Genomic DNA, 133359 nt, shown 5'->3' with positions numbered 1-133359 from the left:
AATGTATGTGACCCTAACCATTCATGATATACAATGAATGTGACCCTTACAATTCCTGATATACAATGTATGTGACCCTAACAATTCTGATATACAATGTATGTGACCCTAACCATTCATGATATACAATGTATGTGACCTTAACAATTCATGATATACAATATATGTGACCCTAACCATTCATGATATACAATGAATGTGACCCTTACAATTCCTGATATACAATGTATGTGACACTAACCGTTCCTGATATACAATGTATGTGACCCTAACCATTCTGATATACAATGTATGTGACCCTAACCATTCGGATATACAATGTATGTGACCCTAACAATTCTGATATACAATGTATGTGACCCTAACCATTCCTGATATACAATGTATGTGACCCTAACCATTTCTGATATACAATGTATGTGACCCTAACCGTTCCTGATATACAATGTATGTGACCCTAACAATACTGATATATAATGTATGTGACCCTAACCATTCCTGATATACAACGTATGTGACTCTTACAATTCCTGCTTGGTTGTAATGTAACAAATCCATCACACCTGGAACGTTAACCCTAACAGCTCCTGGTATTCCCAACCATTACATCCTTGATACATGTATCTCACATACCCCTGCAACCTTTCATATCTTGAACCCTACCTACCTGCCACATCTAAAACTTAAAAATTATAAGGAGAAGGAAAATTTTAAGGAGAAGAAAACCCATCATTTTGGAAGGGTTAGTGTCTTCTGTTTTCATCTATAACATCCACCTTGTTGGTAAACTCCCAGGTAATTTCTTAATTGAAAACCAGTTGAACTGACAACAGAACCATGCACATTGACTTTAATATATAAATATAACGTGTGTATGTTGTCTGAGGAAGTAGAATATTTACAGTAAAGTCGTATTTGCAGCCATAAGCGTTGTGTATCTTCCTCATTACCCTACCTCTTAACTTATCTTTTCTTTTACGTTCGTACGTACATGTACACACAGACATGTACACACAGACATCTACACACAGACATGTACACACAGACACGTACACACAGACACGCACACACAGACATGTACACACAGACATGTACACACAGACATGCACAAACAGACATGTACACTCAGACACCTATAGACACACAGACATGTACACACAGACATGTACACTCAGACATGTACATACACAGACATGCACACACTGACATGTACACACACAGACATGTACACACAGACATGTACACACAGACATGTACACACAGACACGCACACACAGACATGTACACACAGACACGCACACACTGACATGTACCTCAGACACACACAGACATGTACACACAGACACGTACCTCAGACACACACAGACATGTACCTCAGACACACACAGACATGTACACACAGACATACACAGACATGTACACACAGACACACACAGACATGTACACACAGACATACACAGACATGCACACACACAGACACACACACACAGACATGCACACACAGACACACACACACAGACATGTACACAAAGACATGTACACACAGATATGTACACACACAGACATGTACACACACAGACATGTACACACAGACATGTACACACAGACACAGACACACAGACATGTACATACACAGACATGTACACACAGACACACACACACAGACACGCACACACAGAAGACATGTACACAAAGACATGTACACACACAGACATGTACCTCAGACACACACACACAGACACACACACACAGACATGTACACAAAGACATGTACACACACAGACATGTCCCTCAGACACAGACACACACACACAGACACACACACACAGACACGCACACACAGACACGTACACGCACACACAAACCTGTTAAATATAAATGCATGTGTTATTGTGTATTTATCTGGGTTTTTTTTCAGGAACTGGATTGTTATTCTGGCGAATTCAAGTTTTGTAGTGAAGGCAAAAGCAAGATATTATTGAAGTTCCACAACGCTGACTCGTTGACCGCTTCCAATGTTACACTCAAGGTGTATGGAATAAGCGATGATGATGACGACGATGATGGTAAGTTACAGAGACTTCATGACCGTATCGATGACTTCATTTGATTATATCAATGAACAGTGGTTATCAATGTCTCCCAATGTTTAATGAGCAAGGTTCCCATTTACCACTATGAAAGCTTCAGTTTTAAATCAGGGTTTTATTTGGATTCAGACAAAATTTTGGCACGAAATTTAAAGAATGGTAAGATTAAAAGCAAGACCCTTAAATAAGTACAAAGAAAATGAGATTAGGTGTGTCAAAAGGGAAGCGTCTTCTGCTTCATTTCGTCACTATGTAACTTTAGTAGACTCTGCCATGCATTGATATGGATGAGCCCATTATGGTTTACAGTGGTGAAAGGGTTAAAGAAAAGCAGTGCAAGTACAAAAAGTACAAAAAATCAATAATCAACTGATGCAAACTTCACCTATTCTGGAATCCTTTCATTAACATGAAACCATACATTGTAAATATATAATTACCGGGGGAGTTTTATGTTTACTATACTGAATCGTTTACTGTTTGTTTTGGTACAGATTACTATTATCTGATCAGGCCTATTGCGACTGGAGCAGGGGTCGTGTTGGTTCTCATCGGCATTGCGATTGGTTGGTGCGTCTTCCTGAAAATATCCAGGAGAAAGGAACGTCAACGTAAAGAGATGTTGGCAACTAATCCACCCAAAACTTGGGCTCAACAGGCACAGGAGCAGCAGGCACAGGGCTACACATACAACACACAGCAGAATGCCATGTATCCAGTAGCTCAGCCGAGTGCACCCCCTCCATCTTATGGGAAGCCCTACTAACAGGTTCACAACAACGTGTGGTAAGTGTAATACCGGGTTTAAATCATATGGAGATTTTAGACCGGTCGAATCTTACATACATGTGCAGCGAAAATGTATTGTTATATATCTTATATCATTTCTGAACATAATATTATCGAAAAACACCGTTTCAGTTAAAACCAATAATTTGATAGATCAATCACATAATGTAATGCTTCGTGTACTTCGTACTTAAGTTGACGAAGTCATATAACATGATTTTAATCAGATCGCATAAAATGAAATAAACTCTTTTCAAACGAACCTAAGTGTTTGTGATGTCTGCTTTAATTTGTGGTAATTGACATTAATTATATAAACTAGCGTGAGTGCAAACAAGGATAATGCTTCAAAACATGTATGTGTCCTATTCATGTTTTTTTTTATCGTTTTACAGGTTAGGTGTTTGAGACGCAGATCCTTGTTCCTACATCTGCCATCGCTTCCTTCGTATCCCATGTCAATCTAAAGACATTAGCTTTATCAAGCCATCTCATCAATAATGCCGACCTCACTATTACCTTGCATTGTACATAGTTTTATCAATTTCAAGTGCTTCAAATTACATGCAGCTGTGATATCTCAATTTTAACCAGAACTATATATCGCTGTTTGGCTCATAGTGTGGAAACAAACATCACCAGTGGTTGTTGGATAGGAACGATGGGTGTTGGTAATGTTTATGTAATATCGCCCTGAAAGATTTTATTAAAAGTTAATTGATTTAATGAGACCAAGATGCATGGCTTGGTATAAGTTTCTGACATGATAAATGTCATGCCGGATCCATTGTATACATATCTGTTTGGTTGAACTCAGGGAGGATTGTTTATTTTTAATTAGAATATTTACTCGCTTTACTGTTGGTGGTGCTGCATATACATCATAAGTAATAACGGCAGTGTGATCGGATATTGACACATGTTGACACTGGATCCGAACCAACAAATTGTTTCATTCCTTGTACTTAAATGGATACATGACCAGAGAAGTTATAGCGTAGACAAATAATTTGTCAAATTGTTAAGACAATCCGCCTTTTTTTCAAGAGAGTCATAATGCTTAAACAACGGAAAGCTTGATCATAGTACTTAGATATTGGAAAGCTTGATCATAATACTTAAATAATGGAAAGCTTGATCATAATACTTAAATAATGGAAAGCTTGATCATGATACTAAAATATTTAAAAGCCTGATCATGATACTTAAATAATGGAAAGCTTGATCATGATATTTAAATAATGGAAAGCTTTATCATGATATTTAAATAATGGAAAGCTTGATCATGATATTTAAATAATGGAAAGCTTGATCATGATACTTAAATAATGGAAAGCTTGATCATGATATTTAAATAATGGAAAGCTTGATCATGATATTTTAATAATGGAAAGCTTGATTTTAAGTCCAGGAACCTTAGTTAAAGGTATATGGGGAACAATAGAAAAAAAATGTATCTCTTAAATGACTTGTTACCAATTAGTTATCAAAATTGTTTATTTATTGTGTTTGTTTGCCATAGATTGTTTGTTTCCTGTTTATAATCGTTAAGGCTTTTCATTGTCTTTCCTAGCAAATAATCGGTCATTCATTTAGATTGAAGAAATTGCAACTTTTTAAACCTGTAAACGTGCTCTTTATATTACAACTAATAAAATCTATTTTAATTATTTCATTCTTTTGTTTTGTGTTTCGCAGCTAGTTACTAGAATAAACCGCTCACAAACTAGTGGTGTTATCGAATTGGTAACAAAACAATAATTCGAGCTCAAAATCTATAAAACTGGGACAAAACAAAATAAAGAACATTTTTGCATGAAAACTTGAAAAAATATGTTTTAAAAGATTAAACGGCTTCTGGTTCATCATGTCAATTTATGTCAAATCCATGTAAAATCACGTCATGACAGCGAGAATGAGTGTAGTGACAATGAAACAACAGGGGATACCAATGAGCATTAAAAAACATCAACCTCCATGGCACACACGGAGATTGCAGCCACAAAGCTTGTCCATAGTCTTCAACAACCTACGTCTTGTGTTTGTAAGTTTGTTTACCAGCAGTCAACATCTATCCCAGCAATCCTGATAGTCAGAGAGAGCCCTTGAATACTTATTTAACTGCACATGTAAAACATATATTGGGAAATAAGGCGGTGTTACAATCAAGAAAGAGAAAGTTGACGATTTGAATTCGAAATCGTCCCGCAAGTCGTATAGCTTAGTAGCACATGTAAGCCATCATGTTGAAGATTTCAAGCGTAGGAGGGTGCATGTATATGCACATCGTAAATATATCTGAAAGTAAAATTAAAGGACTACATGATTTTTCTTGCTTTTCTATAAATTAAGGCTCATATGAAAACAAAATCAGAAGGGTCAGAGGTTCATTCCATTATGAATGCATTCAGTCTGCTGGAAAGAAATCTTAACACGTTGCACGGACCGGTTTGTAAACGGGAGCGATGTGAAGATATAATTTTAATTAGATTGGTAAATATCCAATGTGTGCATTCAGATATTCCAATGCTAACATCTACTTTCTGTTCATTATATGACATTGACATCACTACCCGGCTGAACTTACTCTATGCCAGAAATCCCGTTCGGATATGATCTACTACAAATGCTATTGGTAATGAAGATTAAACATGCATAATTTGTGTAAACTTTATACAGTATGTATGAACAACAGTAACGGTTTATACTTTGAAAAATAATTTCGAAAATGAATGATCTATCTAGACCAGATAAAACTAAGTTTTGATTATTTTCTGAATACAGTCATATTGACGTTTACAAAAAGAATCTATATCCACGAGGCCTGGCGTCTACATCGGAAACAATATTAACGAACCTCGTATGAATATCTGTGTCAACAAGACTCACGAGTACATCATAATCCATGTTAACTAGACTCATGTGTACATCATAATCCATGTCAACTAGACTTACGTGTACATCATAATCCATGTCAACTAGACTTACGTGTACATCATAATCCATGTCAACAAGACTCGCGTGTACATCCTAATCCATATCAACAAGACTCACGTGTACATCCTAATCCATATCAACAAGACTCATGTGTACATCATAATCCATATCAACAAGACTCATGTGTACATCCTAATCCATATCAACAAGACTCACGTGTACATCCTAATCCATATCAACAAGACTTATGTGTACATCATAATCCATATCAACAAGACTCACGTGTACATCCTAATCCATATCAACAAGACTCACGTGTACATCATAATCCATATCAACAAGACTCACGGTACATCATAATCCATGTTAACTAGACTCATGTGTACATCATAATCCATGTCAACAAGACTCACGTGTACATCATAATCCATATCAACAAGACTCACGTGTACATCATAATCCATATTAATAAGACTCACGTGTACATCATAATCCATATTAACTAGACTTAAGAGTTCGTACTTACAGTACAAGACTCACACAACCAGGAGTATATCAGAAAGCGTATTAAGGAGACTGGCTAATGTTATATCTTTACATCTTCTCATCAATATACATAGTTAGTGTTCTTTGATCTTGTGGGTAGATGTTTATGCGTATCGTGATGTGTACCACCTGCTCTCCCTCTGTGTAGGGGCTGTACTGTTCATTACCTCGTAGGAATGCTAGGCTAGCTTAGACATACGACGGTGGCTATGTTGGTCGTCTCTCTCTTTGTTTATATTTAATACAACATAGCTGGTAGAACAGCTTTACTCACAGGGTCCTAGATATAGAAACACAGATACTAGAAATAGATTTATGTAAACAGATTGTAAATCTATTTCGCGTTAACGAGAATAAAAAGCAACATACCAACAATCACATATCGTTCATATATCCGGAACAGTAACATTCTTTCATACTGGAAATCCCACATCCCTTCAAAGTTGGAGACCTAACACCCCTCTGTATTAGAAATAAACTTTTCCTCGTATAAAGTGAAAGTAGATCTAGGCTTCCTCTCTTCAAAACAACCATTAATAAAAACTCAATCACGCGTTGTCGTTAGTTTTGCTGTCACTAATACAGGCAAAGGAGCGACTATTATACAAATTTGTAGTTTTGTTTTGCACATATGAGTCACGTGGTTTTGACTGGTTTCGCTCTAGTCTTTCTGACCCCTCTCTCTCGTCATTTTGTAATGTCCATGTAGTTTTCATCATTGATGGCATTGCGTTTGTGTTATGGTTTTCTCATAGTATAGTCATTCAGAAGTTAACCCTTTTTTCTGTTTCATTTACTTTTTCAGATTTGCAAATTTTATTAACAAGGTTAGCAAAATTGAAAACAGTAAAACCGAGTATTGAAGACGGTTCACTTTCTTGTAATATTTAGTATCTGAACTGTTCGCTATAGCTAGTACTGGTTAATGTAATAACTAGCCGTTATAGATGGATCCCACTTGTAGTAACAGCTATGCCTTGTACAATATTGTAGTGTCACGTTTTTAATATCTCATTAAAACCTTGTACTATATTCCTAAGTATCAATGTGACATATATTTACATCATGGTCATGATCAGAACATTCTCTATCATCACCTCTGTATTACCGCCGTGTTTACATATTACATATGCTACTGTGGATAAATATATGTATACTCAATCAAATATTTCAATTTGTACACACAACTAAATAATACACAGTATGAAAATTGCTTTCATTTTATGCAGTATCAATTCAGACATTTGATAAAAAAAGCACTGCGTAACAATTACAGGACAGTACCGCATGAAAATACAAGAGGTGTACCGCATGTAATGTAACGTAAACATAGAGGTGTACCGTGTGTTCACAGGTCACGTTCACATGTTATTGTTGTAACTTAGCGAGCAGTAGGTCTAGATCTAGAGTGGCATAAGAACCAGTACTAAACGTGCAGATCTACAACGACTTACCTGTGTCTAAATATATTTGAGGATGTGCTGATTATTAATCAACGGTAAGTGTAAACAATGTACAGGTGTGCGGTAGATTTATGTAAGTTTTGTTATAATTACGTATACAGTACAGGTACATGTAGGTTCACCATGACTAAGTGATTCTCATACGCATGTAAGTGCTACTGTATATAATATACTGCAATGTAAATGTATCCATGGAATATCAGCCTGTATAACAGACGGAACCAAAAAATACTAATTAAAACACCTCTCTACTTCACAGGGCAGTCGCGGTTATATAGCTAGCTTTTCACAAGGATAGGGAACATCTGTGTCAATATATAGAACATTCAACTATTAATAGATTAAAATTATAGTAAGAATGTAATAAGGCTGATCACCTAAGTCACGGATGAATGATTTTAGTATATAACACTATAGAAAAACCCTACTATCGGTGAGATAGGTACACAGTACATGTTTACCGTACTATGGACACAGTTAGCAGAGTCCACCGTTGGTATCAAAACTAGTTATTGATAATTAAAGGTAGATGAGCCTTTCTATATTGTCGTGAAATATTGATTTCTTTACAACTTGGTTGATTGTCATCGTGTGGCTTAATCAATCTACCTCCTCGGTCTCTATGGCTACAAATAACCTAGCAATTGACTATATTTTTTATTGATTTATAGACATTATAACGGAGAAAAAAATGTTTTAGTCATCCTGACTTTATAATGTAACTTTTATACGACTTGTATTAACGAAGGTAATGTATATAAGACTAACGTGGTTAGAAAAGTAAAACCATCCAACTGTTTCATATATGAGTATCAACAAAATTTATATGTACAATATCGTATATAGTGGAGTCCAAATTTCATGTTCTTATATTGAAGAAGATATTTTAACCAACTGAGTAAAATATCATTCTTTCGTTAAAGGTCTTCAAATCTTCGACGCATTACAATGTATGATGAATCATCAATACCAATTAGCCTTGGTTAAGTTGATAGACATAAAGATTTTCATTTTTCAGCCTGCAACTTCCTGGCCGAGTCGATTGGCCGGGCATGCGGGTGTGATAGTGATGAGGAGGAGCAAGTTCCGGTCAAGGAGCGGAAGTGTGTGCTAGCAGGTACAGTAGTGCTAAATAGTCGGTCATTGTTTTTCTATGTGTGCATGTGTTTCGGAAAATGCATCAACTTCTCCTTACAAGTTAAAATGGGGCCGTGACCAGGATCTGCATGGCATATGATATTACAAGTAGGCCTATGTGTTAGACGCTTCATATAAATGTCGAATATTATAGCATCGATATTTGGCATGATCCGGTTTCGTAAGTTAGGAGTCAAATAAATATATGCATGTAGTAACAGGTTTACAAGTTTTGCAAGAAAACACTTTTCTTTTCAGTGTCGCCAACTAATGATGACTTTGTTAAGCAGCCACTTCCCTCCGACCAGGAGATAGAGCACAGGACAGGGGGACAATACCAGGGATGAGCGTAGTGATGACGCCGTCTGTCACGTAACGCCTAGCGTCATGTCAATGTGACATTGTTACGGGTGTAATTTTATTTTCGTCATAAATCCTTTCACTTGAGTTACATCATATGTTATGTTTAATCTCAATTTCGATATGAAATAAAGACAGTAATTTCTGCATCAGTCACTCTCGATCCAAAAAAGTGATATTTATATCAGAAACGAACATCATCGGATTACCCTACCATTTGTAAATGGAAAATATCGCCTTTTTTCAATATTGAATAAAAAAAATATTTGGGAAAATTCAGAATTATAGATAAACATGGAAAAAGAAAATATGCAGATGTCTAACATTTTACAAAATAGTATAAAATTAATATACGTAATATTTGATAATTAACAAAAGACCTATCAATTACCACTCATGAAAACTTATCACAATCTATTAGGCGTATTCCTGCTATTTTTTTATCCGGCAAAATTTACAAATTGGTCATTATCTCGTAAGAAGACAATGAAAGGCTTCCGCTTAATATATACTTTTAGAAAAGAAAAAAGTAATGTCATATCTAAAAGATATGCATTGAATTTATGATCAGCGTATTCACCAATACCGTTTAAGCTGAGAAAATATTACATGGACAACCATTTTATTTACCACGCACGGAAATCAGGAGTAAGACTACAAATACGCCCCTCATATCGAACAACCGTAAAACCTCAAATAGTGTTAGCACTTTATAAAATGTATAAATCGGAAAAAATACTTTGCTAATATATTTTTCTATTTTTTGATAAGATAATGATAATAATTATTATACTCCCTATCTTTTAGGAGTTGCTATATTTTGTCCGTATGACGTCACTGTCCAAAACGTGTCACCTGACACCGGGTCAGTATCTGAGGGTTGACAATTATATGACATGCGTGTAAATCATGGGAGAGCATATGTTTTATTATTATTTGTGTATGTTTTAGTATGCGTGTGTGTTTCTGTAAAACTCTTCGACGTCATAAACGTGTGTATTTTTGTCTTACAATTTCTTTTTCTTTTAATGTAACAACCGAGTTGACACAAATGTATTTAATTTTTGTGTTGAATCTTAATGTGCAATTTAAACTATTTCAGTGTCAAACTCTCATTACAGAATATATCTGTAAAATAATAAAAAGTGGTATATTTCCATACATGTGTATTGCTATCATGAAGATTTTACACGTTTAATTGTTTTTCTTCTCAGAACCACGAAAACGTTAAAAGTGAACCAGAATGAAATAAAACAGTAAAATAACAAATTGAAGGATAAATATACAGTTATTATCATTATCAAATCTGGTTACATCTTAAACTATTTCAGGGTAATTAACTGTTATTGTATACATGTATGTGTTATATACCATATTGTTATTAACATACAAAAGATAAACGGACAGTTTATCCTATTTTAGAAATTTATATCATACATCAATGTTTTCAAAAAGAACGAGATGGTTAGATGTAATTAAGCTTGGAGTTTATCAATGTATATACTCACTAATCAAAACAAGACGACTATTTTGATGTTTGACTATTAAGATTTTATGTTATGTTCTGTTTTTATCATTTACTAATAAAAATGTTTAAGACAATAAGAAATCGTCGTTGTTTGTTGATTTAAATGTTCATCGAAAAATTTAAAGGGTCTTATTGAATCGGCATTGGTAGAGAAACTACCTTCACGAAGGGGTCGTTTGAACCGTTACTTTTAACTTTTTTCTGAATCATTAAGCATGCACAAAAATGAAACTGCACACCTATAGTGAAGGAGATATTTACGTTTACAATTCTACACGAGTTGTCGCCCATTACTTATTCAAAAAAGACTCTTCAGCAATTTTATACAACTGGTTTTTGTGTCCAATGTAGAATCTTGTGATTTAAAGCGAGATGAAATCAGGAGTGTTTATACACGATCATAGTACCATTATCAGACTAGTCAGTTATTTTACACAACCTTCGGGATAAGAGGATTAAGATCACAAAGAGAAATTAGTATTTCAGTGGATTCGAGAAAAGTTCAAGTGGTAAGCACATTTACGCGTCTACATGTCGAGCACTTACAAAGCTTAGATCCATTTGTTATACTATCAGATTACATTGTAATCAGAGAAAAATACATAAAATGTATAATATATATTAACTTAGAATTCGTGTATACTAATATAGATATATACATATTTATCAAAGTAAGATATGATATACCTCGGAAGAGACTGTGAGTGACGAACTTGATTTAATTATAGATATTGAGTTGTCTCTAATCAGCGACCCAAATGAATGCTACGAAATGATATAGTGCTGTATCTTAGATATCTGAGGCTCATTCAGTTATTTTGGTCATGCGGAGCTTAATTCCTCTTAAGCAAGGTGTGGAAAGGTATACCGGCTGAAATTAGGATGGATGTGCCCTAGCAAAACCACTTATGTCATAGGAAAATGCTTGGGTAATATGTTTTACTGGTATATTAATGTAAAACCAAGGGCCTTGTGACCATGATGAATGAATCAATTTAAATTGGGACCCTTAATATAACTTAGCAGAGGATTGGACATTTTGGCGACTGTAAAAGATAGATCAGGTTCTGTTCAAATATCTCCATTTTGCATTCACTTGCTTTGATCATCTTGCATCTGAGTTAATGTTACTCTCTCCTTCAACTTAATATCTCGGTCTTTACCTACTGACCTAACAGTATGACATTATTGGCCGCACTCCATATGACACTCCGTCTGTTGACATGTTTTCTGTTTTAAACTGGTTGCCAATAGCTGATTTTTATCTACTTAGAAGAGGTACAATGTGTACAAATGTGTAAATCATCTTGTTCCGGGATATCTGTGCAATGCTTTTGAATTATTGTCTGATGTTCATACCTGACATACAAGATCAAGCCAAAACCATCTTTTACAGATACCAGGTCACCGTTCCAAATTTTATGCAAATAATTTTGTTGTATCAGCAACCAAATTTGGAACAGAATACCTAACATAATAAGGACATCTACCAATCTAACTTCTTTTAAACACTCCTTCTGTAGCAACCTTAGGGACTCTATGTGATTCCTTTTATTTTAATCATGTGGGTTTTAGTGAAACACAACTTTTATGTTTCCTGTGATAAACCTGTTTACTCCCACTCTGTTTTAGCATAGTAATTGTGATCATTTTTTTAATGACTACCTATATGTTATCATAATTAAAAATGTTTAATGTTCAAGCCTTGATTTTTATAAGCTGTTACATGTACTCTATTTTTAAGATACACTATAAATATACCAATATCCACATGTCTGGCAAACAATTTATTAATATAAGATGTTTTACTATTATTTCTGTGATAATGATGAAATTGTAATTTTACTAACTGATATTTTACTAACAAGAGGACCCTGTGGAAGATAAGCTTTGTTTAACAGGATTTATCCTCAGAAAATAAAGTTTATTATTATTAATATTCCTACAAGCTAACCTGTAATAAGATTTATATATATATATATTCAATGCCGCCGTGACTATTCTCCATAATTATGTTTATTGAAGATTTAAAAGAAACTGTGGTTACGTATACATGTAGCAAACACTAGTGAAAGCACGTGTTTTCTTTTATAAAAGCACTGGATAAAGTCTTGAGCGTAATCAGCCCAACAGAACTCAAAATATAAGTAGTGCATTTTATAAACTGATTTTCTATTCGTATTGTAACAGTGATAGAGACCTAACCCCCGGGCCTGGGAAGTTATCCCAAGCAGGCACTTTCTTTGAGGAAGCACTGTATAAAGTCAAGAGTGTAATCAGCCCAAGAGAAATCAAGATATTGTGCATTAATGCATTAAACAGATTTTCTATTTATAGTGACACATTGACCTTTGACCACTGGTCCTGAAAAGTTATCCCAAGCAGGCACTTTCTTCCAGGAAGGACTCGATAAAATCTGAGTGTAATCAGTCAAACAGAATTCAAAATACAGTGCACAAACTGATGTTCTATTTATAGTAAGTGACCTTGACCTTTGATATCAAAGGCTGAAAAGCTATCCAAAAGCTCAAGCAAACATTTTACTACACTGGATAAAGTCTGAGTGCATACGGCCCAAAAGAGCTCCAAATATTGTGCATGAAATGTTTTTCTATTTATAGTAACATTAACCTTGAACTTTCACATCGATGCCTCAAAAGTTACAATTTGTATCCTAAGCAAATACTTTCTAAAGTAACAATGACCTTAACCTTTCACCACCAAAGCACCAAAGCAGGCACTTTCTCTGAGGTAGCACTTGATAAAGCCTGAGTGTAATCATCCCAACAGAATTGGAAATATTGTGCCTAAACTAATGTATTCATGGTTACAGTGACCTTGACCTTTGACTGCCGGGCTTGAAAAGCTATTCAAAGCAAGCACTTTCTTCAAAAAAGCACAGGATAAAGTCTGAAAGCAATCCAACCAACATTACTGAAGATATTGTGCAGAAATTAAACAAGAAGCCCAATGGCCTGTGTCGCTCATTTGCTTCTAATGCAACATTGAAGCTGATCTAGGTCATTTATGCGGATGCTAAGCTCAATACCACTTTATTCAAATATAGCACATTTGACCCATGTGACCTTGAATCAAGATCAAGGTCATACATTTGAACAAACTTAGTAGCCCTTCATCCCAGCATGTTACAGGCCTAATGTCAGGTCTCTGGGCCTATTGGTTATTGAGAAGAAGTTATTTAAAGACGTTAGCACATTTGACCCCAGTGACCTTGAAAGTCGGTCAATGTCATTCATTTGAACACATTTCGTAGCCTCTCATCCAGGCAAGCTATAGGCTCAATATTAGTTATTGAGAAGTTGTTTTAAGATGTTAGCACATTTGACCTCTGTGACCTTGAAAGGCAGACAAGATAATTCATTTGAACAAACTTGGTAGTCCTTTATCAAAGCATGCTACAGGCACAATATCAGGTCTCTGGGCCCCTTGGTTATTGAAAAGAAGTTGTTTAAACATTTTACCTCATTTAACCACTGTGACCTGTAAAAGTCGGGCAAGAACACTCATTTGAACAAACTTGATAGCCCTTCATTCCAGCACGCTACAGGCCCAGTACCAGGTCTCTGGGCCTCTAGGTTATTGAGAAGAGGATTTTTAAAGAGACTAGAATATGTCTGTAAGACATAAATGCCCTCGCTGCCATGTGAAATTAGTTTCAGTATTCTATAAAAGGTTACAACCACTTTGATCTTGATAACCTGAGTGTTTAAATTGAATCAGTTGATGATTTTCTATATCTAGCAACAGTGACCTTGGCTTTTACCTTGGAACGCTGAAACACACCAATGTTTGAAGTATACTCACACTTGACCTTTGCATAAAGTTTGACCAAAATCCATGAACAAATGAAGTTGCTAAGTGTTTAAATTAAATCAGTTGTTGTTTTTCTATATATAGCAACAGTGACCTTATCCTTGACCTTGGAACCCTTAAACACCCTTGACCAAAATCCGTGTAACAACAACAAATTGGGTAATTGAATTGGAGAATCCCCCTTTGGGAACCCACTCCTCCCCCTAGGGAGCCAGAGTATTATGAGAGAGACCCTCTGTTAAACGGCATTCAGTCTTCTTAACCAAGTAATGCTACAGACCATTGGTTTGAAAACATCATCAAGCCATACAGAAGTACTTCAAAGGATGTACTGTATTAGGTGATTTATGTCCTCGCAATAGTCAGGGTCATATGAGGACGGGTGTCAAGGAGACACTTATAGAAGAAAACTGCAATTCGTAGGAAGTGCATATGTTGACGGAAAAAATACAGTTACTTCTAAGAATTTCCTATGTGCAAAGGGCAATAACTCCAGAAAAAATAGAACATTGACACTGGATTTTAACTCCAACTGTAATCCGTTAAACATGTATACTAAGTTAAAATAATATGGAAAACAATTAATTATGAGAATTTCCTATGTGCAAATGGGCCATAACTCCAGTTAAAATAGGGAATATTAATACATGGTTCAAACTCTGTAATATATTATGATAAAGCCACAAACAAAGTTTCAAATTGATATGGCAAGCAGTAGCGAAATAAGTCAAAAAAAGGTTTATTTTGATAATTTACTATGTGCGTAGGGCCATAACTCCAGCAAAAAAAGGAATATTAACACGAGGTTTGAACTCAAACTGTAATCCACTATGACAAAGCCACATATTAGGTAACAAATTGATGTTGCAAGTGGTAGCAAAAAAAAGTCCCGGAAAAACATTAATTATGAGATTTCTTATGTGCGAAGGGCCATAACTCCAGCAACAAATGAAATATTGACACAGGAGTTGGACTCTAACTGTAATCCATGATAAAGCCACATACTAAGTGGCAAGCGGTAACGAACAAAGTATGGCAAACAGTTAATTATGAGAACTTCCAATGTGTGAAGGGAAATACATGTAACTCCAGCAAAAAAAAATAATATTGGCAAGTGGTTCGAACTTGATCTGTAATCTATTATGATTAAGCCACATACAAATTTACAAATTGATAAGGTAAATGGTGGCAAAAAAAGTCCGGAAAACTTATATGTGAGTGACTGCCAAGGCAAACGACAACGTGTGATGACGGACAGACTGAGCCATGCTTCTCATGCGGCACGACAAAGAAAAGCAGAACAGTGAAGAAAGAAAGGAAAGATTTAAGATCCCAAGTGTGTTGCAATGCGGGCAGAAGATCTATTTTGGTCTGTTCAATGTCCCCCAAGTAGTAGACATGAACGAAAATTCCCGATTCTTTAGGGGGCCAGTTTTTTTAAACACAGTATTCTAAAAGATATGATTAAGGTTTCAGACCCTTTTTTTTCGATTATCAGCATCTTTTGAGGAAACTCCATTTATTGTAGCAGAAAAATGTCAACAAATAATATGAAGTGTAGTGCAGTTGGTATAGAAAGCTCAATTCCTGCTATATGTTTGTAGTAAAGTTGTCAAAGAATCAGATATTTGGCAGACCTTTCTTATATATATGACTTAAAAGAGGTTGCGAGGATTTATAAAACCCAAAAGACAAACTGATTCCTATCCCTTATACAGAGAACAGTGTGGAAATATAGATGAACTGAAGGTATTGAAAATAACGTCAGGCAATTCGTGTAAAATGGACTTCCATCATAATTTTACATATTCATAATGTGTTTATACAGCCTCTCTTAAGAAAAACACATTCCATTCATGTTTTCAGCCTGTTTTTGTTGTCATTATCTGTCCAGCCTGTAACATCCCATCTTTGCTAGCCAAGCGTTCATTTTGTATTCACATATTCATGTATTCAAACTTAGCGGATTTAGCCTTGTTCTCTAAGCTTTCAAATTATTGAACCTGGCACAGGGACTTGGCACGAATTACCATCCTATGGTCCACACATTTTTTTCATATCATACATTACATAATACACATATGTGAACTGAGGGTTAGAAATTAATACCATGTCCCTGTGCATGTAAATAATAATAGCGGCGCCAAGTACCAAGTTGCCTTGTCGACTATGTCATGATTTATGTCCAAAAACAAAGGAGGACAATACTCAAAGAAACATTTTCTGTATTTGATCAGTTGGTAGAGATAATTGACCATATTCTAACTGTAAATGATAACCAAGGGAAATACATAGGCGACCAGTGCTGAAATAATCTTGAAAGTTTAAAGTTTTGCTAGTAGAGTGCCTCTGCAAGGTGGCAGGGGATGGAAATTAAACACAAGGCTAAATCTGCCAAGGTTGAATAGTACAAATTTAAATTATGAACCCTTGGCTATTGAAGATGGTGAGATAACGAGGTTCGATCATAAAATAAGATGTGTCTTCAGCAGTATGCTCCAGTGAAATTACACTATAAAGTCAGCATCAGTCCAGCGCTATCTTAAGGAGACAAACATGAACATACCACAGACTCCCAAAACACTAATTAATTATGCACAAACTCACCACACGCATGCATCTAGCAAAAGGGGAAGGCTGTCCTTAAATGACCATGATAGGACGTACATTAAACAATACTAAATTAAACCTTAAGTATATTTTGACATAAAGATCTTATTTATTGTAATTTGGATAATTTCATGGACATCATGACTAGTAATTTTAAACAAATGATTTGTAAATTTCAGTTTGCATGCACTGTATGAATGTTATTTTAATAACATTGTACCCATATGAATCCATGATTGTCGTGAAGTGGTGCTATATTTGAATTTAATACATTTGATGCTCTATTACCTGACCTGGAACGCATTCGTAGCCATACCGAGACAATACAATACTGGGGTATAACTGTATATATATTGTGTACATAGTTTTAGCGTCTGCGAGACCAGCTGTTCTAACTTACAAACGTCCAGGTGACGAGAAAGAACATGAGAGGAATGTTTTTGACTTTTGACGGAAGCTGTAGGCAATTCACACTTTTCAAATCGTACTATTCTTCTTTTAGGATAACAACGCTTTAACGTGTAAGCGAAAAATACATCACTGGCGTCACGAGCTTCATCAATACTAAAAACGTCTTTTAATATTAACGGCTACCAAACCCATGCTCCAGGTTACAAATAAATGCTATATCCCAATCACATGCCCTCTGGACTGGTTTTTGAGTAAGTTGTTTTAGTGCCAAATTTTATACAGCATGATTATTTAACCTCTTTATCTTAATCCTTGCAACGTAGGTATCTTGTGATAAAATTTGTTGTTTGCTTTTACACTGTTACAATGTTTTACCACAGAATTAGATTAGTCATCTAAGTCCGTGGTTTTACCATTTATATATATTTATATATGTATGTGTGTTGTCGAAATAAAAGCTCCTGAGAGCTTATGACATATATTCAACGTAAAATAATGATTCTTGTATCTTGTATTTTGTAGTAGCAAGCCACTATGCTTTTATCCGATAATTTTAAGATTAAAAAATCCCACACACACAAGGTTTTCATAACGAACTTTTCCTCGAATGCCCCTATGTATAATCTCCGGCACGATGAAAGACACAAGTTAAGGTATACTGTTGATGCCGACATGTATAAATGTATGTAAACTGTAAAACGAAACTAGGTATGCGCGATCGAAAACATTTAATGCTGATATTTTCGCATAAATGTCAGTTAGTACTTGATGTGATAGCAATGGATTAAACGAGTGTTACCTTGTGTTGTATTCTTGCACATCAGTGTCTCAATACATACGGTATTAATCTTTTAATGTTCGATAAACGTCTGTTTATTATTACTGTCCTGATTATGTTGTGAGGTATTTCCGGGTCACGTTCTCGTATCAAGTGCGCTTCCGGTTACGTCATAAAAGGCAATTTCTCAATTCACAAAATCTTGATATTTATTAATTAAAGATAGTTTAAAGAATAAACGAGTTTATAAAAACAATATCAATACATTGTAAATATTATTTTCTTGAATGTTTGCGAAGCAGACGACGTTTGATCATAATCTCGAAACTAGAACATTTTTTCAAAGAAAATGTGTTTTAACATTTGAAAGAAAAAAAATTGAAGTGGACAAATCAATGAAAGTGATACAGAAAAGAAATATTGTAAATAATCGATAGTATTTTTTTTAAAAACATCATCCTTAGAGAGTATGTTCTTGGCATGATCGTTTAGAAGCTTTGCAATTCTTCAAACTCTTTCAAACGCGCATCAGTTCGAGATTATGCCCTGTTTACAAAACGGCGACTGGAAGTAGCAAGGCGGATTAGATTGGAATTTAAATTGCGTATATTTCGGCAAGTAAACATTGTTCACAAAGCCCATGTGGTCTGTTCATCTAATTTAGTCAAGATGTACTCAGACCAGTCGTTGTTTAGTCGCTAGGGTCATTCACAAAACAATTAGTATTATTATGTAAACTTATTGTAATTATATAACAAATTCTATCACAAAAGTGACGACTTTGGTTGTACAATTGTTAACGTTCCTTTCCACAATATGACATAAATAACTTCTCCGTCTGTGTAGTATACATGTCATGGTTGTTAGCTAATCGAGAGCCCCAATATGACATAAATAACTTCTCCGTCTGTGGAGTATACATGTCATGGTTGTTAGCAAATCGAGGTCCACAATATGACATAAATAACCTCTCCGTATGTGTAGTATACATGTCATGGTTGTTAGCCAATCGGGAGCCACAATATGACATAACTAACTTCTCTTTCTGTGTAGTATACATGTCATGGCTGTTAGCTAATCGAGGTCCACAATATGACATAAATAACCTCTCCGTATGTGTAGTATACATGTCATGGTTGATAGCTAATCGGGGACCACAATATGACATAAATAACTTCACCGTCTGTGTAGTATACATGTCATGGCTGTTAGCTAATCGAGGTCCACAATATGACATAAATAACCTCTCCGTATGTGTAGTATACATGTCATGGTTGTTAGCCAATCGGGAGCCACAATATGACATAAACAACTTCTCCGTCTGTGTAGTATACATGTCATGGTTGATAGCTAATCGGGGACCACAATATGACATAAATAACTTCTCTGTCTGTGTAGTATACCTGTCATGGTTGTTAGCTAATCGAGGTCCACAATATGACATAACCATGTCATAGTTGTTAGCTAATCGAGAGCCACAATATGACATAAATAACTCCACCGTCTGTGTAGTATACATGTCACGGTTGTTAGCTAATCGAGAGCCACAATATGACATAAACAACTTCTCCGTCTGTGTAGTATACATGTCATTGTTGTTAGCTAATCGAGAGCCACAATATGACATAAACAACTTCTCCGTCTGTGTAGTATACATGTCATTGTTGTTAGCTAATCGAGAGCCACAATATGACTTAAATATCTTCTCCGTCTGTGTAGTATACATGTCACGGTTGTTAGTTAATCGAGAGCCACAATATGACATAAATAACTTATCTGTCTGTGTAGTATACATGTCATGGTTGTTAGATATGACATAAATAACCTCTCCGTATGTGTAGTATACATGTCATGGTTGATAGCTAATCGGGAGCCACAATATGACATAAACAACTTCTCCGTCTGTGTAGTATACATATCACGGTTGTTAGCTAATCGTGAGCCACAATATGACATAAATAACTTCTCTGACTGTGTAGTATACATGTCATGGTTGTTAGCTAATCGGGAGGCACAATATGACATAAACAACTTCTCCGTCTGTGTAGTATACATATCACGGTTGTTAGCTAATCGTGAGCCACAATATGACACAAATAACTTCTCTGTCTGTGTAGTATACATGTCATGGTTGCTAGCTAATCGAGAGCCACAATATGACATAAATAACTTATCTGTCTGTGTAGTATACATGTCATGGTTGTTAGTAAATCGAGAGCCACAATATGACATAAATAACTTATCTGTCTGTGTAGTATACATGTCATGGTTGTTAGCTAATCGAGAGCCAGAATATGACATAAATAACTTCTCCGTCTGTGTAGTATACATGTCATTGTTGTTAGCTAATCGAGAGCCACAATATGACATAAACAACTTTTCCGTCTGTGTAGTATACATGTCATGGTTGTTAGATATGACATAAATAACCTCTCCGTATGTGTAGTATACATGTCATGGTTGATAGCTAATCGGGAGCCACAATATGACATAAACAACTTCTCCGTCTGTGTAGTATACATGTCACGGTTGTTAGCTAATCGAGGTCCACAATATGACATAACCAACTTCTCTGTCTGTGGAGTATACATGTCATGGTTGTTAGCTAATCGAGAGCCAGAATATGACATAAATAACTTCTCCGTCTGTGTAGTATACATGTCATAGTTGTTAGCTAATCGAGAGCCACAATATGACGTAAATAACTCCACCGTCTGTGTAGTATACATGTCATGGTTGTTAGATATGACATAAATAACCTCTCCGTATGTGTAGTATACATGTCATGGTTGATAGCTAATCGGGATCCACAATATGACATAAATAACTTCTCCGTCTGTGGAGTATACATGTCATGGTTGTTAGCTAATCGAGGTCCACAATATGACATAAATAACTTCTCCGTCTGTGGAGTATACATGTCATGGTTGTTAGCTAATCGAGAGCCAAAATATGACATAAATAACTTCTCCGTCTGTGTAGTATACATGTCGCGGTTGTTAGCTAATCGAGAGTCACAATATGACATAAATAACTTCTCCGTCTGTGGAGTATACATGTCATGGTTGTTAGCTAATCGAGAGCCAGAATATGACATAAATAACTTCTCCGTCTGTGTAGTATACATGTCATTGTTGTTAGCTAATCGAGAGCCACAATATGACATAAACAACTTCTCCGTCTGTGTAGTATACATGTCATTGTTGTTAGCTAATCGAGAGCCACAATATGACTTAAATATCTTCTCCGTCTGTGTAGTATACATGTCACGGTTGTTAGCTAATCGAGTAGTATACATGTCACGGTTGTTAGCTAATCGAGTAGTATACATGTCACGGTTGTTAGCTAATCGAGAGCCACAATATGACACAAATAACTTCTCTGTCTGTGTAGTATACATGTAATGGTTGTTAGCTAATCGAGAGCCACAATATGACATAAATAACTTCTCTGACTGTGTAGTATACATGTCATGGTTGTTAGCTAATCGAGGTCCACAATATGACATAAATAACCTCTCCGAATGTGTAGTATACATGTCATGGTTGTTAGCTAATCGAGGTCCACAATATGACATAAATAACCTCTCCGTATGTGTAGTATACATGTCATGGTTGTTAGCTATTCGAGAGCCACAATATGACATAAATAACTTCTCTGACTGTGTAGTATACATGTCATGGTTGTTAGCTAATCGAGGTCCACAATATGACATAAATAACCTCTCCGAATGTGTAGTATACATGTCATGGTTGTTAGCTAATCGAGGTCCACAATATGACATAAATAACCTCTCCGTATGTGTAGTATACATGTCATGGTTGTTAGCTAATCGAGGTCCACAATATGACATAAATAACCTCTCCGAATGTGTAGTATACATGTCATGGTTGTTAGCTAATCGGGAGCCACAATATGACATAAATAACTTCTCCGTCTGTGTAGTATACATGTCACGGTTGTTAGTTAATCGAGAGCCACAATATGACATAAATAACTCCACCGTCTGTGTAGTATACATGTCATGGTTGTTAGCTAATCGAGAGCCACAATATGACATAAATAACTTCTCCGTCTGTGTAGTATACATGTCATGGTTGTTAGCTAATCGAGAGCCACAATATGACATAAATAACTTCTCCGTCTGTGTAGTATACATGTCATGGTTGTTAGCTAATCGAGAGCCACAATATGACATAAATAACTTCTCCGTCTGTGTAGTATACATGTCATGGTTGTTAGCTAATCGAGAGCCACAATATGACATAAATAACTTCTCCGTCTGTGTAGTATACATGTCATGGTTGTTAGCTAATCGAGAGCCACAATATGACATAAATAACTTCTCCGTCTGTGTAGTATACATGTCATGGTTGTTAGCTAATCGAGAGCCACAATATGACATAAATAACTTCTCCGTCTGTGTAGTATACATGTCATGGTTGTTAGCTAATCGAGAGCCACAATATGACATAAATAACTTCTCCGTCTGTGTAGTATACATGTCATGGTTGTTAGCTAATCGAGAGCCACAATATGACATAAATAACTTCTCCGTCTGTGTAGTATACATGTCATGGTTGTTAGCTAATCGAGAGCCACAATATGACATAAATAACTTCTCCGTCTGTGTAGTATACATGTCATGGTTGTTAGCTATTTGAGAGCTTGTTTTAGCATTATGATTTTCTGGATAGATTGGTTCTGTTGATCAATCAACTTTTAACCCAGTGTGTTCTACCAGACGGTCTTTGTCTCTACCAGACAAGGTCTCTACCACGACTAGGACTTATCTGCTGTGCATTAGACCGTTGGTCACCAAATCCCATTTACTGATGTGACCGTATGTAGAGGCGGACCCACTTCCTATTACGGACTACCTGTTTACTCTCCCAGTCTGTAATGAGGGTTCCTTTTTAAAGATTTTCTATCATCATGCTGTACTTTTTTTATTAGTACACTTGATGAAAAACGTGATGTATCAATGAAATGTAATTTATATCAAGGTTCTGTATATATTTAGTGCATTTGACAAGAAAATGCAGCAAAGCTGCTGGACACCAGATGTGGTTTTGGTAATGACTTGATGACATTCCAACAATCATGAGGGAACGAATCCTGCATACTTGATCTTATTCTTTGACTAAGTTTGTTAACGGCATTAATTTGTAGTTCAGAATATTCCGTTCACGCTCAATATCCTTACATGTTTAACCTTTGTCACTCTATATTTGTCCCACAGCACGCACATGTACAAGAAACAGTACACGACTTAATAAAATATCATTTATACCTGCAGGGAATTTTACAAATATTTCTTTTGACAATGTACCTTTTGATAAAATATCACTCTTCTTCAGGGTTAGAGCGTCAATCGTAGCCACTCTTTGAATAATATGTAAAATATTAAGATCTGGTTGAGGATTCTTGTCAAAGAAGTTATTATCTCACGAGTCTGCTACGAAGAAACATTTTGACACAGCGTTGGTATCTGTAATTAATATCAACATGCATTTTCTGTAATGTATATCAAAGTACTGTATCTGTAATTTATATCAAGGTATTGTATCTGTTATTTATATCAAAGTGATATATCTTAAACTTACAACAACCTGCAGCTGCGCATGCTGTACCTGTAATTTACATTAACGTACCGTACCACATCTGTAATTTATAACAAAGTGATGAATCTGTAGTTTATAACAACGTACTGTTTCTGTAATTTATAACAACATGTTGTATCTGTAAACAGTATTGTAAATCAACGTTCTATATCTATATAACGTACTTCATATCAACTTACTGTCTATATACTGTTCTCTTCCTATTACCGTTTTGAACTTCTAATGTTCATAATATCCGATTTGCAAATCTCAAATACAAACTGATAATCAACTACATATCGAAAAGCAGCACAGCGTAACATACTTTCGTTATATGCATTTGAAGCTTTCTGTATATAGTTATAACTATTTAGGTGTTATATACTAGATGGACGTATGTGTAAGGCCGACCTACCTACAATCCCAAACAACCTCGTGATACTGAACCACGGACGGTAGCGAGAATTACAGATTATCTTATTTAACAGAGGTTGTGTAGAAATCACACACCACAGAAAACAACTATTTCCTCGTCACTTTCTTTTGAATCGTTGCCAAAATACTGAGAACTTGATACATTAAGATACGTACTATCCATGTACAGGGCTGATCTGCAATTCGGAATACGTGATGCATGTTAGAACTTTAATGTAATAACTTTAACATATACATTCGGAATACTGCAGGATGGTGTAAGTGTGTCCTGAAATGTTCACGTAGCGTTTTACTACAAGCTCACTCCCACCAAAGTAAATCCGGAAACATCTGAAGAGGAACTTCCGGACGTATCCCTATTTTTGTCAACAAAGGACATTAAGTATACCTCGTTCCTATACTAAGCGGACATCATTACATATCATTTTCACACTCTGACTTGCACTGTACGTATAGATCAACCGACCATGGAAAGTACGGCCACTAGGTGCCAAAAATGGGTTCTTGCCAAAAAGATGACAGGAACTGCAACTTTGTCCCACTTCGGGTTAGAAGAGGAGGACGTTGCGACAGACTTACAAGATGGAGGTAGGTATTCCTATAATAGCAGGAGTATAACATCTAATCAATTTTCAAATTTAACCAAAACAGAATCATTAGAGTATCGTGAAAAAATTCATTAGCATCTCTGGTTTAAAATAGCTTTACCATTGAACTGCCATAGACATCTATATTGATTTAAGGGAAGTTGGAAACCACTTTAATTAATTAATATACAATCAATACTTGTTATACTCTTGCCAGTGATCTGTAACATTTCAGCTTCCTCATACTTCCATTGAATCGATATTTAATGATAATAATGATATATACAACATTTGATATAGCGCCTTATCTTGCTAGAATAAAGCCACTCTAAAGCGCTTTACAGTGCATAGATATACATTTATACAATAAATACAATTAGCATATACATTAATCAATATTAAGGAATTCGCAGCAGCTGCCTTTTTAGGCGCTAACTACTGGTCCTATGCCACTTGGCTAATGTCTCCCTTTGAGTGTATGCATGCGTGTGTGCTCGAGATGTAATGTTTTCTGTTTGTAGTGGGACCGTTGTCAAAACAAAACACATGCCTAAGTAAACGGAATTGCAATATACTATAAATATTGGAAATATTCTTGGTGTTGAAATTCAGCTCAAAAATCTGTTCGCCTGAAATCATTTACACTCCAAAAAAGTAAGTAACACTTAACACGCAAAACATGTAACCTTACGTATAGTTTAAAAAGTCAAACGGATAGATTTTCTCACACTAAAATTTTATTTATACGGTAGATTAATTTATATAAAAAGTTCCCTCCAGATAATGTATAAAAAAAACCTTTTCTTCATCAATATATATGATATTCTGGCAGGCACTCGATGTAAGTCTCTGTTCTGTAATTGCCGTAAGTTATTTCAGTTGCCATCCCTTCACAGTGGCAACATGACATGTATCTTAAAATATTTTATGTAAAAATTATCATTTTCATTTGTATTTTTTGTTGTTATGTAAATTATTCTTTTGCCTTATCATAAAAAGATAACCCTTCTCTGTGCAGGTGTGGAAATCCCGCTGTGAATTACTTGTTATGCTGTATGTATGCCAAGCGCATGTTGTGTTATATCTCTCGGATAAATCGTTATCTCATAGACTTTGGTTTTACTTAAACTTTACAGGACTCGACACATTCAGTGCAATCTACAGAAGCTATCTTAAATAGAGAAACAATTACATAAACGTGGCTTGCCCCTGTTGTACCACAAAATGTAACGGATTTCTTTTTCTTTCTCAGTATTCATAGGAATATGTTTTTTACTTAGAGTTAAGTTTAATTGGTAGTTCAGATGTTCCGTGAGAAGGGGTTTCTTCGTGCTAAACCTCCTGTATGTAAGATGTTCCAATGAAATGTATCATCACAACTTTGTTTATCATTCAAAGCCAGACATTCATGAAAAGGAACAATAAAGCTTTAGACATGTTACTGCTGATTTTCGGTATTTGACATATTGGTACAAGTGTGTGTTGTCTGATTAAAAAATATACGGAAATAACCATACATCAGAACATGGCTTGGATGTAAGCTGTACCAAGACTTTGCGATTAATATGCTTGTATACAGGACTGTTAAAAACTGTAACAAATTGAAATATAGTCTGAATGGATGAGAAGCAATGTGTGTTATATTGTTTCTGCTGAACATATTGGTGTACAAGTGTGTGTTGTCTGATTAAGTAATATACGAAAATAACGATACATCAGAAAGGCTGTACCAAGACTTTACCATTAATATGTTTGTAAATAGGCCTGGCCGTAACGACAACTTTTACAAACTCTAACAAAATTAAAATATAGCCTGAATGGATGAGAAGCTGTGTGCGTTAAATTGTTCATATATTTGTGAGCTCGTGCTGTCTCACGTTATATTTTCCCGGTTGTTGTTGTTGTTGATTATTTTATCAATGTTTTGATGTTGGGTTTAATGTTTTGACGCCATTGAGTAAAGATCTTTATTTTGTCACACTTTCAGTAATTCTTTTGTTTAAATTGTTTATATATTATAAATGGAAAATGGTTTGAATATAAACTCTCTGCCAATTTATCTGTCGTGTTACCAGTATGTAAGGATAAATACACAACGTCACAAAGCTCTCCGCCTGTTGTATTTACATACTTATTTATTGATTTCAATTCAACAGACCCAAGGGTGCAATTACAGAATTGATAACAATGATAACAAAGGTATAATAAAATATCACAGATAATTTTTTACAAGCAATATTAAGAAAAGTGTAGCATGCATACAGAAGTATAATAATCATCTAAAACATACTGCCTTTAGACTTCAGACTTAAAAGAAGGCAAGGTACAATCAGACTTAAAAGAAGGCAAGGTACAACCAGACTTAAAAGACGGCAAGGTACAATCAGACTTAAAAGAAGACAAGGTACAATCAGACTTAAAAGAAGACAAGGTACAACCAGAGTTAAAAGAAGACAAGGTACAACCAGAGTTAAAAGAAGACAAGGTACAACCAGAGTTAAAAGAAGACAAGGTACAACCCGACTTAAAAGAAGACAAGGTACAACCAGAGTTAAAAGAAGACAAGGTACAACCCGACTTAAAAGAAGACAAGGTACAACCAGACTTAGAAGAAGACAAGGTACAATCAGACTTAAAAGAAGGCAAGGTACAATCAAACTTAAAAGAAGGCAAGGTACAATCAAATATACAGTCAAGCTCACGGGCATTTCTGTTAAAAGTTCTTACTGCACGTTGAGTACTGCTAAATGTTCGGACATTAATACTACTAGGTAGCTAACTAGGTAACTAACTGTCATCAGCATACTTGTCATACGTTCCGTCATTCATTATTTAGCATCTAATTTAACAATTAAAGACTTTGATTTTAGTGAATATGATAACATATAGACCTGAGAAAGTTATATTTACGTCTTTGTTAATATTACTTTCACAGGTCCATATTCAAAAAATTATCAATACTCGCCTCAACAAATGTCTATAATTGATAAATGTGCTGTGCGTTTTATGTTTAGATAAATAAATAAATACATTTAGATACAATCCAGAAGGTCAGTAAGGTACTAATATGACATATATAGTGAAGTGTTGTTCAGATACAGCCCATCAGGTCTGCAAGTCTTCAAACGATTTTTTTGTGTCAGCCTCGATAACGAACATAATAAATAATGAAGTCGTCGGTAAAAATCCAATTATATTCCAATCCCTTATAAATAAAACAAGTAATCTTTTTATCTTACAGTTTAAGCAGTTTTCACAACATGTAAAAATTGCAATAACCGACTCTTATCCATATTTGTTTCCATTACTTGATATATCAAATAGTCTAAAAACACTCATGTCCTGATGTATATGTATAATATGATGTGTACCGTTTTATAGACTGATGACATTATTAAATGTATATTTACTTTGATATATTGTAACAGTTTAAAGATAACTCGTCTTCAGTAGACCTTAACACATTTCTGAACATGTTTTGATTGACGTTTATTGTTTTGTACACATGACGATTTTTTTCCTCTAATTTTGTAGAAGTCCTTTGCGAGGCTCTGTATATCAGCGTTGACCCGTATATGAGGTACGTTGAAATATTCTGTAAAAGTGAAAACTTTCGCGTTTTGGAAATGTAAGTAAATTTGCGCGAACATGTCTTAACGCGAACATTTATTAAAAGATTATATAGATTATAACTATATAGAAAATTTAGATTTCAAAACCACTGCCAATGCGAAAAAATCCACACTGCGATCAATCTAAATAGTCACGACGCGAACATTTTCCTGAAGCGAAAATTTCCGGTTTTCCAGTATTTCATTTCTTTAGTGTTGTTTATCACATAATTACCACGTTTAATGTATTTCCGGGGTTGTGAAATCACTTTATTTACTTCAGTAAAATCAGTAATTGGAAAAGGTTTATCAGGTTAACTGAGTATTCCTCTTGGGAAGGATGGATGCGCGTAGAGGGTTAAATGTGTGAGGAAACTGGAGTACTCGGTGAAACCCACGTGACGTGGTTCAGTAAGTGATCGTATACCTTTTCACGTCCGATCGGATTACACAAAGTCGGACGTTTTACTGTCATTCTGACTCTCTAATATATGACGCGTCCTTGCTCCTATATCCCTTTTGGTATACGCATTCTTCGACGTTTTCTTATCCTTAGGACATACTAGGATGTTCAGTTCTCTTGACAGGTTTTGTGGTCAGTTCAGTGCTCTTATCCCGCGAAATATCTCGTAGATTGTTTCAGACAGTTCCTTTACGTAAGAGATAATCACCAGGTTTATATCTTAGTCCAAGTCTTCTTGATGGCCATTTTCTTATACATTTCAATCATATTGTATTGTTTGTTTTCCCTTTTTAAGCGCAAGTTTAAGATATCTTCATGCTTTCATCGCCGCTTTGATCACATCAGTTGAGTATCATGGTTATGCCGCCTTACTTCTGTTTTGAAGTTGTGAAAGTATTGGACTTAAACTATCTGCCAGAAACAATTACTTGGATACTTTGTTTTTACCAATTACACATGTATAGTCCACAGTCGGTGTGGTTCTCTACATTACTGTATTTCTGCTACAGACCGTATGCTGAGCGCTCCCTATCAGAAGGATCTATGATGATGGCGGAACAGATAGCAAGGTGATAGCATAACATCGATATTCACTGCATCAGGCATCAAGCCATTCCGCACGAACTTCTTATATATAATAATGTATCACGGAGGAGTGTTGCGTAGTATTTTGACGTTCGTACCCTGAGGAAACAGGTTGTGAAAATAGATAAAATATCACATCAGTGTACTCATTTTCCGGACCGTTATTTTTTAATGCTTCTTTCAACTTTATATGATATTTCACATATATATGTAAAAATGTGTGTATCGTATTTGATACAGTAACAGTAAACTACACTGAACGCCAATGTCCTTAATGAGTACATTGATCATTGATCATTAATAATAGATAATTCATTTCAACTTCATTTCAACAGATTTTAATGACTTTATATATGTCAATTGGATTGGACATAAGACTATGCCTATTTGAGTCCTTTCCAAACTTATTTACAAACATTACAAAATAGTGCAGGGGAGATAACTCCAATTTAGCTTGTGAAATGAACATTTTACAACTTTTCTTGAATCATTTTTTGTTTATGTTGTGGATATTTATTGACAACCCATCCTACATAAATCCGAGGGATACAGGCCCAAAACTCCCTGTGTATAAACACATTTGCCATCCACCCACTGGATTTAAAGGATAAGTTACCAAGAATTAAACATTTTGTAAAAACTTTGGAAAATGACATGGATTCATTTAGGAAAATGTAGTTATTATTATCTATTATTGGAGGTGATTCTCTTAAAATTTATTCAACAAAACATTATAGAATATTCATGTAACTATGAAATAGTTAGAACAGGTTATATAATAGTACACTCATAAATTCCATCCAGTCCAGCCGAACACCAGAGATGTTGTGAAGATAGATATACACCAGTATCAATACTTATTAGCAGAGTGATCATGACACTATAAATAATAGCATCACTTGTAATGTAAAGTTTAGCTGTGAGTGAAATTACATATCAGGCCTATTAGTTTGACATGATCAATGTTGTGTTTTGAATTTTAAACATTTACAACTTTATCTGAACAATTGAACTCATATTTTCCATCTTATTGTTTAGGGTTCTTCACAGTAAAAATCCACAATTCCCTGAAAAGTCATTGGTATTGGCGAATGTGGGATGGCGCACACTCTCCCGGGTATCTGATATGACGTCACTTCGACAACTTCCGGTCATGGGAGATCTCCCAGTTTCTCATGCACTTGGCATGCTTGGACTTACAGGGTATGTTCGCTTCGGATGATTTTGACTGAATCATTAATCAAGTTGAAACTTGAGGTGAATCTAATTAATACATTTGCATCAAATTTAAGTACCTAAAGAAATCTGCAATAGCTGATGTACAATAAGCGATAATTCATTTCATTTTATTTAAATACATTTGATTGAAAAATTAAAAGGATTAGACCACAGGCTTTGCGTATATTAGTCCTCTCCTAATCAGAATTACAAACACACATAAACTATATAGGACACGAAAGAGCACTGTTACACAGTAGAAGTAGTTACAGAAATAGTGATGCCTTAATACGAGAGGAGTAACTCCAACAGACGACTTAGTTTTAGAGCCCATCATTCCCCACAGTATTACACAGCAAAAGGCAAACAAAGTCCTTGGTCATACATATACACTGGCATAGAGACAATTTGCACACACGACATGTTTATTTACAAAATTAGTTTAATACGCCTATTAACTCTCTGAACTGTCATTTTAAGTATCATTTTTACGATGTTGTAGCCTGACAGCCTACTACGGTATGACAGAAGTATGTAAGCCTAAGACAGGAGATGTTGTTGTGGTCACGTCGGCAGGAGGAGCAGTGGGTAGCGTGGCCGCTCAGATAGCGAAGGCAGCGGTACATCATAACTTTTGTTTTCTGAGTCGCCCACATATCAGCCGACTCTTTTAAATTCTAAAGCATGCATTTCAAGATATCACGTTAATTAATTCTGCGAAGGCTGAAACAAATCAACAGGTACAGACATTTGTTCACAAAGCGAAAGGTCACCACAGCCTTTAACAATTCTGGAATAAATAGACAAACATATGACGCCATGTCGAAGGTAACATTAAATCTGTTAAAATTATCATAGGATTCCGTTCTAAAATTAATAAGCAGCTGATTATCGGGAATTAAGTTTTTTTCTTTGCGATGTGTTTAATGTTTACTCTATGATTGCTCGTTTAAATTTAGGGCTGCAAAGTGATTGGAATTTGCGGAAGTGACGACAAATGTCGCTGGATTACAGAGGAGCTAGGGATGGACGTCGCTATCAATTACAAAACTGATAACGTCAGTGCTAAATTGCAGGAGGAAGCTCCAACAGGGGTGAATTGTCTCTTCGACAATGTAAGTTTTGTTTGTACGCGAAATGAAAATACAGAATTGGTCATTGGCATCGATTTTCTCATTGAACATTTTCACTGCATTACATCAACGTCTACAGAAGTAACGATGATAAGTCTGCACACTCTAGAAACATTAGGTATATAATAATATTAAGTCTAACATTTACCATTCTGTATTTGAACGTTTATGGCAGACGTGTATGGGTAATTTGTTTTCAGTTTTTGTATGCAGGGTAGATAGAAACTATTTCCATAAGTCTACTCCGTGCTCAGTCTTCCGGTATCTTGTAAGGAAATATAAAGTTGATTGATGATAACCCAATCCTTTTTATCCCTAGTATTAAGTTTAGGAAGGTTTAATCGTTGTTGGATTACTACCATGAAAATGATCGACGTGTATCTATTCTAGCTTTCTTATATACAATGCGGGACTTGATTGACTCCTTAGACTGGAGAAGATTGGTAATATTCTTGATTTCCTGGTGAATAACTAATATGTTTCGTTAATGAAGTATTTTATATTGGGCAGAAGTAAAAATATTCCAACTATGAGCAAAAGGTGTGTTTCTTCAACATACCACAAAAGGTGCATAATTTGTTCTTCATAAATACACGCGATCCCGAAGACGGTTGGTTCATTGGTAAAAAAAATGTTATATTGAGACTTCATACAAAGGAAACACCGCGGCCATCTTCTGATGACACATTTGACAATGCCCATTGTTTTTTTGTTATTTTCACTCTAAATCATTATCTCTGCTGATAAATCGGTTTAGTTAAAAATATAAGAAAAGAGTCAATTGTCACTATAGAGAAAGTATCAACTTTAGTTATACCATACAACTTTTATTTCAGCAGTACAAACCGTATACTTTTTAGTATAAGGATATACATGTATGATCAGCGACAGCCTACAGATAAATGAGCTTGTATCTTTTTCTGTTATTTGTTGATGTTCGTCACAATTCCAACTCTTACGTAACTCTGTAGGTCGGCGGTGACCTGGCCAGTGCTGTAATATGTCACATGTCTTTGGGTGGACGTGCTGCCTTGTGTGGATCGATATCACTGTATAGTGATGATATACATCACCCATCTCAAGGTCAGTAGTTCACCTACTGTAGCATATGGTACTAATGCTTTACTAAACGATATCCTTTTTGGCAGATATTATGCGTTTGAGGTGGTATTATGCTTGAAGACCTTTTTGTATTTGCATACCAGCTTCATAATCACTTATATGATCTACTATTATTTCTCTTACAAAACTTTTAATTTCAACTGATATTACTGTTTTCATTTTTCGGGTCGATAACTTCTACATTGTATTTTTCTTACTAAATGAAAGTTGCTTGGCTTTCGTTACTTTGTTAGATTTTCCAAACAATGTGATATATTTATAACTACAGGACTGTCTATATACCGGGCGATAGTTGCAAAACAACTAACAGTACAAGGATTCAACGTCATTCACTGGTTCAGCAGCTGGGACGTAGCATACCGGGCTCTCTATAACCTAGTACAAGAGGTAACGACCCTAAATCATTCTTATGTACACATGAACATGTTGAAAGACTTGGTCATAGAAAAGATTTTCCGCAATTTTTCTTAAATATTCGAATACATTCGAGATCCTATAAAAAGTGAGTACTCCACTCTGTTCCAAATTAGAGTGTTAAAACTCGTTGCATGGTTGATCGGCAGTGCCTCTGGCTTTTCAACAAAAAACACGTGACACGTTGCATCATTATGATATGAAGAGAAATCGCATATAATGTGTTCCAATATTTGACATCGTGAATATATTAATTACAGTACAATTTATCGTTTATAAATGTTTGTTTCCTTTACAGGGAAAACTTCGAAGCAAGGAATTAATATATGATGGATTTGACAAATTACCTGAAGCATTTTTGAAACTGTTCAAGGGAGGCAACCTAGGTAAAATAGTTGTCAAAATCCAAGACTGAATGTGTGGTGGAGAATTTTAATACCTGTGTAAAAACGGTACAGACGAAGCGCTGGGACATAATGTATGTTATGGAATTAAAAGTATTATACTTCAAGTACCACATATCATTCACTTTTCATAGGCTGTTTTTGCTTTAATGCGTGGAAAAAGTCTTGTTCACCAAAACATCAACAAGGGATTTACATATAAACAAGGTGGAAACGGTTCTACAAAGGGGATGGATACACTTACAATCTTTGTAGTTACGTAAGGATGCTCCTAACGTCAGCTCAATCCAGCACAATGATGATGACGTCATATCTAAAATAGTGTAGGTGTGCTACAATTCCCATCCCGAAAAACAAATACCGTTATTTTTCAATACATAAAAACGGACGTGTAAATGATTAGTTCCAAACATATATTCACTTTCACCTGAACAAGGGAAATAGCACACCTATTGATATATATGGAGTACATGTATAAAATAGGGTGACATTGTGATCGTTGATACTTTGGTAGATGAAACTCGGAATTCTTAACTCGATTTAAGCCGATGCATGAAACATTTCGAATGAGTAGGTAAATGAAAAAGTAACCTGCTCTCGTAAGAACGTGTCTTTTATAAGCCTTCGCAAATAAGTGCTTTTATTTCTGATTTGATGAGAATCATTAACTTCACCAAATAATTTTAATGTTTTCCTGTGTTATCTGGTCTATTGGTGTCATGCTATCTCTGTGACGTAAGATCATCTTGTTTTTTGACGTCACGGTAAATCTATGACGTAGAATCGTAGTCACATTAGGCTGTGACTATCGCTTTCCCGGTATTAGCACCATCGAACAGTCCGATGAAGGCATTCGGCATATTTCTGAAACCCTTAGTAATTGTTTCTTTGTACTTGATTTTTCCCTGGAAAAGAAATTAGACAATGCACAATCTGTAGCATAAATGAACAATTGTGCGTGGGTCAATTGCATTACGATGTAATATTGTGAAAGTATTCCACCGATTCTGACAAAGAAATTTCTGTTCACACGCTGAATAAGAACTACAAAATCGTCGACGTTTTAAATTAGCTAAATTTCGAATGGCATTTCAAATTCACCACGGAATTTGATTAGACATCAATTAAGAGATAAACAGCAATTTTACATAATTCAAAAATCGCAGCGACAAGCCAAATAAACAGAGAACCACAAATATTACATAGATATAAGTACATCAAGAAGAATATCTCGTCCATCATACAACACGTTATAAAACGTTAGATAAAAAAGTACCATGAGGATTATCTCGCATCATTCGAGACAAACATTAGCAAAAGTTTGTTACACTCACCTCTTTGATCCATTGTGCCATAACCTTTTCTCCCTCCGCCCACCTCGGATACCACCGCATCACGTTAAATCCCTCAACCTTAAGCTGTTTCCCGAGGATGAGCATGAATGGATATTCAGCTGGGGAGTGCCAAAACAGAGTAGACTAGACATATGTTATTTGAACCAAACCTTAAAGTGAATCATTGATTACTTTTCTTCGGGATTGAAATAATCAACAAGACAAGTTACAAGTTTGGTTTTAGTTTCCTTTGCTATTTACTAATATTTTAAACCACACAGACGTGTATTCAGGCTTAAAGCCCCTCCCATAATGCAACAAACATTTAATATCGATCTATTGCACAGTTAGATGATGCCGAATTATGGAGTCATATGCTAGTTTGAAAAAACCACCTATATTTGAGCCAAACCCAAACAGTATCATCACAAACACTATCATACTTATTTCGCATATACCGTCCATCTATTTCCTGAAATATTTTTGTATTTAAAAGATTTTATTGCCAAGTTAGTTTTAATCTTATGCTTTATCTATTTTGAAGTAAAAGCTTCAAATATTTATGTATATGTGTAGATATATGTTGACACACATATTTAGAATTGTCAACCAAATTCCAACTGAAACAGTTGGAAAGCAATGATTGAGGATGTTGATCTTTCTAAATTGTAGTTGCAGGTATCTTCTTATTTTCGACTGGTACTATGCATTCTGAATATCAATAGCGATTTGTAAAGGACTAAAATGTACGTTCTGTAATTCAATTGTGGGCAGAGAATAGGTAGCAGAGTACATTAGCGTACAGTCGCCATGGGTGATATTTTTATACAATGAATAACCTATGCTAAAACGTGAGTATTTCTGTTACCGAGTAGGCGATATTTAATTTCAGACAGGTTTTAAGAAAAACAATTCTACTTGCGGGGGTCAAATTCTGGGTTAAAAATCATGATTTTGTGCATATTTTGGTGTTTTTGATGTGGTAACCATGGTTTTCACAAGTCCCAAATCTGGGGAAATCAGTTTTTGAAAAAGAAATTGTTCTTCTAAAAAAAATGTATTCAAAATGTAGTTTATAAATATATATATATATGTAGGTGTGTTGTGCAGGATGAATCCACTTTCCATGTTTATCCGAGACATGCCCTTTATTTTTAGGGTCAAGCCATTTCTACTGTACTCTGCCACCATAATGAATTTGAAGTTTGGACTATTTAAATACATATTTATCAAGCAAACTATACATTATTTAAGCACAGAAAGCACAATAATTGGTCCTATGTTACGCTTAGCATGGTTTCCAGTACATAGTTTCCATAGTTTCCAGTACATAGTTTCCTGTACATAGTTTCCAGTACATAGTTTCCTGTACATGGTTTCCATAGTTTCCAGTACATAGTTTCCTGTACATAGTTTCGCAGAAATTTATTTTGTTAACAATGAAGTAATGTAAGTGAAGAGATTACTAAGGCACGAAACAGGTATTCATACAACTCATTGTAAAAAGGGAGATAACTTTTGAACCAAGTAAAGTATGACATTCATTAAGAAAAAAAAAATGCTTGGTATTACCTCTTGGGAGTTCCTTGTTGTTGTAGACAGACATCTGTCCACAAATGGAAACACGGCCAAACTGCTTCATGTGTTTCAGTGCAGTAGCAGTAAAATCTGCTCCAATCTACAACACGTTTAGAACAACATTGTATCACAATATCCTACACTACCACAAACGTGAGATCTGCTCCTAGTCACAACACGTTTAGAACAACATTGTATCACAATATCCTACACTACCACAAACGTGAGATCTGCTCCTAGTCACAACACGTTTAGAACAACATTGTATCATAATATCCTACACTACCACAAACGTGAGATCTGCTCCAATCTACAGCACGTTTAGAACAACATTGTATCACAATATCCTACACTACCACAAACGTGAGATCTGCTCCTAGTCACAACACGTTAAGAACAACATTGTATCATATTATCCCACACTACCACAAAAGTGAGATCTGCTCGAATCTACAACACGTTTAGAACAACATTGTATCATATTATCCCACACTACCACAAAAGTTGGATCTGCTCGAATCTACAGCACGTTTAGAAGAACATTGTATCACAATATCATACACTACCACAAACATGAGATCTGCTACTAGTCACAACACGTTTCGAACAACATTGTATCAGAATATCCTACACTACTACAAACGTGAGATCTGCTCTTAGTCACAACACGTTTCGAACAACATTGTATCATGATATCCTACACTACCTCAAAAGTGAGATCTGCTCGAATTTACAGCACGTTTAGAAGAACATTGTATCACAAAATCCTACACTACCACAACCGTGAGATCTGCTCCAAGCCACAACACGTTTAGATCAACATTGTATCATAATATTATACACTACCACAAACATGAGATCTGCTACTAGTCACAACACGTTTCGAACAACATTGTATCATGATATCCTACACTACCGCAAACGGGAGATCTGCTCCTAGTCACAACACGGTAAGAACAACATTGTATCAGAATATCCTACACTACTACAAACGTGAGATCTGCTCTTAGTCACAACACGTTTCGAACAACATTGTATCATGATATCCTACACTACCGCAAACGGGAGATCTGCTCCTAGTCGCAACACGTTAAGAACATCATTGTATCATATTATCCTACACTACCACAACCGTGAGATCTGCTCCTAGTCACAACACAAGAAACAATCACTAGAACAACATTGTAGCATAATATGCTACACTACAGCAAACGTGAGATCTGCTCTTAGTCACAACACGTTTCGAACAACATTGTATCATATTATCCTACACTACCACAACCGTGAGATCTGCTCCAAGCCACAACACGTTTAGAAAAACATTGTATCATATTATCCTACACTACCACAAACGTGAGATCTGCTACTAGTCACAACACGTTTAGAACAACATTGTATCATAATATGCTACACTACAACAAACGTGAGATCTGCTCCAATCTACAACACGTTTAGAACAACATTGTATCATACTATCCTACACTACCACAAACGTGATATCTGCTCCTAGTCACAACACAATAAACAATCACTAGAACAAGAATGTATTGCTAGCACCAACTCCAACAACACCACAGTAAAATCTGCTCCAATCTACAACACGTTTAGAACGACATTGTATCACAATATCCTACACTACCACAAACATGAGATCTGCTCCAATCTACAGCACGTTTAGAACAACATTGTATCACAATATCCTACACTACCACAAGCGTGAGATCTGCTCCAATCTACAACACGCTTAGCACAACATTGTATCATATTATCCTACACTACTACAAACGTGAGATCTGCTCCAATCTACAACACGTTTAAAACAACATTGTATCACAATATCCTACACTACCACAAGGGGGAGATCTGCTCCAATCTACAACACGTTTACAACAACATAGTATCATACTATCCTACACTACCACAAACGTGAGATCCGCTCCAATCTACAACACGTTTACAACAACATTGTATCATCCTATCCTACACTACCACAAACGTGAGATCTGCTCCTAGTAACAACACGATTAGAACAACATTGTATCATAATATTATACACTACCACAAACGTGAGATCTACTCCAATCTACAACACGTTTAGAACAACATTGGATCACAATATCCTACACTACCACAAACGTGGGATCTGCTCCAATCTACAACACGCTTAGAACAACATTGAATCATAATATCCTACAATAACACAAACGTGAGATCTGCTCCAATCTACCACACGTTTAGAACAACATTGTATCACAATATCCTACACTACCACAAGGGGGAGATCTGCTCCAATCTACAACACGTTTAAAACAACATTGTATCACAATATCCTACACTACCACAAGGGGGAGATCTGCTCCAATCTACAACACGTTTACAACAACATTGAATCATACTATCCTACACTACCACAAACGTGATATCTGCTCCTAGTCACAACACAATAAACAATCACTAGAACAAGAATGTATTGCTAGCACCAACTCCAACAACACCACAGTAAAATCTGCTCCAATCTACAACACGTTTAGAGCAACATATATCATAATATCCTACACTACCTCAAAAGTGAGATCTGCTCCTAGTCACAACACAATAAACAATCACTAGAAATCACAATATCCTACACTACCACAAACGTGGGATCTGCTCCAATCTACAACACGCTTAGAACAACATTGTATCATATTATCCTACACTACTACAAACGTGAGATCTGCTCCAATCTACAACGCGTTTAGAACAACATTGTATCATAATATTATACACTACCACAAACGTGAGATCTACTCCAATCTAAAACACGTTTAGAACAACATTGTATCATAATATTATACACTACCACAAACGTGAGATCTGCTCCAATCTACAACGCGTTTAGAACAACATTGTATCATAATATTATACACTACCACAAACGTGAGATCTACTCCAATCTAAAACACGTTTAGAACAACATTGTATCATAATATGCTACACTGCAACAAACGTGAGATCTGCTCCAATCTACAACGCGTTTAGAACAACATTGTATCATAATATGCTACACTACAACAAACGTGAGATCTGCTACAATCTACAACACGTTTAGAACAACATATATCATAATATCCTACACTACCTCAAAAGTGAGATCTGCTCCTAGTCACAACACAATAAACAATCACTAGAAATCACAATATCCTACACTACCACAAACATGAGATCTGCTACTAGTCACAACACGTTTAGAACAACATTGTATCATAATATGCTACACTACAACAAACGTGAGATCTGCTACAATCTACAACACGTTTAGAACAACATATATCATAATATCCTACACTACCTCAAAAGTGAGATCTGCTCCTAGTCACAACACAATAAACAATCACTAGAAATCACAATATCCTACACTACCACAAACGTGGGATCTGCTCCAATCTACAACACGCTTAGAACAACATGGTATCATATTATCCTACAATACCACAAACGTGAGATCTGCTCCAATCTACAACACGTTTACAACAACATTGTATCATACTATCCTACACTACCACAAACGTGAGATCTGCTCCTAGTCACAACACAATAAACAACCATTATAACACGAATGTTTGCTAGCACCAACACCACAGTAAAATCTGCTCATTTCTTCAGCATGATTAACATTGCAACTTTTAAAAGAACAGAGCGATATTTTCCCGATTGTATCTCTTAATGTTCGTTTTATATTAAAGTGTTAACAACAGACGCCGTTCGACATAAACAATATCTATACAAATATAAAATAATCCTGTGTAGATACCCGCCACAAGTTGTCTGAGACTCCGGAAGTGGAACCCATGACTACAAACGCTGTGAGGTCTACATTCTCGCGGCCGACATGGACTGGTAGTATATGTTCATATTTGTTAGTTAAGGGATTTGTTTTATATATCATCAAAAAGTACGCAGTCTGTACCTCTCACACCTATCAACGTTTAAAATAAAACAGGATGGAAGTGATTAATACACGATGAACGTCCAAAGTCTTAAATTTAAAACTTACATTATCGAAGAAACAATCAAACCCATCTGGGGCGGCTGCTTTCAAAGCCTCGGATAGATCAACCTTCTTGTAGTTAAAGACCTCATCAAAACCTAACTCCTTCAGCCACTTGCATTTGTCGTCAGTACCAGCACATCCAACCACCTTGCACCCCTGTTAAATAAAGCCTCTTTCAGACACCTATATCTTGCCATTTTCTACCTTTGTTAAACAAGAGAAATCAAGATATATTCATGCAGGTAGTATCCCATCATTTTGCAAAACAGTTAAACAAAACTTTTTTCAGTCAATTAGTCAGGACTCCATCACCTCGTATCTTTACTGAGCAACTTTTCTAACAGTGAGGCAACTTCTATAAAAGCAGATCTTTGCACTATTTGTTTCTAGATAGCTCCAGATATTAAGAAAATGCGTAGAATCATACTACATACGGTTATTAGGAATGGTCTACCTTTATTTTGGCGATTTGTCCGACCAGACTGCCCACTGCTCCAGCAGCACCGTTAACAAGTACAGTGTCTCCTTCCTTTGGCTGGCAAAGCTCCAGGAAACCAAAGTAAGCTGTCATCCTGTAGACAATGACGTTAACAGGGTAGCGAAATAAAACAGCGAAGCAAATATAATTCGTTAAATTAGATTGCTTGGTGCTGATATATAATTTCAGAATTACTGTCTTACCTTTCTGAAATCAAAGAACGTCAAGGTGTAGGATTCACTCCACGAATAGACATATAATGCGGATGACAACCCTGAAGGAAACTATTTTGATTACGTATGTTTTATAAACATCAATTTTCACTGGTACCATGACAAAACTAATATAACTATTTTTTATATAGGTCTGCCTCAGCTGTTACAAGGACGTGAAACCCCAAACAAACATTACAAACAAACAAAAGACTACAGATACATTTGATATATTAATATCACAAGTACTTATCTAATCGTTGGGGTGGATAAAACAACTTGACCTCTTTCATGGAATATAATGATGTAAAATCAAAAGAATAAAGACAATATATAATAAAGTAAATACCCTGTCATTCCCATGGTGCCAAGGGCCAATGACAGAGGGAGATCACTCATTTCCGGTATGCGTCCAATTCCCTGAGCTTGCTCGTTTGAAACAAGTGTGTGCGTGCGCCATCCCGAGAACGCCCGTACGACGCTTCCCACAGGATGAGAGGGGCTCTTACTGGCGATGACCCTGTAACATAGCGCCACGAGTTCCACATGTTTATTTGCTGGCTTGTGTTAACATAACGAGGTTATAAAGGACCATATTGGTCATGAAAATGAACAGGGAAACAAACATTGCGAGTTGATATAAAATAAATGATTTAATTTACAATATCAGATCAGTGCGAAAGTATACTAATTTTGAGTTGGATTAACATCAAACATACCATTGAAGAAAGTACGCCAAACATAATATATGCCAGTCCAAGCAGAGTGAACTTAGCATAAATTAAATACAAAACATATCGATCAACGTAAAACGCGAATCAACACGTTCCTGATCCTGTACAATAAGTACGCTTTGCGTGATCTATAAGGCGAATCAACACGTTCCTGATCCTGTACAGTAAGTACGCTTTGCGTGATCTATAAGGCGAATCAACACGTTCCTGATCCTGTACAATAAGTACGCTTTGCGTGAGCTATAAGGCGAATCATCACGTTCCTGATCCTGTACAATAAGTACGATTTGCGTGAGCTATAAGGCGAATCAACACGTTCCTGATCCTGTACAATAAGTACGCTTTGCGTGAGCTATAAGGCGAATCATCACGTTCCTGATCCTGTACAATAAGTACGCTTTGCGTGAGCTATAAGGCGAATCATCACGTTCCTGATCCTGTACAATAAGTACGCTTTGCGTGAGCTATAAGGCGAATCAACACGTTCCTGATCCTGTACAATAAGTACGCTTTGCGTGAGCTATAAGGCGAATCATCACGTTCCTGATCCTGTACAATAAGTACGCTTTGCGTGAGCTATAAGGCGAATCATCACGTTCCTGATCCTGTACAATAAGTACGCTTTGCGTGAGCTATAAGGCGAATCATCACGTTCCTGATCCTGTACAATAAGTACGCTTTGCGTGAGCTATAAGGCGAATCATCACGTTCCTGATCCTGTACAATAAGTACGCTTTGCGTGAGCTATAAGGCGAATCATCACGTTCCTGATCCTGTACAATAAGTACGCTTTGCGTGAGCTATAAGGCGAATCAACACGTTCCTGATCCTGTACAATAAGTACGCTTTGCGTGATCTATAAGGCGAATCAACACGTTCCTGATCCTGTACAATAAGTACGCTTTGCGTGATCTATAAGAAGAGCTAGGTTTACCCATTTGTCAAAGATACATTTTATATCGCCTACATGGGATAGATAGAAAAGGGTGGTACTGTGAAGGGTGTGTCAGGTTTAATGTTGAATCTTCAAACGTCGTTACCATTTTACGTTACCAAATGGGACAAAAGCCAAAGATTTGTAAGTCATGTACAAATCAACTCTGGTACCGAACACCTACATACATTTGTATGTACATACATTTGTATGTACATACATTGTATTTCAATATTTTACTGAAGCAGTTTATAATTTATATAGTTCTATACATATTAATAACATCCATTGCTCCTATCAAATATGTAAATGCAATATATTGAATATTAAACATCTGATAATAATAAATCCGTGAGTTCGGGTACCTAATCATTGTTAGGGCTTCTAACTTTTAAGACATTGTTTACAAGATCAACGGATTCAAACTCATTTCGTCTTATAGCAAGAACATAGATACAGATAAAACAATGGTCCCACACAAACCTTCCTTTCCTTTCTATTTATAAAGTGCGAGATGTAAATCTGTATCACGGATCATATCAGTAAACAAAGATATAAATATTAGTACCGGAAAATTCAGTTTAAATAAGATAAAGCGAATTACTTTTTGAACGAATATCCAAATATGGTATAGAAATGTTAGGTTACAAGCAAATGGAATCATTTCCTTTAGGCCCAGTACTAGTACATTGAATGTACATTTTCTAATAATAAGATCAAAACAAGTCGAAGCATAAAAAACATGTTTCCATCTTGCAATCACTACTCGAACAACCAAATCGGAGTAGTATATGGTCTTGCCTGGGTTTTACGGTATCTTTGCTGTAGCATTAAAGTTAGGTTGCACTAAGAAAAGAAAGACGCGGTTGGAAGCACAGTCCCATCGGAACCCATGTACATCAAATGCACGCAGACACTAACATGGATATATTAGCTGGTGGTATAGCGCTAGTAATTATCACCCGATAACGCAAAGCCTGCAAATTCTGAAACCGTTGTATTGGTTGATCTCTTGTATAATTGTAGGACATTTTTATCACATCCTCGATAGTCCAGGGGATTCGCTCTCTGCACCCCTGGTTCACTGTCATCCTCGATAGTCCAGGGGATTCGCTCTCTGCACCCCTGGTTCACTGTCATCCTCGATATCCAGGGGATACGCACACATTCGCTCTCTGCACCCCTGGAATATGCAAAATCGAAGGCGCAGTGTGTGCCACTTTTTGGATGAGACAAGAAGACTATTTTGAAGACTATTTGAGACCAATCAATAGCTGGCCACGTGCCTTCAATTTTACTATGACTTTTACTAAGTGAACCTAACCACTGGAGTATCGAGGGTGTATTATCAGTGTAATGTAAACTACTTTTGAGTATTTTATCATAGCAAGATTTAGTTGATCTATTTCTTTATATTTTATCTATTTCATGATGTGCCTTTCATTTCCTTACTGCTGTAAAGCATTGTTTGATATTTTACGGGGATAGAATCCTTAACCTGAGTAAACAAGCTGGTTACGTTATAGGACCTTACTTGGAGATCTGCTCGCCTGGCATACATTGTCTTCGCTGCTTTCTTCTAAGTTCTAAGTTTTTATTTATTCACTCCGACACACTTACGTGTGTAACAAGAGGTCACATACATATAGTAAGTATGATACATGGCGTGTGATGTACACAATTACAACATTGTACATAGCATAGATACATATAGAAGTACACAAATAGTACAGAAATTAAGTTAATATTTTTTCAAGCTTTTCTATGAATTTACAAAGTTTTGTGTGAATTTTTACATTAAATATATTAAACAATCCTTGCATTTTTAATTGACTTGGATAAGTGAAATAATATTTTGGTATATATTTCTCTCTTAGACATTTAACTAAAACACTTTCACATATAAATAAGTAATGAAATTCATCTCCAATGTACAAATTACATAATGTACAGGTTCTTTCTTGACGAGGAATACCTAACCATCTTCCTTTTTCTATGGGTAAATGCATATTGCAAGAACGGAATTTACACATTATTTTCCTATCATTTGTATTAAGTTTAATTAAATATTTTTCTTGTTCAAACTTTGTCTTTAATATTGAATATGTTTGTCCTCTAGAGGAGTTAAGAATATTATCAAACCATTTCTGTATAAATTGATCCTTCAGTCTACTTTTCACAAGCCTCTTAATTTCGTCTTTTGAAAAAGAACATGTAGATTGATAGTACCACACATAGTTCAGGCCAGTTTGAGAAAAAATATCTTTAACATATGCGAGCCATTTAAATAACATAGTTCCATTTTCATGTAATGTATACATAAGCTTATAAATAGTACTTGATAACTTACTAGAGGTAATCAACTTATGCCAGAATACTATTATTCTACATTTAATTTCGATGTCTAGTGGGTATCTTCCAAGCTCACCATAAACAATGAAATTTGGTGTACTTTTTCTTACATTTAGTATATATTTACAAAATTGAAGATGGATTTTTTCTATAATATTTGTGTTTTCAAAACCCCATATTTCTGATGAATACAGAAGAACTGGCATAATTAATGAATCAAATATCTTCAATTGTAGATCAACTGGTAAAGATATGTTTCTCAATTTCTTATAGACAGCAAACACTGATTTCTGTGCTTGTTCAACAATTTTTTTCCTTGCTTTAAAGAAGCTACAACTAAAATTAAAGAATAATCCTAGATAGGTATACCCTTCCAGTATTTCTAATTCTACGTTACATAATGTAAAATGGGGAGTTCTTGCACATTTTCTTTTTGAAAAGATGACAATTTTAGTTTTTCCTGAATTGATAGTTAACTTCCAAGTATTACAGTATTGTTCAAATTCATTTAAAGCTAACTGTAAACCATCTGGTGTTTCTGAAAACAGGACAGTATCATCGGCATATAAGATAATGAATAGTTTGAGATACACTCCAATGTTATCAATACATAATTTGTCTATTGTTTGAAGACAATTTACATTTTTTTCAACAAGATAAGTTTCTAAATCATTTAAATAAATTGCAAACAAAAATGGCGATAAATTTTCGCCCTGTTTTAAACCGATCTCACAATTGAACAAATCCGACTGTTCACATCCATTTTTAACACATGATTTGGTTTTATCATATAGCTTATAAATAATATTGAAAATTTTTCCAGTAATGTTGCTTTTTTGGAGCTTTTTCCACAGACCAACTCTCCATACAGAATCGAACGCCTTACTAAAATCGATGAACGTACAATAAAGTTTTTTTCCTAATGAAAAATATATTGAGATTAAAGAATACAATACAAACATGTTATCGGTTGTAGAATGACCCTTTCTAAACCCAGCTTGTGCACTGCTTATCAGGTCAAATTCGTCAGAAATTTTATTTAAACGATTATTAATAACCGAAGTGAAAACTTTGCCAAGGCACGAGACTAAAGTGATCGCTCTATAATTATCCGGATCTTTTGGATCGCCTTTGTTTTTATATACTGGTTTTATAATACCGATCTTCCACACATCTGGTATAGACGCAGTATTCAGAATAAGGTTAAATATTTTTTGATAAATTGGTAAAAATACATCCATTGTACTTTTTAGATATTCATTTAGGATTTGATCTATACCAGAGGCTTTACTATTCTTCAAATTGATTAAAGAAAATTTAATTTCATCAGTGGTAATTTCACCATTCAGATAATCATCAAAAATACTATTATCAGGATTTTCCAGCTCAAAATCGTCATCATCATAAACAGACTTGTTCAGATCCTTAAAGTATTCATATAATTCAGTAATACATATATCAGCATTACCTTTCTTTACAGATCCGTCACATTTATTCAAAATATTCCAGAATTTTTTTGAATCCATTCTAGCAGTATTTCTTAACTCGCTTGACAATTTCTCCTGATAATTTCTGTAATTTTTATTCAATGTTTTTCTATAAACTTTACTAGCTCTATTGAGATTAGTTTTATTTATAGGATTATTTACTTTGTGAAATAAGGCCTTGGCTTTATTAAATTCAACTCTGTTTAAGTGGCATTCCCTATTAAACCAAGGTTTATTATCACATCTCAACCTCCGTTTCCTGTAAGCATTGTTACTACCAAAAACCTGCTTAGCAGAGCCTTTGAACAATTCACTAATTGAGTTTACAATGTCATTAATTTCGTTATTGGTTACATTGTCGTGTTGTTTATTTAATAATTCATTTAATTTATCATTAATTCTATGGAGATTACCTCTTTCATCATCTAGTATATGTTTTACAAAATCTTGTTCTTTACAGGATTTCCACTTTGTATATCGATTTTCATGACATTCGGTATTATATATACATTCATCAGTTAATTTACAAAGGCTAAATACAAGTCTACAGTGGACATCTGATATGAGTGGGTCAAAAACTTTGATTTCAAAATCTGTTGTATACCGAAACATATCTGACGACAGCAATAGATAATCTATAACGCTGACATCACTACATGTAGTTTTACCTATTTGTGCATCATTTCCAATCCGACCATTGGCAATATACATATTATTTTGCTTGCAGAAGTCAAGCAATTTATTGCCATAATTATTAACTTTAGCTTTACATTGACTAGCCCTTCGCAGAGGAACATTATATAATTTCAACTTTTCAATATCATAGAGATATGAGTATAGCTCATCATTTTCATCTAAGTTTAATGAACGAATGAAGTTATCATCTGGTTCTACAAAATCATCTCTAACTTGGGTTTTAGCATTAAAATCTCCGACTATGGCGACTTTGTTACCATGATGGGATAATTCTATCATCTCCCTTTCAATTTCATTGAACGCTTCCGGGGATGCATACTTAGTATTTTCGGGAGGTATATAAACACATCCCAGTAGAAAATCTAGATCAGAGTTCACAACGTGTTTTGAAAAATTTACCCACAATACATATTCTGATAAAGTTTTAGGAAAAGTCAACATCGACTTGAGAGTTTTCTTAAAAATAATTACTATACCACCTGATTTTTTATATGCATTAGTTCTACATTGTCCCGGTACTAGTAATCCCGTCTCACTCGACCTGTGGAGATCAAAGTGTAATCGTCTTAAAAATAGACCATGCGTGTAACAAAAGATCATATTTTAAGTTGAGTAAACATTCATACATCATCGTATTTACACATGCAATTTAAAACGTGTGGTGAAATGATATTAGTAATATTTACTTACCTTAACAGTATGGTGTTTCAATCAGCATCTCACAGTATTTAGTAAATTCTAGATACACGGATTGATTTATGATTTATATGATTCCCTTGAGCCATATCTCCAAGTCTTATCAATTAAAATCACCTGGTTGGTTGGGGGAGGGGGGGATAGAAGAGAATAGCTAATCGATATCGATGTGGTTGGGGGAGGTGGGGATAGAAGAGAATAGCAAATCGATATCGATAAAAAGTAACTGTCTGGTTACCTCATGTATGGATCGACAGTCCAGTGCAGCGCTTCGGTCAGGAACTCTGTAACAGTAAAGAATGTAACCCCCCTGTAAGGCAATATCAATGAGGAACCGCCCTTATGTCACCATGATCACTACACAACGGAGTCAACATGTCAACAATCAATTTTATATTAATTAATCAAGTAATTATTCAAGTAATTTTATATTGCTTCATATTAAAATATTGATTAAAGGATTTATGAATGTTTATTTTACTTCATATAGATTCCCCTGTTACACACATGCTTATGTAAATGTTGAAGCTAAAAGTAATCAAAACAACTAAAACACCTGGCTAAACCATTTCCATTAGCACAAAACAACTAAAACACCTGGCTAAACCATTTCCATTAGCACAAAACAACTAAAACACCTGGCTAAACCATTTCCAATAGCACAAAACAACTAAAACACCTTGCTAAACCATTTCCATTAGCACAAAACAACTAAAACACCTGGCTAAACCATTTCCATTAGCACAAAACAACTAAAACACCTGGCTAAACCATTTCCATTAGCACAAAACAACTAAAACACCTGACTAAACCATTTCCATTAGCACAAAACAACTAAAACACCTGGCTAAACTATTTCCATTAGCACAAAACAACTAAAACACCTGGCTAAACCATTTCCATTAGCACAAAAAAGACAAATGTCATTAACCACTTTTAAGTTATTGCAATATAGTAAATATTTACCTGAACATCTGTAACTCGTTATTTATTCATTTTTATTTTTAAACGTACCATGACACCGGAGATTTTTGCTGTACACTTTAGTATATGGTGCAAGGAAACTCACAAATATTGATAGAGTTGTAATTAATTATTTATTATTTATTATCGTCTGTATGAAAGCAAGATTTTCTAATTTCAGGACGGGGTAAGAGTTTTTATTTTTGTTTTCACGCTCAAAAATAAAAAATAAATCTATTTCCCATAAGGACAATATATTTGTAATTCTACTTAATACAACTGATATTTTCTCCCACCTTTGACTAAATTATCTCCCGTCTTACCCTGTTCAGGATTCTTCCGTTACTAGGCATGATTTCTCTGTCACCCCCTAGTATACGACAGATAGCACGTTCATGGACACAATCAGATATGACGTCACAATTACCTCTCGATTGAAGAGGTCATGTGCACATCAAGATAAAAAATGATTACAAAACAGAACTTATTGTTCTCAAACAAAGGTATTGGAATGATGGTCGAAAAATAATCACCGCCTACCTTAAGGTGTAACGGAGAAAAAATAATCATCCCCTACCTTAAGGTGTAACAGAGACATCTCCGACCCTCGGGGTGATTATTGGGTAGTTTAACCCACGGAAGAACCCCAGGTTATTTATTTGGAGATAATGAACTTGAAGAACAGGATCATTTTACATTTCATATTCCGTGTGAGCATTCCTGCTATGTTGAGATAAGGATTTGACATTATTGATTGGTGGTCACATACACTAGTATTGATTGGTGGTCACATACACTAGTAGTTTCACTGTGGGTGTTCGTATCAAGGCATAATTTTGTAGTGTAACACATAGTAATGTTGAGTGTAAATAAAACCTTGGAAAATCAGCCGATCACTGAGAAGGGCGGACTAGAATTCAAACTAAGGCAGACACAGGGCTGTCACTCTGTGTATATAGTCGACCCTTGTTTACATGTTAGCTTAAGTAGTGTACTGATCATGGTGATATAAAGGCGGTTCCTCAATGGTAGTCAGACTTTTCTCACACTGGTTTGAAATCCATACCTGGACTGCCTATTGCCATCCACAACTTCCTCATTAATAGCGTTCGCTCGCTATGGCAACTCGATTCTCCCCTCCACTGTACGACAAGAAAAAACAAAAAACGCAAAATCGCCAATCTCCTGTACTAGCCTGAGTGAATTTCGAGAATAAAAAACTTCCTCATTGGTAGCGTTCGTGCACTATGGCAACTCATAATTTCGAATGTTGTGATAGAGATGCAGTCATCTCGGCAGTTAAACATGATAACTAAGTAACAGCTACACAATGTATATGGACTGTACCAAACTACCCACTGTACGTACATACCTCATCCCACTATCCAAACGGATTGTAAGTAGTGAATACACCAGTCTTACATACACCTGTGGTGATAGACTGCTGGATACATCCGATCTCCAGTCTTACATACACCTGTGGTGATAGACTGCTGGATACGTCCTAACTCCAGTCTTACATACACCTGTGGTGATAGACTGCTGGATACGTCCTCTCTCCAGTCTTACATACACCTGTGGTGATAGACTGTTGGATCCATCCGATCCCCAGTCTTACATACACCTGTGGTGATAGACTGCTGGATACGTCCTAACTCCAGTCTTACATACACCTGTGGTGATAGACTGTTGGATCCATCCGATCCCCAGTCTTACATACACCTGTGGTGATAGACTGCTGGATACGTCCTAACTCCAGTCTTACATACACCTGTGGTGATAGACTGCTGTATACATCCGATCTCCAGTCTTACATACACCTGTGGTGATAAACTGCTAGATACATCCGATCTCCAGTCTTACATACACCTGTGGGGATAGACTGCTAGATACATCCTATCTCCAGTCTTACATACACCTGTGGTGATAGACTGTTGGATTCATCCTATCTCCAGTCTTTCATACACCTGTAGTGATAGACTGCTGGATAAATCCGAGTCTCCAGTCTTACATTCACCTGTGGTGGTAGACTGCTGGATACATCCAATCTCCAGTCTTACATACACCTGTGGCGATAGACTGTTGGATAAATCCGATCCCCAGCCTTACATACACCTGTGGTGATAGACTGCGGGATACGTCCGATCTCCAGTCTATCACCACAGGTGTATGAAAGACTGCTGGATACATCCGATCTCCATTTTTACATGCACCTGTGGTGGTAGACTGCTGGATACATACGATCTCCAGTCTTACATACACCTGTAGTGATAGACTGCAGGATAAATCCGATCTCCAGTCTTACATGATCTCCAGTCTTACATACACCTGTGGGGATAGACTGTTGGATAAATCCGATCTCCAGTCCTACATACACCTGTGGTGATAGAGTGCTGATTACATCCGATCTCCAGTCTTACATACGCCTGTGGTGATAGACTGCTAGATACATCCGATATCCAGTCTTACATACACCTGTGGGGATAGACTGTTGGATAAATCCGATCTCCCGTCTTACATACACCTGTGGTGATAGACTGTTTGATAAATCCGATCTCCAGTCTTACATGATCTCCAGTCTTACATACACCTGTAGTGATAGACTGCTGGATAAATCCGATCTCCAGTCTTACATACACCGGTGGTGATAGACTGCTGGATACATCCAGCAGTCTACCACCACAGGTGAATGTAAGACTGGAGATCGGATGTATCTAGCAGTTTATCACTACAGGTGCATGTAAGACTGGAGATCGGATGTATCCAGCAGTCTACCACCACAGGTGAATGTAAGACTGGAGACTCGGATTTATCCAGCAGTCTATCACCACAGGTGTATGAAAGACTGGAGTGTATGTAAGACTGGAGATAGGATGTATCTAGCGGTCTATCCCCACAGGTGTATGTAAGACTGGAGGTAGGACGTATCCAGCAGGTATGTAAGACTGGAGATAGGATGTATTGTAAGACTGGAGATAGGATGTATCTAGCAGTCTATCCCCCCAGGAGTATGTAAGAATGGAGATCGGATGTATCTAGCAGTTTATCACTACAGGTGCATGTAAGACTGGAGATCGGATGTATCCAACAGTCCACCACAGGTGTATGTAAGACTGGCGATCGGATGTATCCAGCAGTCTTACATACACCTGTGGTGATAGACTGCGGGATACGTCCGATCTCCAGTCTATCACCACAGGTGTATGAAAGACTGGAGTGTATGTAAGACTGGAGATAGGATGTATCTAGCAGTCGATCCCCACAGGTGTATGTAAGACTGGAGATAGTATTATCCAGCAGTCTATCACCACAGGTGCATGTAAGACTGGAGATCGGATGTATCTAGCAGTTTATCACTACAGGTGCATGTAAGACTGGAGATCGGATGTATCCACCAGTTTATCACCACAGGTGAATGTAAGACTGGAGACTCGGATTTATCCAGCAGTCTATCACTACAGGTGTATGTAAGACTGGAGATCGTATGTATCCAGCAGTCTACCACCACAGGTGAATGTAAGACTGGAGATAGGATGTATCCAGGATGTATCCTACAGTATATCACCACAGGTGTATGTAAGACTGCTGGATACATCCGATCTCCATTTTTACATGCACCTGTGGTGGTAGACTGCTGGATACATCCAATCTCTAGTCTTACATACACCTGTGGTGATAGACTGTTAGATACATCCGATCTCCAGTCTTACATTCACCTGTGGTGGTAGACTGCTGGATACATCCAATCTCTAGTCTTACATACACCTGTGGTGATAAACTGCTAGATACATCCGATCTCCATTCTTACATACACCTGTGAGGATAAACTTCTATATACATCCGATCTCCAGTCTTACATACGCCTGTGGTGATAGACTGCTAGATACATCCGATCTCCAGTCTTAAATACACCTGTGGTGATAGACTGTTGGATACATCCGCTCTCCAGTCTTACATACACCTGTGGCGATAGACTGCTGGATACATCCGATCTCCATTTTTACATACACCTCTGGTGGTAGACTGCTGGATACATCCAATCTCCAGTCTTACATAAACCTGTGGTGATAGACTGTTGGATAGATACATCCAATCTCCAGTCTTACATACCCCTGTGGTGATAGACTGTTGGATACATCCGCTCTCCAGTCTTACATACACCTGTGGGGATAGACTGTTGGATAAATCCGATCCCCAGTCTTACATACACCTGTGGCGATAGACTGTTGGATAAATCCGATCTCCAGTCTTACATACACCTGTGGTGATAGAGTGTTGGATACATCCTATCTCCAGTCTTTCATACACCTGTGGTGATAGACTGCTGGATACATCCGATCTCCATTTTTACATACACCTGTGGTGGTAGACTGCTGGATACATCCAATCCCCAGTCTTACATACACCTGTGGGGATAGAGTGTTGGATACATCCTGATAGACTGTTGGATACATCCGATCTCCAGTCTGACATACACCTGTGGTGATAGAACATACACCTGTGGTGATAGACACCTGTGGTGATAGACTGCTGGAGACATCCGATCTCCATTTTTACATACGCCTGTGGTGGTAGACTGCTGGACACATCCTATCTCCAGTCTTACATAAACCTGTGGAGATAGACTGCTGGATACATCCGATCTCCATTTTTACATACACCTGTGGTGGCAGACTGCTGGATACATCCAATCTCCAGTCCTACATACACCTGTGGTGATAGACTGCTGGATACGTCCTATCTCCAGCCTTACATACACCTGTGGTGATAGACTGCTGGATATATCCGATCTCCAGTCTTACATACACCTGTGGTGGTAGACTGCTGGATACATCCAATTACCAGTCTTACATACACCTGGGGTGATAGACTGCTGGATATTCTCCAGTCTTACATACTCCGGTGGTGATAGACAGCTGGATACGTCCTATCTCAAGCCTTACATACACCTGTGGTGATTCGATTTCCAGGTAGTTACAAGGTTCTGCAGCGACATTGCCCTGCTTCGCTATTATTGAACTATCAAAGCGTCCCCCTTGGTACAATTCGTACTTCATATATTCAATATACATAAAATTGTAGATACCCCTGTTGAATAGAAGTACACATGGATACATCCGATCTCCAGTCTTTCATACACCTGTGGGGATAGACTGCTGGATACGTCCGATCTCCCGTCTTACATACACCTGTGGGGATTCGATTTCCAGGTAGTTACAAGGTTCTGCAGCGACATTGACCTGCTTCGCTATTATTGAACTATCAAAGCGTCCCCCTTGGTACAATTCGTACTTCATATATTCAATATACATAAAATTTTAGATACCCCTGTTGAATAGAAGTACACATGATGCACAACAGTATAGGTATTCTGTTAATACATGAAATAACGATCCTCGCCACTGACCCATATGTAAAAGAAATTATAGCTGTTGTGATAGACTGGTGGATAAATCCGATTCTCCAGTCTTACATACTCCTGTGGTGGTAGACTGCTGGAAACATCCGATCTCCAGTCTTTCATACACCTGTGGTGGTAGACTGTTGGATACATCCTATCTCCAGTCTCACATACGCCTGTGGTGATAGACAGCTGGATACATCCTATCTCGAGTCTTACATACACCTGTGTTGGTAGACTGCTGGATACAGCCTATCTCCAGTCTTACATAAACCTGTGGAGATAGACTGCTGGATACGTCCGATCTCCAGTCTTACACACACCTCTGGTGATAGACTGCTGGATATATCCGATCTCCAGTCTTACACACACCTGTGGTGATAGACTTCTGGATACATCCGATCTCCATTTTTACATACACCTGTGGTGAGAGACTGCTGGATACGTCCTATCTCCAGCCTTACATACACCTGTGGTGCTGCTGGATATATCCGATCTCCAGTCTTACACACACCTCTGGTGATAGACTGCTGGATTCATCCGATCTCCAGTCTTACACACACCTCTGGTGATAGACTGCTGGATACGTCCGATCTCCAGTCTTACACACACCTCTGGTGATAGACTGCTGGATATTCTCCAGTCTTACATACTCCGGTGGTGATAGACAGCTGGATACATCCTATCTCGAGTCTTACATACACCTGTGTGTATAGACTGTTGGATACATCCGATCTCCATTTTTACATACACCTGTGGTGATAGCCTGCTGGATATATCCGATCTCCAGCCTTACATACACCTGGGGTGATAGACTGCTGGATATTCTCCAGTCTTACATACTCCTGTGGTGAGAGACTGCTGGATACGTCCTATCTCCAGCTTACATACACCTGTGGTGGTAGACTGTTGGATACACCTGTGGTGGTAGACTATTGGATACATCCTATCTCCAGTCTCACATACGCCTGTGGTGATAGACTGCTAGATACATCCTATCTAGCAGTCTATCACCACAGGTGAATGTAAGACTGGAGATAGGATTTATCCAGCTGTCTATCACCACAGTTGTATGTAAGACTGGAGATTGTATGTATCCAACAGTCTATCACCTCAGGTGTATGTAAGACTGGATACATCCTATCTCCAGCCTTACATACCCCTGTGGTGATAGACTGCTGGATTCGTCCTATCTCCAGCCTTACTTACACCTGTGGTGATAGACTACTGGATAAATCCGATCTCCAGTCTTACATACACCTGTGGTGATTCGATTTCCAGGTAGTTACAAGGTTCTGCAGCGACATTGACCTGCTTCGCTATTATTGAACTATCAAAGCGTCCCCCTTGGTACAATTCGTACTTCATATATTCAATATACATAAAATTGTAGATACCCCTGTTGAATAGAAGTACACATGATGCCCAACAGTATAGGTATTCTGTTAATACATGAAATAACGATCCTCGCCACTGACCCATATGTAAAAGAAATTATAGTATACGTGTATCAGTTACAAATTTCGACATACCACCATCTTTAAGCTTGTCAGAGACCTCCTCTTCCACAAGTTCAAAGTTGGACGTTTGCACTTTTCCATCAAACATGGTTTTAAGGGTCCATATTTTGCCTTTCACCATTTTTGTTTAGTACAGACGTGTAGTACAGTGTAGTTGACAGGGGTCCTAAAGTGTGCCGACGTGTAGTGGTTGGTGTAGATTCGATCTTACATGTATAACTGTGTTGCTACCCGAGAGACACCTACAGCGGGGAAGTCGCGTGATTTCAGGTAAATACTGCCTCGTGTGTGTTATCTAGGCTTCTGTTATTCTGAATTGAAGACTCGCACAACTAAATCATTTACTTTATGTTATAACTAAGCTTTTGAGCTAAGAGCGTTTCTATTTGAAGTTCAACACTAGTGACAACTATCTAGATTCACAGATACTTACCTGACAAAGGCTTCAAAATGCATTCTTGACGGGTTAAGTGGCATATAAGAGCGTTAAATGCGTCTGCTTTTGACAACAGGAAGTTCACAAGCCAAACCGGTGGGACGGGAACACCCCCTAACATTTGACACTATATCAATCCGCCATTACATACTAAAATCTACTTAAACGATATAATTTTTTAAAGTTCAATATAATAATAATAATAATATACAGCATTTATATAGCGCCCTATATAATTTGTAAAATTACTCTAAGGCGCTTTACAACATATGGATAATAGTAATAGTTATGATTATGAAAACAAACAACAAAGGCTTGCAATCACTTTCATACATTTAACAAGCAATGTGCACATAATTGAACAAATAAAAGGGTGGTATTTACATGACGTCTTTGCAAAAATTCTAAAATGCAGACGTGAAGAGGTGAGTTTTTATGTTCCTCTTGAACTTGGCCAGGGTATTTGACTTCCTAATAGCAGATGGTAAGCTATTCCACAACGTAGCCGAAACCCTCCCAAAGCATCTGTTTCCGTAGGTCACAGTACGAGATTTTGGGACACACAACAAAGATTCTGATTCTGAAAAATATATGTCAAGAATTGCCTATTTAAATTACTCAGAGGCACTGTATTTGACAGGAGTAAATTTTAGGTAGGTATTACAATCTTATGAAACACTTGCGAATTGGCTGATTTAGTTTACAGCCTACATAATATACGGAAAGCACGCCCAGAACAATAAATGTTTCACCCCATAAATGATCATTTCTAATTACAGTAGTATTAGTCATCTAAGGCAGAAATATAATAGGCCGCCGACAACAAATGATATTGTACAAATTTTACTCATTTCATTGATGCCATAGATTGCTTAAATATGCTGCAATTTAAAACATAGTTTCATATGTGATACTGCTGTTTCCAGTTGAATTGACTTCAAATATCTGCATTCACTCTTGGTAAAGTTCGCCCATACAATATTCGCATATTCCAAAATTAGGCATATAATCGTGTTAAATATTACCTCAGGACATTGTCTGTCGCTTCTGTATTACAACAAACTAAGTACAGTATTTGAATCTCGTGCACTTTTTTCGTAAACATTATGATTATTGTTTACCAATTAGCGTGGTTATTTAAATAAAAAAACTATGCATTTATGATTAGCAACTTTAGAAATAGCTGACTCATCGAAAAAAATAATTAGAGCATGACATATCAGAGGAGAGATTCTGTTTCGTTTGGATTTCTGAAATAATACATTTCTTAATAACAGTATTTAACATATCGGCTGCTTATTGTTGTTTTGCAAATAACACAAAATAAAGGTTTATCGCTTGCAAACAGTTTGGTGTAAGAAATGTATTCTTCATTAATAAAATTTTAAATAGTAGCATAAGTCTTACCCTAAGTCTGACCCTTGGGCTATCCCTACCTTTAATAATTTCAAAAAAGATTCATATATTTTATGGCTTCAATGTCGCCATTGAAGGTAAGATGTAATCCGTTCCAACATATCATTACAAATACTTGGTACCATACTTCTTTACCTAATTAATTAAACCATAATTCCATACTTCCTCAAACACTTTGCTGGTAACACAAATGTCTGCAGTCTTCATTTCATACTATTCACGAAATTTGTTCATTGCATCAAATACAATGTATAATCAAATGGAAAACTTTTGTATTTTTACAATATACGGATGCAATACGTAGAGATACAATGATTTCCATTATTAAGTGTATGCGTAAAATGACTAAAGTGCATCTCCTTGCTCAACGACAAATATGTTCTTACAATACCAGTCTACATGTCTTAGCCTCTCTTAGCATGTCCAAAGCATGAACTGTCTAGCTTTTGTCAGCCTAGTATGTCATAAGCACCTCTGCCTACTATAAACACGCTACTGAGCCTGTTTAATCTACATACATTCAGTTTAAACATTCAGTTTAAATATTCATATAGACTGATGTTGTAAGGAAAAATTTGGTGTTGAGCAAGGAGATGCACTTTTGTCCTTGTATTCCAAAACGCAAGAAAACGTGTTTAATAAGTAAAAAGGCATTGTGGGGTGAGTAAGAAACTTACACAAATCATATATCATCATAAAACTAATATCTGTGCCAAGTTGCATGCGTATCCAAAAATGCCTTTTATGTACAATCAGCGCATAAACATTGGAAATAGGCAGAACAATTGATAAAACATCAATATGGGTTAACTTCTACGATTTAAACAGATACTTGTTTTGAGGCTAGGAGATTTAAAATTACCAGCAAATCAAACTTTATATATTAAATTTATCATTTTACTGTAGTAGTGGTGGCAATTGCTATTTTTTATTTGTACAGTAAATAAACTTTGCTAGGTAAGAAAACAAATCAGGACCTGGAACTCACTTCAGCCACAGGTGATGAGCACGTATTATATGATATATATATAATACAATATTAATTATTAATATCTTATTCTTAAAGCATATAAAGGGTGTCCTGCACCTTTTACTTCACTTAAGATGGAGAGGTATTTGAAATTGGCAAGTTTGCGATGTGTCGCGAAACCATAACTCAGTATAAAACAAAAGGGTATGTGTAGTGTATATACATTTTATGTAAGTGTACTCAAATGAGTAAAGTTGTAAATTTCAACTCAAAATGTAAATTAGAAAGGAAATTATTGAGAAAAAAACCCAAAAACTTTTCATTTCAAAATTACCTAATAAAACAGAAATGGTATTATTTTGGTTGTTTTAGCTCATTTTTTTTTGTACCCCAAAACCCCATATTCGGTCAAACTTTTGTCTTAGTTTCTTTGAGCAAATTAAGGAGGTGAAAATCCGGATATACTAGGGCCCAAAAAGGGCCTTATAGACACTCATCCTTTTTTACTACATTTGTCATCGGCTTCTGATGTCTATGAAGATTATTTTTTTATTGGCATTTTACTACAATGATTTTTGTTGTAACAAAACAACTTATGAAGTAAAACGAGTCGTATGCGCGGGTCAGGGTTAGAGTTAAGGCATTATTAGAGTCGTAAAAGGATACAGGAAGGAGATTAAATATACATGCTACACACGATTACAAAAAACGTAACCTTTCTTGATGTTAACCTATAAACCGCATAAAAAACCGAACATAAAATTTGTCGCACCTAGGACAAAAATGCAGATAATTCATCTGACAATGGTTGGGTATCTCAACTGTTTCCAAGCTGTGACTAAGAAACTAGGTCCCGAGGGGTTAGGTCAGACCCCAGGGTCTATTCTAATATCATGACTACAATCAGTATACATAATTTATTTTACAGAAAAAAACCTGCTTCAAATATAAATGAATTGTTAACAGAATACGAAAGTTCACAGAAAGGGGATAATGTATCCAAAAAGGGTTAAAAAATGTCTTGAATGGTTTTATTTGATAAAAGTTTCTTTCATTGTTTAAAGGTGGTCAATTGTCATGTTTACGTCATTAAAGGATGACAACTGCAGTGGCTTTGTTTCGACTTTAATCTGTTATCTCCATAACTTCTCCTCGTATGTTCCTGTACACACGCACAGATAATTATTAAAACTTTAAATACAATAATCAATGAATGATGGAATTAAACAGCTAAATGAGATTCAGCTGAAATCTTGTATTCATAAATACAGCAATATTTTCCATTACATTTACATCCAGTCCACTATACTTCGCCATTTCCTCCCCAATTTAAACCCCTTTTTTTCTACACAAGGACCGACTGATCAACAGTTTAGATCACATAATGACCTAGCCCTACACTATATTTCTGAGTGAATATATTGACAAATGCTTTTTCCATCCATATCTGTCATGGCGGAAATACTATTTTAATATTGTGTATTTTCCACAATATTACTAAACACATCTTTAAAACACTTTCAAATCTTTAAAAGATATTATTCGAAACTGGCGTATTTAGTCTAAGTTTGTTGTAAATACATGTAATGATCTTCTAATTAAGTTCGGAAGTGTCATTGAAATCACTAAAATAGGGCAATGCAAAATAAAAATTGACGATAACAAAAAGTGGAACTTTATGTCTGGTTTGTGTAATGTTATCTTAATAAAATGTTTCCAAAAGAATTCTTTTGTGTGCCATCTTGCGGTAAGTTGTTTAATAACGTTTGGAATCGGTCTGTTCGCAATCAGTTGTAGTATATCTAGCTGGTGTCACTGAATCCTCGTGTGATCGTCACACGTGTTCTTCTTTCTCTTATCTCTTGGGTGTAGTCACTGTTAGTGTCTTCGACAGTTTCCTTACTATTATCTCTTGGGTGTAGTCACTGTTAGTGTCTTCGACAGTTTCCTTACTCTTATCTCTTGGGTGTAGTCACTGTTAGTGTCTTCGACAGTTTCCTTACTCTTATCTCTTGGGTGTAGTCACTGTTAGTGTCTTCGACAGTTTCCTTACTCTTATCTCTTGGGTGTAGTCACTGTTAGTGTCTTCGACAGTTTCCTTACTCTTATCTCTTGGGTGTAGTCACTGTTAGTGTCTTCGACAGTTTCCTTACTCTTATCTCTTGGGTGTAGTCACTGTTAGTGTCTTCGACAGTTTCCTTACTCTTATCTCTTGGGTGTAGTCACTGTTAGTGTCTTCGACAGTTTCCTTACTCTTATCTCTTGGGTGTAGTCACTGTTAGTGTCTTCGACAGTTTCCTTACTCTTATCTCTTGGGTGTAGTCACTGTTAGTGTCTTCGACAGTTTCCTTACTCTTATCTCTTGGGTGTAGTCACTGTTAGTGTCTTCGACAGTTTCCTTACTCTTATCTCTTGGGTGTAGTCACTGTTAGTGTCTTCGACAGTTTCCTTACTCTTATCTCTTGGGTGTAGTCACTGTTAGTGTCTTCGACAGTTTCCTTACTCTTATCTCTTGGGTGTAGTCACTGTTAGTGTCTTCGACAGTTTCCTTACTCTTATCTCTTGGGTGTAGTCACTGTTAGTGTCTTCGACAGTTTCCTTACTCTTATCTCTTGGGTGTAGTCACTGTTAGTGTCTTCGACAGTTTCCTTACTCTTATCTCTTGGGTGTAGTCACTGTTAGTGTCTTCGACAGTTTCCTTACTCTTATCTCTTGGGTGTAGTCACTGTTAGTGTCTTCGACAGTTTCCTTACTCTTATCTCTTGGGTGTAGTCACTGTTAGTGTCTTCGACAGTTTCCTTACTCTTATCTCTTGGGTGTAGTCACTGTTAGTGTCTTCGACAGTTTCCTTACTCTTATCTCTTGGGTGTAGTCACTGTTAGTGTCTTCGACAGTTTCCTTACTCTTATCTCTTGGGTGTAGTCACTGTTAGTGTCTTCGACAGTTTCCTTACTCTTATCTCTTGGGTGTAGTCACTGTTAGTGTCTTCGACAGTTTCCTTACTCTTATCTCTTGGGTGTAGTCACTGTTAGTGTCTTCGACAGTTTCCTTACTCTTATCTCTTGGGTGTAGTCACTGTTAGTGTCTTCGACAGTTTCCTTACTCTTATCTCTTGGGTGTAGTCACTGTTAGTGTCTTCGACAGTTTCCTTACTCTTATCTCTTGGGTGTAGTCACTGTTAGTGTCTTCGACAGTTTCCTTACTCTTATCTCTTGGGTGTAGTCACTGTTAGTGTCTTCGACAGTTTCCTTACTCTTATCTCTTGGGTGTAGTCACTGTTAGTGTCTTCGACAGTTTCCTTACTCTTATCTCTTGGGTGTAGTCACTGTTAGTGTCTTCGACAGTTTCCTTACTCTTATCTCTTGGGTGTAGTCACTGTTAGTGTCTTCGACAGTTTCCTTACTCTTATCTCTTGGGTGTAGTCACTGTTAGTGTCTTCGACAGTTTCCTTACTCTTATCTCTTGGGTGTAGTCACTGTTAGTGTCTTCGACAGTTTCCTTACTCTTATCTCTTGGGTGTAGTCACTGTTAGTGTCTTCGACAGTTTCCTTACTCTTATCTCTTGGGTGTAGTCACTGTTAGTGTCTTCGACAGTTTCCTTACTCTTATCTCTTGGGTGTAGTCACTGTTAGTGTCTTCGACAGTTTCCTTACTCTTATCTCTTGGGTGTAGTCACTGTTAGTGTCTTCGACAGTTTCCTTACTCTTATCTCTTGGGTGTAGTCACTGTTAGTGTCTTCGACAGTTTCCTTACTCTTATCTCTTGGGTGTAGTCACTGTTAGTGTCTTCGACAGTTTCCTTACTCTTATCTCTTGGGTGTAGTCACTGTTAGTGTCTTCGACAGTTTCCTTACTCTTATCTCTTGGGTGTAGTCACTGTTAGTGTCTTCGACAGTTTCCTTACTCTTATCTCTTGGGTGTAGTCACTGTTAGTGTCTTCGACAGTTTCCTTACTCTTATCTCTTGGGTGTAGTCACTGTTAGTGTCTTCGACAGTTTCCTTACTCTTATCTCTTGGGTGTAGTCACTGTTAGTGTCTTCGACAGTTTCCTTACTCTTATCTCTTGGGTGTAGTCACTGTTAGTGTCTTCGACAGTTTCCTTACTATTATCTCTTGGGTGTAGTCACTGTTAGTGTCTTCGACAGTTTCCTTACTATTATCTCTTTGGTGTAGTTACTGTAAGTGTCTTCGACAGTTTCCTTACTCTTTTTGCTGGAGGTGAGAAGGTCACCTGCAGTGGTACCGTCTGCACACCTGTCTTTTCTTTTCTTTGTTCAGGAATATCACGACATTCCGCACTAGCAGCAAATGTTCCTGCGTATTAACTCTGTACACATCTGCATGAAAAAGGGGACAGTCTGATTACAGATAAAGCAAGATGTCCTATTGTTGTCTTGGAAAATGCTGTCTAAATATTTCCTGAAAGTTGTGGAGAGGAAAATTGGCTGGCGTTTAAAAGTGCAATATACTTTATCCGGTTTTCAATATCAGTATCTTTTGTATTTTCCTCGTCTTACTGATCCGGTCACTATTTTAACAAACGGTGACATTATTTTAAAAGAATCGGTACTCTAAACCGCCATAACCTTAACAGTTTTGTTCTGGATAACCTGTCAATTTTTCAATAATATTTTTATGAGGTTTTTATTTGTATCTCGGACTGTTACCAAACACCATCTCTCCATTAGCGTTATATTTCAATATCTTCTCTGTTGTTTATTATTCATTCTTAGCTATCCAATACTGGTTCTTGGTCAAGTCTCCTGGGCTGTAAGGGATATTTACTGACAACAGGTGTTGTATAAGTTGGCTATTATCCATGTAGGACAAATGAGAAAATATCAGTGTATCACATCTAGGGGCTCAAAACAAACCTAGATGCAAAGTAAATATAAACATGATCTACTTGTATAAATGTCTGTATACATATTGTTATAATATGCCTATGAGCCGCAAGGCTTAAAGCTTATAAACAATACAATACGTATCTTCTTTATAAATTTGTTTAGTTAAAAAAGTAATCTGTTTTGTTTTTGTTGAAGACAAAGGACAGATAAAAGGTCGAAGAGGATACATGTGAACGATTTTGTCATGGTCTGAACATGTATAGCAGTTCTCCGCCACTCGACAGGACAAGTGATATAAACAAAAGGTGCTGATTTAGGCGAAAGTGATTAATTTCATCTTTAAATCAGCGCCTGCGGAGTTAAATGTTGTGTGGTTTGGGAACGTGCCGCACTACCTCAACATTAACGAGGCAGACGGAGTGAACATCATGTACAATATCAAACCTACTGGCCTTTATTTATGCTGCAAATGACATTTTCTGTGAAAACAAATGAGAATACTGCAGGATTGACGTGACAAAAGACTTCAGTTAAATGATACAAAGATTTTGCTCACAAATAAAAATAATTTCAGGTATGATACCAGAATCAAAAGGTAAGAGGTTTGATTCCACACAAAATGACATAAATATCCATTATTTACAGCATTGGATCAAACTTAACCAGCAATTTTCCTTCTGTGTCGAAAACTGGATTCTGGGTCCAGTGTTTAACGTTAACGTTACTGACCTCATAATCATAAAGAGCAAAATACTTTTGGTTGAATTCCACCTGCTAGCTCTGGTTTATGTTCTCCTCTCCTCTTTCTTTCACATATAGTAAACGCATACAAGCATTTCGAAATATAGAGGAAAAATAAAAACATATTATCTTCTGCCCTAAAACGGCTGATAATTATATAAGTTGGTAACTGTTTTTGTTTGTTTTTATGGAGGTTTTTTCATTTGTTTTTTTACTAATGTCTAAAATTATGATTTAGATGTAGTTTAGGAGTTATTTGAATCAAATTCGTCAGTCTTTTTTTGGCAAACTATAATATTTTGATATTTGTTTGTGATAAGGTGGCTCAACACACCACGAAAAAATGGACAAAAAACATTGAAATCTTAATACTGTAATTCCTTTGCTTACCCAATAACTTCCTAGACCTTAGAATAGAATCCGGCAAGCGCATCCTTTATTCCCGAAAACCATCGAAAATGGTTGTTTTTTTTAAATAAAATTGTTCTCAACTTTTTTGAGGCTGCGTAATTATGCATCTTTATGTTACAAATAAGGACAAGTAAAACATGTTTCAAAATTGTATTTGGAACTATTTCTTTTTAAAACAAAATATAACAAAAAGTGTTAAAAAATGTCATGTCTTTCAAACTGACGGTTATATTTTAGAAATATCATACTATTGATGATGAAATAATAATAAATTTAGGGTAATACAAAATAGTTGTTTTTTCTAATATATCATATTCTGTCTTTTCTTTATTTGAACATACTTTCATTTATTTTCATCTATTACACAAAAGGGATTGTGTCGTTCTCATATCGTGAAAAACAAAATATATTTATTATATGAATATAATGTCAAGTTACAAATTTAAATGTGTGCTGTATTATATGTAAATAATACAATAACGTGTTATATGTTTTTAATCTAACTAATTATCTTCTTGTTTACAAGATGGAAGCAATTATTTTTTTGTCAGTTATAAACACGTTCATGGTTCAAATAACATGACATTTGATCCAATTTATTCTTACATATTATTTCGACAAGGTACAGTTAATACAAATGTAAGCATTGCCACTCTCTATACTCCAGTTACTTTGACTTAATTAATTGGAGGTGTTGTGCTGATTTACAATAAATACGGGAAATACTTGCAATTATAATGTTATTTATTTGGAAAATATATAAATGTAATAAAGAAATAAATAAAAAAAACATCTCCGATGCCGGGAATTGAACCCGGGCCGTCTGGGTGAAAACCAGAAATCCTAACCACTAGACCACATCGGACCTTCATAAACTGCCAGCGTAGTTTGTACTTGAATGTGTAATGCAAGCGTCGTGTGTGTTCGGCAGTATCCGTTATTAGTAGCGTGCTTCGGCTGATTCCAGTAAACTCCTATGTAGTCTTGCTAAAGTTATTGAATTAAAGCTTCGTTCTCCAGGAATACACGATAGAAATTTGTAAATCCAAATCGACATCAACAAGTACGCTTTGGGATGTTGTAATGGACAATAGATCATTAATTTCTGTTTGTAATATAACTGTATTTCAAGTATAAGGTTTTGTAAGATATTGCTACAATAATTATTGTATTTGATAAAGAAAGTGATACGATGAGAAGCAGACAAGTAATATCGGTTGAATCGGATTTCTTCGTGCACTAAGTAATTACATGTGTGTACATGTACACGTACCACTGCTAGAAAGCCAAGCCTCATCATCTACGTATACATCAAAAACAGTTTACAATCACCATCTCTCTAGTACTGATATTCGAATGAAAAGGAAAGTATCATGAACGATATATTTAAAATTATTATATTATATATTTAAACACGCATAATCCACATACGATTAATATATTTGGACATTAAATTGACAAATCCGGGTATGCGTTTCCAAAATTAATGGAAATTCATAATAGAAAAAATCCAATGTCACCGATATTATATTAGAAATATAGGCATTAGGTATTCTGTGTGTTAATACTAAACGTATAATCTAATAGGACATCCCCCGGATTCCGTGTGACTTTGGTCTTTTAGGACCATACAGTTATTTAATCTCATTATACCCATTAAACCCACAAAGACTTCCTCATAATGGCGTGTCTTTAGTCCACACGTTCGCGGCAGTAACGGCGGAGTTTTATCAAACGTTTATTAGTCATAAAATTGTTATTATCCTTTTTCTCCCTATCGCTGACCATCAGCAGCAAAGAGTCGTTGTCCGTGTAAAGGACCAGTTAATCAATACCTGTGTCATTTTACCTGTGTTGTACATGCGCATTTGAATTATATTACCCGTGCACCCTAGACGGAGCGTCGGTGTGATATTAAAGCTGTGCATTTTACGGGCCAGTTACGACACTGGCGTGGTACGTAGTGGTCTACTGGACTGTTGGCACGGTATGGGCATCGCCTGTTCCTTTTAGTTCCGGCTACAGGTACCAGTACCTGTCAGGTGAAGTAAGGGGCGCGGTCACTGGGACCATGTAATACTGACGGATACTGACTGGTACAATTTAAACATGGATGACTCCAATGTAAGTATTTTGTTGAAAGTTACATGTACACGGACGGGATGTTGTGCTGAATGTAGTGTTTGGGGTAGGGGAACTAGAGCGTGACGGGGCTAACGTACGGTGTTATCATCAATACTATTCAAAAACATTCAAAACCAATAATCGACGAAAATATGAAACTTCGTCTAGATGGCGTATAGACATGCTTGTATGTAGGAAATACATACCTAATGAACAATAGACAATGGAGTAATTACACACAAAGACTGGGTATCTCAATTAACAGCTGTTCAGAGAAGAATCTAAAATTAGTGTAGCCAATCAGAGTAAACAGAAGGTAAACAATAGGTCATTTTGTCAACAACATGCCAGTGTGCGAGTATTGCATTAACATTTTTGTAACATTTTTATTAGGTCGTGAGGTTAACTGAGGTCAGTGTTCGGAGATGTCTCTGTATTGTGTGAACACGTGTGTTAGCGGTTTCGGTATTGTGTGAACACGTGTGTTAATATTTTCGGTATTGTATTTTAACGTTTTTAAGAGTATGATATATTACTTGTGTCAAAGTTCCCGGTATTGTAGTCTGACGTCAACAATGCAAAAGGTGGCACAGCGATTGAGAAAATTATCCATCTTTCCAATGACAACAAACATTTCATGGCATTTTTACCGAGAGGTAAAACGTCTAACAAAAGTCTACAAACCAGGATAGCTCCAAATATAAATACTGTTGCACCAAGTTCTGACGTATACATGCCTTAATGTTTTGCATTGTTCCACAGGAGTATGATCGGTATGATGATATCGAATCGTTTCGTCGGTTATCAGTTCCTAACGTCATCATCACAAATTATCCTGACGTCACGACGCCAGAGTCTCCGAAGGAATTCCTCAACTCTGTAGACAAGGGTGTCTACGTCATCAAAACTCCCGAACAAAATTATCAACACAAGAATCGTTTGACACCTGATTCTGATGCTGTGTCCAAGGTAAGTCGTCACTGTTACTAACCATATAACAGCAAAGTCATTGCTAGATACGTGTGACGTGGAATCGGGCAAACTTTATTTAATAATCTACATTAACAGGAATGATACTTATTAGAATTTATATAACTCGATAGGCATCTCTGCCAGACACTTAGAAGTCAGTTGCAGATCTAGGGACCAATATTCGGGCGTTTCCTTTACTTTTAATCTTTCCAGGTAAATGGAGGGGGTAATACGTCACGATTTCTCATCCTTAGCACGATTCTCACCCGGATGAGAAACCGTGTTAAATATGCGGCGTTCGCAATACGATTTTTCAACCCCGCACGATTTCTCAACGGGTGAGAAATCGTGGCGTAACAAGGGGACACCTGGTTATGAAATAAAATCAAAAGGCTATGAAGTTTCTGAGAGCCAGAAACACCATCCGTATCCGTCTCTGTTAAAGCTGTTATGGTTTATAAAATGTATATAATGTTTGATATTACTGTAATTCCTGGCACTGTTACACAGGGTGTAGTGATACCTGGCAACCTTTGTCTCATACAGTACAGACGCTGGGCTGCTTTTAGAATTGATAAAAGACAGTTTCCACAAAACACTAATTAGGTTTTAGATATACCAACACGAGGCGGCAATCATTCTGAAGTGTAACACAAAGTCATGTACATTAGTTTGTACCTACTAATGGTGACGGGCCTGAACGTTTCAACTGTTTACAACCCTCGTTTTGCATCACAGCGGCACATCTAACGTTACATATGTACATGTACATTATACATTGCATCTTTGATCATGAGGGACTAGTGATATTATAATTTTTTAAAAATGACTCCAGTTACTTCCCTTTAAACGTTTAAGATCTGTTTTACATCAGGTCACTCTGTCATTTATCTTATTTATATATATTTTTGGTTTCGATCGTTTAATAATAAATTTTCTAAAAATGCGGAATCACTTAGAGATATGTTAGCCTCCGTGGGCCAGAAACAAAGCTTTGTAAGCGTGAGGCGTTATACAACTCTACGAATTACGGAATAGAAGTTATTGATTTAAGGTACACATGTATCTCCCATCGACGACCATGTAGCCGATTAAAAAAAAATGGTTTATAGAGCTATAAATTACATTCAAGTTTTGTAGCTTTTTATTCAGGGCAAGTGCAAGGCAATGCAAATATACAGTTATGAGGCTCCGAGATTCGAATATACCCTACGCAGTCTAGTTATATTACAATAAAAACCCTGTACATGTCTGTCGGTCATTTGCGTTGTGCCTTGACACATGCTGCACTGAATCATATATGGTGCTTGTCGCCTTCAGGCCACCACGAGGTCCGAGAGTAAAATAGAAAAGACAAGGAGTCGGTCGACGATCGCCGGAAGTGACCATACCCAGGTTTACGGAGAGGATGAAAACGAAGAGCGTGGGAACTGGACGGGGCGCTTTGACTTCTTGTTGTCCATGCTGGGGTACTCTGTTGGGCTCGGCAACATCTGGCGCTTCCCCTACCTCTGCTACAAAAATGGTGGCGGCGCTTTTCTCATCCCTTACGTCATCATGCTGCTTGTGGTGGGAATTCCCCTTTTCTATTTGGAGACCTGTATCGGCCAGTTCTCCAGTCGTGGACCACTTTCGTGCTGGGGATTCGCGCCCCTCTTCCAAGGTAAGGAATTACACAAAACAAAAACAAAAAAACCCAGAAAGGCTCGAGTAAGATAAGGACAGATATTAGATTAAATGACGTTCGAAATCTGTTTGTTTAATAGTCGTCTACACATATTCGAATCAGATCATTCACTTTTGATTTCCCCAATAAAATATTACAACAAACTGGAAAAAATATACGATCTTTCAAAGAAGAATTCATACTTCTGGTTGCAGGACTTGGCGTTGCTATGGTGATAATTTCTGGAATTGTGACGCTTTATTACAACATGATCGTGTCCTGGGCCATCCTTTACTTCTTCGCCTCCTTTACAAGTTCTCTCCCTTGGAGCACCTGCGAAAATCCATGGAACACCAAAGGTATGCTGCTGATACAGGAATCTGAATGCGAATTATTTTTAAATGTAGCATTTGGTCAGATTTTAAGACGTACAGACAAGAAATGATCGACTTCATTATAATTGCAAATCAACATGAGTTAATGTGTGAAGGTAAATGGAATTTCTGCCAACAGATTGCAGTCTTAAGTTACCAAGGGTGAACTGTACCGTGACGGAGGGGGTGAAGTACACCAATGGTACGTGCTACAATAGGGAGAAGTTTGTGGGGCTCTGGAACACGACCCAATTCACCACCTCCACGGGCCGTCTCAGAATCACACCCTCAGAGGAGTACTGGAAGTAAGTGTTCGTTATGTCACAGAGGCGTAATTATCATCGGAGATGTTCTGATGCTTTTGACAACACTACAATGGAATATACAGTTTAAAAGGAATTGAAGATGGCCAGTGAATGCCTATCATATGTTAGAAAAGAACTTATGTTGATAAACTGCTGGGAGTGTCCCCTATTTAGTAACCCTCTGACGACATCACGCATCGTAAGTTCACTCATTTAGGAGGTTTCCTGGGGTTTAAGGTTAAAACTACTTTTATTGTTTCAGTAACTACGTGCTTGGAATCAGTTCCGGGATTGACGATATGGGGCCTCCAAGGTGGCAGTTGACATTGTCCTTATTCGGGGCCTGGTTTCTGTGCTTCCTCTGTCTAATCAAAGGCATCAAAACCACGGGCAAGGTACACACTCCGGAACTACTGAACGGGTTCTTATATTGCTTTTACGTTACGTACGTCCAGAAATCGGTAGTGCATGTTCTTCAATAAAGAGGAGACTGAAATCATGGTAATTTGTCCATGCATATGCCTCCAGGCCTGATGTAACAATTCAATTTGTGAGAAAAAGTGACAGCATTGTTATATTTCGAATGCCGTTGATTGATATCACTTCGATACCAGGGTTGCCGATAGCTACTGAAAAACGATATTGAGAAAAATAAACCACCACTGACTAATAAGGAACTAATTATCAAATAATTTAATGATGCTTATTTCATCATTTATTCGGAGTCTTACATGTACATAACAATAAAAACCAAGTACAGCAATTAAGAATTACTACTTGGTGCCATTTTGAAGCGCATCCTAGCTAAAAGTAGAACGAGCAATGCCTTTCTATATTTGATAATTCCTGCTGTTTTACTCTGCATTTGACGGCAAACAAAAAGTCACCTGCATAAAGCATAACAAACATAAGGTTTTCCGTTTTTAATCAGACAAGAATCAACCAACGATACAAATGACCTTAGCCAAATGTGGAAAGTTGATAGAAAGTTCAATATTTACACGGTAGGACGAACATCTCCAATATCAACTGTGCATTCCTTTATGGCTAACATCTAAGCACCATTTTTATTATAGTTTGTGCGATGTTCACCATTCCTCGTCTCTACCACAGGTCGTCTACTTCACCGCCATCTTCCCCTACGTCGTCCTCATCATCCTGTTCTTCAGAGGAGTGACCCTCCCGAACGCCTCCGAGGGCATCTATTTTTACATCGTACCTACGTTTGACAAACTCCTCGACGCCAAGGTAAATTGTTTTAAATATTATACCTTGGCATTTTTTGTTTTTAAAAACCTCTTTTAGACATGTGTAAAAGATAAAATATTTGTTGGCCTTGTAGGAGGGAAGAATATTTTCTTTTATTATTTTATAGGAATTAATTATGTTTCACAAGCGCGAAAATCAAAATAAAATGCTAAAGAAATGAAAATTGACAGATTTTAAAACTCGATTAAAATACCTTTGTGTGGTACATCATACAAATTTCGAAATATCAATGATCCTTCCATTATTGTGACGTCATCAATAGATGGATAATTCATGCACCTAAATAGTTTATACAATAAAACGTTAGTATACATATTGATATCGCTCTATAAGAGCAATGAGATCGATGTTTTAATTCTTTAATACGTGAAATACAAATCTTCCAACATGAATCTATGTTTGTTTCTTAGGTTTGGCGAGATGGTGCTGTACAGGTGTTTTACTCACTGGGACCCGGATGGGGAGGACTGATTGCTCTTTCTAGTTACAACAGATTCCATAACAATATACTGGGGTGAGACTTCGCTTATCTACAACACTCTGTATTAATATCTCAGTCGCTAAGTAGGCCAAACATCTCGAAATGTTGTTACGAAACCAAACAAAAAGAATCTTTGAACGTGAACTTTTTTCATTCGGAAACATGCGGGTTTTTCCGTCAAACTGCTAGGTAGTCGAGAGTCAATCATATCGTGACGTCAAATTCAAATTTTGAAGGAAATCCTTAATTGTTTCCAAACGATATTTGTGGCAAACGGAAATGTTGGCCATATAAATACGACTTTAACATCATATAGTTGGTTAACCAAATGTTTAAAATGAATCATGAACTAAAGGAAAGCAATCAAGAAAACAAACATAGATTTATTTTTGTTTTAAACGTAAGTATAAGGAATGAAATGCTATTTTAGTGTTTTTGATACATTTCAACACACTACCTCGCATCTTGCACTATCATCGATGATGCAAAATATGCAATAAATTTTAAAATAACATCTTACTGGGGCAGAATTGCAAATTTAAAGCTCGCCAGAAAAAAAACTTTCACAGATTTCACTTCTTAAAAACACTCAATTACACAAAATAAGGTACTCAATACTACACCGACATTTCAATCTGGTGCTATTATACAATGCGGTTGTTCTTACAATAGTTGTGCATGTTACAGGGACGCCATCATCGTGTCGCTAGGAGACGGGCTGACCAGTATTTTTGGCGGGTTTGTTGTTTTCTCCTACCTTGGCTATATGGCCGGGCAGTTAGGTGTCGGGGTGAAGGACGTGGCAAGAAGCGGTATGTACATGTACATCCAGTTCGTTTTATTGACATCGATTCAATCTTAATACAAATTCCGAAAGGCATCGTCCCCAATCTAGACGGAACAGATGAGATCATAGACTGACTATCCAATTTTCTGCAGTGGGATGTATCAATGATATAGCTATTTGCACAATTTACAGTTATACATTTGCATATCTGGGAAATCTGATAATAGTGTCTTCTCTTCTGAAAAAAACCATGTCGTTATTCAAACTTTATGAATGATTGACTCTAAAATATTGATTATGTAATCGTATTTGCTTATCTTCTTCCGGTGTGTGTAGGTGCGGGATTGGCGTTCGTGGTGTACCCGGAAGCGGTGAACAACTTACCTCCCCCTACCCTGTGGTCACTCCTCTTCTTCTTCATGCTGATAACCCTCGGACTGGACAGTGAGGTTGGGTTACCTTAAACATTCCGCTCCATGTACAGATTTCAATGTATCGCTCCATCGTCCTTTCGTGTCTCATACTGTCTGCTACTTCAGTATTACCTTTTAAGTAATTGGAGCCTGAAGTTGGTTCCTAGTTCCTAGTCCCTTAAGTAATGTAGTTAACACAAATTGCGAATTTTACATAAATAATACAATCGATACGCAGTCATTGTTAATTTCGTTTAAACATCGTCACTATTCACACTAGTTTGTGTTCATCCCTAGTTTGCCATGCTGGAGACGGTGCTGACCGGTTTAACGGACTATTTCCCATCACTTCGACCGAAGAAGTCGTTTGTAATTCTGTTCGTGTGTATCTTCTGCTTCCTACTGGGCCTGCCTATCACTACCTCGGTAAGTACTGGCTAATCTCCCCTTTACTTTGATACTAACTAGTTTGTCACTCCTCCAATTGTTACATCCCATTCCATGTTATACCATTTTCTATGATGCTGTGATCTATATGTAATAGGTTACCCCTCCTTCGCTGAGATACTGTAATCTATTATGCTGTGATCTATATGTAATAGGTTACCCCTCCTTTGCTGAGATACTGTAATCTATGATGCTGTGATCTATATGTAATAGGTTCCCCCTCCTTCGCTGAGATACTGTAATCTATGATGCTGTGATCTATATGTTATAGGTTAACGCTCCTTTGCTGAGATACTGTTATCTATGGTGCTGTGATCTATATGTAATAGGTTAACCCTCCTTTGCTGAAATACTGTTATCTATGATGCTGTGATCTATATGTAATAGGTTAACCCTCCTTTGCTGAAATACTGTAATCTATAATGCTGTGATCTATATGTAATAGGTTACCTCTCCTTCGCTGAGATACTGTAATTTATGATGCTGTGATCTATATGTAATAGGTTACCTATCCTTCGCTGAGATACTGTTATCTATGATGCTGTGATCTATATGTAATAGGTTACCTCTCCTTCGCCGAGATACTGTTATCTATGATGCTGTGATATATATGTAATAGGTTACCTCTCCTTCGCCGAGATACTGTAATCAATGATGCTGTGATCTATATGTAATAGGTTACCTCTCCTTCGCTGAGATACTGTTATCTATGATGCTGTGATATATATGTAATAGGTTACCTCTCATTCGCCGAGATACTGTAATCAATGATGCTGTGATCTATATGTAATAGGTTACATCTCCTTCGCTGGGATACTGTAATCTATAATGCTGTGATCTATATGTAATAGGTTACCTCTCCTTCGCTGGGATACTGTAATCTATGATACTGTGATCTATATGTAATCGGTTACCTCTCCTTCGCTGAGATACTGTTATCTATGATGCTGTGATCTATATGTAATAGGTTACCTCTCCTTCGCTGGGATACTGTAATCTATAATGCTGTGATCTATATGTAATAGGTTACCTCTCCTTCGCTGAGAAACTGTAATCTATGATGCTGTGATCTATATGTAATAGGTTACCCCTCCTTCGCTAGGATACTGTTATCTATGATGCTGTGATATATATGTAATAGGTTACCTCTCCTTCGCTGAGATACTGTTATCTATGATGCTGTGATCTATATGTAATAGGATACCTCTCCTTCGCTGAAATACTGTTATCTATGATGCTTTGATCTATATGTAATAGGTTTCCCCTCCTTCGCTGAGATACTGTAATCTATGATGCTGTGATCTGTATGTAATAGGTTACCTCTCCTTCGCTAGGATACTGTAATCTTTGATGCTGTGATCTATATGTAATAGGTTACCTCTCCTTCGCTGAAATACTGTTATCTATGATGCTGTGATCTATATGTAATAGGTTACCCCTCCTTCGCTGAGATACTGTAATCTATGATGCTGTGATCTATTTGTTATAGGTTACCTCTCCTTCGCTGAGATACTGTAATCTATGATTTTGTGATCTATATGTAATAGGTTACCTCTCCTTCGCTGAGATACTGTAATCTATGATGCTGTGATCTATATGTCATAGGTTACCCCTCCTTCGCTAGGATACTGTAATCTATGATGCTGTGATCTATATGTAAAAGGTTACCTATCCTTCGCTGAGATTCTGTAATCTATGAGGTTGTGATCTATATGTAATAGGTTACCCTTCCTTCGCTAGGATACTGTAATCTATGATGCTGTGATCTATATGTAATAGGTTACCTCTCCTTCGCTGAAATACTGTTATCTATGATGCTGTGATCTATTTGTAATAGGTTACCTCTCCTTCGCTGGGATACTGTAATCTATGATGCTGTGATCTATTTGTAATAGGTTACCTCTCCTTCGCTGAGATACTGTAATCTATGATGCTGTGATCTATATGTAATAGGTTACCTGTCCTAGGGTTATATTTTCCTAATTGTTTTTCGGTCCTTTTAAGTAATTTGTTTCATTCTCTATCCTGTGATACTGTAAATTGCACGTGATAAATTATCATCTGTAACCTGTAAGTATGTAATGTCTTTCCGTTGACACTGTGATCTGTTAACACTGGGTACTGAATTATCTCCCCTACCCAGTGACACTGTGATCTGTTAACACTGGGTACTGAATTATCACCTCTACCCAGTGACACTGTGATCTGTTAACACTGGGTACTGAATTATCACCTCTACCCAGTGACACTGTGATCTGTTAACACTGGGTACTGAATTATCTCCCCTACCCGGTAATACCGGGTACTGAATTATCTCCTCTACCCAGTGACACTGTGATCTGTTAACACTTGGTACTGAATTATCTCCCCTACTCAGTGACACTGTGATCTGTTAACACTCGGTACTGAATTATCTCCCCTACCCGGTAATACCGGGTACTTAATTATCTCCCCTACCCGTTAACACTAGGTTGTTAAGTATCTCCACTGCCCGTTAACACTGGGTACGTAAGTATCTCCCCTACCCGATGACAGTTATCTGTTAACACTTTGTACTGAATTATCTCCCCTACCCGGTGACACTTTGCTCTGCTGACCCTGGGTAGTTAATTATCTCCCCTACCTGGTGACACTGTGATCTGTCAACACCGGGTACTTAATTATCTCCCCTACCCGGTAACATTGTGATCTGTTAACGCTTTGTACTAAGTTATCTCCCCTACCTGGTGACACTGATCTGTTAGCATTTGGTACTGAATTATCTCCCCTCCTCGATGACACTGTGGTATATTCACACTTGTACTGAAGTATCTCCCCTACCCGGTGACACTGTGATCTGTTAACACTGAGTATTGAATTATCCCCCCTACCCTCGGTTAGCAGGCACGTACTTACTTATCTGTGATCTTTAACCACTAGGGTATCTTCACAGTCATGTGATGCTGTAATTTGTAAGTACTGTGACACCTCAATTTGGGTAATTATCTAAAGAGAAGGAGGGGAAAACTGTTTAAGTTAGGGTAAAGTGCATTTTAACATGTGCATTTATCATGCTGAGAGTGATGATGATGACAATGACAGATTAATTAGACATCCATCCTCTGTAGGCTTTGCACCTCAACATACATGGTAACTGTAACAGCATGCACGCGCCATGACTGGGAGCTACACGTGTGTTTCCATGGCCTCGGTAGCGCAGTAGGTAGCGCGTCAGTCTCATAATCATAATCACAAGCACAGAGCGATCTGAAGGTCGTGAGTTCGATCCTCACCCGGGGCATTCATTTTTTTAACTCAAAGCTTGATATTAGGAAGAAGGGGTAGAGAAAGCAATATCAGGAAATACGTTTGGGTAAAGCCGAGGTTTCATTTTACATCTTAGGAGGTCCTTACCTCAAACGAAAGGGTTGATTGATTGCTACCAACCCAAAACCGGACAAACCTTCCTATAATTGAGACGGGAGAGATATGTTGACATAACAATGTGATATGGAAATCTTGACAATGTTGACTTCGGGATTTCGGTTGATATCTCAGTGACATTTTTATCAGTCAGAAAAGAAAACTCAATTACACATGGAAGCCATCCAAATGTTTTTTCCTCGGCGATATAGACAGCAATTATGAAAAAATATTGGAAAATAATCATTCACTTTTTTTTTTTTATTAATTGAGCTTATATGTCGGTGATACTATGATCTGTTGACACAGGCAGCTGAATTATCTCCCCTACCCTTTGACACTGTGATCTATTCACACTGGTACTGAGTATTATCTCCCCTTCCCGGTGACTCTGTGATATGTTAGCACAGGGTACTGAATTATCTCCCTTACCCGGTGACACTGTGATCTGTTCACATTGGTATTGAATTATCTCCCCTTCCCGGTGACTCTGTGATATGTTAGCACAGGGTACTGAATTATCTCCCCTACCCGGTGACACTGTGATCTGTTCACATTGGTATTGAATTATCTCCCCTACTTGGTGACACTGTGATCTGTTCCCACTGGTACTGAATTATCTCCCCTACTTGGTGACACTGTGATCTGTTCCCACTGGTACTGAATTATCTCCCCTACCCAGTGACACTGTGATCTGTTCCAACTGGTACTGAATTATCTCCCCTACCCAGTGACACTGTGATCTGTTCCCACTGGTACTGAACTATCTCCCCTACCCGGTGACACTGTGGACTGTTCACACTGGTACTGAATTTTCTCCCCTACCCGGTGATTTGCCCCTACCCTGTGATGCTGTAATGTGTAAGTACTGGGTTATCTCCCCTACCCCTGAATACTTGTATCCCTCTCTGTGATCATTTACTACTAGAGTATCTTCCCAGTCATGTGATGCTGTAATGTGTAAGTACTAGGTTATCTCCCCTACCCCTGAATACTTGTATCCCTCTGTGATCTTTTACTACTGGAGTATCTTCCCAGGCATGTGATGCTGTAATTTGAAAGTACTGGGACACCTCAATTTTGGTTATTTTCTAAAAAGTAAGCAAGGAAAATTGTTTTCGTAAGGGTTAAGTGCGTTTTAACATGTGCATTTATCATGCTGAGAGAGATGATGATGACAATGACAGATAAATTAGACAGCCATTCTCTGTAGGCTTTGCACCTCAACGTATAATAGCATGCACGCGCCATGACTGGGAGCTACACGTGTGTTTCCATAGCCTTGGTAGCGCAGTAGGTAGCGCGTCAGTCTCATAATCACAAGCACAGAGCGATCTGAAGGTCGTGAGTTCGATCCTCACCCGGGGCATTCATTTTTACTGAACTCCAAGCTGTGTAACACATCAGTTGTTTACACGAGCATTTATTATACATCTTATGAGGCCCTGGTGTCACATCTTAGGAGGCCCTGGTGTCACATCTTAGGAGGCCCTGGTGGCCCTGGTGTCACAACTTAGAAGGCCCTGGTGTCACATATCTTAGGAGGCCCTGGTGTCACATCTTAGGAGGCCCTGGTGTCACATCTTAGGAGGCCCTGGTGTCACATCTTAGGAGGCCCTTGTGTCACATCTTAGGAGGCCCTGGTGTCACATCTTAGGAGGCCCTGGTGTCACACCTTAGGAGGCCCTGGTGTCATACGATAGGGTTGATTGTACCTGCTTAAGGACAGATGAACAATTGCTACCCACCCAAATACCAATAATTTGTTTACGCCCAAAAAGAGAGTTAAGTTTTATTTATCATACACAGCTAAGTGTGGTGTAAACGCAAATGTAGCAAGATGGCAAATGTTAATGATAACTGTATTTGGTCTACTACTCCATGGTAACCTATACCAAGGGATTCTTATTGTACTTTTTTTTTCTCTTTTTCTCTGATAAATTTACCATAAAAAACTCTGCGATAAAGCTTTATTTTAAGAAAAAAATGAAAATCAGTTATTCTTATTTAAAAAGAAGGGCCGTATAGCTTCGGTATGATACACGTACGTACATAGTCGTTCACGCGTTATGTCTTACCCAGGTGAGACTTATTTACCCTATACACACAGGAACATGTATGTGTTCAAAAACATCTGTTGATTTACCCTATTCCGTCTTTGCGTATTGCAGAGTTATCTTCTCTTGGGAGGAGGTATTGATTGTTACGTCACTTGTTTGTGAGGGTAACGTCATCAATTTTTGAGAAAACGGCGTAATTTTCTCGCACAAACCAATGACGTAAAAACCAATACCTGCTCCCAAGAGAAGATACCTCTGCAATACGCAAAGACGGAATACACACAGGAACATGTATGTGTTCAAAAACATCTGTTGATTTACCCTATACACACAGGAACATGTATGTGTTCAAAAACATCTGTTGAAATAAGTCAGTACTACTATTGTAGATATCAATAACTTATATGTCAAGAAAATGCATCATGTAATAAATTTAAGAAATAATTGATGTTGGTATTTGTTAATTATCCACTGTTATATACATAATCGTTAGACATATTGATTATATACTGATGTGTATGTACGGTGTATCTATTAATGAGTTAGGTCTATTATTAATTAATGAGTTAGCCCTATACACTATGTATACTTATGATTTATAGAATTTTACATACTGATGCGTTATGTACATTGAATATGCTAACGAGTTAGACATTGTTTATTCTTAGAAATTATATAATTTTAAAAAATCATGTGTTATAAACATTGTAGTTATATAATTGTTTAAACTAAAGCGTTATATGCATTGTATATATACTTATTAATTAGACATTGTTGATACATTAAAGTTATATAATTTATAAACTAGTGTGTTTATACTTATAAATTATATACTGTAAAAAAACAATGCGTTCTATACATTACTCCTATTTAAGAGTTCTTCTGATTGGCAATGGACGCCGTCACTTTTGACGATTATGTCATTACATGCATCGTAGATACCTAGGTATACAAAATGTGTATATTTGTTAGGCTTAACTACAAGTACAATTTTGAATTACGCACTGCAGGGTGGGATGTACTGGCTGCAGCTACTTGACCACTACGTGGGTTCATGGTCACTGCTGGTCATAGGCCTGACTGAACTCATGGTCATTAACCTCATTTACGGTAAGTTGAGTTTAACCCGAAATAAAGGTAGGTCAAAGAATAAGTTCAAACTCAAAACAAGATAAGAGTATATGTCCACTGTGTAACACGTTGATCACGAGATAAATTGATATACAGACACTAAGAACAAAATGTCATGCTATTACTAAAGTAAATAATACAGACAACTAGTCCAAGATATATGTACCAGTCGTCAGTCTCCGTGTATAATATGATGTTATGCTACCGTTGCAGGTATTAACCGATTCCTAAGTGACATCGAGGTCATGCAGGGTTACCGACCGTCTATATGGTGGAAGATTTGTTGGTTAGGTATCAGTCCGGCAGGAATGGTGGTAAGTTGGCAAAATGGTGATTTGTAAGGTATCAGTCGGGATAATTAGTTCTGTTACCTTGAGGTACCAATATGTCTGTTCACATTTTCTTTAATTTGAATATTGTACTACACTGTGCATGTATTTATCAAATTAAAACAAATTATTTTTAAACCAAAAATAATGTCCTCCCCAATTCATACCACTCTTTTACCCCTCTCTTGGTTGGTTGGTTGGTTGAAGGGTTTTGCGCCTACATGAACCCGCCCTTACAGTTTATCGCTGCTATGTTTACCTCCCCAGTTTATCGCTACTATGTTTACCTCCCTAGTTTATCGCTTCTATGTTTACCTCCCCAGTTTATCGCTGCTATGTTTATCTCCCCAGTTTATCGCTGCTATGTTTACCTCCCCAGTTTACCGCTGTTATAATTACCTCCCCAGTTTATCCTGGTGTTCTCGTTTGTGGACTACTCCCCCATTACGTACGACGCCTACGTGTACCCGGCGTGGGCCGAGGCGTTAGGCTGGCTCCTCTCCCTCTGTTCCATAATCTTCATCCCGATTGTCATCATTTACAAGATTTCAAAGGAGAACGACGAGAAGGGTCTCATCAATGTAAGTACTCCTCCCTAAATCACATACAAAACAGTTTATTTTCGTCACATTATATTTTCACCAATATGAGTGCAATTTTATAAGAATACTTTGCTATTTAATAGAACATTTTGTTATCAAACAAATTGCAGAAAGTTCAATCTGCCACGGGAGTATGAATTCGACACTTCTGCAGGAACACTTTAATTTAAAATTATCTTTAAAATTATATGCAATAGAGACATTAAAAATAAACGCAAGTTATTCTTGTATTATACATATACTTGCTTACATCTTTATAGAAAGTAAAGCTGCTTCTGGCGCCGTCACGTGACTGGGGTCCGGCATTGGTCAAACACCGAGAGTTGGTGGACTATGTAGAAGGCTTTGTGTTGGATCCTGAGAAAGAGAAACAAGAATTATCGTTTATAAACTACGGGTACAACACCTCTGTTTCCAATCTACAGGTAAACGTTGGTTTATTTACATAGGCCCTTCCCATTTTCCGTTAACTTTATGGAAAGTCAGCCTGTAGTTACGGGACAGTAACTGCAGTCTGCATTATCAATGATATTAATATGTAAAGGAAATCATTGTATGACATGAATCCGTTTCTACGGTGTTAAGTATTTTTTTCTTATGCGTCGGTTATATTGTCTGTTTCAGACCACCAGCAGCGCGACCCCCAGCGAGGCATCAATCGACCCCTCAGTGGACACACGACGGACGTATCTGTCCCGAACTTTATCACATGTGTCTTATGAGACAACTATATGACGTGTGATCACGTGACTTAAGAAACAATTGCATTTATATGACGTGTGATCACGTGACTTACGAAACAATTGCATTTATATGACGTGTGAGCACGTACGTGACTTACGAAACAATTGCATTTATATGACGGTATTTTGTGAGACAACTACATGTCGTTCCGTCTGTTGTGATGTCTATGTAACAACTAATTTATGTGATGACGTGTCTTACCAGACGAATAGAGTAAACATATATCTTATTAAGTAATTGTTTATGTTTTGATAGCACAAGTGTTCTATAAGCCATTCACCGTGCCATATTGACAGATCATTACTCAGCAGCTATTTGATCAGTACAACATGTGTCTTAATGTCTACCACTATAAATAGCAGCAGTCACTTTACGTCCAAGCTTTCGGTTTTTGGGCTGATTGGACAAAGAGTGACTGTTGCTATTAATACATGTGTAAAAGTTTGTGGTTTACTGAACACAATACTCAAGTGTAAGAATCTCCGACAGTTTTCACTTAAATACAAGTGTAGACAACTTGTGCAATGTTTTATTTTTCAAGTTTTCGTCGTTTTAATGTATACATTTTATTAGTTACAAAGTCGTATTTGGATGTTGACTAGCGCAGAGTAAAAACTCATTGTAATGTTCCTGAAGACGCTGATTATATCCGGCGTTCCAAGGAGTCGGAGAAGTGTTCTATGCCAAAAACTTACAGCTATCTGGACATTGACGAATGGTCCATTAGCAACTTGACTTTTTTACCTATATTACGGCATTCAGCACGGGTGTGTTTATTACCTGTCTGTGTCATATTTACACCAGGAGATTGTATCAGTTTAGTTACCGTTCGGCGAGCTTATACGTACTGTGGTGTCCCTGCATCCTCTGTCGTAAGCATCATCTTCTGAACCGCAAAACCTCATCAGATGAGAATTCGAAATTTTATAAAACAAAGAGAGTGACCCCTGGGGTAGGGGGGGGGGGGAGGTTTTGGAGGAGGTGAAGTATTTTGAGGGCAAGACTAAACATTATAACTTGGCCTTGTTGATTTAAGTACCTTCTTCTTCTTTGGAACTATGAGATGAATATCAACCAAAACTAGTTGATAGCTTTCCCATGTAGTGGTAATTCACTATTGTATACGTGGAGGGGCTGTGTGGGGCGGAATCAAAAAGTGATATAGTGCGTATTTGAAATGATTTAGACCAAAACCCTAAAACTATATACATTTTATAACATTATCTAATGGCTTGTGGTGAAGAGACGAATACACGTATCCTACAAGGATTTACCTCTCGGTCCGCCCCACGTATCCTACAAGGTTTTGCCTCTCGGTCCGCCCCACGTATCCTACAAGGTTTTTCCTCTCGGTCCGCCCCACGTATCCTACAAGGATTTCCCTCTCGGTCCGCCCCACGTATCCTACAAGGATTGCCCTCTCGGTCCGCCCCACGTATCCTACAAGGTTTTTCCTCTCGGTCCGCCCCACGTATCCTACAAGGTTTTTCCTCTCGGTCCGCCCCACGTATCCTACAAGGATTGACCTCTCGGTCCGCCCCACGTATCCTACAAGGTTTTACTTCTCGGTCCGCCCCACGTATCCTACAAGGTTTTGCCTCTCGGTCCGCCCCACGTATCCTACAAGGTTTTACTTCTCGGTCCGCCCCACGTATCCTACAAGGTTTTACTTCTCGGTCCGCCCCACGTATCCTACAAGGTTTTACTTCTCGGTCCGCCCCACGTATCCTACAAGGTTTTCCCTCTCGGTCCGCCCCACGTATCCTACAAGGTTTTACTTCTCGGTCCGCCCCACGTATCCTACAAGGTTTTACTTCTCGGTCCGCCCCACGTATCCTACAAGGTTTTTCCTCTCGGTCCGCCCCACGTATCCTACAAGGTTCTACCTCTCGGTCCGCCCCACGTATCCTACAAGGTTTTGCCTCTCGGTCCGCCCCACGTATCCTACAAGGATTTCCCTCTCGGTCCGCCCCACGTATCCTACAAGGTTTTAACTTTCGTTCCGCCCCACGTATCCTACAAGGGTTTACCTCTCGGTCCGCCCCACGTATCCTACAAAGATTTACCTCTCGGTCCGCCCCACGTATCCTACAAGGTTTTAACTTTCGTTCCGCCCCACGTATCCTACAAGGGTTTACCTCTCGGTCCGCCCCATGTATCCTACAAAGTTTTACCTCTCGGTCCGCCCGACGTATCCTACAAGGATTTACCTCTCGGTCCGCCCCACGTTTCCTACAAGGTTTTACCTCTCGGTCCGCCCCACGTATCCTACAAGGGTTTACTTCTCGGTCCGCCCAAACCTTAGGGACCTTATAGTTCCTTGTCCATAGCATTGGAAACGGTTGAAATCCTCACTTTTTACATTTGCTAAATATAAAAAGGGAGTACACATACGCTTCCAGCTTTACCTCAGGGTCCTTTCCCATTACTCGAGACTGAGTCCCTAGGTTTGGCCCTAGGTCATAACTTTGAAAAAATTGATCACCTTATAACCATGTGTTAAATTGGATGGCATGAAAAGACAAATACAGTACATAATTATTTATGCTACCAGAATTGGCCTTAGGTTTGCTCCGCCCTTAGGGGTTTAGTTTCTGAATCATAGCGTGGAAACAATTGAGATATCTATTCTTTAGCCATACATGTACAATTTTTGAGTATAAAGAGACGAATACATATATGCCACCTGGATTGGTCCCATCCCTAGAAACGTTTCTTTTAATGAGATTATTTTTATAACTATCTTAAATGTAGGTGAGTGATACGGCCTTATGGGCCACTTGTTTACAGTCCGTGTTATCAGGAGAAAGCACGCGGCATCGTTTTAATATTTGGATCCCAGATTTTGAGCAATTTTTATGTAAACGTATGCTGCATTGTTTTCATGACAAGAACATAAAATAAATTAGCATTCTATACGACTATCCGGCTTTGTTACCCTATCAAAACATCCCTTTCTTTTGTAAAACTTAAAATATTTCCAAAATGCTTGTGTCGTTTACTGTTTATTTCTTGAGAATGTCCTACATAGTATGACAGGCAAGCGCTCTCGACGAGAAATCCACGGCTTCAGAAATAACTGTTTTCGGACTTAATCGTGCAAAACGACAGAAACATTATATGTTTTTTTGTCAAGGGGCAACGAAATTTGAAGGAAACTGGCAAACAAGATACAAACTGTGTAACACTTAAAAAAGTTGATTGTTAAAGGTTTGCTTTGTTTTCATTATGTACACAGTCCTACTAACAGATAAGGTCATTGAAGGACTTGCCTCCATGTGTGTAAAGTATGTGTGTATTGTCTCTATATACATTGTATGATAGAGGCGGTACGTTGGTGTATTTCGCCTCCTTGCGATTGTGCTAATCTGATGCCGACTTTAGAGTGCTACCTCACTGAAATACCATGCCGAAGGCTCGCAGCAAGTATATCTCTTTCTCAATCCCCGACCTACAGGGGTGGCATGATAAAGGGTATAGACAAAATGGAAGGTGATGGTTTTCGCTCCTCCTTCGCAGAAGAGGTATTTTGAGAGGAAATGTAATAATACTGCTATCAGTGTTACAATAACGCCTGCATGAAACCGAAGTGACGTAATCCAGTATCAGATCCCGCCAGTAAAAATAAAGTACTACACGCAAAGTTGCGTCTTCCTAGCAGGTCATTATTAGACGAAAGTTTCCCTCCTTTAATTCAACCACGTTCTCGCTCTCGAAATCATCTCATGACAAGAAACATGATTATTACATATTGGTAATATCCAGTCAGGATGAAATTGGTGTATACGAATCCCATTTACATTAAATGTGAGGAGTATTGATATTGCAATGTACGCACAAAGTGTAGAGGAATCTCGCTCAGCAGGAATCTGACGGCCGTATTGGAGTTCAGCCATCGGCTGTAATTTACTAGTCAATATATGATGTAGAAAATAGGTCTCGGGGGAAATTGCTGTGAAATATATCTAAATTATACAAAGGATTATGATTGATATCACCGAAAACAAGAGGAAATAGACTTCTGTTGATACATAATTGTAATATTTCAACAAACTTGACGAAAGTTGATGATATTTAAATCTGAATAGATAGTTAATATTTAACAAATTGCTCACTTTTACAATATTGCAACGAAAAGAAATCAAAACAAACCTCGTCAAGGAAAATCACGATTCAAACAAATTCACTAAAGACATGGTGCTTTGATTTTACCAACTGTACATATTTATTTATAGACTTTTGATCCCTAAAAACCCTCGTCAAGGCCGGCTTGCAGTTAAACGCACGTGTCAGTCTAGTACACGACATCCATCCTTTATATATAGAATATAGGTCTCTGAAGACGTGCATGTATTTACCTTCATATAAACATTACAGACCCCTGTGAGGGGAGTCCATGTATTTACCGTTGTATAAAGTTAATAGACCCCTGTTAGGGGAGTCCATGTATTTACAGTTGTATAAAGTTAATAGACCCATGTGAGGGGAGTCCATGTATTTGCCGTTGTATAAAGTTAATAGTCCTCTGTGAGGGGAATCCATGTATTTACCGTTGTATAAAGTTAATAGACCCCTGTGAGGGGGTCCATGCCCGAGACAGTACTAGCGATGTACTGGCACTGATAATGCGTACCTAATTGAGTATACAAGGTGCGCCACTTTCATCTTCAGAACCACTCGTCACCCTCTCCGTGTGACTGGTAATTGGCCCTCGTTAACGCATTAGAGCTAAGTTCAAATTGTACATTTCAGTGCTGAATATTAACGTATAGCTGATGCATTGAGATTGCCCGACAAGAGATGATAGGGTATAGTGTTTATCTTACTTGAGACACGAGGTTTACCGAGTGTCTTTGAAAATTCACTAAAGAGCGTCAGATAAACATGATAACCAGCCACCACGAGTTTGGGGAACTTTTTCTCACATAACGTCGATCAAATCATATGCAGGAAACCATGTTTTCCTTGGAAATGCATTATTCTTATTTCTGATCGGGGAAACTGGTGTAATGAATCATGACGTCACAATGGAAGACGACGGCACAAAGCATTAAGTGTTAGGTAGTGATTAGTGAACATTTTGAAATGATAATACGACATAATCAGGAGTACCTAACATCATTTCACCGGTATAGAATTGTTTACATGGATTAGATGGATAAGTTCTGAGGATGTATTTGCTTTGAAAGCCCGTCGGTTAACTCTTATCAACTTTGAGCAAGTAGGGCTTTGATGTTACCAAATAGTGAATAACAAAAACAATCCTAGCATGTTTATCCAACGAATCGGGAGGGAGCGGAACTGTCCGTATTCTATAGATTCTGTAGCCATGGGGATTGTTGTACAGAACTCAAAACGACTTACACAGAACTAATCCTCTCCCATCCCCGGGGACACGCTTACCGACGGTCTCTATGTTGATAAGATATTACATATTACATCATCACGTACAGACTCTTACCACATCATGACCCCCTCCCTTACATCCCCGCCCCCCTTCCTCAACATGACACTAATTGTGTCAGTCAACTGACAGTAATGTGTAGTATATCCTAGCTCCATCATCATCATCTCAGCCAGTCAAAACAAACTTATAGAAACAAACAAATACTAAATATCGGATAGCATAAATCAGCACGAGCTTCACATGACTTTATACGAGAAGTTCAACTTGTTGACATTATTTTGAATTGTACATGTATACATATCAAACCAGTGACTTATCACACACACAGAGGTCCATCATATTTATATATATCTATTGCTACTGTCTAAATATAGGGAAACCCAACAGTGCATAACGTGATACTACCTACATATGGGGACATCACTAATGTATTACAGTAATAGAGGGACACTACTTATATAGAGGGACAATTATAATGTACTATAGTAATAGAGGGACACTACTTAGATAGAGGGACAATTATAATGTATTATAGTACATTTAGGGGCAAAACTTACATATTGGGACATCACTAATGTACTATAGTCATAGAGGGACACTGATTAGATAGAGGGACAGTTATAATGTATTATAGTACATTTAGGGGCAAAACCTACATATTGGGACATCACTAATGTACTATAGTCATAGAGGGACACTGATTAGATAGAGGGACAGTTATAATGTATTATAGTACATTTAGGGGCAAAACTTACATATTGGGACATCACTAATGTACTATAGTCATAGAGGGACACTGATTAGATAGAGGGACAGTTATAATGTATTATAGTACATTTAGGAGCAAAACCTACATATTGGGACATCACTAATGTACTATAGTCATAGAGGGACACTACTTAGATAGAGGGACAATTATAATGTATAATAGTACTTTTAGGGACAAAACCTACATATAGGGACACTGCTTAGATAGAGGACAATTATAATGTATTATAGTACATTTAGGGACAAAACCTACATATAGGGACACTGCTTAGATAGAGGGACAATTGTAATGTATTATAGTACATTTAGGGACACTACCTACATATAGGGACATCAATAATGTACAATAGTTATAGAGTGACACTACTTAGATAGAGGGACAATTATAATGTATTATAATACATTTAGGAACAAAACCTACATATAGGGACATAAATAATGTACAATAGTTATAGAGGGACACTACTTAGATAGAGGGACAATTATAATGTATAATAGTACATTTAGGGACAAAACCTACATATAGGGACACTGCTTAGATAGAGGGACAATTATAATGTATTATAGTACATTTAGGGACAAAACCTACATATAGGGACATCACTAATGTACTATAGTCATAGAGGGACACTACTTAGATAGAGGGACAATTATAATGTATAATAGTACATTTAGGGACAAAACCTACATATAGGGACATCACTAATGTACTATAGTCATAGAGGGACACTACTTAGATAGAGGGACAATTATAATGTATTATAATACATTTAGGAACAAAACCTACATATAGGGACATCAATAATGTACAATAGTTATAGAGGGACACTACTTAGAAAGAGGGACAATTATAATGTATTATAGTACATTTAGGGACACTACCTACATATAGGGACATCAATAATGTACAATAGTTATAGAGGGACACTACTTAGTTAGAGGGACAATTATAATGTATAATAGTACATTTAGGGACAAAACCTACATATAGGGACATCACTAATGTACTATAGTCATAGAGGGACACTACTTAGATAGAGGGACAATTATAATGTATAATAGTACATGTAGGGACAAAACCTACATATAGGGACACTGCTTAGATAGAGGGACAATTGTAATGCATTATAGTACATTTAGGGACACTACCTACATATAGGGACACTGCTTAGATAGAAGGACAATTGTAATGTATTATAGTACGTTTAGGGACACTACCTACATATAGGGACATCAATAATGTACAATAGTTATAGAGGGACACTACTTAGAAAGAGGGACAATTATAATGTATTATAGTACATTTAGGGACAAAACCTACATATAGGGACATCACTAATGTACTATAGTCATAGAGGGACACTACTTAGATAGAGGGACAATTATAATGTATTATAATACATTTAGGAACAAAACCTACATATAGGGACATCAATAATGTACAATAGTTATAGAGGGACACTACTTAGAAAGAGGGACAATTATAATGTATTATAGTACATTTAGGGACACTACCTACATATAGGGACACTGCTTAGATAGAGGGACAATTATGATGTATTATAGTACATTTAGGGACACTACCTACATATAGGGACACTGCTTAGATAGAGGGACAATTGTAATGAATTATAGTACATTTAGGGACACTACCTACATATAGGGACATCAATAATGTACTATAGTCATAGAGGGACACTGCCTACACACAAGGAGTATTACCTACATACAGGAACACTATACCTGCATACAGGGACACTACCTACCTGCACATGTGTATAGAGGGACATTATCTAAATATTGGGACACTGCCTTATTATAGGGACATTGCCTACATATACATTTATATAGAGGAACACTACCTACATAAAGTATAGGGAATCTAGCTACATGTACATATATATAGAGGGACACTACCTAAATATGCATATGTAGGGACACTACCTACATGCATGGAGCAATATACACACAGGGACACTACCTTCATATAGGGACACAACCTACATGTATATAGAGGGACACTACCTGCATATAGGGACACTGCCTACATGTATATAGAGGGACACTACCTCCATATAGGGACACTGTCTTCTTGGAGGGACAATACAGACATACATGGAGTAATATACACACAGGGACACTACCTTCATATAGGGTCACAACCTATATGTATATAGAGGGACACTACCTCCATATAGGGACACTGCCTACATGTATATAGAGGGACACTACCTCCATATAGGGACACTGTCTTCTTGGAGGGACAATACAGACATACATGGAGTAATATACACACAGGGACACTACCTTCATATAGGGACACAACCTATATGTATATAGAGGGACACTACCTCCATATAGGGACACTCTCTTCTTGGAGGGACACTTCAGACATACATGGACTATCATACCCACAGGGACACTACTTGAACGACATAAGTTCCGTATTGAAGTATGAAACCCGTTGACTTAGACGATAATTTAAAAAAGTTTTCAGTCTCAGACGCCGTTTCCCTGACGTATCACTTGAATGGTTGACACTTTCCAATCGGGCCTGTCTCCACCGGACATGGTGGCGCTGATGTCAAGTGACGTAACTCCTGACTCCTGTGGGATCGCGCAGACCCCCTTGGCACAGTCGACCCCTACGCACCAATTAGTGGGGAGGCAGGGGTCATATAACCCAGTATTTTTAATATGGAGCGTTGAGTGCCTTTAATTGCCTGTAGACTACCACTTACGACGGTAGCACTGTAACCATGGTGATAGGGGAAGGAATTCCCCCCGAACGCGATAAAAGTTTTTGTCCGCTAGAGGGCATCCTATGTTGTTAGCGAATGTGAGTTTGGGATGATACATACATTAATGGAGGATAGACCGGAAAACAGAGTCAGACTGGGACTATAGAGGATAGAATGGGGACTGCCAAACGTGATTCAAATAACAGAGAAAATGGCCGACCAATTACTCTGTGATATCGATGATTCCTGGATTGGCACACGAATCATCAGACGTTTACCTACCAGCAGGATACCTAAAGTAATCTATAAAATGTCTCTCTTTTAACATATGTATATAACTGGTATTGAAATCTTGCATGTCGGCTATAATTCCGTGCTCGCTGGAGCGTCCATCAGCCCGGGATCCGGAGTCTGTATCTCCACCTGTGTCTATATGTGTATACTGAAACCCTCTTACTATTGTGCTTCATCAACCTGCCTGGCTCTCTGGTATACTACGTACATGGGTTGAGGAAGTGAGTGTATCGTCTGTTGTATGTGATGGAATACCAGTAATCGAAACTACGTGAGTATTTATAATAAGTGATACGTTGGCTAGAGACAACCTCAGTACCGGGTACATAGTACTCAAAACAACGTGAGTATTGTACATGTCCTTGTACCGTTACTGAAATCAAGTTATTACGTCTGGTATCATTCCCACACAACGTTAGTACTAGCAGACTGGCCCCGTCCCCAGAATATTTGATAATATATGTAAAAGGAGATTGTTACGATTTGATCTGTTGGATGTAAGAAGTTTCGTACATCCACTGTAGGGGGATAAGCTAGAAGAAATCGAAGAAATCTTGACAATTCATTCCAAAATCTTTAAGGAGAGTACTAGATACATGTAAGCGAGACATCGTGTGTACATGCATGTAGGCCCATACCACAAAACATTTACATATGTATTATACAAGTGTACGTCTATCATGACGTTATTAATTGCAAATACCCGAGACAATGTAAGACTATAAAGATGCGCTATAGAATTATGAAGTACCAGCACTCGAGACTATGTTCCACTCGAGAAAATGTTCCACTTTGTAGTGTACACAATATGTACACCATAAGATAGAGTAGTATGAAGTACTTACTGCAGACATGACATTGGTCACTGAGCATCTTTATGCAGAACGAAATGTTACTTGCATATAATCCAAGTACATTGTATATCACTGTCTAGTTAATTATGATTGAAACTGCGTAATATATATCTATGTAAATAAAATGCGTAAATGATGTATGTAACAGATGTATCGCTCATATATACACTTGTAGTATTGTTTCTAACGCCACTGGAAGCATGTTAAATTAAGTTCACCTTTTTGTCTTTCGTGGACCACTGAAATGATCTGTCTTGTAGACGAAATGTTCGCTATCCGTAATTGAGTTTGTCCATGAGACATTTTGATCAGTCCGATTGACAAATAGACAGACAGTTCGCTAAACGTAATGGTCTTCGTCTAAAAGACAAATGGACCGGCAGTTAACTTTACGTAATTGTCGCCGTCCAACAGATAAATGGACCGGCAATTCACTTTACGTATTTGTCGCCGTCCAACAGATAAATGGACCGGCAGTTCACTTTACGTTTTTGACGCCGTCCAACAGATAAATGAACCGGCAGTTCACTTTACGTTTTTGTCGCCGTCCAACAGATAAATGGACCGGCAGTTCACTTTACGAATTTGTCGCCGTCCAACAGACAAATGGACCGGCAGTTCACTTTACGTAATTGTCTTTGTGCAACAGGCAAACGAGCCAACAATTCCCAAAACGAATTGTCCATATCCAATAAACAAACGAACCAACAACTTACTATACGTAATTGTCTTTGTCCAATAGTCAAATTGAAAAACAGTTCACTATATGTATTTGTCTTTGTTAAACCGTCAAATTAACAAATAGTTTTAGACGAAATTGTTTTTTCCAACAGGTAAATGGACCAATAGTTCACTAAACGCAAATGCCTTTGTCCAACTGACAACCTGACAAACAGTTCCACAAACATTTCGTGCCTTCAATACATGTACCTACCTTTTAATAGGACGTTAAACTAAATAAAACCACACCTACCTTTCAGGCCAAAGTTTTAAGCACGTTCTTTAACTTTTGGGAATTCCTGTGCCGATACAGTTCTTCCTTTGGCGTTTAAGTAATATCTTAAGTAGCGGACATTTCCTTTTAGTTGAATAATGTTTCCTATAGAAAAATGTAAGTTACAGGTAATGAATGTACATGAGCTAAGGAATGCTAGTAAAACTTTGGGCTAATGAATCATACTATGTTGATGCAGACAGCTTTCGGGACTCCGACCTCTGACAGTATATATGGGTAACGCTATTTGAACGTGACGTCATTATTTCTTCGTCGTCGCCATTTTGATCGATCCCCAATTTCGGGAAGCTAACTTGAAAATTCATAGGGACAACCAGGAATTATGATTTGTATAATAGATAAAAATGATATGGAATCTAAACGGTTGAAGCATGTTCAGATTGATCTATAATGTTCGCACCGGTTTGTATTTGATTGATATTACTGTTTAGATAACAATCTTTCGAAATTTATTTCGCTGAACTATAGTCTACTTTTAGAGATCACAGTACGCCTTGCCTTGCCCCCGTCCCCCGCCCCCTTCCCCATCTTGCAGACTATGACAATTTTGTCTCGGGAAGGGGGTCAAGGTGTTGTTTCAGGGTTGGGTAAGGAGAAGTATATAGCTGGTAAGAAGGAGGCCTGTTGGATACCCCCCTAAGGGAGCCACGTTACGACAGAGGGGAGACGGTAATCACTAGCTATTACAGCGTATAAACACTAATTACTCCCAGACTAACTGAGTTACAGGGAATGTGCTCCAGTTTATTCCACACTTTGAACCCCAATCTGGGAAGTGAGACAACGCGGATCAATTTCCAGTTGATGTTTAGATCCTCAGCCATTACTGAGGAATGTCCACATCTGTTTTACTTCCAAATTATTTTCAAACAATGTTGTTTACATAATGTTTCAACGCCGATAAAGCACAGGAGCGTCGTTATAAAGATACACACTCGCCTGTCAGCTCCAACAGGCTGTACGTAGGCCCTCCCACGACAACAAACAGTAATGATGCGCCCGTCTCTTGTTTAACTCTATTATTCTCCCAATATCGTGTAATGCCTAGAGCCAGATATGTCTTCTTTTATTTTGTATATATTGTAGATAGTCTGCGCCTAAATCGGCTGTGCTTACACACATCGTACATGGGTATAATATATTATACGACTGAATCTTTACAACTCTCGTCCGCGCATACATCGTGCGTCCGGATATCGACCGTGCGTACATCGTTCATCGTCCACACATTTATCGTCCGTGCGTACATCGAACACATTGTATTTTCTCTATTTGCATGGTATACGGAACGAAAAACCACGAAAAGATGCGTGACTTGTGTCATTATGGAACTCCTTTCGACTCGACTGTCATTGTTTGTGCAATCTACTGTGACATTTCAATCAGGTTTGGACATTTTGCTCGGAATGAGATTAAATACGCCACTAATCCCCATCCGGGTGGTGGTGGTGGTGGTTGGGGGGAGGGGTGTACCCATTTACAAGGTTTTTATGTAAGTCCGTCATAATTCACAAATAATAAAACAAATATAAAACAACGTTAGAGTCACACGTCACGTAATTTGAATACTTTTGTGTTTTAACAGGACGTGATGTAATTGATTCAATGTCGGTCTCGCGATATTTCAATTATAACATTTTTTTTTTTTTTTTTAAATGTTGGTCTTGCGATAATTCATCAGTTCATCCCATTTGCAGGGCTTTGCTCCCGTTTGACCCGGTGCCATATTAATTATACGTGATTATACTAACGATAGTCTGCCTAACTGACACAGAAGGCGTCAGTTAACACTAGCTAACTTTGTCGCACGCGCGCCGCCGTAAGTGAGGTGAAGTGGAGGGGATTTAATTGCTACTTCAGGTATCAATTACTTACATACGCGCGCATACAGTATGTCAGACTCATAGTCGGTATTAGAACTGACGGGCTTTCACGTGTGTGTTTAAATCTACCGGCACACATATGTACGCGTGTATCTCTAAATACATATTTAACACTACCATCAGCACGTGGAGCACATCATATTTAATTTAATAGACACACCTTCCATGTGGAGCAGGGTAAGTAAGAGGGGCAGGTACATCGTACATGTGTATTCCGTTTATACATTACCGGTTGGCACAGTGCTATATAAGCTATATTATAAAGCTTGTGTGGAATTAACGTGAACGTGTTTCTATAACGACGTTTTCTCTCTTGAATTGTAGCCTAATTCTAATGAGAAGTAAAGTGATAATAATTGTACTAGAATCTCAATATCAAAGGCGAGGCTGTCCGAACAATTATAATTAAGTACCAGTCAGACTCAGATAATTATCTAAGGGGCAATACTAACATTAAGTGCTGCTAGGCCTCTTGAGGTCAGCGAAAATGGAAACCTCCACGCCACTGAGAGGGTTTTATCTGGTATTACGCTGTATAACAGCCATTAGTGTTTGACATCAAATGCCTTAATTTTCTTTCACTAAAATACTGTTTCCAATGACAACGATATTAACAGATCAAAGGAATGAAGAACTGTTTTGCTTTGGAAGACGCATCAAATAAGAATGACCAAAATACATGAAGCTTGTAGAATTAATGTGCATGCAGGCCTCTTCGGCCCTTTGTTATGGAGGATGAGAAGATATGCATGTTTTTATTGATGTTTAACGAGAAGCACACAACTTGTAGACTGGAATGTATTGCTAACGTTTCTCACAACAGGTGCAGCCATGAGGATCTCCATGACAGAGTCACGTCGTACTGACGAGAACAGACGAGACTAGACAAGACTTGACACATCATTAACAGTCCCGTTGCCAGCTATGATATATCAAGGTAAGTAAACATCGCGGAAAAGTTTGACTAAAAACGTGATCATTACGTAATGGATCACATTCAAGTAAACGAGCATTGGTGACTTAATGTGGCATGTCCAATGACGGAAACAGAGGACGGGAAGGCAAAAGTATCCAATAAAACGGAAACTGTTGGTCTGGAATGACCATCAAAACATTTTTGCAACATTCACACCTCAATATCTAATTACTCAACATGTTGAGACATGGTCAAATAGTAATTAGGAAACACTTGGCTATATTTACATGCAGCCAAGCAGTGACAACTTACACGGTACTTGTCCGTTACACTTTGTGACATGTGTTCTGAAACACACATTATATAACAATCAATGTTTTGATAGGTTAATGTTGTTCATAAGGCGGAAATTATAGGTTTTACAGTGTTATTTTTATACTGCTGCTAGAAGTTTACTGAAAGCTTCAAATTTTTCTGTCTTCCTATTATTCTAGCCAATCTTGACTTTTGTAGAAGAACAATGTGTTATAATATAGTGGCTAAAAACACCTATCTTTAAGTCAAATACTGGATTTTCCTAACCTTTCGAATTCCTTGGAGAATACCTTTATATAACGAGGATTTTAAAATATACCTTTCAGTATAAGGGGTTGCCACGGCTAACAAATATAGAACATGTACCCCCACTTCATCGATCGCACACTAACAACTTCCTATTATAATAACAGAAGTTACAGGTACCAAGTTTAATTAATTTGTGTCAGGAGATGTAGAAATACATGTAGTTGCTCGAAAAATTGAAAAGAAAATAAGAAAATGGAAATAACTTCCACAAAAGAAAAACGAAAAATTGATTGAAAGCATTACCCCTTACCCTAACCATAACCCGTTAAAGTGCTGCGGATGGCAATACGAATAGAGGCATAGTTCCCACAAAAATGGTAATAGTTGATCGTAGACGAAATGTATCGCCCTTGAAAGGAGAGAAAGGGAATAACTATTGTATTGTGCTGTAACACAACAATAACACAAATATTAAAGACGATCGAGTTGACGCGCAATTGTTGTCGTCTGCTTCAGTCACTCGGAAGTCGGTTTTGGTAGTCTCGTTCAACCAGGCTCTTGTTGTCTGCATACGCTACGCCGAACAGAGAAGTGATCAAACGACTGGTTGAACGAGACTACGGTTATGGTGGCTGTTGCCTAGAGAGGCTCCGGATTAGGGAAATATGATCGGGGAAACTCGAGCGCGTGATCATGCGATCAATATAATCAAATCAGACACGCTGTATGAGGTATCATAATACGTCGTAATAATCTGCTAGATTTCGTTACATTCGGTCATGAACTGTATAAGGTTAAGCTATGTTTTATTCAAGAAAAAAAATAATCGAAAAAAATGCACGCAAGTTATAACAATAAGAGAAGCAGCACACTGGATATAATCTTGTCCACAGATTCCGTCATCCCTTCGACAATCCGTCAGTTTTCTTTTGAATATTATTTTTATATATAATTTTATTAAAATACTGTGATATTTATGAGGACTTGACGAATGTGAACATTTGCCGCACAGTTCCTGTGTGACGTGTGCTTGTAATTTTTGTATCTTTGTAGATATATGAGTGAACATGAAAACACAAGTCCAGGGATTGCTGCTGCAATGGCCAGTGATAGCTGTCTCCATTCTTTGGTGGAGCTCCCTCCCAGCTACATACGGGTTACAACAAATGTGTATGTATCTATATCCGGTGGGGTTACTTGTTGTAGCGTTGACTGTCAGATATTTAATGATGATGTCAGTGTCCTGTTACTCGGCATGTGTATAGATATTAGTATATACACGCGCGATCATAACTAAACATGTTTACTTTGTAATACCAGTAGTAATGAAGAGTTGATTAGACCTGCATTCCTGTTTAGAAGTCCTGATCCTGACGCATCGGTCTTTATTGACTCTGTGAACCCACTCCCAGTAAAAGTAGGGCCGTTCCCTTGTGTAAACCGACGTGTTTCATGGTATTTATCGTTACTGCCAGACACATTGTGGCTCAAATTACAGTGAGATTCCCGGGGATTTTTAGTTTTATTTATCTTTTTAAAAATATAAAGTGTTTTGGTTGTTTTTTCAAGAACAAAGAATTTTTTAACTTCTAACCATAAATGCCACCATCTAAACTTCCCATAAATGCAACCAAAATTTACATAAGTGTCACGACACTTGTTTTTGTTTCCTTTTCTGTTCTATAAAACATGTACTTCGATGTATTGTCAAACAGAAATTGAATAAAAACAAAGTTTAAACCAAATGCAACCAGCTAATGAAACTTCTAAAAATAGATGTCAAAGACCGTAGAGCATGTAATAAGCAAAAACACTGTATAGTTTATTTGATTATCAGAAACGGAGAAATTATAATTTGGACTGTATGTAGTCATTTTAGTGAGTGTTCACGTCGAGGCAAGGTAAAACCGGAGAACACTTGGATTTGAAAGTAGAAATCTTAATTATAGTGAAGGAGACAATCACAGATATAGCAGTACCAATCTCTACCCAGAGTTGTCGTTCCTTACTCTTACACTCTCTACCCAGAGTTGTCGTTCCTTACACTCATGATTCTCTACCCAGAGTTGTCGTTCTTTACACTAACAATCTCTACCCAGAGTTGTCGTTTCTTGCACCCACTTACACAGTGTTGAAAAGCTGACGCTTTGGTTCAAAGTCGTTATAACCACTGATAATTACAAGTGCACACAAGTCATATCCTTCAGTTACGGCGAAAGACAGTGGAGAACGTTACACACTGAGGTTCAGAGTCGTACTAACCACTCAGATTTACACCAGTCGCATTCTTCACATCTGTTATTTGTTCCGTTAATTAGAAACGATTTTCTCTTTAGAAAATCTACATGTACAGTACGATGAAGCGAACCTTAGTAAGAGTGCTTGCTGGCTCATCCGAAGCATGCTGTTTTCCTAGCTGTATGTAATTAATATAGACATGTACAAATATTCTGTACGTTCCGCGGAATGCTGGCATTGCTTTATATTGATAATTATGTCTATAAAACGTGTAGGATCGACAATGACACAGGTAAGGGAGATAACTAGAGTTGCCATACTGTGAACAGGATATAAAGATATATAAAAAAATTGAAATAAGTGTTGTTTGCCGACACACTTCGGGTTACAGCGAGATCCATCCATGTCAGAGCCCCTACCGTAGCACAAGGACAACCGAGTCCACATCGATACCAACTGTTTACATTATGTATGCTGCCCTGGATTCTTGTTCTAATGTTTTACAATGCCAATCAACTCATCCTGAAGGTCGAATTACATTCAAAACCAGTTTGTCCCGTCGCCATGTTTCATCGTTCCATGTGAACGCTGTTTAGTCCCACTCTGTACACTAACTCCTCTTACATCATGTACACTAAACACTGACTCGTCCCAATGTTATGATACTGTACACACTTACTCGTCCCAATGTTATGATCCTGTAGACCCTTACTCGTCCCAATGTTATGATACTGTACACCCTTACTCGTCCCAATGTTATGATACTGTACACACTTTCTCGTCCCAATGTTATGATACTGTACTCACTTACTCGTCCCAATGTTATGATACTGTACACACTTACTCGGCCCAATTTTATTTACTCGTCCCAACATTATAATTCACTAAACACTGACTCGTCCCAATGCTATCATACTGTTAACACTGACTAGTCTCAATGTTATGATATTGTACACACTTACTCGTCCCAATGTTATGATACTGTACACACTTCCTCGTCCCAATGTTAAGATACTGTACACACTTTCTCGTCCCAATGTTATGATACTGTACACACTTCCTCGTCCCAATGTTAAGATACTGTACACACTTACTCGTCCCAATGTTATGGTACTGTACACACTTACTCGTCCCAATTTTATTTACTCGTCCCAACATTATAATTCACTAAACACTGACTCGTCCCAATGCTATCATACGGTTAACACTGACTAGTCTCAATGTTATGATATTGTACACACTTACTCGTCCCAATGTTATGATACTGTACACACTTACTCGTCCCAATTTTATTTACTCGTCCCAACATTATGATTCACTAAACACTGACTCGTCCCAATGCTATCATACGGTTAACACTGACTAGTCTCAATGTTATGCTACTTTAAACACTAACTCGTCCGAATGTTATTATACCTTAAACACCGACTTGTCCCAACATTATGATACACTAAACACTAACTCGTCCCAATGCTATCATACCGTAAACAATGACTTGTCCCAACATTATGATACACTAAACACTAACTCGTCCCAATGCTATCATAGCGTAAACACTGACTCGTCCCAATGTTATGATTCTTTGAACACTGACTCGTCCCGATGTTATGATACATTAAAAACTAATAAGGCGGTAGGAAGCTAGTTATATTTTTCTCTCTATGAAAGATCTCTGTGGATAACAGCGATATTTATTAGAGCAAGGCTCGGATTCTGTGAGCTTCCTAAGCGGGCGCCATTGTATAATTTTTTGTTGGGATTAGGTGCCATACAGATAGACAATTTCTAGTTCGTGGCACAGTTGAATAAAAACACGGATACTTGGACTGAAGTAAGTTTAAGATACATTCATTTGTCAGGTAAACAAGTCAGTATATCAGATTATAAATCTATACATTACCCGGGTCTCGAATACGACCAGGGCACTTAACAAATACATCTAGCATGATTCAAGACTAACGTTAGACACGCACGATATACGAGATCACAGAACGTGTGTCGGAATAAAAAAACCAAATAAAAACACAAAATATATATGACATACAGCCTAAAACCGATATAACACTGAATGCCACATATATACATGACATTTGTGTATTGTGTGTTGTAGTGAACACCAACTCGTCCCAGTCCTGTAACCAGCCGCATTACTACGAGTTCGACAGCGTCTACAATGTAACCTCTAACACGGCCGTGACCGGAAGTAAGTGCGACGTGACATTCACCAAGTCAACTTGGAGCGAAAGCATGTGGGAACAACGTTGCAGTCTTTGTGTGAAGATAAATACATTCACCATTCGCAGTTGTCACTTCAAAATGATCTACCACGACGGTCTGGCCGACGTCAAACCCAAGGTAAGTGTGAGCTGTTTGATTTGCTGACGTCAAACCCAAGGTAAGTGTGAGCTGTTTGGTTGGCTGACGTCAAACCCAAGGTTAGTGTGAGCTGTTTGGTTGGCTGACGTCAAACCCAAGGTTAGTATGAGCTGTTTGGTTTGCTGACGTCAAACCCAAGGTTAGTATACAATTGTTTCATGGCTATTTGGGGAACAGTCAAAACTATCATCCCGAGGTAGGGGGAATCCCTGGGGAACTGTTTGCCCGAGACCGCTAGGCCAAGGGCAAACAGTTCCCCAGGGATTCCCCCTACCGAGGGATGATAGTTTTGACTGTTCCCAAAATAACCATGAAACAATTGTTTTATTACTGAATAAATATTAGTATCAATGTTTTGCCATTGCTTCAACAATGAGTCGCGGTCACCGAAACGCTTGAACGGGGCTCTCGAGGGGGGATTTCTGCGCATCGAATTCGCGCCGGGTAACAGTTCGCTCTGACCGGGAAAACAGTTTTGACTTTCACCCCTAGAGCCGAAATTGGACAAAAGGCCAGAAACAGTCAAAAATGACTAATTATAAGTTATATAGACTATTGGGTAATAATATGAATTGTTAGGTTTGCTGACGTCAAACCCGAGATTAATATGAACTGTTTGGTTTGCTGACGTCAAACCTAAGGTTAGTATGAGCTGTTTGGTTTGCTGAGGTCGAACACAAGGTTAGTATGGGCTGTTTCGTTGGCTGAAATCAAACCCAAGGTTAATATGAACTGTTTGGCTGGCTACCGTCAAACTTAAGGTTAGTATGAGCAGTTTGGGTGGCTGCCGTCAAACCCACGGCTAGTATGAGTTGTTTGGTTTGCTGACGTCAAACCTAAAGCTAGTATGAGTTGTTTGGTTTGCTGACGTCAAACCTAAAGCTAGTGTGAGCTGTTTGGTTTGCTGACGTCAAACCCAAGGTCAATATGAACTGTTTGGTTTGCTGACGTCAAACACAAGGTTAGTATGGGCTGTTTAGTTGGATACCGTCAAACTTAAGGTTAATATGAGCAGTTTGGTTGGCTGTGGTCAAACCCAAGGTTAGTGTGAGCTGTTTGGTTTTGCTGACGTCAAACCCAAGGTTAGTGTGAGCTGTTTGGTTTGCTGACGTCAAACCTAAGGTTAGTATAAGCTGTTTGGTTTTCTGACATCAAACCCAAGGTTAATATGAACTGTTTGGTTTGCTGAAATTAAACCCAAAGTTAGTATGAACTGTTTGGTTGGACAATGTCAAGTTCAACGTAAGGATGAGCTGTTTGGTTGGGTACACGAACACAAGTACGACAACGGTATGCCAGATGTGTGATCCATGGCGAGTAGTACAGTCTAAAGTTCTGTGGCACAGAAATAACAACATGATAACCTATTGGTTAACGACTAGTGTTAGCGACAGATAGTTGGATGTGGAATACATGTATACAATGTGTACATTTTGTTTGATTGTAGATGTTTGACTGCCACACATTCCCGCCATTGTTGTGGTGTTCCAGTAACAACGACCTCAAACTCGTCTTCAAGGAACTGAAGAAATACAAGGGAGACAAGTACACCATCGATCTACAAGTTAAACCCTACTGCTCCAAAAACAGCACGGCAGGTGAGGTTGGACGTGTCGTGAATGACGGCTGTATTCATGGAGATACACTTGTTGCCAAGACAAAATTATCAGTTAAATTCAATTCAATCCATTAGGTACAAAACGACTTCAGCGGAGAGGGTTGTTCTACTGATTTGATAAAGAACCACGTGCACGTAAACCGTTTTTGACAAGATACCCGCCCGTCTGCGGATGGCCCTGTACTTTGACTCTCACCATACCGGTCCCTTCCCATTTATAAAAGCTTCCCTCACGTGACCGATAAAGATATCCACGACATCCACTGGAGATAATAACCCATCACGACCGTCTTTAGTCCGCACTGACCCGCCACTCTTTGTACAGTACATAACATGTCCGCACTGACCCGCCATTCTTTGTACAGTACATAACCTGTCCGCACTGACCCGCCTCTCTTTGTACAGAACATAACCTGTCCGCACTGACCCGCCACTCTTTGTACAGAACATAACCTGTCCGCACTGACCCGCCACTCTTTGTAAAGTACATAACCTGTCCGCACTGACCCGCCACTCTTTGTACAGTACATAACATGTCCGCACTGACCCGCCATTCTTTGTACAGTACATAACCTGTCCGCACTGACCCGCCTCTCTTTGTACAGAACATAACCTGTCCGCACTGACCCGCCACTCTTTGTACAGAACATAACCTGTCCGCACTGACCCGCCACTCTTTGTAAAGTACATAACCTGTCCGCACTGACCCGCCACTCTTTGTACAGTACATAACCTTTCTAAGTAGGTACACTGCTTCTCAGTCGGACAGTCAGCTCAACAATCGATCGTTTACCTTATAGACCACAGATCAAATTACATTTGGATCGACATATGTCACAACAAAGACATAGAAGAGGAAATCGGTTTAGTTCTCTGGGGGGGTTGGGCCTCTTTTTGGCCTCCCTCTTTCTAGTATAGTGTGTAGTTGTGATTATCTGTGATCTCCCATCTCTGCCGGTTTGGTGAAGTTTGTACATGACGTATACAGACCAACAAAAGGGCCCGCACCCTGCATGGTTCTAGTTGTCATGATAACCATATATTTGCTATTTGTCGTCTATTGTATTGCTCCTGATTATTGCATGTGTGACGCCCAAAGCCATTGTCTTTTTTCATATGTTGTCCCAACTAGCTCTTCACGTGGCAGTACGCCCCATTAGGGCGCCTGACTTTTTCCTCAGAGAACTCCATTCTCTTTGTCAAGGAGTTGTGCGGTGAAATCGACAATTGTACAGTGGGGACTTCCAAACCATCTCTACGGGAATCATTTAGTGTTATCTTAAATGAATCTAGACGTATCGTTGTTATGGTGTCATCATGCAAGCAGTAGGAGTAGTCGTGTATCTCTGTATTGGCAGTCATACTTTAAACGAACTGGAAGCTTAAGCTCGGCTACTTTCTGTGAATTCAACCGCGCATCGCCGTTCGATATTTATAGATTATCACACTGTATATTCAGGGTTTGTCGTGAAATTGTTCGAACGACAAACACTGAAAATATCGTATGATAAACTATTTATCATCTATATACTACTTGCTTATATATTTCTCCATTTAAAAAACTCAACTAAACACCATGTTTTCACAATGACCTCTAAGCTCAATGGTCAACGATCGCCTGTGACACACGTAAATAAATAGAAGATGTGCAGGGTGGAATTCAATGAACCTTAAAACTGCGTAGAAAAGATATTATAAAAAAATCCTATCGTCATTGGTTTTTCCATATGCACATTTACACCTGAAATGGTATTGTTATTCTCTCAATATTTTTCCGTAACTTGTATTAATATGCTTATGACGGACCAATTGTTTACGCGGATCACTTTTGTATGGACACTGTTTCCGGTTTCGGCCGTCATCTGGCGCGAGCAGACGTTCTTTTTTGAGAAAAACGTTCCAAAGTGCTGGGGAATGGGAAATCCGTTCTCAAGTTCTTCTCAAGTCGTTCTCAAGTCGTTCTTAACTTCTTCTCATACTAACAACAAATGATAATGAATTTATAATGCTACCGGAAGGTGGTATAAAGTAGAATATAGATGATAAACATTGTAATAATACATTAGAGTATGACACTACCAAGAGTCACATATCTTACTATCGGCTGCCTCGGAGGAAGCGACAGTTGTTGGTTGACCATTGCCACTCTCACCCTTTACTACATGTAATAACCCCACGTGGCAGGACGTAGTAACATTATGATGCTTTACGAGGAATTACGTGCATTGTATGCATTTTTGTACGTGCAAATCACGCCAATTTTTTCAAATATTCTGCGTTTATCTACAGGAAATAGGAAACCGACGCCCTCCCCGCCGGGCAAGACGTATGAGGAGAAAGTCCGGGAGGAGGAGAAGCGGAGGAGGGACACTGTCATCATCGCCGGCTCCCTCATCTCCACTGTGTCAATCATGTTTGTTCTGTGCTACCTCACTTACTCCTGCTGGAAACGGAGGAACACACGACCAAGCACGTCGTCAACAACCCCACCCCCGGGTACCTCCAGTCGGGGGTCAAGCTCCACTCGGTCAAATCATAACAAACCCCCAGGTAATATATCTCCGCCACGTGAACAAAATGTATCTTCAATAGGGACTCCCGGACATATTAGGACAAGACCCCAATTTAGCACATCCCCATCCCTGGACACCTTCTCTGAGGGTCGAGCTATAACCAGTCAAATCGTAGCAAGTCCCCAGGTACATGTGTAACGAACTCTTATCCCCCAATACCTTCTGTAAGGGTCAAGATCTACCAGGTCAAATAATAACAAGTCCCCAGGTACATGTGTAACGAACTCCTATACCCCAATACCTTCTGTAAGGGTCAAGATCTACGAGGTCAAATAATAACAAGTCCCCAGGTACATGTTTAACGAACTCCTATCCCCCAATACCTTCTGTAAGGGTCAATATCTACCCGGTCACATAATAGCAAGTCCCCATGTACATGTGTAACGAACTCCTATCCCCCAATACCTTCTGTAAGGGTCAAGATCCACCCGGTCAAATCGTAGCAAGTCCCCAGGTACATGTGTAACGAACTCCTATCTCCCAATACCTTCTGTAAGGGTCAAGATCTACGAGGTCAAATAATAACAAGTCCCCAGGTACATGTGTAACGAACCCCTATCCCCCAATACCTTCTGTAAGGGTCAATATCTACCCGGTCAAATAATAGCAAGTCCCCATGTACATGTGTAACGAACTCCTATCCCCCAATACCTTCTGTAAGGGTCAATATCTACCCGGTCAAATAATAACAAGTCACCAGGTACATGTAACCTTCTTTCCATGTACACAATGAACCTTCAATAGGGACTCCCAGACATATAAGAGAAAGCCATCATGTAGCATACCCCCATCCCCGGTACCGTCTGTAAGGGCCACGCCCTTCCTGGTCATATCAGAACAGCAAGTAACTGATTCCCACCCCTCGGCACCCCCATTTGGCTGACGTTACGACACATGTACCTTCAGGAGGTTTAAAGGGAGCTAACCTTCTCGGGTAGAGCCATGGAAACGGACAGAGGCATAACACTAATTTAAGCAATACGGAAGAGCAGTTTACTAATTATGCCCCCGTCATAAAATACGTCGCGTCCCGTACCGTCTTGTCCCATCCATGAGCGGGGGCATTTATGTCTTACCAACATTTTCTAGTTTTACAAGTGTTAATCACTAATTTTTAACAGTTAGTTACTTAAATCTCATCATTTACATATTTGATAGGTTAAAATCTTAAGCGACTTCTTCTGAAATATATGTTTGGCCTTGGGTAATGCTATATGGCCTTATAATGTATATACTAATGAGGCCTATCAAATAAGTTCAATTAAGTTCAATTGCATAATTTTAACCTAAATTCAATGGCACAAGAGTCATACGTGTTAAAAAATTGGTCAACTTTTTTTCGAACCCCCAATGCCTAGAGTGGGACCATTCGGCCGTTACCTTGCTTGTGGAAGGCTATAGTTTGTATTCAAATGAAATTACCACTGCCCCTACTTCAAAAGTGAAAATGTATAGGCAATTACAAAATGTACTTCATATGAACCACAATGTGAAAAATGTTCCTGTCACTTTGATTGGAGTGAATGAAACGACCTCTTTTTAGCAACACTAGGCAAGTTGACAGTTGTTTTTTTGCTTGAATAAAGGGCTATCAAGCTTGTCAAAATAAATTATCTGGATCGATGTCAATTCGAAATTTTTATGAAACTGGCATTTAAGCATTAAACAATTGCCAATATTATTAAATAGGAGTCGAGCGATTATAACATTTTTGGTCAAGTTGCTTATATAAACATGTATTACTATCTAAGGGTTGAATAGGAATCACTAATTTAAATAAGTCCATTATCATTTCCAAGCAGTAGCCTAAAATGTATATAAATACAAATGGCGGATATTTCATGGCGGTCACCTTAACGTTTTATTTAAGCAAGATATTAAGTACACATAACTATATAAGGGGTACAACTCAAATATTTTGTCACTTTTTCTAACCAGGAGTGATTGCCAATACGCGGATTCCGATGGACCGTTACCATAGTGACCATCAACCCCGGGACGGTCAGAACCAGCCCTGGTACACAATGCACCCAATGACCCTGCCGTCGTCGGAGCTACACAGCCAGGGCTACACGCCCTCACACGACCAGTGGTTGGACACAAGGTGAGGGAATTAGAGATAGTAAAGTGGTGCACAGTTACGATTGAATTACAATGTATACAACCAGGTAACACCTTAATAAAATGGTGACCGTAAGCATTGCTCCCTGAGATTAGTAAGCTTGTTTACGATTTGTGATACACATATCTAATCAATGTTCATACATAACATTTCATTTTAGTGCGATATCATTTATATTATATGTTAGGTTAACCTACCATATGGTACCAGTTTTCCATTTTTGTTATTTTCAATGTTTAATATTGACATCTGTCTGGTTTCAGATACACAAAGCTACCTGAACTGAATTCGAAGCCCACGGAAATGAAGGGTTATACGTATGTTCCGCCCCACCCTCATCGCCTATCCCCAACAAAGGAAGTAGTGTTCCACGAGGATATGCCACGCCCACTACGACCGGATATGCACTCATATGATGCGGATGTGGAATATCCCCACATGGCAGGCCCATCGCCTCTCCCTCCCCCTCTGCCCCCGAGACCGAACCTCCCACAATATCAATCAAAACAGTATTTCATATAACTAAGGCGAGTTATCTCCCTTTGTGAACTCTCTGATGAACACTAACAGTGTGACGGAGTAAGTGATGCGGCACCACGAGAGGCGGAATGTGTGATGGGTGTAAAGTACATGTTTATATTCATTTGAAAGTTATTTGTTGGTACATGTATATGATGTTATGACGGTGGAGAACTTTGTTGGTAGAAAAGGACCAGATTAAGCTTTGTCGTATACCTCTGCAGGCCTCTCCGTGCCAACTGGAAATGTCGACGTCTTGCATATTATATGTACATGTTAAAATGCATGGATACATATTTATTGTGTACTGTTTTAGGTCAAAGAAATAAGTTGTACATATTGTGAAAAAGGACATACATGTCAGTGTATTGTGTGTCGAGTCGAGGTGTTGTATGTAATAGTATTTATTCTAATGGATGTGTGTTAAAATATACATAACTTTATTTATATATTAGAAGTCATTTCTTTAAATGTGTGATGTCGTCCTTATCACACGGTCTACCAACCTACATCTAGACTATGTCTTTGACTTTGTGAAAACTTACTAGAAATAAGTATTTCATCAATTACAGTCAAACCATATTTATCAAATAGTATTTATTGAATAATTCCTGATTTTAATGATATTTTTATAATAATTATTTATTTACAATTTCCAAGCATTTTTTTCAGTTTCCAAACAAATTTTTATATGAATAGGACTTTTTGTCACAATGTACTTGAACGTTTGAAATAAGGATTGATGTGTCACTTTGTGATGGGTTTGACGTTGAGGTAGTGTCACACTGTAATAGGTTTGACGTTAGGACTGACGTGTCACAATGTTATAGATATGACGTTAGAACTTACGTGTCATATTGTTATAGGTATGACGTTATAACTGACGTCACATTGTAATAGGCATGACAGTAGGATTGATGTGTCACAGTGCTATAGTATGACGTTAGGACTGACGTGTCACAATGTTATAGATATGACGTTAGGACTGACGTCACATTGTAATAGGCATGACAGTAGGATTTATGTGTCACAGTGCTATAGTATGACGTTAGAACTGACGTGTCACGGTGTTATAGATATGACGTTAGAACTGACGTGTCACGGTGTTATAGATATGACGTTAGAACTGACGTGTCACGGTGTTATAGATTTGACGTTAGAACTAACGTGTCCGATGTTATAGATATGACGTTAGAACTAACGTGTCACGGTGTTATAGATATGACGTTAGAACTAACGTGTCCGATGTTATAGATATGATGGTAGGACTTATGTGTAACATTGTAATAGGTATGACGTTAGGATTAATTAGTTACCATGCTATAGTTATGACTTCAGGTTATGGTTGCACGTTGCAACGTTCAGAATCTGATTATTGCCACGTCCACATTATTTTCCCAGTTTTATATAAATGACATTCACACACATTGTTGTATACGCTTGCCTTAACCAGGCCAGTATTAGTGAGATGTCAGTTTGTATTGTGTATACTATGATTGTATATAGGACGACTGATGAAAGCGTGATGAGTGAACATATTGTAATTGTGCAGTGAATAATGAGCTACATGTACTTTTGTGAAAATTGTACATTTTGCCAAATAGTAAGTAATTAATGAATTTATCAAAACTATGTTTTTAAGATAATTTATGTCTACACACCTACTGTCTGTATCTAGTTGTTTGTCCGTGTGTCCGTCCTCTCTTTGTGCACTTTATCGATGCCATGCTCACAAATCAGAATGTTTTCCCTTAGTATTCAGTGTGGGCAATGTCGACCAATTAACAAATCTCTGATTTATATACATCAGAGTTGTTTCCCTAGTTAATAAATGTGGATTCTGTCAACCAGTTGTGGTGCAAATGGTCGTCATTATAACTACCCGGGTGTGACTTCCTTTAAGACTTGGGTAGATTTGTCAACTTTCATAAGACATGCCAAGTGCCTTCATTATTGACCAGCCATACTGTACCAAAGGCCTTCAACATTCATCAGGAATTCAATGTGTCTCCAACATTCATCAGGAATTCAATGTGTCTCCAACATTCATCAGACATGTCGAGTGCCTTCGATATTTATCATGTATACAAAATATGTTCGACTTTCATCAGACAGGCCAAGTGGCTTAGCATTAATTTTGCATACCAAGTGTCTTGGGAATCATTCGACATGCCCAGTGTCTTGGGAATCATTCGGCATGCCCAGTGTCTTGGGAATCATTCGGCATGCCCAGTGTCTTGGGAATCATTCGGCATGCCCAGTGTCTAAACATTCGCCAAGTATAACACGTCTTTAACATTCATCAGTCAAACAAAGTGTCTTAAGCATTTATTAGACATACCAAGTGTGTTTAACATTCATCCGTGTTAAGTGTCTTCAGCATTCACTGTGCAAATGTCAGTATTCACCAAGAATGACACGTGTCTGCGGCATTTACGTAACAGGACACGTGCCTTCTATATTCACTACAGCATTCACAGTGTGTGCCTGGTATCGTCAGCAAACGTCAGCCCCACAAGTGCCTTCTTAATTCACTACAGCATTCACAGTGTGTGCCTGGTATCGTCAGCAAACGTCAGGCCTCACAAGTGTCTTCAACGAACACCATGGTCCGTGTGCGTGAAACCATTCTCATGCTCAAATTCTTTCAAAACCAGCTTTTATTTGTAATTTGCTAGAATCATTAGACTATCAAAACGTAAAATTAGTCATAGAAGGACTAAACAGCTGTATGATGCTGTGTGATTCATTTTTCGCACACTGTATCTATTACCAAAATTTTAAAGTGCAGTTACCAGTGTGCTTGAAACTTTTATCCAGACATTGAACAGATATTCGCCCGCATTTTTCTACAAAATTCATGTAAATAACTATAAAACTAAGATGAGAAATTTTAATAATATATCATCGGAACAAAGAGCTCGAGTTTGGCTTGGACATAGAATCTGAGTCTGAGCATGACAATGGTTCTATGAATGCGGGCCCAGGTATTACACGCTCACGTGTGTTAAACATTCACGTGACCTGAAGTGTCATGCTTGTTTACCAGTGCCAGGTTACTTCCTCAGTACTTCTGTCTGGGTTTTGGGGTATTAGGAGTATTGTGCAGTAGTAAAGTGCAATACGCGTACGAATTATAAATAGTCCATGTGACTCAGTGCGCATGCCACCAAGGTATCGATTGTCTGTATTTTAAATATGTAAATCAATGTTGTGTTTTGGGAAGAGAAATATTCCAATTACATGTATTTTGTGAATAAATAACTTTGAGATTTTTATCGTGAGTTTCTTTAAAAATCATATAGAAATGGATTATGTATTGTCATGCACTGATGTGATACTGTAACACGGAACGGCAGTTCTACAGGGTACTGAACAACAAACACGTCACTTACATATTGTACCTGACATATCGGCAGTAACACGGAGTACTGATCAAAAGTAATAGGAATTGTAAATGCTTCAAATGATAAATACATGATTTGTGACAAAGCACGAATTAAATTGAAATTACACTTTTTTGACGAACTGTTTACACTCTGTTCATGAAACGTTAGCACCCTTGGTGAGAAGAAAATGTATCCACGATATTTAGAACGCAAATCACACATATAAATGGTTCTTCATTTTCAATATTTTCTACGATGCGTAAAATTGGTTGTTCAGACAAAAACAATACAAATATTTCATATCTCATTATTTCATTGATTTAAATTTGAACAGAATGTGTCAATGTGGTCACATCCATAATTGCTGAGGTTTATCTCCCTCGGTGTGCCATATCTCCCTCGGTGTGCCATATCTCCCTCGGTGTGCCATATCCCCCTCGGTGTGCCATTAGACCCCAAATGAAGAACTGTGGTTCTGCTAAAATACGAAAGATTTTAAGCAGGATTACCGATCAGCATCAGTCATGTTTGGGCAGCTTGTCACTTCCAAAATACATAGCTACACAATCGTCAATATGGAGGTCCATTTTGTGGCATAGAAATATAACATCAACGAACTTCATACTTTTATTAAGATGTCAGTAATCAAAAGTACATCAACTTCTGGTCTTCTTCCTTGTCACTGCCTCTATGTCTCTCAATTGTATTGGATGATCAGCTCGCGAGATCGTTTTACAGCGTAATTGTTTCAGTACAGGGGAGATAATCATTCTTGTAGTAGAGACGTTATATTTCAGTACAGGGGATATACTCATTCTTGTAAGAGAGACGTATATATTTCAGTACAGGGGAGATACTCATTCTTGTAGTAGAGACGTATATATTTCGGTACAGGGGAGATAATCATTCTTGTAGGAGAGACGTTAAATTTCAGTACAGGGGAGATAGTCATTCTTGTAAGAGAGACGTATATATTTCAGTACAGGGGAAATAATTATTCTTGTAGTAGAGACGTTTATATTTCAGTACAGGGGAGATAATCATTCTTGTAGTAGAGACGTTTACATTTCAGTACAGGGGAGATACTCATTCTTGTAGTAGAGACGTATATATTTCAGTACAGGGGAAATAATCATTCTTGTAGTAGAGACGTATTTATTTCAGTACAGGGGAGATAACCATTCTTGTAGGAGAGACGTTTATATTTTACGTCTCAGTTTGATAATAATGGCATGTCTTCTTTATAAGTTATGTTTTGGCAATAATTGAATAGTTACATATGTTTCTAATGACACACATATCAATTACAACCATATTATCACAGGCCATCATGTAAGATTCTTAGTTACATTTGAAGGCTTAGTGGTCGGCCTTTTTTTGACTGAGCTAATCTGACGGTAAGATTTAAATTGAGCGGCTTTATACACTTTACAGATGTAGGTGTCACGTGATGCGTAAAGACTAACCAGCAATTGTCCGTCACGGACAATAACCTCCTTGTTGGACTATAAAGTAAGCGTACTGTAATGCAAAAGGGTACCTCGGTACAACTCGGTTACTTATAAACGTGATGGCATTTCAGTTCTGCGAGTATTTTATAACCGGAAGTACTCTTTTGCTTCTTTGCTCAAAATATTGTCCGCACACCTCGCTCTATATACACGAATACTTAACCTTATCTAACAACTTGGTACAGAATTCTTTCAAATCACCCTAAATTTTTTATTATATTGTATCTCTATTTGGCTTGTCACTATACCGATCTTCACTTAGTCTGATTTGTAAATGATTTCATCAGTAAAGATGGCGCCCGCGTACAGAACGACGTAAACGAAGATATTTATCATACCCTCAATTTCTACCACTCCACTGCACTGGTCCGTATAGGAGGTTCTCATAATTCAAATAGGAAAATCCAGCTGAGGATATAATTCAGGCGTGGTATAATTATATACGGAGATAAGGAATTCCCCACATGTACATCAGTTGGTATAACTTCGACTTCCTTATTTCTAGTTCAATCTCAACTCTGATAAATTTGTGATTGAAATTGTACAGAATTTCTGATGACTAAATAAGTATACAATATCAAGTGACATGGTAGTATAAGTATTGTAGAGTGCATTGCATTGTTTCCTACAGGTACATGAACGTATGTTGGATACATTGTATAGTAGGCCAGGTATATAAGTTATCGTTGATGATAAGATACACAGTATTGTGTAGGATACACTTACTATATGATACATTGTATAGTAGGCCAGGTATATAAGTTATCGTTGATGATAAGATACACAGTATTGTGTAGGATACACTTACTATATGTTCCATTGTACTTGAGAAACCGTTGTGCTGTATAACACTTTACGGTCAGAATCGGTCACAGTGGTCAAATGTGTTAAACACATCAAACAACAATATCTTAGGAACCATTTGGTCTAGAGTCATCATACTAGTGTATGTTATGTTGACCAGCTATGTGAATCGTTTTCTTTATTACAGTAATGAAGTAAAGGGTCAACTGTAAGTGCTAGCCGCAGTCAAAGGTCAACGTCGGTTAAAAACTTTCAAAATACAATTTTCAAATTTCAAACATCAATACCGTTTAAGAGATGCTAAAATGTTGTGTGTTCTAGTTACCAAATTTGTTATGAAGTTACCTATATGTCAATTTTATGTAACAAAGAAACAGGTGAGCGATAAGGTCCTATGTGCCTCTTGTTTTTCTGTATAATAATATAGTGTGTGTATACAACTAAATGGTAATAGAAACACTGTTCTGAGAGATACACCTTATACAGTACACAGGATACACTAGTTAACTGTAGGATAATTTGTATTTAACGTACACTGAACAATATATTTGAAAAAAATCAAGTTTACGTTTCATTCATTTCATGGGATGATTGATGTGTTTTTATGCAAAATGTTAATTACAAAATCTCCTGCCAGCAAACGTCACAGTACCACGTCATGTTTGTGAGAGTTGGTATCTATCGAGGTTAGACACAGCACGTCATTATAAAACTCGGGATGATAGTTGGCTGACATTAGAAAAACCTCTACTTCACATTTGTGGTGTTTTTTTTTACAGAAACCTATATTTATATTTGTACGTGCATTACTGTCGATATGAATCTGAGTATACAGGAGATGTGCACGTGTTGTCAGTCACCACTGACATCACAGATTGTATGTATCTAATGCAGTATTAAATATGATAGCCCAGTAATATTTGACATATAATATACACCAGACCACGGACGTTCTTACAGATAATCGACACTATTTATAGCTCAAATCTAGCGTGCATTCGAAGCAAGGTTTATCACACTGTGATCATTTCAAATATTCAAAAAAGATGACTGCCTTTCTGAGATGTCGAAATTGGCAGCCGTACACTGGTTCCCAGTGGGTGGAGTCTCTCACTATCGGGACTACATCTGTATCCGCCGAGTAACCAGTACTCTACACAAACACCGTGGTCAACATTACACTAGATTCTTTGAACTTCATCATAGGATATAATTTTAGGGAATAATTAGATTTTATGTAATTCCATCCTTAGCAATTTCCATAAAACTGCTAAGCTAAATGAATGAATGTTAAATTCCGGATTTAATTAATTATCCGTATTAATTAATGCAATCAAGAATAAAACATCCATCGACTGTATTTCTTTCTTCTGATCACACTTAACCATTTGGATATTGTTGTCATTTTTTTTATTTCAACAGTACGATTACAAATTAAAGAGGTATATAACCTTCATGTCATTATCACCACATTATCACCGGAAGTATGGACTGTCTAATTAACGATGTGCAGGTGCGCGTGTCCGTCTGTATAGGGAATGCCACTAGTTAAAATATAAGCACGTGTTTATGTATATTTGTACGTGTACGGCCCGGGAATGTTACATGTACATTCAAGTCTCCCCATTCAGCCGTTTCTCGTTTTAACTATTTAGTTCAATTTTGATATTCAATACAGTGAAGTGTTGTAATAACAAATTGCCTGACTATCCTACTCGGTAAATTATCAGGAAATATACATCTCTAGAATAAAACGAAATAGCTTTATTTTAATGCCAACTAATCAACGTAGATCCGACAGTAATTCACGGAATATTAAAAACGCTTATGATAAATATAGCAGTATCATTTTGGGCCGTGAGAGCGGGTACTATATATACATGCGCAACACCTATATGCATTGTCAATGACTCATACTGTACGTGTAGCTACTTCGCCGCAGTATACCCCCTCCCTTATCTCCCAATCCCCGGGGGATACACACTCGGGTCTATACAGTTTTAAGACTTGATATTTTGTCTTTGATTAAACCTAAGTATAAATACGAGCGCTTTGAGTCGGATTCCCAGGGAGTAGAATATTACCCCGACCCCTTGAATCAGTGATAACTTGAGTAAACAGTGAAGGGAGGCCGACTAACATGTAAACACGGCTACTGAGGCTGGGCTACTGAGACTGGGATACTTGTGTAAAACCATCCTCCGCTCACTCCGGCCTTATCTCCAAAAAGTGTGAACGGAAATGTAACCGTCGCTGTTTACAGTCGAGCTCCAGTGTTTGGGAGGCAGTGGTCGAGCTCCCCGGACCTATGTGTGATGGCGGCGTCCATTTCCACCTGTTTACAAATGTCCAGTAACTTATAGAGGACAGTTGTGCGTCGTTCTATTGGCGGGAATATGTGCGTGTGTGGATATCTTTATTTCGATTTCGATATGATATAGTGTGTACTCCTAAGGAATGAACTACATCCTGCATTGATAAGGACGGGCACCTGTTTGTGATTATCTCTGAATTAATTACTCGGACGATTTACACAGTTACAATATGGATAGAAAACCACCTCGGCCACGGACTCTGGCGCTCACGCCCCCGTCTGGCAAAAAACAAATAAAAGTTTCCCGTCAGAGAAAGACGGCTTCATGGGTGTCCAAGAACGAGAAGCAACACGACCTTCGTTATCTTGCCAACGACATCAAAAGTATCATCCAGGGAATTTCATTCGAGAAGTCCACCGAGGCGAGCGCAGAGGCCACGGACAATGGCTTTATGCGGCGCGCGGCGTACATCGGCGTCCGACGAAGTACTTCTTCTGACGACAATCGTCGGTTGTCGTCACGGCGCAGTGATGTTGTGTCGTCGTTCTACCGTGAACGACAAGAGCGTGATCACCACACGCGCGAATCAATGCACATTGCACGACGGGCTGCACTTCAGGACGTATACAATGAGGAGCGTGGCGAGCTGGCCAATAGTTCGAGTCTCAAGCGGATTTCGTGTCCCTGGGACATGTATTATGATACGGACCGGGACGAGTGTCGATCCCTACAGATGATGGCCAAAGAACTTCGCCATGTACAGGATGTGCGCGAAAAGGAAGTGCGCGACCTCTTGGCCGTAAATACAAAGCTGCAGGACAACCTGTTTGAGTCTGATCAGGAGATATGTGTACTACAGGAGTCGAACGCTGGACTAGAGGGACGCCTGACCGATATGTTGCAGGTTTACGAACGAATCAAAGGCAACCTCAAGCGCTGTCTCGCAAAGGTCAAGGACCTGGAGAAACTCGGCAAACTCACTGGTAACTACAGCGACGATGAAATCATTCTAAGGTACGTATGTCATCATCCGGGTTAAGATGACGTCATGGAGGACAGAGCAATTGATCTTAGGTATAATAGCTATGGCGATGACAGTACTAAATACATTTTTTTCTGAATTACGTAATCCAGAAACGTGTCACATGCTCATATAGAAATTACTGTCTTGCTGCATATGTATTGTCGAATAACTTGAAAACAATAGGGTAATATTTCGGGATGTGAGAAACTTGTTCTGTGGTAAAACGTGTTTACATATGAACAGCTTTCTATGGTAAGCTACATCAGAATACCTCAGCTTCGTCCACAGCGGACGTTCTCGTGCCTGTGGTTGTCTATCTGTCCTTCAATGCGGATTACCCCCTTTGATATCACAATACATGGTAAGGGGTGGGGATCGTGGCAGAGGGACCTGCGAATTTATCACAGCTATATTTGGACCTAAAGTAAGGTGTTCCGAGTAACTTTACATGTTTTAGGGATTTAGATCGACTTTCGGTAAAATTGACTCCCCGATGATTATATAAATATATGATCATTTGGGGTGTCATTTCATCCGAAAGTCGATATAAATCCCTAAAATAAGTAAAATTACTTGGAACACCTTACTTTAGGTCCAAATATACAATGTAGCTGTAACAAATGATCAGGTCCCTGTGGTTGTGGGTCGGTATCCGTGGTAGCGGTACTTCCATGGCCACACAAGGAACGAGTGACGAGATATGACCACGTGCTAATATTTCCTCATTAAAAAAAGACTTTTAGATGTAAGATATATCGGGGACCACGAATTGCTCAAGAAATACAGTACGGTTGGGCGACGAAGCGGATACTCAATGAGATCGAATTCGTTGTGGTTAGACAATATAATTTACCGTATTGTTAGTCGTGACAATATAATTTACCGTATTGTTAGTCGTGACAATATAATTTACCGTATTGTAGTCGATGACAACGTTACCCTACATTTTCTTTGCCGCGAGGTTGTAATTTAGCTTTTGTAAACAAATGCTCGATTAATATGTCCGATCATTAATATATTCAGGTTACTTGATAAGTTTATAAAATGAAATACAGGTACTCCAAAGTATTTCTTTGCACACCAATTCTGACTGGATCTCCGCAACCACGGTTTGTACTTTTTGTGGCGTTTGTAATCTACATTGTCATCGGTTTAATTATCAAAAGCGTTGTTTATTGGCAAAATTACTTAAACATCAGCGAAAAAAAAGTTATCAAAAGTAATTTTCTACATTGACCACTGATAAATTGATTAACTGTAAATTTATAGGCTCGGATCTTTCCTAAAGATCTGTACGACTTTTAACTATATATATTATAAGTCGTGTGGGGCAAAGAAGTAATTCCAACAGTGTGGACAAGTTAAGGTTGTCAAATTTTCGGAGCGATCCGCTCCTTTATCAAGACACAGTGAAACAGAACAGTTACATGTACATATACATCATATTACAAGAAGATAGAACTGATATGATATAAGCCGTGATATAGTGAACCCTGCCTACACCGTACGCCGTCCGGTCCACCGTCCGGCCCACCGAACAGGATGTCGGATAACGTTTATGTTCAATGTCTGCATAGAATCTACATTTCACAGGTCATGTTATAAAAGTAATTGTTTTTTACTATGCACCACGTCGCAATTTTTGTACATACAACAAAATTACGGCGAAACACGCCCACATGGAACTTCTTCTTTTGTTTATATTCAATATTTAGAAAAAAAGATATGTTCATATTTGTAATATCTAAGATTTACTTATGAAACCTTTACAAAAAAAAACGTTGCAGTTAACCCCGATGGGGGTATAAAATGACATGACGGAGAAACTATGAATATCCTAAATGGAACATAAAAGTCGACATTTTATCCTTTTTATTTTTGCATATTAACTAAATTGTGCAGATAAAGTACCAAACTACATACATACCATGAGCCCGGCTTCTTGTTGCCGCCTCTTTATCATTATAATTAAGCAAGGAACAAGGAAAATGCATATTCTGTTAGTTTTGGTCACCTGTCTCTGACAGGTAGATCACCACGTATTATAATAGAGAGTACATTTTGAACCCAAGAAAGGGGATACTAAAACAGATATTTATATAGATTCATAATGGTACTTAAACGATATTGTAAATATTTTCGTTTTTTTCTACTTCATTTTTAGTTTTCTTAATTAATAATTTATAATGTGCCGTTTCAGTAGTTGTTACGACCAATGATTCCCATTACACCATGTACATTTCTGGAACTACTATTTAGAGTTAACATAGTACTACTACTTTCGTTTGATACATGTATGAGGATGTCGTTTTGTTTGAATATAAACCTTTTAAATTTTAGATTAAGCACATGTAGTTTAATATAAAATAATTTTCTCTTAGTTCTGCAAGTTCAGAAATAACTGCAAAAGCCAGATTAGCCGACTGTGCAGTATATATGTCGGTTATAATCGTGTATGTTTAACCTGTCAACATTTATAATGCTAAACGATGTCATATTAAAACTCATTTCAAAATAACGACAATTTGCATTTATTCCACGTAGAAATGGCAAGGGAGATAAATCGGAAGTGTCCAGCGTATCGTCGGGGTTTAACACCCTCTCCGAGTCTGAGATTATATCCCTGGGGCCTGGATACGAGGGTAAGTATAGCTACACCTATAGCTAGACTGTATGACTGGGACCTGACTGGGGCCTGGATACGAGGGTAGGGATAGCTACACCTATAGCTAGACTGTATCGCTGGGGGCTGGATACGATGGTAGGTATAGCTACACCTATAGCTAGACTGTATCGCTGGGGCCTGGATACGATGGTAGGTATAGCTACACATATAGCTAGACTATATCCCTGGAGCCTGGATACGAGGGTAGGTATAGCTACATATATAGCTAGACTTTATCCCTAGGGCCTGGATACGAGGGTAGGTATAGCTACACATATAGCTAGACTGTATCCCTGGGGCCTGGAAACGAGGGTAGGTATAGCTACACCTGCATCTAGACTGTATGACAGGAACCTGGATACGAGGGTAGGTATAGCTACACCTGTATCTAGACTGTATCGCTGGGGCCTGGATACGAGGGTAGGTGTAGCTACACCTTTAGCTAGACTGTATCCCTGGGGCCTGGATACGAGGGTAGGTATAGCTACACCTTTAGCTAGACTGTATCCCTGGGGCCCGGATACGAGGGTAGGTATAGCTACACCTATAGCTAGACTGTATCGTTGGGGCCTGGATACGATGGTAGGTATAGCTACACATATAGCAAGACTATATCCCTGGGGCCTGGAAACGAGGGTAGGTATAGCTACACATATAGCTAGACTATATTCCTGGGGCCTGGCTACGAGGGTAGGTATAGCTACACATATAGCTAGACTGTATCCATGGGGCCTGGATACGAGGGTAGGTATAGCTTCACCTGGATCTAGACTGTAAGACTGGGGTCTGGGTACGAGGGTAAGTATAGCTACACCTATAGTTAGACTGTATGTCTGGGACCTGGATACGAGGGTAGGTATCGCTACACCTATAGCTAGACTGTTTCGCTGGGGCCTGGATACGAGGTAAGGTATAGCTGCACCTATAGCTAGACTGTGTCGCTGGGGCCTGGATACGAGGATACGTATAGCTACATCTATAGCTAGACTGTGTCACTCGGGCCTGGATACGAAGGTAGGTATAGCTTCATTTATAGCTAAACTGTATGACTGGGACCTAGATACGAGGGTAGGTATAGTTACACCTATAGCTAGACTGTGTCACTGGGGTTTGGATACGAGGGTAGACATAGCTAGTAGCTACACATTTAGCTGGACTGTAGGTATAGCTACATCTGGATCTAGACTGTATGACTGGGGTCTTGGTACGAGGGTGAGTATAGCTACACCTATAGCTAGACTGCATGACTGGAACCTGGATACGAGGGTAGGTATAGCTACACCTGGATCTAGACTGTATGTCTGGGACCTGGATATGAGGGTAGGCATAGCTACACCTGTATCTAGACTGTATGACTGGGACCTGACTGGGACCTAGATTCGAGGGTAGGTATAGCTACAAATATAGCTAGACTGTATGACTGGGACCTGGATATGAGGGTAGGTATAGCTACACTGATAGCTAGAATATATGACTTGGACCTGGGTACGAGGGTAGTTATAGCTACACCGGGATCTAGACTGTATGTCTTGGACCTGGATACGAGGGTAGGTATAGCTACACCTATAGCTAGACTGTATGTATGGGACCTGGATACGAGGGTAGGTATAGCTACACATATAGCTAGACTGTATCCATGGGGCCTGGATACGAGGGTAGGTATAGCTACACCTGGATCTAGACTGTAAGACTGGGGTCTGGGTACGAGGGTAAGTATAGCTACACCTATAGCTAGACTGTATGTATGGGACCTGGATACGAGGGTAGGGATAGCTACACCTATAGCTAGACTGTTTCGCTGGGGCCTGGATACGAGGTTAGGTATAGCTGCACCTATAGCTAGACTGTGTCGCTGGGGCCTGGATACGAGGATACGTATAGCTACACCTATAGCTAGACTGTGTCACTCGGGCCTGGATACGAAGGTAGGTATAGCTTCATTTATAGCTAAACTGTATGACTGGGACCTAGATACGAGGGTAGGTATAGTTACACCTATAGCTAGACTGTGTCATTGGGGTTTGGATACGAGGGTAGACATAGCTAGTAGCTACACATTTAGCTGGACTGTATGTATAGCTACATCTGGATCTAGACTGTATGACTGGGGTCTTGGTACGAGGGTAAGTATAGCTACACCTATAGCTAGACTGTAAGACTGGGACCTGACTGGGACCTGGATTCGAGGGTAGGTATAGCTATACCTATAGCTAGACTGTATGACTGGGACCTGACTGGGACCTGGATACGAGGATAGGTATAGCTACACCTATAGCTAGACTGTATGACTGGGACCTGGATACGAGGGTAGGTATAGCTACACCTGTATCTAGACTGTATGACTGGGGCCTGGATACGAGGGTAGGTATAGCTACACCTTTAGCTAGACTGTATGACTGGGACCTGACTGAGACCTGGATTCGAGGGTATGTATAGCTACGTAGGTATAGCTACACATATAGCTAGACTGTATGACTGGGACCTGGATACGGGGGTAGGTATAGCTAAACCTGTATCTAGACTGTATGACTGGGGCCTGGATACGAGGGTAGGTATAGCTCCACCTTTAGCTAGACTGTATGACTGGGACCTGACTGAGCCCTGGATTCGAGGGTATGTATAGCTACACCTATAGCTAGAATATATGGCTGGGACCTGGGTACGGGGGGAGGTATAGCTACACCGGGATCTAGACTGTATGTCTTGGACCTGGATACGAGGGTAGGTATAGCTACACCTTTACCTAGACTGTATGACTGGGACCTGACTGAGACCTGGATTCGAGGGGATGTATAGCTACACCTATAGCTAGAATATATGGCTGGGCCCTGGGGACGGGGGTAGTTATAGCTACACCGGGATCTAGACTGTATGTCTGGGACCTGGATACGAGGGTAGGTATAGCTGCACCAGTCTACAACTAGATTGTGTCACTGGGACCTGAATACGAAAGTTGGTATCGCTATAGCTATACTATATCCCCAGGGCTAGGAAGTTTAGTATCGCTTCATCTGTACGGTATCCCTGGTGGTCGGTACAGTCATTCGTATAATAACAGCGTTCTTGTAGATACTTTTTTCGTTCATTTTCCAATCACGTATCGTTGAAATCTGCAAAATTTATTTCCTTTTTTTATCACGTGTGTGGCATATGTATGTGTTTTCTTGACTTTCAGCGATACTTATCTGTTGAACGAAGCCACATCCTGGTAAGAACACGTGTTTTGTATCTCCTTGACACATCTTAAATATAGGTTGTTCTAGGGAAACTCATTTACATAGCCGTCAATGTTTTGACGTAATGGTGGACAGTTCAGTGAAATCCAACAATTCTATTTTGTATCTGTGTGGGTGTAAATGTTCATTGAGTTGTATCTATTTTTGAGTGGACATGTCTAGTAAAGTCTGTTACATTTTATACCTATAACTGAGGGAGGTCGGATTGTCTCGGTCGAGCGCCTATACTCTGTAACATAATCATAATCAAGGCGCGAGCTGAGCTAAGGGTGTTACAGCATCCTAATCTGTGACTAAGATAACCCTTATCGCACAGTCGATTTGTACAAGCATCTAGTTAGGGACTCAAAGTTATACGACCTTTCCACGTTACGGTTCCGCTTAAAGAAATAGTTCGTGCTAATCGAATAAGAAGCAAAAAGCATGATTCAAGGTTTAGATTGTATCATATATGACATGGTGCGTTAAATAGCACTAAAATAATACATGACATGAAAAAATGGATTTTTTTAATCCAGACTGAATTTGTTTAGCACGCGGATGATTACGTCTCTTTGATACAATCTGAGAAATGGCTGTGAGTGTATGGAGTAGTACTAGTTGAGCGAGACATTTACAGTGAAATGGGGATGTGTGTCGTGTTGTACTTGAATTCCGTTGTTGCTAGATGACAGGGAAACCAACATAACAAATTGCTTCCTTTAACTCTGTATCTCCTGTTGCTAGGTGACGGGGAGGGGTCAATCTGCGCGGATATCAGTCGTCAGCTAGATGACGCAATCAACGGGACAGCGCCCCTCCCGGGACTACCAGTGGCAAACATATCGGGAAAACAGACGGACCGTCCTCCCGTACCCTCGAACACACCCCGCTCAGCCACGCCCAGTAATGACCTCGCACAAATTTCAGCGGATAAACAGTTCATAGGCAGACTCCAGGCTGATGTGAACTCCCTTTCAGAAGTGAACTCCGAACAATCCAAGGTAGAAAACCCCGAAAGGGTCGGGGATCACACAACAAATTTATTGTCTATGGTTTAAGTGATTTTTCCTTATTCATCTTTTCGCCAAAAATGTGATTATTAACTTTTGTTACGTTTCGATAGAAAAGCTGGATCATGTAATCTGAAAAAAACACCAAACATCAGTTAGCCTCAGCATGTGACAAAAGCACGGTAGCATTTTGTCGGTACCAATTATTCATTAGAGCTAGGCTGCAAATAACGTTTATCATTTTGCGAAATGATGAAAAATGCAAAGAAGAGTTTGAAAATATGTAGTTCATTCGTGTTTGCTATTTAAGTTGGTTCATTTTACCGTTAGATCCTCAGATAACTCGATTATATCTTAAATACATGTAATTCTTGAGTAAAGTTTTTATATTCATATATACACTAGTACTGCAGTTAAGCATGCATACTAAAAGTCTGAATGAATTTCATGAAATATTTCTTGGAATAATTGTCAGGAAAGTAGTGTGTGATAGACGGAGATATGGTAAGATAAACAAAACAACAACAACAACAACAACAACAACACGTGTTGTTGCATCTTTATCGTGTCCAGCGACGAAAGGAGACTACACTTACACGACAAAAGAGTGATCAGTCAGGCAAGAGTAATGTCCCTTAGTTGAATTTAATTTAAAAAAAAACTATTATTGCCATCCTTTTATTAGTGACCTGGTGAGTATGATGTTAATTAATATATACAACTGCTTTTGTTTAAGACCCATACGAAAATGTAAAAACAAACGGCGTTTCTCTATCTATAGGAAATCGAAAGATTGCGGTGCGACCTGATGACATGCCGAAAACACATGATGACGTCACAGTTCCAGTTAGAGGCTGTGGAAATAGAGTGTGGACGATTGTTATCGATGGAAGACCAGCTAATCTCTGTCATCACTCTACTAAAGCGAGCTAGGGAACAGGTATGGGTGTCTTGGTGAGGGCGATGTGTAAAATAATGTGCAATAATAAAGATACGTGTACCTAGGGGAGAGCAGATTTTTTAAGCAGAATGTTAATGCGATTTGTGAGAGATTATGATGATACTGGAAGCATGCACGTGTGATGGGTAAGAATTTGTGACGATACTAGAAGCATGCACATGTGATGGGTGAGAGTTTGTGTCGATACTGGAAACATGAACGTGTGATGGGTGAGAGTTTGTGACGATTCTGGAAGCATGCACGTGTGATGGCTAGGAGTTTGTGACGATTCTGGAATCATGCACGTGTGGTGAGTGAGAGTTTGTGGCGATACTGTAAGCATACACGCGTGCTAGGTGAGTGTTTGTGACGATACTGAAAGCGTGCACGTCTGATAGATGAGAGTTTGTGACAATACAGGAAAAATACACGTGTGATGGGTGAAAGTTTGTGACAATACTGGAAGAATACACGTGTCATGGATGCGAGTTTGTGTCGATACTGGAAACATGCACATACAGGGAAAATGCACATGTGATGGGTGAGAGTTTGTGACGATACTGAAAGCATGCACGTGTGATGTGTGAGAGTTTGTAACGATACTGAAAGCATGCACATGTGATAGGTGAGAGTTTGTGACGATACTGAAAGCATGCACCTGTTTGTGATGATACTGGAAGCATGTACGCAGCAAGCACGTGTGCTGGGTGAGAATTTGTGTTGCTACTGGAAGCATGTACGCAGCAAGCACGTGTGCTGGGTGAGAGTTTGTGATGATACTGGAAGCATGTACGCAGCAAGCACGTGTGCTAGGTGAGAGTTTGTGATGCTACTGGAAGCATGTACGCAGCAAGCACGTGTGCTGGGTGAGAATTTGTGACGATACTCGAAGCATGCACGTGTGATGGGTGAGGGTTTGTTACAATAAAGGAAAAATGTACGTGTGCTAGTTGAGAGTTTGTGACGATACAGAAAGCATGCACGTGTGATGGGTGAGAGTTTGTGAAGATAAAGGAAGTATGCACGTGTGATGGGTAAGCGTTTGTGACAATGAAGGAAACCTGCACGTGTGATGGTTGAGAGTTTGTGACGATAAAGGAAGCATGCACGTGTGATGGGTAAGAGTTTGTGACGATAAAGGAAGTATGCACTTGTGATGGATTAGAGGTTGTGACGATAAAGGAAGCATGCACGCAGCAAGCAGTTGTGATGGTGAGAGATTGTGACGACACAGTCAATGTTAATGATTAAACAGGAAGCATGCAGTGCGATTGGGATAGGGTGGTGACATTACAGGATTGATGTGACTATAAAAGAAACATTTACGTGTGAGGGAGATGGCTTGTAACGATATGTAAACTATATACATGTGACTGCACCATTAAATAGGACAGTAAGTTTGTTTTTTATAATTTCTATCACCTTTTGTATAAAATATAATTTCAGACAGATTGTTACTAAATAAAAACGAGTTTGATGTAGAATATGTTCCTTTTGAAACGAATTTTGTATTTCGTTGTCAGCACGTGCATCGCCAGTTGCTAGGCGACATCATGATGGGAGCTATCGCGGCGGCCGTAGCCCTCGAGACCGACGCTTCCCCGGGTACGTACACGTATACCACATTCATTATTAAGCTCACCAGCCCGAAGGGCAAGTGAGTATATGCCATGGTGCGGCGTCCGTCGTCAACGTTTTACTTTAAACATCTACTTCCCAGTAACCAAAAGGCCTAGGGTGATGATATTTGGCCACTAGCATGCTGGGATGAAGGGCTACCAAGTTTATTTAAATGAACGACCTTCATCCATTTTCAAGGTCACAGAGGTCAAATATGTTAAAACCTTTAAACGACTTCTTCTGAATAACCAAGAGGCATAGTGTGTTACTATTTGGCCAATAAGATGCGGGGATAAAGGGCTACGAAGCTTGTTCAAATGAATGATTTTGATGTATATTCAATGTCACAGGGGTCAAATATGTTTTAAAAAAACTTTAAATGACGACCGATGAATAACCAGTAGCATGGTGGAATAAAGGGCTACCAAGTTAGTTCAAATGAATGACCTGACTTATATTCAAGGTCATAGGCCAAGAATGTTGATATCTGACCAGTAGTACGCTAAGATAAAGGGCTATCACGCTATATTATTTGGATGACCTTGACCCACTTTCAAGGTCACATTTGGTCAAATATATTTAAAACCTTTAAACAGGTTCTTTTGAATGATTTATAGTCAAAAATACCGATATTTTGCCTGTAGATTTATTTTAGATCACTTTTAAGGTTACAGGTGTGAGATAAATAACAGGTGAGCGATGCAGTCCCATTGGGCCTCTTGTAACTTATATTACCGTTAGGTCTGTTAATCAGTTTCAAAGGTCGCATTAACTGCGTTTCAGGCATCGTTCTCAAAAGAAAAATGACATGACGATTTACCATTTCACAATACGGATTTCCGAAAAAATGCTCTAGTTCTAACGAACCTCTTAACGACATCGCTCGAGATCAAAACTTGGCCAAGTGGTTAAGGCGTCTGATATTCTGCTACCACTAGCCCTCCACCACCGGGTTGTGGGTTCTAGACCTACATGGGGCAGTCGCCAGGTACTGACTGCAGGTTGGTGGTTTTTCTCCGGGAAATCCGGCTTTCCTCAACCACTAAATTACCATAGCTGTTAATTCTAAGCCAGGGAAACATGGGGCTCCCCAAAGGGGTCAATAGATGTCCGACTATTCGTTCATTGATTTTGGTCCTTCCTTCTGAGTAGCGACCCTAGTATATGATAATTGTACATTTTGTAACTGATAGTTGTGATATAAATGATTCCATAGCTCACATCATCACACTAAGGTTGATCCTGTACTTTCAGGATTGTGTGCCGAGTCGTTCCTACGAGAGCTGCAGGAGCAACTCTCCCTTCACCCCGTCCTCATGTCTGTGGAACTCCTAGAGGGCGCTGTCTCGTCACGTGTCACACTCTCAAACGTGGAGAAAGTCTCGCGACAGAACAAGAGTTTGTTGGAGGATCTGAAGTTCATCGATGACGAAGATTGTGGACAGCTGAGTGACAATGACTCTTTTCACAGCCTCGGCATACACCTTAACGACCATGACGATAAAGCGCATAATGACTCTGAGTGATTCAACAATGACTCTGAGTGATTCAACGGCAGCGGCCATGATGATGACTTCACAAATATTCTCAGTGCAATATACGTACCCGTATACCTCAGTTACAATGGCAGTCTATATATTACTTATTGATGAACGACAAAATCTTAAATGTTCATTCCCTTTTATACTTCATCTCTCTACCTCTGTAAGATCGAGTGTTTTTTTATAAGTTCTGTAGTGTTTGTTTATAAGTTCTGTAGTTATTGTTTATTAGTTCTGTAGTAATTGTTTATTAGTTCTGTAGTAATTGTTTATTAGTTCTGTAGTAATTGTTTATTAGTTCAATAGCGAGCTGAATTGCTGATTATTTATAAGCGTTACTTATTATTTATAAGATCTGTAGATTATCTATATGCACTTTGGTTGTTTTAATACGTATTTGTGATTTATAAGCTATGCAGATTGTTTTATATATGTCTTTTAGTGTTTCCTTACATGCTGTAGTAATTATTTCTTATTCTGTTGTGATTGATACATTGTACTTTTAACTGTACAGTGATGATGAGATTAGATTTAATTTCATTAATTACAAACGATATACCAGAGCTCAAAAAAGAAAAAGAAAAAAGCAAACTGCACAAAAGATAAATCACCAAAATCAAAATACAAATATACAGGTACTATAAACCAAACATAGATATCATACCCCAAACCAAATATTTACCTTTAAGATATGAGTAAACTTAGTATACGTGTAACAACTCTACTGGCCGGAGATCAAGTGAACTATAATTATATACGTACAGTAGTCTATACCTGGACGACAGGTTTATTATATACATTGTAATACCTTAATTTGCTATATATGTCCGGAGACCAAGTCTATTATATAATGTCTACCTACCTTAGTCTATATATATATATAAACATACCTGGAGACAAAATGTAACTAAATAATATCGGCTGTATCTTAGTACAATATCTACATAACCTTATAATTATCTTATTTACGTGTATGAAAATATACTTATAAATCATGTAACAAAAAGGTATAAGCTATTCTCTGAACATCATTATTTTGGTACAATCTTAATTTTGTTACAATATATGTTTTGATTACAAAAGTAAGATGAGTTCAATATTATTTTCAACACATCCTTATTTTGGTACAACGTTATTTTGAGTACAGTATTATTTTACACTGTAGTACAGCAGTAATTCAATGTTAATTTTGGTACAATCGTATTTTTAGTGTTATTTTATTTGGGGACAATCTGATTACTTTGTTGACGTTATATAATTGTCACATTTAATTTTATACAAATGTATTACCATAATAGTTTTCAATATTAATCACATATTTATGAATCGGAATATTACGTGACAGCAGTATATTTCAGAACTTTAATGATTATTATAAAATATTTATATTTATTACTAATTTATTTACGATATACACACAAACAATGGTCAATATACTATGGTTCATATATACCTGTCTAGAGTTAGAGATGATGTACCTTACATAAGGGCAGCACTGGAGGTTTATACCTGCTGTCTAGAGTGAGAGATTATGTACCTTACATAAGGGCGACACTGGAGGTTTATACGTGCTGTCTAGAGTGAGAGATTATGTACCTTACATAAGGGCAGCACTAGAGGTTGATGTCAGCTTTAACATAACAATATCTGTTACCAGAAGTTTAACGTGAATTACATACATGTAATGACGCTAGGAGTATCCTAACATGTCTTGTTCTTAGCAAAGTTAACTGGTCCACAGAAATATTACCAGGGACTACTAACTTCCACTTCAACAACCATGGAACAATTGTTTGTCTCTTTTGTCTCCTTTATTTTTTTGTAACACAAAGTATGGGTTGAAACTTATACTCTGTCTTGGTGTGGAAAGGATTCCACGGAAAGTTACACGTGAGACACACACGCACGTGTACTATACATGTGCTACACGTACATGGAGATTTTAAGATGTTGGACACACACGTGTATTCTGCATTTGTAAATGTCTAAATAACACGTACATTGTGTTATTTAAATGTTTGAAACACACACACACACGTGTATGATACATGTCTGTACTACACGTACATCATAAAGATGCGTTTATCAAGTGGCAAATGAAATTTAAAAAGCGAGAATTTTGCATAAGTATTGCTGGAAGCACAGTGTATATTATTTATTGATGTACACAATTCTGTACCTCGTCACACATTAAACATGTACCAGACCTACACCTGATGTTTGTTATACTTGTACTTTACTAATGTTTACCTGTTCAATGGTGATACATGTACAGGACGGATTCTGAGTCACAACCGGTTAATTTAGCTTCATTATGACGCCCGTAGATAACATATTGTTTGATGTTATATAGTTACAGTATGGAACTGAGGGGTTTAGAAAGTTTGTGAATCCGCAAGATCAGACCTATTTCCCGAAGCGAAGCCCTGCTGCATCCTGCTTGATCGGATATAATCCTACATGATCGGGTATATCTATACATTTTGGAAAGGTATTTAATCCTACATGATCGGAAACCACTTGATACTTTTTTCAGAAAGTCCCGCTGTATCCTACATCATCGGAGTTCTTCACCGAGATTCACAATATTTACAATCATATCATGAGTTATTGCCCTTGTCAATTTTATCCAAACACGTTTCTTCCATAGACAACGGAACCCAAACGCAGAAAGCACGTTTTACCTCACAACCTAACGGTACACGTTCTACCTCACAACCTAACGGCACACGTTCTATCTCACACCTAACGGCACACGTTCTACCTCACAACCTAACGGCACACGTTCTACCTCACAACCTAACGGCACACGTTCTACCTCACACCTAACGGCACACGTTTTACCTCACAACCTAACGGAACACATTCTACCTCACAACCTAACGGCACACGTTCTACCTCACACCTAACGGCACACGTTCTACCTCACAACCTAACTGCATACGTTCTACCTCACACCTAACGGCACACGTTCTGCCTCACAAACTAACGGCACACGTTCTACCTCACAACCTAACGGCACACGTTCTACCTCACACCTAACGGTACATGTTTTACCTCACAACCTAACGACACGTTCTACCTCACACCTAACGGCACACGTTCTACCTCACACCTAACGGCACACGTTCTACCTCACAACCTAACGGCACACGTTCTACCTCACACCAAACGGCAAACGATTTACCTCACAACCTAACGGCACACGTTTTACCTCACAACCTAACGGCACACGTCTACCTCACAACCTAACGGCACACGTTATACCTCACAATCTAACGGCACACGTTCTACCTCACAACCTAACGGCACACGTTCTACCTCACAACCTAACGGCACACGTTCTTCCTCACAACCTAACGGCACACGTTCTACCTCACAACCTAAAGGCACACGTTCGTTCATTTCTTCGTCATATAGTTTGTTAGCATAATTGTATAAAAAGAGATATCGGAATACGCGAGTTGGATTGTTTAGATATTTAAGAATTATACAACAATCTGTTCCGTGTTATAGACCACAACAAGGATTAAAATGCTGTGTTATGCTTATATTTACTCTTTTCATAATATTTTCATTTTCACTTCTTAGTTCAAAATTTAGCGGTATTTGTTTAAAAGGAAGAACAACCCATGGAACTGCTCACGGAATGTTGTCTCTTGACTTTCCCCGTAAAATACATAGTTCTTGGAAATTAACACAAAAATATCGATACAATTTCCATAATTTAATCGATATACATATTTAATTCACATTTAATAATAGGCTTACATAGTGAACATTTTTAATCATTTTGGCTATTTTACTTATCTACTCGCTAGTGGGGAGAGGAATAAAGATCCGGTAGTTAGTCGGACACGTGGAGATATATCACCAGCCTGTGTTATGGTCTCATAACACGGAACTGGCCTAGGTAGTGTTATATAGTGGCCATGCAGAGCAAATGTAAATATATGTATATATATATATATAACAAATGAAAAGAGTTTCTACGTACCTCCTTAGCGCTTTCAAATGAGGAACATAACTACTTATATCTACAACGTTGCTTATGAGAAAATGAGCATTAACATCTAACAACACAATGCGCAATGTTTATTTCTTTACATTACAGTCCGCAGTGTCAACTGAAGGGAGGGAAACAATCGGATATGAAACAATAATGATAATACAACATTGCATTTGAATGACGATAACGTAATGTTCAAGGACTTCATGATAAAAGGAGTTCATGTTCGCTAAAAGTAAAGCGTCTGTCGAGTCAAGGACGTTATCTACACCAATACACGATAGTGTTGACACAACAGTAGCACGTGTACCGAGTATCGTCGTAGTCAGACCGGCTACCTTGACCATGATTTTTATTTCTGCAATGGGACATGGGATTCGGTGCTCCAACGTGACTTGTTAAACACATATGTCATTTGTTGAAACTTGTTTATCAAACCCTCGACAGAACGTGATCCATATAATAAACTGTACACCAGGGGGCGTAACTACAACTTACCTAGAGTACAGGCAGCAGATATACGTCGGAGATTACAATTATCAGACCGGCGAGTACATCAGGTCATCTGACCCTGACACGGCTGACCACACGCTGACCAAAGCGGATCGAGCACAGCCATGCCCACTAAAGGTAAGTCTAATCATACACTATTTACTAGCAAACAATGAGCATTCTCGAGAATTCACCAACACATCATTGATCGGTATGCGCCACGTTTTATTGATGTGTTGGTCTGTTTAGCATACATTCAGGCTGTACTGTAGTATATGCGCGTTATTTTTCGTGGTTCAGTACAGCACCATGCAAGACGACTGTCGTAGCTTCGAGTAAAAAACCACAGCATCGAAAAAGATTTAAAAAACCCAAAATAAACCAGCTTAATTATTTTCTATACAACGCACATGTCTTATACGCGTTGGCTCGTGTATTTGTAAACATGTGTGGTGTTGAGAGTGAAGGCTGTCATGTTGACATAGCGTTAATCTGTGTCGGCGGGAGATTTGTCCCCGTTTTACAAAAGCT

General features: G+C 38.0%; 7 protein-coding genes, 1 long non-coding RNA gene and 3 other non-coding genes across 19 annotated transcripts in view; 9 read left to right on the top strand and 2 right to left on the bottom strand.

Annotated features, from left to right (window-relative positions):
* The window catches only part of LOC110458151, a 20190-nt gene extending 15641 nt beyond the window's left edge, over positions 1 to 4549 (top strand). For all 4 annotated transcript variants that reach the window (XM_021509743.1, XM_021509742.1, XM_021509744.1 and 1 more), the window contains exons 4-6: positions 1919 to 2066; positions 2585 to 2876; positions 3275 to 4549. In XM_021509743.1, coding sequence (XP_021365418.1) covers positions 1919 to 2066; positions 2585 to 2856 — 420 coding nt within the window. In that variant the 3' untranslated portion in view covers positions 2857 to 2876; positions 3275 to 4549. The remainder of the gene's footprint in view (positions 1 to 1918; positions 2067 to 2584; positions 2877 to 3274) is intronic.
* Positions 4550 to 7692: 3143 nt separating this feature from the next.
* LOC110458150 lies at positions 7693 to 9757 on the top strand. The gene is made up of 3 exons (XR_002463769.1): positions 7693 to 7860; positions 8844 to 8942; positions 9221 to 9757. It is a non-coding gene; the product is annotated as an uncharacterized LOC110458150 (long non-coding RNA).
* A 14937-nt stretch (positions 9758 to 24694) lies between these two features.
* LOC110458157 (prostaglandin reductase 1-like) lies at positions 24695 to 34172 on the top strand. Of its 2 annotated transcripts, XM_021509754.1 has the most exons (9): positions 24695 to 25109; positions 28643 to 28688; positions 29692 to 29751; positions 30806 to 30970; positions 31488 to 31605; positions 31945 to 32100; positions 33090 to 33201; positions 33509 to 33627; positions 33953 to 34172. In XM_021509754.1, exons 1-9 carry the CDS (start codon positions 24989 to 24991, stop codon positions 34067 to 34069), a joined length of 1014 nt encoding a protein of 337 aa, XP_021365429.1. In that variant the 5' UTR covers positions 24695 to 24988; the 3' UTR covers positions 34070 to 34172. The 2 variants fall into 2 exon arrangements, with proteins under 2 accessions (XP_021365429.1, XP_021365430.1); XM_021509755.1 differs by lacking the exon at positions 29692 to 29751.
* A 106-nt stretch (positions 34173 to 34278) lies between these two features.
* Positions 34279 to 56706, bottom strand: LOC110458158 (prostaglandin reductase 1-like). 3 transcript variants are annotated; one of them, XM_021509756.1, is made up of 10 exons: positions 56489 to 56706; positions 48831 to 48876; positions 48403 to 48437; positions 44896 to 44920; positions 42043 to 42213; positions 41458 to 41575; positions 41007 to 41159; positions 36965 to 37070; positions 35393 to 35511; positions 34279 to 34963 (listed from the first exon to the last, which is right to left on the bottom strand). In XM_021509756.1, exons 1-10 carry the CDS (start codon positions 56595 to 56597, stop codon positions 34853 to 34855), a joined length of 993 nt encoding a protein of 330 aa, XP_021365431.1. In that variant the 5' UTR covers positions 56598 to 56706; the 3' UTR covers positions 34279 to 34852. The 3 variants fall into 3 exon arrangements, with proteins under 3 accessions (XP_021365431.1, XP_021365432.1, XP_021365433.1); XM_021509757.1 differs by lacking the exons at positions 44896 to 44920; positions 48403 to 48437; positions 48831 to 48876; positions 56489 to 56706 and adding an exon at positions 44283 to 44889; XM_021509758.1 differs by lacking the exons at positions 44896 to 44920; positions 48403 to 48437; positions 48831 to 48876; positions 56489 to 56706 and adding an exon at positions 44355 to 44889.
* A 9383-nt stretch (positions 56707 to 66089) lies between these two features.
* Positions 66090 to 66161, bottom strand: Trnae-uuc. Its single transcript has one exon. It is a non-coding gene; the product is annotated as a tRNA-Glu (tRNA).
* Positions 66162 to 67183: 1022 nt separating this feature from the next.
* LOC110458156 (sodium-dependent proline transporter-like) lies at positions 67184 to 83343 on the top strand. The gene is made up of 16 exons (XM_021509753.1): positions 67184 to 67420; positions 68183 to 68389; positions 69713 to 70055; positions 70274 to 70417; positions 70572 to 70737; positions 71000 to 71132; positions 71851 to 71985; positions 72417 to 72520; positions 73175 to 73299; positions 73611 to 73723; positions 73985 to 74113; positions 80607 to 80706; positions 80941 to 81041; positions 81464 to 81637; positions 81919 to 82083; positions 82283 to 83343. The coding sequence occupies exons 1-16, from the start codon at positions 67406 to 67408 to the stop codon at positions 82391 to 82393; spliced, it is 2265 nt and encodes a 754-aa protein (XP_021365428.1). The 5' UTR covers positions 67184 to 67405; the 3' UTR covers positions 82394 to 83343.
* Positions 77319 to 77414, top strand: Trnam-cau. The gene is made up of 2 exons: positions 77319 to 77355; positions 77379 to 77414. It is a non-coding gene; the product is annotated as a tRNA-Met (tRNA).
* Positions 78816 to 78905, top strand: Trnam-cau. Its single transcript is given in 2 exon segments — positions 78816 to 78852; positions 78870 to 78905. It is a non-coding gene; the product is annotated as a tRNA-Met (tRNA).
* Positions 83344 to 91365: 8022 nt separating the features above from the next.
* LOC110458149 lies at positions 91366 to 111566 on the top strand. 3 transcript variants are annotated; one of them, XM_021509739.1, is made up of 8 exons: positions 91366 to 91616; positions 96188 to 96301; positions 97898 to 98014; positions 101193 to 101437; positions 102906 to 103056; positions 105366 to 105626; positions 107588 to 107753; positions 108035 to 111566. In XM_021509739.1, exons 3-8 carry the CDS (start codon positions 97912 to 97914, stop codon positions 108291 to 108293), a joined length of 1185 nt encoding a protein of 394 aa, XP_021365414.1. In that variant the 5' UTR covers positions 91366 to 91616; positions 96188 to 96301; positions 97898 to 97911; the 3' UTR covers positions 108294 to 111566. The 3 variants fall into 3 exon arrangements, with proteins under 3 accessions (XP_021365414.1, XP_021365413.1, XP_021365415.1); XM_021509738.1 differs by having other exon boundaries at positions 91366 to 91883; XM_021509740.1 differs by lacking the exon at positions 91366 to 91616 and adding an exon at positions 94980 to 95541.
* Positions 111567 to 116103: 4537 nt separating this feature from the next.
* Positions 116104 to 130535, top strand: LOC110458165. The gene is made up of 6 exons (XM_021509770.1): positions 116104 to 117323; positions 119878 to 119975; positions 123961 to 124217; positions 125008 to 125166; positions 126690 to 126771; positions 128041 to 130535. Exons 1-6 carry the CDS (start codon positions 116539 to 116541, stop codon positions 128310 to 128312), a joined length of 1653 nt encoding a protein of 550 aa, XP_021365445.1. The 5' UTR covers positions 116104 to 116538; the 3' UTR covers positions 128313 to 130535.
* A 2107-nt stretch (positions 130536 to 132642) lies between these two features.
* Positions 132643 to 133359, top strand: part of LOC110458153 (betaine--homocysteine S-methyltransferase 1-like) — a 15184-nt gene continuing 14467 nt past the window's right edge. Inside the window, exon 1 of the mRNA XM_021509745.1 lies at positions 132643 to 132966. Within this exon, the coding sequence (XP_021365420.1) occupies positions 132954 to 132966 (13 nt within the window). The 5' untranslated portion in view covers positions 132643 to 132953. The remainder of the gene's footprint in view (positions 132967 to 133359) is intronic.

This window comes from Mizuhopecten yessoensis, unplaced genomic scaffold (assembly GCF_002113885.1).
Source record: "Mizuhopecten yessoensis strain PY_sf001 unplaced genomic scaffold, ASM211388v2 scaffold9465, whole genome shotgun sequence".
Lineage (NCBI taxonomy): Eukaryota > Metazoa > Mollusca > Bivalvia > Pectinida > Pectinidae > Mizuhopecten > Mizuhopecten yessoensis.
The sequence above is the reverse complement of the archived record's forward strand: the minus strand, read 5'-3'. Positions and strand labels throughout refer to the sequence as shown.

Bases quoted from the DNA above. Each gene is read 5' to 3' on its own strand.
- LOC110458157 (XM_021509754.1), top strand. From the start codon at position 24,989: ATGGAAAGTACGGCCACTAGGTGCCAAAAATGGGTTCTTGCCAAAAAG. The intron at 29,752-30,805 runs GTGATAGCATAA...CTTATTGTTTAG, and splicing joins ATGGCGGAACAGATAGCAAG to GGTTCTTCACAGTAAAAATC. The intron at 33,628-33,952 runs GTAACGACCCTA...TTTCCTTTACAG, and splicing joins TCTATAACCTAGTACAAGAG to GGAAAACTTCGAAGCAAGGA.
- LOC110458158 (XM_021509756.1), bottom strand. From the start codon at position 56,597: ATGGTGAAAGGCAAAATATGGACCCTTAAAACCATGTTTGATGGAAAA. The intron at 44,921-48,402 runs GTAGAACTAATG...AGCGAAGACAAT, and splicing joins ATTACTAGTACCGGGACAAT to GTATGCCAGGCGAGCAGATC. The intron at 41,576-42,042 runs GTATTTACTTTA...CATTGTCTACAG, and splicing joins GGCACCATGGGAATGACAGG to GATGACAGCTTACTTTGGTT.
- LOC110458156 (XM_021509753.1), top strand. The intron at 71,986-72,416 runs GTAAATTGTTTT...TTTGTTTCTTAG, and splicing joins ACAAACTCCTCGACGCCAAG to GTTTGGCGAGATGGTGCTGT. The intron at 82,084-82,282 runs GTAAACGTTGGT...TGTCTGTTTCAG, and splicing joins CCTCTGTTTCCAATCTACAG to ACCACCAGCAGCGCGACCCC.
- LOC110458149 (XM_021509739.1), top strand. From the start codon at position 97,912: ATGAAAACACAAGTCCAGGGATTGCTGCTGCAATGGCCAGTGATAGCT. The intron at 101,438-102,905 runs GTAAGTGTGAGC...GTTTGATTGTAG, and splicing joins TGGCCGACGTCAAACCCAAG to ATGTTTGACTGCCACACATT. The intron at 103,057-105,365 runs GTGAGGTTGGAC...GTTTATCTACAG, and splicing joins CTCCAAAAACAGCACGGCAG to GAAATAGGAAACCGACGCCC.
- LOC110458165 (XM_021509770.1), top strand. From the start codon at position 116,539: ATGGATAGAAAACCACCTCGGCCACGGACTCTGGCGCTCACGCCCCCG. The intron at 117,324-119,877 runs GTACGTATGTCA...TATTCCACGTAG, and splicing joins GACGATGAAATCATTCTAAG to AAATGGCAAGGGAGATAAAT. The intron at 126,772-128,040 runs GTACGTACACGT...CTGTACTTTCAG, and splicing joins CGAGACCGACGCTTCCCCGG to GATTGTGTGCCGAGTCGTTC.